At 39.6% G+C, this 144,179-nt stretch overlaps 1 protein-coding gene across 1 annotated transcript; it reads right to left on the reverse strand.

Annotated features, from left to right (window-relative positions):
- Positions 1-23,701: 23,701 nt before the first annotated feature.
- Positions 23,702-88,925, reverse strand: VIPR2 (vasoactive intestinal peptide receptor 2). Its single transcript, XM_063324431.1, has 13 exons — positions 88,588-88,925; positions 85,436-85,538; positions 71,842-71,949; positions 67,409-67,506; positions 49,181-49,278; positions 44,715-44,856; positions 41,401-41,551; positions 40,414-40,474; positions 39,019-39,088; positions 33,587-33,678; positions 31,132-31,261; positions 31,004-31,045; positions 23,702-29,365 (listed from the first exon to the last, which is right to left on the reverse strand). The coding sequence occupies exons 1-13, from the start codon at positions 88,636-88,638 to the stop codon at positions 29,192-29,194; spliced, it is 1,320 nt and encodes a 439-aa protein (XP_063180501.1). The 5' UTR covers positions 88,639-88,925; the 3' UTR covers positions 23,702-29,191.
- Positions 88,926-144,179: the final 55,254 nt, after the last annotated feature.

Consider the following 144,179-nt stretch of genomic DNA (forward strand, 5'->3'; position numbering starts at 1 on the left):
AACTAAGATACGTTTGCTCCATTGTAAACTTACTGACACTACTCTATCTTCTCAGATAGATAACACAACAAGTTTCCAGCCTGACAGAATTTAAACTAGTCTCTTAAGCATGCACCAGATCAGTATTGCGAATAGGTACCCTTAATGTCTTCCCGTACTTTGGAGACTCCAAAGGCAAAAGTTTCTAAGAAAGGAAGAAAATGTGTCAGGCCAGTACCTGCTCTAAACCTTGTGACTTGTTCTATTCAACTGCAGATGTCATCGCTCAAGGACGTGGTGGTCCTGAGTGTAAAAGAAGCCAGTAAATTGAAGGATGGCAATGATTCCAATGCATATTGATAAACACAGCATTTCATTGAAGATCTATAATGCCCCATGAAGAAACAGATGGGTCCAGGTATTCCTGTTTTCACGAGGACAACAGAAAGGAGACAGTCCTAGAGTCATATTCTTCCTGACGTTTCTGTCCCTGGCCAAATACAAAAGGAGGTGTAAGTGCGCAACATTGGGAACCTCTTTAGTACAGCACTGACTTGATTTTAATTAAACAATTATTTAGAAAATTCAGTCACATATATAAGTGTTGTTCTCTTGCTTAAAGACGAACACCAGATTATAAAAGGTAGCAGTGAAGCTCCTAGTGAAGCTAAGCCATTCGACTGAAATGGAAAAGGAGTGTCACCAAATAGGAACCAAAGTGCTGCTTGTTGATGAGTAGTCTTTCTGGGAGAAGGGGCTTGGGGTAAGGTGACACCCAATCTATGTAATTAAGTCAGTGGTCTTTGGTACAAAAATCATGAGCAGCAGAGGGACTCAGACTGGAGCCCTGCTAACTTCTAAAACATCTGTCTCCATCTTATTTTCTCTATTGGTCGTTGTGCCTTGCAAAAGGAAACAAGAAAAATCCCTTGCAGAGAATGAGAAAAGACACCTCTCTCTCTCTTTAGATGGCTTTTTGAAAGCAGTTTTTCAGAGGTGATTCACATCTCAGCCTCCAGTTTAGGTTAAAGAACAAGGGAGCATTTGCCTATCATGATTCCAACCCAGAGGACTGAAATAACAACTTTGGTTCTTGCACTAAAAATTACTGTCTTGGCATATCTTCTGCTTCTTCTCTAAGTGCCGGTGGTTTTTGTGTGTTTGGTCTGCTGTTGCAGAAATAATCATAAAACACTCCAGCTAATTGTAAGAAACAATGAAAAGACAACCCCAAAAGACACATTAGCAGCATGGTATTGAATTATGCTTCTGGGACTGAACAGCTGCGTAAAGTGTCAAGCTGAATAAGATCATTTGAACACTGTTGCTTTGCAGGGTAAATTCACTCTTCCGAAGGGGGAATAAATATCACAAAAACTCTTTGAGGGTTTGGTTTCAGAGGTGGTAGAAGATGTTCTTTGTACCCCAAGACACTTACACAGAAGCTAGAAAAATGAAAAACATTCACAGATTTGAAAACTGTTAGGAATTCGGTCTTGATTTTTATCTGAAATGCCATAATCCCCAACATTGTTTAACATGGATTTGCTACTTGCGTAGGTGCCCTTTGTGTTGCTCTCACTGATAGCATCATTGTTCCCACAAAATATATTCCACTTTGTTCCTTAATGATTAATCACACCACTTTCCTATTAACAAAAGCAGTGAGTGGGATAGTAGCTTCTTTCCTCCCTGCTGAGCAGGACGTTTTATGCCGTTTCCTAACAATAGGCAGTAAGTAGAAATAGAGACTGGTTACTGTGAATTGCTGCTATGGATACAAGTTTCTTATCTCTGTCACTGTTCTAAGACGTCATGGAGTGCTTGTTAGCATATTAGCTGAAAGGCATTTAATACTGAGTATAGCTATATTGCATCAAACCATACTGCCCACCTTGTTAGGGTATAGTCCATTCTGCAGAAGCAAATGTCAAAGGTCCATTTTCCCTGTAAATTATAAAACTTCAGACTAAGACGTCCAAAACCTTTAGTACGGATGTTACTAAGAGCTGACAGCCAGCCTCACACGGTGCATAAAAAAGACCAGCACTGACTACAGAAACGTTTCACATACTCATAACCTTTACCAACAATATATCAAACGTTTTTAATAACTCATTAAACAAAATCTGGAAGAAATGAACTTCTGATGCTCTTTGTATAGTGTCCCTTATGCTATTGCTGGCACATATGTAGGTCAGTGCTATTTCATTATAGAACACTAAACGGCGCATCTTGCCTAAAGACATCCATTTCTGTGCATGTCAAAAATCTCAAACACAAAAGCCGTGAGACGAACAGACAAGTGAAATCAATTGAGTTCAGCAGCATAAGGATGTGGGCTGTACTTCTTACCAAGAATAAATAAATGGACACTTAAATGACTGGTGCATGTGAAATGACTTGATTTGTTTCGCATACACTCAGTATTGTGTTAGCAACGTATCTCACATGAAGGATAACAAAGGAAATAGCTCTTGCATTTGTTATTGGACTGTGGTAGAAATACAACACCACAGTTGCTATTAGTGAAAAGCTCTTGGTGTCATTATGCAGCTCCCTCTAATTCTTCTTTCATTTTAGGCTCTACGAAGGTGACATTTTCAAAGGCCTTGAACCCTCAGTCGCATAAACTATGCAAGCAACTATTTCCATATGTAAACTGTGCACTAGCACACACAAAAGCCTGTATTATATCTGTGAGCTGACTTCTCTAGACTACTTGAAAAAATCTGAGGCTGAGTGACATGTACACTAAACGTTTGTGCCCAAAGAACACTTCAGTCTGTTCTTGAGTGTTGCTTTTAGTGCCAAAACAGGAGCACAAAGAATTGGAAAATAGAAGCAATGGAAGATAATATTTTTAGCAATATGTAATAATATTTTGCAGGACCAGGAAGTAGCATACTAATACTTCAGTTTATGGAGTGCTGTATGCCCTCTCTTCACTTTGTTGAGTTGCGTAGCTCTCATAAAATAAAATTTCAGGACCTTTACAGGTTCTTATCTGTTAAGAGAGTGTTTTAAGGAACAAGACCACTGCAATCTGGGAATTGATCCAAAATCTATTTAAATCTCTTGAAAAACAGGTGATGACTGGACATACTGTATCTCAGGCACATGCTTCATGTGTATGGGATTCTTAATTGAATATAGATGTTTTGCCAGGGAAGCAGGCACATGAGTGATTTGCTTAGTCAAGGTCTATTAAAAAAAAGAGATTATCCTGTCAGCACATAATGGTAATTATCTAATGCTGCTTGGCTTCTGAGGCACTTCCTTCTAGCTTGAACTAATTCAATACTAATTCACTGAATACACTGAACCAGGGATATTGTGCCATTAAATGAACAGAAATAGCTTTGTAGCAACCTGGCAGCAACTCAGCTGGCGTTGCATAGATCTTCACCATCGGTTATCCCTCGTGTCCACACAAACTGATGTGTTCTACCGGGACTTTTATTGCTGAGGCTGCATTGGCTTAAGTATGAGCTACTGAATGTGAGATTACTAATCCACATAGTCCACTTGTTTTCCTTGGACAGCTGATGAAATAATTATTAAAAAAAATCACGGTTTTTCTTCCCTGCGTGTTTGATCCCACAATAATCTTATTAATGCTGAGATATGAAACAATCATAAAACAAAGCTTTGTTTTAAACTCATTGAGCAAATTTTGAGACAATCCACGAGGCAATTTAATTACCTGCTCTACAAATGGCACGCGACAAGCACAACTGCAGACTGCAAGACGCTGCACGTATACCGGCTTTGTTTAAAAACTGTCAAAGCAGGCAGATTTGGATTTATCTGAATGGATTTATTTACTCTGACAGTTTATGCCTTGACTCAGTTCACCGAAGTACTTAGCAAATGAGGCATTTCATAGATTTCTTTTGGAGTAACCACGTGCTAATATTCTTAGATAAACATCTGCTGAGAACACGTTCACAAACATGTTGTATTTTGATGGAAACCTTCATCAAGCAAACCCACGCCTGGGAACTCTTGCTATGTGCATGATACGTGATTAATGGGCAAGTGGGAACGGGCCTTGAACGCTGTGAGTGGTTCTTTAATAAAGAATGCTACAAATAATTTATATTAAGAGGGAAATTTATTACCTGACATTGTTCAAGAATAATCCTTACTAAATCCAGAAAAAAGAGGCTGTCATGGCTCTGAGAGCGGCCCCGTGTCAGGGGTTTTGCTGCCACTGCCCCGGGGCTGCGGGTGTCCCTGTCCTTGGGCTGGGGGAGAGGCTCCTGGCTGTCCCCATCCCCAGGGAGGTGCCCGATGCCCGAGGCTGGGGCAAGTGGGAAGAAACAGTGTTTTTCAGTGATATTTTTCAAGATTTAAAGGCTTTATTCAAGAGTCAAACATGAAAGAGACTAAGAGCACCGGCGGAATTCCAGATAACCACATTTTATTTAAGGCATCGGTATAGCATTCAGATTTGTTTCACAAATAACTCAGCCACCACTAAACCCCACAGGAGCAAAAGAAGTACCTCAGAGAGTCAAGTGACTAAAAGATAAATTAACACTGCCAGTATATAGTTGCTTTGAGGATTTTCATCACAATGGTGAAGGCAGTATAAAATCATCTAGTGTGGGGAAAATTACAACCCCACTTCATCGACAGCAGCAAATCATTTATCTCCGAGATGACAAAACGTTTCCACGGCGGCAGCGTGGTGGGAAGTTAAGGTCCTTCAGGGACACACTTCCTCTGAGAAAGGCTGATCTGCGTGCCATGCTTCTTATCCCTGGACTGGGCAATATTCTAGAGGAAAATAACACATTATCTCCTTAAAATCTGCGGTTTGAAAGAAATGTTTATTGCAAAAGCACAGAAGAAGAAATAGAATGTTTTATGTCAGTGAATTTAAAGCCACTTGAGTGTATGGTACTAAAAATCTCATCTTGTTAAAACTTGAATTGTTGTAGGTTCAATGACAAAATACCCAACAAACAGTTAAATATAAGCAACAAATAACTGGAGTGTCCTGGAATAAAACTATATGAACTGTTAAGCCAACTATGTAAAAAGGTGAAATTAAAGGCTGTATTCCTCCCCTTTAATACTCCTGCAGAAAAATGACATTTCCCTCATTGCAGGTGTGCTTTTCAGAAATTCTGAAATTATGAAGTATCATAATTGTATGTGCACTGCAATTATGGAAAAGCCAAAGTCAGGGTAGCTACAGGAAGCGTGCGTTGGAATGACCATCAAATCAATGTTAGATATGGGACAAAACAAAGAGCAAGGAAAGAATCTGTAGTATGGAAGAAAGGGTGAAGAGAGAAACAGAAAGGGCAAAACCACTATTTTCATTATTAAATCAGACTTTGAGAGGACTTGGCAAGATGGATATTGGCTAGTCAACATAACAGTGATTAAAGAGGTATCTCCTCACCCACATCAGTGCTGGCTCTTGTAGTCCAGCGGCTCTAAAGGCAGCTGTTGCTCAAGATGCATCAGAACTTGGCAGAGAGGAGAAGCAACCACAGACACTCCTGCACCATAATATTTTTCAAGCTGATCCTGTCATTCAGTTAAACCGAGCTTGGGAAGGCTCGCTTTGGGCTCTCAGATGTGCCTGAACATAAGACATAGCCTTACCTTATTACCTGTTATCAGTAACTAAGTATTTGTAAAGGGAAAAATAGAGGGATTTCTGATAGGTTTAAAACACCTAACAACCATTTAATCTGTGTCTCTCTAGAAAAGTTCATTATATTATTTTAATTCACACAATTCAATTACCATCAGTTCCGTGAGATTGTTCATCTGTTCATATTTCCCATTCTATAAACTGTTCTGATAATCTATTATAAACTAATAAGAATGAGCTGCTTTTACCCAAATTCCTCTCAACCATTTCTGATGATGACTGTTAATAAAAAGGAGTTATAGTTAGTATTTGAGAATTAGAGTTTCTTCTTTATGTTCATATAGATAAAATCATTTCCGTTGAAGGAAGAGGCATCCTGTTACAAGCTCTCCAAATACAGCGATGCCAAGTATCTGTAGCTGAAGTAACTGTTTTTAGTTACTGGGTTTTTCTTCTTTTCCCATTTCCTTAGGAATCAAATTATTCTAATTGAAGGCTGTATTGATTTTACTTGATTCTAATAGCAGTATTTCCTAAGACAGGGCAAAATCATGCGAGAAAAGAAGTGAGACTCTCCTCAGGAGATGGATGTGAAAAGAAATGGATATTAAATTCAGCTTTTTATCTTCTGTTTTCCACTGATTATAAATTACTTTACAATCAATTCAAAATACTTCTGCTATGCTATACAATGAAAAAAGAGATCAAAAGTTACGGAAAAGAATATTCTACTAATAGAAGGATTCAGATTCATGTTCAGCAATCCTTTTTTGCTCAAATATTTCATGTAAATCCATTGGACTTCTGTGCTGTAAGGCTTTCAAGGTAGGGAATTCTGAAAAGAAAAAAATGAATATATTATGGATGGTGTCATATGGTACGGGATATCCCTTTGGTCAGCTGGGGTCAGCTGTCCTGGCTGTGTCCCCTCCCAGCCTCTTGTGCCCCCCCAGCCTCCTCGCTGGTGGGGCAGTGTGAGAAGCAGAGAAGGCCTTGGCGCTGTGTAAGCACTGCGCAGCAATAGCTAAAACAGCCCGGTGTTACCGACACTCTTTTGGCCACAAATTCAAAACAGAACCCTATGGGCTGCTATGAAGAAAATCAACTCTATCCCAGCCAAAACTGGGACAATATCCTGGCACTTTCTGGTTTCGGAGAGTGATGACTGCAGAGCGGTATCCTAGAACAACTCACGAATGGGGCAACAAGGGAAGCGTTATTCACAACTTCTCAAAATATAAAACTTAAGCGATAAAAAATTAAATAATTAGGTTACAGTGCTAAAATAAAAATATTACTTTTTCAGACAATGCATAGTGAAATTGTAGCACTCAGACTTTGAGGATGCTGTGTCTGTCAAAAAGATATAATTATGTTCAGTCCAATTCATGGAGGACAAGTCTAATGGGGAGTATTAAGCAGTAAGCAGCTGCTGGATGCAACTTCGACTCAAAATATTCCCAGACTTCTATAAGCTGCAAACTGGGAGAACACACGCAGGAAAGAATAATTTTATCTGTAATTTTCTTCCCATCGCTTTCCCCCCTGCATCCACCACAAATTCCTGCCAGAGAAAGACTAATCACCTGGTCTTATCTCGGAATTGACACAGTACGGCATTTATGTTCTTATCCTCAAAGAAGTCATTCCCAGGTGAACACAAACCAGGACTGAAGAACTGAAACTCCTCCTGCCTAACATGAGCCGGTATGGCTCTAGCGTCGCAGTCCAGGACGTTAGGAAGTTCAGTTCACATTGCACATAAATAACATCTTTATGAAAGGACTAAAAATGCATCTGTAAAAATAAAGCTCTTTGGAGAAGTGAATTAAACAGTGTCACCTTGGCAGGCGCATGCTTAGAAGAATGGAAAAAACCCGCAACTTTATCCACACGTTTATGTAAGCAGTAAATGCAGTTTATGGGCGGGTGTTATCATAACCTATGCTCACAATCACTTTGCTGTTCTCTGCAATTGCCAGGGCAAAACATTTCTGCAAGAACATAAAGATAATGGCACAGTTAAATTTAGTTGACTATTTTAATCTTAAAATTCAGCTTCTAAACACATGTAATTGATAGTATATGAGTGAGTCATGGAAACTTGCTTTTTATGAAGAAAATTACTAATGTTCAGATCTGGCTTTTTTCATTACTTTTTATATCACTAGTTTCCTTCCCATATGCAGCTTAGTGATCATTGATCCACAATATTTATAGTGATTTAAATGTATTTCAGATGCTGGGTAACATGGCTCCATCCATTTCAAAAAGCTCATGAGTTTCCAAGCTATTCTACTTCCATTGTTGTTCTTTATGAGCTCTTTAAGTCTTTAATGATGAACTCCTGCTTTCCTCAGGCTGGAACACATCCCTTTCACAGCCAGCTCGCCAAGTCCTCTGCACTGTGCTTCCAGTCCAGCACGACTGGGACGGTCAGCTGTGACCAGCAAAGTAAAGGCACTGAGACCAGAAAGGCAAAGGAGGTTCTGGGAGATGCACAAAGGGTACCTTGATGAGCTCAGCCACTAGCTGATGGTGTCATGTCCTGCAATTTTCCCCACTCTGCCTTGCAAGGCCGCACGGTCGTGGAGAATTGTGCTAGGCGCATCCTTCCAGGCATGCTTCCAGTTATACGTGCCTTTGACTTTGCTCCTTTTGGAGACAGGTAACCTGAACTTTCAAAAATGACGATGACTGTTCTGAAGCTGCACTCGGCCAGCAAATCATTTAGGTGTTCTTGCATGCCAGGAAAGCCCCACGGGACTGACAGGAGGGCTGGTAGACAAACCAAGTGGCTTTTGGGTGGAAACGAGCCAGCCGCAGCCAGTGGATTACCCATGGTGTTGTCATAGGACCTCGAAAAGCCTCAAACTGGATGGAAATAGGGGAAGCCATGGAAGCTGTTATCTCACCCATTCACATTATTTTTGAGATCCCCTTCTTTTTAGTTATCTAGTGTATGTGGATGTTATTCTTGGCTCTTGACCACATGAAATACCTGATGTGGAGCTCACAGGGTCAAAAGTATTGCCACGCTTCAAGTATGCCAGCAAAATGCTCCCATTGCCATAGCTGCATGGGAACTGGGAAACCCACTCTGTCCTCGTTTGCAATAGTACACAGTTCAGGGACATCTCCACTGGTTTCCATAAGCAAGAATTTGGAGCTAGAGACTTAGAAAATGGCCCCTTGCTGGATAGGAAAAAACCACAAATGCATTTCCAGTCATTTAAATAGTTACCAGCATGTAGCCATACGTGTTTCGGAGAAACAGATTTGAATAACTGCATTAAATTGATTTAATTAATTCATCAGCACAGGAGTCAGCCCGTGGTCAGGGTGTCACTTGGCATTGCAAATGCCAGCTACAAATTCATATCACTACTTGGCACACAAAACTGTAAGTCCTCTAGCAAAAAGTCTATAGTCCAAAGCACCAAACTTGTATTGCATGTCCAGAGAATAACAGGCGTAGTAAGTTTATATTTGGAAGGAAAGGACATCAGACAGTCAGCTACCAGAGTAGTGTGACACCTTTTTGGGTTTTTTCTAAGGAAAAAGTAACTGAAGGAATGGAATAAATAAAAAATGTGAGGAAATAAAATATGAATTTGCCACAGCTAACTGTGCTAGAAAATCCAATATCCTTTTCGGTAACAGCTGATCTCTTAGGTAAAGAGCGTGCTATATGTACTTGAATTCATGCAAAACATCGGGTATGTGACTGTCTAAAAATGTGAGTTAGGCAGAGAAGACAGGGATTAGTATAAGCAGTGTAGAAAAAAAAGCTGAAACGGCAGGCAATCCTATTTAGGGTGGAGGGGAATATCAGAGGAATTGCTCAGGAATCAGTCTTGAGACTAATCTTATTTAACAGTAATCACAAATTAAATTCACAAGGCCTTGGTCCAGTCGTGTAGGAATTTACTGATGAAACCTGCTGGTGACGCAAAGTCAAGAAAAGTCATTCTTATAGAGGGATTTGTTGTGTAAAGAAAATACAGTTACATGGCAGTTGAAGATCAAAATGTTAGAAATGGGATTAAACAAAACGTGAGATGGAAACCCATTGAGTAAAAAGGGCTGCTACTATAAGCTTTGGCTATAAACCAAAGTGCCATCCTTGGAGATTCCAAAGCTTGGCTAGACACAGCTAAAGCTGTCATCACCCAGGGTGCCAACAGTTTCCCTCCGAGATGAGGACTGGACCATGGATCCAGAGATCTTTTCCAGCCACATTTCTATGTTTCTGTGAGAACGAATGAGAGAATAAAAGACTGGTGTATTAGTCACGTCACTGACTGTGAACTGCTGTTGCTACTCTGAGGAAGAACTTGCAGTCCCAGAAGGTCTTTGGCAAGGTATTTCCTGTAGAAATATGAAGTGATTTGAGAAAATGCGGGTTTCCACGTGGGACACTTTATACAGCTGTAGTAACCTATGCTCAGGAAAGATTAATTTTCACTTTAAAAGGTGCTAAAAGAGCAGGATGGGACTAGGAGTCAGCCAGGATTTGGGATGCATCTGCATAGAACTTTTAATTCTAAGTAGTTTGTTATAAAAGACAAAACATTTGTGAGGTTTTAAAACAAAAAATCAAGCTTTAGTGGAAAATAATCTAGACCAATTAACATTTGAAAAAATAAGTAAGATAAAATAGAAGATGAAGAAACCTAATATAGGGGGGATTCTGGGATGGCTGCATCCTGGACTGCAGGATACATTGCAATGTTATGGTCTTAGTTTTTTTTCCAAAGCTCTGAATAACGTAGGATTTGAGAGACTCCATCATGCTGATACTCTGACAGCACGTAAGGAGGGAATGGAGAGTAAGAATTTTCAGGTCTCGAGAAAATCACATTGCACAGACTGTCTCCTCCAGAATTGTTTGAGAAGAATAGCCCAGGGCAGTCTACAAAGGTTTTAATAAACTTGCACATATTTCTTGAAAAGGAGAAAACTGGCAGACAAATGGCTGATTTGACCTTGTTGTCACCCGGAAAGGGAATAGGCAGTGTTAATGACAGCGTGCTTCGTCTTAGTACAGTTTACATGCAACCCTGCAACATGCCAATTTAAAACTTTCAAAATGTCTGTTCTTGAAGTTTCTGTGTTCTCTCTTCCTTATCGGTGTCAAGCCAGCCGTTCAGCTGGTAAATTTGAGGCTTGTCTCCATGCATATTTTCACCAAAAGTTCCTAAATCCACCCCCGAAATCATGCCCTTAATCTTTTTTTGAATTAAAACTTTTTTGGGGGGAGGAGGGGGGCGCGGAGAGGGAGGCTATTTCAGATGTGACTCAAAACAAGTCAAGTCTAAGGAAAGCTGAATTCATAGCTAAATAGCAGGGCTGGGATTCAGAAGGTCTGGATTATATCTTGGTCTGCCACAGGCTTCCCGTATGACCTAAGCATACCTGAAATATTCAGTTCTCCTCCTAGGAAAAACATGATTAGTGCTATCAAGCTGGTAACCTGGGAGAATTTATTAACTGGTATTTTTCAAGCACTTCGACACACTTGTTTGAGACAATATAGAGCTGCAAAAGATTAATATAAATTATATTTCATCACTGTGCATAGCAGGGTGTCTACACCTGGAACTTATTGTGTTTCTTGGTAGGAGTCTAAATTATTCATGCACTGCAGATTTTTAACATGAAATATTAGTATAATCTTATCTTTCACTGATAAAATTAATTTTCTTTGATTTCTGTCTTCATCATTCATTCTTCAGTTCTTTCTTTTGAAACTACTAAAATTTCCCTACATTCATACTTTACCAATTGCTCCGGTTCTAAGAAAACTCAACTTAAAGCTCCTCTGAAGGGGCACAGGTAGGATTTTATACTATCCCCACACATGGGCACAGAGTGACAAGTCTTTCTTTCTGGTTTAAGGAGCCTCTGACCCCCTTTTCCCATCCCCATTTCTTTACCTCCACCAACTCTCAGTGTGCCAAATTACCTATTTGCCAGACAGCGTGGTGAAACAGAGCTGGGAATTGCTATAAGCCAAAAATAACCGTATTTTTCAGGGTTGTTTTTTTGGGGGATAGATATGCACACAGACAGAATTGTGCCTTTGCCAAGGTATCACAGAATCATAGAATCACAGAATGGTTTCGGTTGGAAGGGACCTTGGAGATCATCTAGTTCCAACCCCCTGCCATGGTCAGGGACACCTCCCACTAGACCAAGCTGCTCAAAGCCCCATCCAGCCTGGCCTTGGACACTTCCAGGGATGGGGCATCCACAGCTTCTCTGGGCAACCTGTTCCAGTGTCTCACCACCCTCACAGTAAAGAATTTCTTCCTAATATCCAATCTAAATCTCCCCTCTTTCAGTTCAAAACCATTACGCCCCAACCCATTGCTCCACTCCCTGATGAAGAGTCCCTCCCCATCTCTCCTGTAGGCCCCCTTCAGGTACTGGAAGGCTGTCGTAAGGTCTCCCTGGAGCCTTCTCTTCTCCAGGCTGAACAACCCCAGCTCTCTCAGGCCCTATATGTCCAACTGAATAAAATAAAATGCTTTCTATTAATTAAATTCTATTCATTATAATTGACTGTATTTTATTATCTTTCTCTAACAACATAGGCTGGGATGTATATTGTGAGATAGCTGACATTCAATTTAGGTTGAGCTGTTGTATCAAACCATTTAATAAGTATATGCTGTATAAATCTAGTTGTAGCTTTTTTCCCATAGGAAAAATAAATATTTTTCTAGTCCTATCCTACAGAATATATTCAGTGCCCTAGGATATTCAATTAAATACGAATATTGGATTTGGAAGACAAAAGAAATCAAAACAAAGAGCTGCACTTTATGTTGAAGCCCTTCCGTATTTCTGAGCTAGTGCCTTTGTAATTGAGACTACTTCCCAACACAGTCCTGTGAAACTGTGAAATTCTCTGTTCAGAAAGGCTTTATTTATCCATAGCCCTCAGCCACTGCTTATCCCTGGTTTCCTGCTTACATTCTTCACCTGCTCTTAATTAGTGCCTTGGGGTTTGGCAGCCTGTCTCTGTAGGATGTGAAAAAATAGTCTGCAAATAATGAGGGAATCAGTAAGCAAGTTTATAACAATATAATTAATAATGGATCCTGACTACTAGGGGACATTTTGTTATACAGAGCTGTATTCATGAGAAGCAACTTGAAAATTAAAATATAATTTGAGTAATACAGAAAATGGTGCTGTAGAGGACGATTGTTTCTTAGCCAGGTGATGAATTGGGCAATTTAATCATTCCTGCAGGTTCTAGCTTCTGTTATTCAGATAAGTACTCAAACCATATGGCCTGTTTTAAAAAACACTTTACTTGACCTTATTACTCAACAATAAAAACATGAAGGAAAATACTGTTTCCCTCAAATACACAACATCTTTAAAGAATCATTTCCATTTTGCCTATAAAGACCATAACATCCTGTTTCTTGGATTAGGACAGTAATTTATCAATTTAGACACTTGAAAGTACCATTTTGACTTGTAACATATGGAATTAATATCTTTAATAAGTTTTTTTTAAAATCCTTTAAAAGTCCAGCATGTACCAGACTCGGGGTGTAGCTCTGGTTACGTCCTGGTGCCCCAAATACGAGCTGACTCCAGCTTGGAAGACACAGGCAATACTGGGGTTTTGTCATTTAGCCCCAGTTCATTTCTAACTTTAAACATCTCAGTTAAGTGTTCTATTTATAAACCCGCTTTTTGGCTGAATGCAAAGCCAAAAATCCATCCCGAGCGCTGATCCTGCCTCTGGGATATGTCCTGTCCTGCCCCAGGGGAGAGCTGCACTGAGGGGCTGCAGCGGTGAGACCCACGTCCCCACCGTGGGCTCAGCAAGTGCTGCTGCCCCTCAGGCACACATTTCCCTCTCACCACCAGTCTGATGGGGTTCTACTATCGATATGTTGAGGTTTTCCCATTTTTTCAAATGTTTATGAAATCTGAATCTTAATTTAAACTGGGTGATCACTCGTTTTATTGTCCCACTCCCATGACATTCAGTAGGAAGATATTTACAACCTTCTCTACCTTCACTGCAGTGAAATATTGAATTTATAGCAATGCTTTGAAACAACCTAATGAGGAGGGGGAGGGTTTTATTTGAAAGGATTAATGCTGAGTAACAACTGTTCTTGGATGCACAAATGTCAGCAGAAGGAGGGGTTTATGGCCCTGCTACCTACGCAAATATCCATACAAAAGTCAAATATTGACCGGCATCACATAAACTGAGGCTGGAAGCTAGAAAGTTGTTTGTAATCACCAGAGGACCGAGATTTTGAAAAACCCTCATGGCACCTAAGGAAAATTCCACTTTTAGATTCCTGCTTATATGGCTTAGAGGGTGCAATATGGTATGAGTTTAAACCATCAGGGGTGTAGACCCATGCACTTATACCTCCTACATTCCCATAAGACTATGGGGTCTTAAGTGCATTAATACACCCAAAGCTTTGGAAAGAAATAGGAAAAGTAATAAAAAAGTTATAAACTTTTCCAAATCTGAGAGTTTAAACATCTAAATGAATGACAAAAATCATTAGGTTTTGATTTGTTGTCAATTGCTATCATAAAACTCTCTATTAATGCTATTTCAGTCACTTGTTTCAGCTGTAGATTCAGGCTGACATGGCTCCATTGAGCCTGGATGAACAGAAACTGCTGGTGACGTGGATACTTTGGAAGAAAATGTGAGTACTGTAAAGAGACTTTTAGTCTAAATTCATCTTCTCCCTCTCTTGTACCCTGCTTTCAGCCCTAGCCTAGAAAAGTTCTTCCAATTACCTATTCATATACTGATCCACAAATAGTGCAACTGTACTTCTATATATGCTCTCCAAATGTCTGGGCTGAGTAGTTTATTTCCTCTAAGTTGTAATTATTCATCTTAGCGTTTGGCAATGTTTTTGAGTGGTTTTAACTTTCCTCATGCAATGTGTCATCAGGTTATAAAAATAGTGATTTCTTTGGACAATCTGGATACTGAAGTATTTGGTTGGCTCATAGGGCGGAAAGTGGCTTCTGACCTTCACAACTAACTTGCAGTCAACTGTTTTAATACACTTTTAAAAATCAGATTAACTCAAAATGATAAATTAAAAGAAAAATGTACAGGTAAAGAATGTGAAGTTGGGGAATAAATGGGGTTAAAGCTAGGATCTTACTTGGAGGAAACGAGATTATACCTTAGGAAGAAGGGCAAAGAGACGCTCAGTTTGGGGGTCCACATGTAGTACAAGGTGGGTGGAAAAAGGGTTGTGATAGGAAGTCAAGGGCTTTGCTGAAGATCCCATTTGAGTCAATCGCTACTTGGGGACCATTTTCATGGGGAGCTCTGAATCGTCTTCCAAAAAACTTTCCATTGTATATGTATGAAGCTAAACTAGAAGCTAAATTTTCATAAATGTGCACTGCATATAAAACCTGAGCAGTTTTTCTCCATTTCACGGTAAGTTATGCATTTTGAAAAGTTCAGGTATTCAGGTAAAAATCTACCTGTCACCTGATGGTCTACATTCCTGTCCTCCTAAATAGAAATTTTACGTATTTTAGGTGACATGAAGCCCATTTTTTGACTCTCTACATATGACAGAATAAAAACTTTTCAGAGTAAAGAACAGAATTAAGAAACACTGATTCATCTGCTAAGATAAAAAAGGCAAAAGCCTCTCATACCACCAGACCGAGAAAGCATTTTTACACCAATAAGCAAAAAAGGTAATACATTTGGGAGGCATTTAATATAAATCATGATTCTTGGTCTCATTACCAAACTTAAACACTGTGGTATTAACTATGCCAGCTGATGGATTATGTTTGCTGTGATTGCCAAAGCCAAAATCAGTAATGGAAAAATAAAATTCTCCAGAGCTTCTTATGGCTTGAAGTATTTCCACTATATCAGAGATTTTTTTCTGGACCCTACACAGCTTTATTCTTCTGTTCTCTCAAACCAAAACACAATAATTTTGGCTTTCACTCTTTCACTAGTGTCCACTTTGTACCTGTTTAGTTGCAAACGATTCACTAGTGGTACAATCCCAGTAGCCAGCAGGCTGCTAACCATCAAAGTATAGCTCAAAACCACCTAAGCAGAATGCCAATTTTTGATAATGACTCATTAATTTGCCCTTCAGTTTTCTACTTGTGATCTAGTTAACATTTTGTGTCTTTATTAATACAGCCTACGTTTTGCCATCTGCCTTTGTAAAGCCATACATTTCAGACATAGTCAAATTCCCGCAAGGTAACCTATTGCCTATCCCAACCTCAACTATGTCTCTGCTATTCCTGACATATTCATTCAGTCTGTTCTTTATGTCCCTCAGCAACAGGGACTAAAACACCCTCCCAGAGCAGAAATCCCATCAGGGAAGACGAAAGGCTGGTGAAAGACCTGTGCTTCGTGTACAGACCTTCCTCAACTGGGATCCACCGATGTCCTGGTATCGGAGTAGTTCTTTGCAGGAAAACAATTGCTGCTCTAAAATAAGTCTTGCAATATGTTTTAGTTTAGCTTCTGCAATGAAGAAAAAACAAAAAGCATCTGGATATCTGTTTACCATAAAGTTTTGTTGCTTTAAATATTCAAATTTTCAGCTACTGCTCTACTGTATCTGCTGGGGGTGTACAAGTGACAGTATGGTACCAGCCAGGAATATGCGCCCGTCTCCTACAAAGGAACATTCTCTCAGACCCATTCCAATATCTAGCTGACTACATTTCGAGCTTTAAACCTATATTTAAGTCCTTAAGCGTCAGCGGATCTTAAGGAGCTGTTCTGGGCTTTTGCTGATCATAAACACAGTGTAGAGCAACAGTGCTTGTTCTTCCCCTGCTTGTGCTTCATGGTTTCAATTATGTAAATTATATATGATCTTGAGAGTCCCTTACTAATACTTACCCATCTTATAGCATCTGTTTGTAGCTCATCTTTTACATTTCCCCAGGATGTAGTTTCTTCTTTTGCAGTACTGTGTGTACATATTTCCCTTTAATTTATATAGAACTTACTCGTTTGCTGGCAATGGTCTGCACCCTATTATCATCTCTGGATACATTTTCAGAATTGTTATGGCAGGAGGAAAGCAAGATCAGAGCTACAGCTGAGACAAGACAGCCATGAGACCCCTCAGGGTGGGAAGCTGAGCCTGGAACGTGATGCTCAGAGGGCGAGTGCCAAGGCAGAGAGCTGGAAAACCAGAGCACGTCAACGTGCCGCAGGAAGGAACCTCGAGCGTCCATACTGCCATGGGCAGAGCCAAGGAGATTCAACCAGAGCCTCCCACAGAGGGGTCTGGAACCCTTTCCTAGTGATCTTGGTGTTGACATAAATTGACACCCCACTAGAAGAGCATAAGGGGAGGGCTTGGATCAGCTGCACCAGGGCCAAGGGAGCTCTTTTGAAGGCTTTAGTTGACTTATTTCAGCAGATGATTTCAAGGGACAGCAATCTCAGCTGGGGCCATTGGACAGAAGTTCAGACAGCTCCAAACGTGCAGGATGACCTCCCAGTTGTGGGTTCCAGCGGGATCTCTGGCTCATACATCAGAAAGTCTCGCTATCGTTGCTCAAGATTTCTGTTTATTATTTCAGATATCTTCTTGCAAATGTTTGTTTTAACTCATGACATGGTGTTTCAAGTACTGAGGTGACAGTTAATTATGGATCTGATGTATGGCTTGAGAATATCATGGGAGTTACCTAAATCAAGATGGCTTTTATCATAGTTAATTACAAAGAACTTGAGAGATTTGGTGTAGCAGTACTTGGAATAGATTCTACCAGGCTTATAACTATGTTACAGAGGAAGGAGAGAGCTTGAGTAAATGAAAAACAGTTTCAGATTTTGGAGATACAGGACACACTGTGCTGTTCATGAGGCATAAGAATGACCAGCCAAGATGCAGAGGGCCATTAGGCCAGATTTTGTTTCTTCTTTTCTTGGTGAATAACTCAGAGCCAGCTTCTAACTGAATTTCAGCTGACATTAAACAAGTAAACACGCAAGTCTATCTAGGTCCCAGTATCACTTACCATTCTTTAAAAGTCAGCCGTTGTAATGTAGATGGGGAATTTAACAAGTGGAGAGATGAGCCCACAAGATTTTCCTTCTAGCCTTCAGTGCAATCCTGTTTTTAAAATTGTTGTATGTTCTGGATGGATAATAAGAGTAGTAGTCCTGTACAGCTGAGTAATTCCGAATGACATTTACAGTAATTCCTGCTTCTTCCTACAGCCTTGTTTCTCATACATAGTTTCTTTCATCTTTTCTTCCCCACACAGCAATATTATTTGTGATTTATCACATGCTGGTTTAGTACCAAATTAACAAACCCCAGAGGTGATGACTGGACACTGAAAAAATTAGGATGTAAATCACTGACGCAGGACACTGGATTAGTGCAGAAGTTTCTGTGCAATTAATGATTGTACTTGAGAATCACAGAATCACAGAATCTTCAGAGTTGTAAGGGACCTCTAGAGATCATCTAGTCCAACTCCCCTGCTAAAGCAGGATTGCCCAGAGCACATCACTCAGGACCGCATCCAGGCGGGTCTTGAAAGTCTCCAGAGAAGGGGACTCCACACCCTCCCTGGGCAGCCTGTTCCAGTGCTCTGTCACCCTCACCGTAAAGAAGTTTTTCTGTGTATTTGAACGGAATTGCCCCTCGTCCTGTCACTGGGAACCACTGAAAAGAGTCTGGCACCATCCTCCTTCAACCCACCCTTTAGATACTTGTATGCTATAATAAGGTCTCCCCTCAGCCTCCTCTTCTCCAGGCTAAAGATGGTACAGCGTATTTAAAGTACTTAAGGAACCGCAGTAAGCCCCACACCATCCAAATGAGATAATTGTTGTTTAAGTCATGTCTTTGATGGGGAAAAGTTAGAAATCTAGAACTTGTGACTTTTTCCAAGTCAGCAGCAATATCAGTGACTGAAAAACAGAGGTTTGCCTACAAATAAAATCAGTGTTCCAGGAATGGACAACTATATGCACTTGTAACTGAGGGCTGACTTTCTATGTGTCGGAGTGTCATAAATTTTCTTCAAATACCATTTTACTCCAAGAATCATTCAACTGGATTCTATGAGATGCCCCTGCAAAGGGAAATAATCAGTGTAAAACAATGATAAAGACTGCAACTGTCTGCTATAAACTGAGTATCATGTATGTGTCTGCCAGTTTTCAAGAGGGTTTTTTGATTGTTTACCGACGTAGAAACATTTCTGAATGCATTGCTGTATCGTAGATAGTACAGCATGGCAGACAAGGTCGAATCAGTGATCTTACAGTCATCTACACTAAATGCTTCAGGAAAAACACATCTAAGCCTTGTTACTGAACAACCTCTGCTTGGTTTCTTTCTAACGCAAAGAGTTCATGATTTACACCCGGACACAAGCAACGCTCAGCTCTCTGTGTTGTATTTTAACTATTCCATAACACTCCCCCAGGACTGATGTTTTTCCCCACCCCGACCCCACTGTAGACTGTCTGTTCTAAAGAGTAACTTTATTTTCAGCTACTGTTGTTGAGCATTTTCTAGGTGCAATGTTTCTATGCTATATAATACGATATTTGCATTAGTCTGAATTTTCCGAACGAAGACATTTTTCCTTATTGGTTTCTAGCCTCTGGGCTCAAGCATTTCTCTGTGTTTCCCCACGCTGCTTTGCTGCACACCAAGAGATTTCCTTGCTGTTGCTGATCACTGGAAGATGTTTCTTCCCCTTCCCCAGCCCTTAAGATAGCGGTTTCCAGGCTGCTTACGCAGATGAAAACACTGTGAAGTAGCAATGCTTTTTTCAGGATTTCCACTCCCAGAGGAATGGAAAGCTTCATCACACGTCAAGTTTCTCAGACTCTACTGTTTCATAAACCTTACAGATTTGCAAGAACAGATAAAATTGCAAAATATCAGTAGCCTGTATTTAATAATAAAAGCCTTCCTTGGTTGCTTTCATCCCGATTTCAACTAAGGCAGAATTAGCCTATGATGTTAAGATGAAGTTTTAAGATTGCCCAAAGCAGCAACTTCTTCTCGCTTTCTCCAGCTTTTCTCCCTCTTTATGGAGAGGACCCAAAAGCCAGAATTTTCATGTGGTCACGCAAGCTGGAAAGCCTTGTTGTGCCCATTTGTCTCTTATAAAAATTTGCCTCTTTTTTTCTTGCTGTTGCAAGGGAACACCTTATGATACCTCTTTTTCAAATATGGAAAATTTTCTTCTTGAAATTTTGCAATGTTGCCCATTTTATACTTTTATTTACATATTTCTGTCATGTGCTTTTGAAAATGCTCTAATAAAACCTTTTGCATCATTATACGAATACTTTTCAAAGCACATAGGTTTTTTGCCAGATTCAAAGCTGTTTTCTCGCTGGGAGGCTGCAAAAAGATCTAAAGATGATAACACAGGTGGTGAAACTGGAACAAAGCTACCTAATTTGACTAATATCCCTTTCCCTAATACATAGTGTTAGGACCCCATTCCATTCATATCCAACTCCATTCATGAATAAATCATGGACATATTGGCAGTATTTGTGGGTTTCAGCTCGCAGTATTTATTTCTGAGGGTGACATCCAGAATTTAAATAATGCAGCACACCCCATGTATTGCCAGCTCTGAGTGATTTCGTAAAAGGAGCAGCTCACTTCTGTAGGGAGCTGGAAAGGGCAATTGAACTGGTTTTGTTGGAAAGAAGCAAGGCTGTGATCAGGCAGTCAATTAAGCAATCAAGCTGTTTTGTTTATGATACTGCAGGGGCTGTCAATTCACATTATTTGTTAGGTTAGTTTCACCGGAGTGGAGCTGGGAGCTAAGGGTTGGTTTCTGTCTCCCTCCTGGAAACCAGCAGCAGATAGCTGGTGCAGAGCAATCTTCATTGGAGCTCCTGGTCCAGCAGGCAAGGGAAGGGAACCACAGTATTTTAGCACAGACACAAGGTGTGCTGCTACTCAATCTGACTTTCTCTCTCTGACCTGGAGTACTGTGCCCAGCTTTGGAGTCCTCAGCACTGGAAGGACATGGACCTGTTGGAATGGGTCCAGCAGAGGGCCATGAAGATGATCAGAGGGATGGAGCACCTCTCCTATGAGGACAGGCTGAGAGAGTTGGGGTTGTTCAGCCTGGAGAAGAGAAGGCTCCAGGGAGACCTTATAGCAGCTTTCCAGTACCTAAAGGGGGCCTACAGGAGAGATGGGGAGGGACTCTTCATCAGGGAGTGGAGCGATAGGATGAGGGGGGGTGGTTTTAAACTGAAAGAGGGGAAATTTAGATTGGATATTGGGAAGAAATTCTTTACTGTGAGGGTGGTGAGACACTGGCACAGGTTGCCCAGAGAAGCTGTGGATGCCCCATCACTGAAAGTGTCCAAGGCCAGGCTGGATGGGGCTTTGAGCAGCCTGGTCTAGTGGGAGGTGTCCCTGCCCATGGCAGGGGGTTGGAACTAGATGATCTTTAAGGTCCTTTCTGACCCAAACCATTCAATGATTCTATGATTCTATTATTTGGAACTTTGTGTTAACTCCATAGCATTGTGCAGCCCAAGGAATTGCCTTTGCCAGCTGGAACGACCTCTGTGCTGCCGCAGGGTCCCCACTGCACCATCCTCCCCAGGCCCCGCTGGCAGCGCAGTGCCGCAGGGAACCCACGCACGGGCCCAGGCTTTGCTGCTTTTCCTCAACACGGGCTCGCAGGCCTCTCACCCGGTTCCTCCTCGTGGTCTGTGTCAGTCTCCTTTTAGACTGTCACTCTGTCACCTAAGGGCCGGCCTCTGCCCAGCTACAAGCAAACAGAACCGGAGCTGGGAGCTAGATTGGGATTTGGTTTGTGCGTTGCCAGGGGAAAACAAGACGTCCTATGAAAGCAACCTCGTCCTACAGCCCACACCCAAATTTACACGCACACATACAGAAACACACACAGAGAGTTTGCAATACCTGTTCTTCTGCTGTCTGCTGTAGTTCTCTGGTTCAGCTCTCCCACAGTGAGGAGGGGAGGGGATGGCAGCCAGTCTTTCTGACTGTTCCATTCACGGAATCACGGAATCAGGGAATCTTCAGAGTTGGAAGGGACCTCTAGAGATCATCTAGTCCAACTCCCCTGCTAGAGCAGGATTACCTAAAGCACATCCCTCAGGACTGCATCCAGGCGGGTCTTGAAAATCTCCAGAGAAGGGGACTCCACACCCTCCCTGGGCAGCCTGTTCCAGTGCTCTGTCACCCTCACTGTAAAGAAGTTTTTCCGTGTATTTGAACGGAACTTCCTATGTTCTAGCTTGTGCCCATTGCCCCTCGTCCTGTCACTGGGAACCATTGAAAAGAGCCTGGCTCCGTCCTCCTTAAACCCACCCTTTAGATACTTGTAAACATTAATCAGGTCCCCCCTCAACCTTCTCTTCTCCAGGCTAAAGAGTCCCAGCTCTCTCAGCCTTTCCTCATAAGGGAGGTGCTCCAGTCCCATAATCATCTTGGTTGCCCTTCGCTGGACTCGCTCCAGTAGTTCCCTGTCCCTCTTGAACTGGGGAGCCCAAAACTGGACACAGTACTCCAGTTGTGGCCTCACCAGTGCAGAGTAGAGGGGGAGAATGACCTCCCTCGACCTACTGGCCACAGTCTTCCCTATGCAGCCCAGGATGCCATTGGCCTTCTTGGCGACAAGGGCACACTGCTGGCTCATGGATAATTTGCTGTCTACCAGGACCCCCAGGTCCTTCTCCTCAGAGCTGCTTCCCAGCATGTCCGCCCCTAACATATACTGGTGTTTGGCATTCTTCCTTCCCAGGTGCAGGACCCTACACTTGCTTTTGTTGAACCTCATTAGGTTCTTCTCTGCCCAGCTCTCCAGCCTGTCCAGGTCACGCTGGATGGCAGCACGGCCCTCTGGAGTGTCGGCCACCCCTCCCAGCTTGGTATCATCAGCAAACTTGCTGAGGATACACTCTGTCCCCTCATCTAGGTCATTCCCCCAGGCGCTCATCTCCTGTACCTTTTCGGACGTCCCAGTTAGAAGGTCCTTGGTGCAATCAGAGGAAAACGGGAGCTTTGTGCTCTATTCAAGCATCCCTGCAGGCCAGTGGTTACTGGGACAGAGCTAAGGAAAGACTCCTGTAGGTGATGCTGCCAGGCATAGCCATGCAGAAGTTACAAGAGAAGTGTTCGCTTCTTTAAGCCGCTCCCTTGCTCTCTCCCCTCCCCAGTACGCTGACTTTTGCTTGGACATCCATTTCTCCAGCTGCAGCAGTCTGTCAGCACTGATAGCACTAAAATTATCCAGAATTTTTTGAAGGGATTGACTTTTTGCATTTGGCAGGACTCAGACTTGCCTCGGAAACCTGCAGGTGCTGCTGCCAGCACTGATGGGACTGGGCCCAGTTGCCAGCCCCCCTGCTCACCTGCACCATGGCTCTCCTGCACCTTCAGGCCCCTCAGCTCTATAGCAGCTCACCTGCAGACGTCGAGGTGATCTGGCTGTGGAGCCACCCAATTAGCAATGGGATAGAGAGGACGTGACTGTGGGCGAGGACACTGAAGTGCTCTGCAGTCATGTGAATGTGAAAGGGTTGAGGCTCATACGCAGCTCATAGAGGCACATACATAGGGAGGGAGAGGATGAGAGCTCAGGGCTCCCAAAGGGGCAGAAGACCCCTCCTGGTGCCATAGCTTCTGTGGAAACAAGAGACAAAGACAGAAAGGGACACATTCCCTGGTCGGTGAGGGACAGCAAAACGCTTTGTCCCTGCTGGGTGCCGCTGCCAGGGGACGTACGCTGCCCCACGAGGTGCCACCTCCTGCTCCACGCGCTCAGCTCCCTCGCTGGCCCCAGCAGCAGCGCACCACTGCCCGTCTCGCCCGGCTGGGTCTCTTCCTTGTGCCCGTTCCCATGGCAGGGGCAGCCTCGGCCTTTCGTCTTCCATGCAATGCAATTCCATTTTAATTACACTGCTGAGGAACCCTGCGCTGCCAAGGCAGGACCATTTTCAGTTTTGAAAATATGGTTTTTGAGAGCATCTCATCAGTCACATAAATAAAAGAAATTCTGTGCAAAACCTTTAAAATTTTTATTCTCTGATTCCTCTTCAGTCCATTATGGTGTTATTAACTACTATTATCACTAATAGCATAAAGATGTAAACACTTATTTGTTCACAGCTTTATATATAACATATCTCAGAGAAGGCTGTTAGGTAGGTGACATTAAAAACTGAAAACAGGAAAGAACAAAAGAGCAAAACCAGAAGAACCATAAAGTGAATTACAGTATGAAAAGGAAATCTATTTACGCACATTAATCTATACAACATCATAATCTGTACATTTTGTAAAAAATAATCACATTCATTTACATCATCTTTAATTTTTACCATACTTGACAGATAAAAAGGTACTGATAAAGATGACAAAAGAAAATTTCAAGCCAATACTCATCCTTACGTGCCAGGAAAAAAGAAAAGCTGCAGGTTATCATAAACTTACTACAGTGCTTTGGGAAATAAAGGGGGTTGGGGCACTTCAGCCACTGCTTTAGCTGACAATGGAAATGTTACTGACTTTGATATAACTACATACTGTTATCATGGGCAGAACCAGTTTTAACACAGAGTGGTTAAACCATATCCAGGAATGTTCCTTTTAAGTGTTATCCTGATGTACTCCCGTAACATACGTGTTAGAACACATCACTATTATTTTAATATTGTTTTTTTCATCAGCAGAATAGCACTGCATACTAACTTCTGCTATTTGGTTATGTCAGGGTAGTACTGACAGCCCACAGCTTACATAGGCACTCATGGTCATGTGAAGGTACTTTTGTTAGTGGAAGTATTTCCTGTGCACAGACTGTAATTGCTCAGACAATAACCCCTATATAAATAGCAGCTTTCTCTGCAGGTTACTTGCCGGTTCTTCCTTCTTATAAGACATACTTAATGCTTGATTTCTCTTTAGAGGTGTCTGAAAAAATTCTGTATAAAGTGAATTTGGACTTTATTCACAATCACTCTGAATGAAATGGACAAATTCACAGTCAACGGGAGACAAATAATGCAAATGACTCATCATAGTCCTTACAGATGGAGTGTGAGACGTGTGCACCTGGTAATGTGCTTGTTCGTAAAGCTGGCGACTTATTTCATAAAGCCGTCCCAGATGGATTCTCTGGTTTGCTGAGGGTCTGTACTGTTGCTTTCCTCTTCATCACGTTAAAGGCAGAGGGGAATGCATCAGGACATGAAGTAGATGCTACAGAGTGCGGCAGGCTGCCTCCAGCTTGACTGTAGGTGGCTTTTTGTAATGCTTTTTGCCACCAATTAGTTATTGTCACTACAGTACAGCTCCAAGGTATGCATAAACCGGGTAGTTCCTCAGCTGGGTACCTGCAGCATCCATCACCATGCCGGTCACCTGCAATCTGCTGGGCTCTTGTGCACTCCTGCATGGAGCATGCACTTAAATCCATGCCAAATTCTTAAAACTTCATGAAAGCTAGCACTACTTTCGATGGCTAAAGGGACACTCTCCATATTCCCAAGGTTATTTTGCAAAGCTCATTAATGCACCTGACCCATGTTTTAAAAAGGCCAACATATTAAGTAAAGGTACTAGCTTATGTGGCAAAAATCATGCCAGCAATAATCTCATTGCACGTCACTTGCCGGTTCCTGGTCAGTTAAAATGACTACGTAAAGTCAAAAGATTTCAAAGGCATGACCAGGTGAGCTGCAAGTGGGAGTGAGAAATGGTCAATGGTGCCGTCACTCCTGAAGGGGATACCGAAATACTTCCTTTGCTTCTCTTGGCCAAAGCTATTATGATTGGAACAGGGCACAGAAGAGAATGCGGAAATATGTGAGAAAATGCCTCGCTGTCAGAATTTGAAATATTTGACATGTTTAGTTTCTCAGAGAGGAAATCAAGACATGACTTAGAGTGATTTTCAAGAGACTTCACATAAAGAAAACTTCTGGTAGTCTAAAGCGTATGATCCCTCTACAAAAGAGAAAAAGCCAAACACTTAACCCAAAACAAGAAACAACTGTTGAAAGCTGAAGCCAGGCAAATCAAAGCAGGACATAAGGCTATTGGCTTTACCAAGGAAGGCAGTCAACCGCAGGGACACCCTACCAAATGAACTGATGGATCCTCCATTGCCTGAACTTTTGAATCATCCTGCACATTTTTTTGGAGGATCACTTTGACCAAACCAAGTTACTTGGCTTAAAAAGGAGCATCTGGGTAATATTAGCCAGATAACTGAATGGCCTCTTCTGGAGATGTTCATCTTACCTAATTTTAGATGTAGCATGAGAAATCTAAGTACCCTGGGCTCATTTTATAGTAAGCATAGAGAAAACGGTGATTCAGGTAACCCACCTTAGATGCCCAGCTGAACCTGGGATGCATCGTCTTCAACTAGTGCCTATTTCTCTATGATGACTTTGGAAGGCACTTAAAAAGAGTCTTTAGCTCAGAGACAGACATCCAGCTTTTAGATATGGAGACAAGGGCAGATGAATTTCACCCGAGTCTATCGAGCACCTAGCTGAAATCGACTCTGCAGAGGAAAACTGCAGTCAACGCTCGCTATATATTTAGATTTTGATCATGGTTAGCAATTGGAGAGTAATCTGTCGCTCTGTCCCTCAGGCATCATCAGCAGGTAATGCTGGTAAAAATCACTCAGAATGAACGGTGCCGCCCTGGCAGCTCCAAAGAAAATAAAATACAACAATTAACCACATTATGAGAATGAATTGTATTACCGTTCTTGTTCAGTAACTTTACATGATGTGCTACTGGCTTTTCGGAGGGGCCTTTACTGATGTTAAAATGCTTGCACAAAGCCTTATGAAGTTAAACTGCCTCACAGAAAACATATTTTCTGTACTTAGATTCTATGATTTTTAACAGAGGGGTGAGGTTCTACAAAGTACTGCACTTTTCACTGGTTCGTAAGGAAAATATATGCAGCACCTCCCTCCCTTGCGTGCCATTCTTTGCATGCCTGCACAGTCCTTTACAAACTTAGCGACACCATCCGTGTTCTCCCCCTGGTGCAACTTCATGGTCTCAGCCGGCATTACTCCCTACAGGAGAAGGAGAATCAAGTTCAAATGCATCTGTGCCCTGCTACAGGAAACTATGTTGTTTCATTGCAACTTAAAATGTATTTTCTTATTTAGGCTTTTCTGTCTTATAATCGAGAAATCATTAAAATGCAAATTTTCTCCATGCTCACTTAATTAGAACAAAGACAGTTTTCTCTAGGATACAGTGAATTATAAACACGTATAATTGGTGATGCACCATGCAGAACAGACCGATGGAACTGATTGCTTGGAATCTCTATTTCTATACGATCACTCTGTCTGTGTGCCAACTCACTCAACAAACCTCCTTTGAACAGAAAGATGAGTACGGTTCAATGCTTCTCAAGGGTGTCTTTCTACCCTAGAAACGTTGGGAAAAAAGTACATCCTGCATGTCACATCTCAGGGAGCCGAGCAGTCCCAATGCCACTTCAGACAAAGAAGCCTGAAGTGCACAGACCCATTTAATTTAGGTATAGGAGCAGCCCCCAAAGCTCCAATCTATCTTCATATATTTTCAGTTAAGAGTTTGTTGATAAGGTTGTTCAGACACCCAGGAAAAAATACTAAAGTTTAGCAGTGGTTTCTGAGTCTAAAGCCTTTTGGGAATATGTTTAGTTTAAGTAGGGGCATATCTTTAGACCCCGTGGGACTGTCACTGGGCAGCCTGCTTTGCTCCAGATTCTCACAGCTACTTCACCAAGCGACAGCAGAGAACACTCTGAGCGACTGGAGGTGATAATAGCGTCTTTAACCAAATCTGGCAAAGTAAAAAATCATCACGTGATTATTGCTTAACTCAAATGATACCTAATATGTAAAGGCTGGTGTCATGTAACATTCAGAGTTACCTGTTCTGCCTGACTCCTGTGAACCACGGAGCCTTTTCTGTCTTTGGTCTGACATAACTTTGTCTCACTCCAGGGTAATTCCATTAAAATAAATTGTGTTCGACTGATAAACAGCTAAATTAAATCAGACTGAGAGGCGTATGGACACCTTGACAGCTGCCAATACTGCCAGTAGTGGCGATGTTTGCCAGAGCGCACGTGTACGCCTGCCAGCACGTGCCCTTGCTGCTGTTCTTCCCTTCGCCTGGCAATATTATGGACCTTGGATCCTGCTAGCTCCATACATCCGTGATCTGAAATATCAGGGCAATTGCTGTTACGGTTCAGAGGTACTCATGCAAATGTATATTATTCCCACTTGCTATTTAGAGTGGACATGGTTAAACATGACATGAGAAGTAAACATCACTGGGTTTATTTCTTTTAAAGAGTGCAAATGTTCTGTGTATGTTTATAAGAATCTGTCAGTTCTCTGCCTTTTTTTTTACAAAGTGGCTACATAGGAGGCTTGGTGTTGTTTAGAATTCCTTCTATTTATGCCTTTTATGGTAATTTTTAAGGATTCTGTCTAATTTTTTTTGCTGGAGTCATGGTCAGGACTAAATTTTGAATCAGCTCAGATTGATACAGAATAGAATTAAGCTAAAAGACTTCACATCATCCCTTAAATGGGAGTTGTAACTTTATTGCAATATTCCTTGTTTTAGCTGCCAAGTATGTAGTTCTAGAGACATATTTCAGTGAAAATATTACATAAAAATTATATTTTCAATGGGTAACAGGCTATCCAAGGCTGTTAATCCTATGCCAGACTGCTCTAGCAATAAAGCACCTCTTCAGAAAGTTGTTTAATAAAAAATCAACAAATATCTCTGATTTTAAACAGAAGAAACTGGTGATTGCAATAGCACTATTGGAAAATGATGATGTTTTCATCAAAACTATTACAGTAACCTTTTCTGTACGGACTGCAAAGGTAGCCCTACTTTCTCAACCTAAACATAAACCCAGGCACTTTTGAAAGGAAAAACAGAATTGGAATTAAACTCCGTAGAAAGAAATCTCTGAAATGTATACAATTAGCCAAGAAGTATTACCTTTTTCCCCCTCTGTATAATGTTAATGATTTCCTGGATTAGCACACTAAACTCCCAGCGTGGTTCATTATAGTCTTACATTTCTTTATTTTGTTTTCCATAATTAGGAAAGAATTTCCTAATCCTCAAGGAAATAAATGTTTCCTTAAGTATAAATAAAGTGTAAGAAACTTTTTTGCTTTCCGTCTTAACTTTTCAACATGTACCAAAACAGGATACCATACATCTATCTTGTAGACATGTTGGAGGGTGAAGGGACCATTATAGCAAATGAGTTTTTGAATAGTTACGGCTGGTAAACTGCAAGAGAACATCAGAATTAATAGGAATACCATTTACAAAAAAACCAGAAATCATCCACGAGGCAGGTGTCTGTTATTAACTGGTTGGCTGCACAAACCAATTTCCCAAATACCAACATGTAGAAAAGCAAAGCACTAAACTGTACATTTTATAAAATATCACGTCAAGCTGTATAATGAATGATATATATCCCACAGTTTTTCATGTTTTGGGGAATGTATCTGATTTATGTCATGGTGGTCTCTGTCTGCACAAATGACTGAGCCCTTGAATTCCGGTGGAGGTGAGAAACGCTTTCTGATCCATTTTGAGAAATCGAAGAGCTGTGGAGTCTGTAATCTCTGCCTGCTGTCTGCTTCCAGCACAAACTCCGCCATTTTCTTTTCAGTTCCCCTTGTACCTGTGTTAAAAAGAAAATGCACAAGATGAGCTGAAAATGTTATTTTACTTGAGGAAGTTTTCCATGCTTATTGGCTGTCAAATGGGGACCTCTAGGAATGGTTTGGGTTCGTAGGGACATTTAAAGATCATGTAGTCCAACCCCTGGCCATGGGCAGGGACACCTTTCACATTGCTCAAAGCCCCGTCCAACCTGATTTTGAACACTTCCAGTGATGGAGCATCTGCAGCTTCACTGGGCAACCTGTTCCAGTGTCTCACCACCCTCATAGAAAAAACACCTTCCTTACACACAATCTAATTCTACCCTATTTCAGTTTAAAACTGTTACCCCTTGTGCTGTCACTACAGGCCCTGCTGAAAAGTCTTTCTCCATCTTCCTTATAATCCCCCCTTTTTATACTGAAAGGCCACAATAAGGTCTCCCAAAAACCTTCTCTTCTTTAGGCTGAACAAACCCAACTTTCTCAGCCTCTCTGCACAGGAGAGTATTCCAACCTTCTGATAATTTCTGTGGCCCTCCTTTGGACTCACTCTAACAGGTCCATGTCATTCTTGTACTGAGGACAATCACCTCTCTTGACCTGCTGGCCGTACTTTTTCTCATGAAGGATATGACTGACTTTCTCAGCTGCAAGCACACATTGATGGTTTACGGCCGATTTTTCATCCCCTAGTATCCCCAAGTGCACCTCTGCCGGACTGTTCACAATCCATTCATCCCCCAGTTTGTACTGATATTGGGGGATGCCCTGACCCACATGCAGGACCTTGCACTTGGCCTTTTTGAACTTCATGAGGTTCGCATGGGCCCACACCACAAGCTGGCATGGCATCCCTTCTCTCTGGAGTATCAAATCAGTTTTTACAAAGATTAAAAAAACTGAGGCGAAGACTGTGTCTACACTGTCTGTGAGCAGATGCCCCAAGGCCACTTTCAAAATCAGTTTGTATCACTTGTGCTGCAACATTAGCTTTTGGTATCCAGCTATTAATCACACGTACTTAAAACATAGAATCAAATGATTAGCCCAAAATCAGGCATCTCATGAATACCGAAGACCAGAATAGCACTCAGGAGACCTGAATATCAATTCCCTCTGCAAGCAGGTGTCTTCTTCAGACAGATTCCTCCTGTCAGACTCTGCATGTTGTTTAATATATATTCTACCTTAAAAAGCGGTTGACATCAAAAGGAATTCCTTGCATCTTCCTCAGTTGAGGTTAGGAAAACTGCTACACGCTGAGCACTTCTGAAAATCTGCTGCTGTTCTGGGGGGTTAGACTCTGTCAGAAGATTACCCCTAAATACTTACTAAATGGTATTTCAAGTTTTGGATAAATTTTTAGACTTGTTGCACCTGACTTGCACGATCTACATTGCTTGTAACAGAGCTAGAATTAGATCACGTTGAATAATGGAAGACACACTTAACTAACACCTCAGTTTGCAAGGAATTAGATTTCAGACAACTCTTAACTCTTTACCCAAATACATTAATTTCTCCTGCTGCACAGAAACTGCCACATATATATTCTATAAATAGGAATGCAAACATCTTCTAAAACAGCTTCATGTATCAGAGTAGAATTATAGGGGCACTTATACATTTACGTTTACCATTAAGGTGCGACTTACTTCACTGTTCAAAAAACAATACAGGACTGCAACAATCAACCCCTGGAAAGAGACAATATTCCTTAATTAGTAGGCAGCGCCAACCTAGGTCAATAAAACTCTTTTTGAATAAAAAATTTAAAATTTACCTGAAAAGATCCCAAACACAACTCAAAGATTATTTTATAATTATTGGAACTCCGGTCAGGAAATAGAGCAAACACTGTGTAGTGAACTCCAAACAACGGAATGAGCAACAACGTGGATTTTGCAAGTCTCCTGGGTAAATAAAAGAGAAAAAGCTCGAGTTTAAGGATAATCTCTTGTTTTACTAAGATAAGAACCTGATGCAATGTCATTTACAAAAACCTCGTACAACTTCAGATTTATAAACAGTCTTAGTAAGAGTCATTTATTGCAAATTGTTTTCCTTTCAGGCTTTCTATGAGATTAGCCACATAGTAACCTCATAAATCAATGTATGCAATTCCATGTTATGCTTCATCTTGCTGATCTTGCACTCTTCCAAAAGCTGGCAAAACGCTTCAGGGCCTCGCTAAACCAAAAGACCCTTTTTCAGTTGCCCTCTGGACACCAGCAGGGTGTAGGACCTGCCCTCCGCTGTGTATCTTTGACACAAATCCAGTTCCCAGCCTGGTTTCATGGCACATTTTTTTGGGGTGGGGTTTTACTGCATTATTCCACAGGACCACATTCAACAAAGGGTCACGAGCTGCCATCAGATCTCTCAAGGTAGTTTTTACCTGGCACAAAGGGTTCAGAATGGAAAGGAATAATGCCTTCCTGCAAAGGCATACTGACAGATCGTTTTGTATGGAAGGTAAAATCTCTCTCTTGAACTTAATTGATGTTATTTTCCTTTAAATGTAGAACTGTATGGTTAGGCTGTTCATTGCACATAAGAGAATAATCCTAACTGTGTGGTTTTCATGAGCAATTTCAGACTTACCCCCAAATACTAAAATCTCATAACTATACCAATGGTATTAGGCATATACCATCAACTAAATTTTAATGTCATCAATTACATAATACAGATTAGCACAAGACACTACTGAAGTTAAGGAAGGAGAACTTTAAATTACTAAGCACAGCAGCTCTGACAAACTGCCTGTGAAACCATTGAAATGATGAATTGCTAATTACCCTTTATCTTTCACTTATTTCACTCTAATAACATCAGTTTTTTATTTACATTATACAGGACCAGTCATGCATGATTATGAAGGTCTGATATCAGATAAAATTCAAGAAGTTGTAACCTTGAGTCCCATAATTCATCACTGTCTTGATGAATATAACTTGATTCAACAATGAAAGGATGCTGTTGTGAATTCACCTATTTTAACGGAAAAGTCAAGGTATTTCAAGCAGTTTTATTTTTTCTGTGTCAGTCTTCGCGGCCTTCCTTTGTTCATAATGTCCCAGAGGCTGCATCTGTTTACGTGGAAATAATCAGTTCTGACAGCAAAGTTTCTCAAGAATAGTAAAACATTCACATCTAAAGGTGATACCAGTAAGCAGGACAAATAGGATTTCCTTGGCAGAAGAAATTCATTTAGAACTGGAGGAGATGATGATGGCAGCAAATTTCCTGGTTTCCCAAGGGAGACGGAAAACTGATTTTATTTCAACTCAACCTTACCCACTACAAAAGAAAAATGAGCAACAAAAAAGATGGCACCGGGTACAAGCACGTGGGACAGAGGAAGGGAAGAAAAATGGTGACTTGCATGAGTAGTATTCATTTTACATTCATATTTCACTTTCATTTCATTCATGTTTTAACAATTTTTGTCTAGCTGATGTTACTTCTGATCTAAGTGACTGATTGTCACTTAGATTTTAGTGAAAGAAAGGGATAGACAAAATAGCCTTATTCTTCTCTGTATTTTAGAAATGCATGCATTTAGCGATGTATTTAAATTTCCCCCCAACATTCCTTGATTCTAAAGCTGTGGAAACAATGGACGTCAGGATTTGATGTTCGAACCAAAACACAAAAAAAGAAAGTCTAAACAGAAATTAAGTTGATCTAAATCAGAAATATTTGTTTTCCTCTAGAAAAATAAACATGCTATTTTAAATCAACATAAAACATTGTATTTCATTTTTTACTTGTTGAGAACAACATAACTTCTTTACATCTCTTAAAATATATGTAAATATTATATCAAAAAGTATTTTAGAAATGAAAAATAAAAAATTTAAGGAGGTTGAAGCAAAGTGTTTTGATCTTGAAACTTTTGTTATGCTGAAATTAAATATTGATACATTAAAAGAAAGACACTACATATTTTTTTTATCAACATATTCATTCATGGATTAAACTCAAATTCAAGAATAGCTTGTTGGTATTTATGAAAGTGCATATTTTCTATTTAATTTAGTGTTTGACAAAAAAAACAAACATTCGTCTCTATTTCGGCATAGTGATAAGATTTTCATTAAACCACACCTAAAAGTACTTCTGAATGAAATGTAATTACAGCATCACAGCAATTGTTGGTAGCAGGTTTCAGCAGAGGAAATCTTACAGAGATTATTTTAGTTCTGTATGTAATATCTAAAAATATGACTCACTTGTACTGTGACTGGTCATTTCCTCCAACATCTGGAGATCGTAACTTCTGCAGTAAGATTCTTATAATACTAATGAAAAGTATAAAATTCACCTGCAAAGAAACCATATATAATGGTGATTTCTGACTTCTCCCCTCAATACGCAGCACACGGAAATGCTTATCAAGTCAGACAAAACAACTCAGCAGTGGGTGTTGTGTACCTCCTGCCAGAACACATCAGGCCCTACACTGTCAAACTTATTGTCTGTTTTCTGCCTCTCTGGGTTTGTTATGTCCAGTGCACATCTGCATGGCCACCAGTTCTAGCTGGCTGGCAAAAGCCTTTGAAATCTCCAGTTGTTAGCAGTACCCTCCTTCCAAAATTTCAGCTGAAGACAGGTTTCCTAGCAGTATGGAACACTCGATGTGATTTGGCTCAATCAAGCATTGTCCCAAATTGTTGTAATGATTCATGACTGGAAGCCCAAAGGAAAATGTGAGTCCTATGCACAGTTTTGACCCTCTCTTACCTCTCACCTTGACTTTTAATATTTTCTGTCTGAATTGGGGGAAGAGAAGACTGTGGCACAGGTGATCTGTCCACTCCCATCAAGCACGGAAAGGGCCTCTCACAAGTATCTCTCTGACTGTGTATTGATGCAGACATAATCACTAAAGCAACTGAATCCTTGCAGTCTAACATTTTATTCTTGTAACAGCCCTCTGAGACAGAACAGTAGTATTACCTTATTCCACAGAAAGGAAATGGAGGCACTTGCATAAAAAAAGTTATGTCAGACCCTGATCAATCTAGAAAACTGAAGTATAAAACTCAGTAGATCCTAAAGCTCACACCCGTTATTTCTTCATCCTTGGCTTTTGGCACCTTGTGTTCACCAGCTGTTACGGTGCTGGATTGTTTGGTGCGGTCAAGAAAACTGCACTTTAAATATGGCATGCCTGTACTGAAGTGAGGGAACACTTTGAATCCACACCTTCACAGCAACAATGTCAGCTGAAAGCTACATCTAAAGCTACATAAACAGCTGCATCAAAAGCACACATTTTAGAAAAAATCAACCTAGAGAAAAAATTTCTATTACTGTGAAAATAAGAATTTGATTGTTTTTAACTAATGCCATCCGAAAGCCCAAAATCAGGAGGCTGGGTACCCAACCAGACAGCGCCCGCCTCACTGCTATAAACCTTCAGTCTCTGCCTTGGTCTGTAGCCATAACTCTTCTTTTTCCAGTCTTAACAATTTGGCTGCAGGCTTTTCAAGTTCAATGAATTTTCATGTCTTCTCTGAAATACCCAATCAGTACAATCAGTGATGTTTATAAACAAACAATGATCATAACAACTACCTGTCCCTCTGTATTTAATATTTTGTTTGAAATGACAAGTGACGGGAAGTGACAGGAACTGACAGTGATTAAATAAAAAATATGGAAAACTAAATCTAATATTTTTGAATAAAGAAGAATAAAAAATAAATGTTAGAAAATATAGGCCTTTACTGAAGTAAATATACATTTTACAAGCAGATGATGAATTTGAAGTTTTCCTTGATGCAAGTCTCTTATAAAAGTAACAGGCAGAAGCCAGTATTCTTGCTGGTTGTACCTACAGACTTACCACATCAGAGCGTACAGACCAAGGGATATACATTTAGTTTGCCATATGCACTGGAGGTAGTATTACTGAATAAGGAGAGAGCTTCCATTTTGTTGTGCATTTTTTAGTCACAAAATAGGAGAAGAAATCTTTATTCTATATTTGCAAAGGGATGGGCAGAATAACTCCTGTTTCTTCACAGACATCTGAGTTTCTACTGCAACAGAACAAACTGTCGTCCATTTGGTTTCTGAGGCACCAAATCATCTGCAAAACTGCACTCAGGTGACTCCTATTCTTGACTGATATTCACATATTACTTTTAAGTCTGTTTTCAAACATATCTCTTTCTGTCTGTAAACACAATCTTGGATTAATGAAAAACTTATATTCTTTGGAGTTTGTAAGAGTTCTTGGTATTAACGAGCTTGTAAATTCAACCAGCAGAAACTGCATATTAAGATCTAAACGTGGCAACTGCCGTTGACAAACTACAGTGGAGCAAATGAATTTCTGTTAGATTATTATTGAATTGATTATTTTTAAAAATCTTTTAAAGTATATATCAGATTTACAATAGTATGTTTCAATAAAATATGAAACAAGCAATGCCCTGGAATTTTACTTTTAGTATTGTTCCTTTTCAGTCCCATAAAATCTTTTCAGAATAATGACTTTAAATAGAATAGAATATGTATACTGTCGAATGAATATCTAATAACAGAGAAACTGCAAGAGAGTGATGACAAATGATGCCTCTTCAGGGGAGGAATGGCAAGATGCTGCTGATACCCTTTTCTGCTGGTTGACTTCTTCCAAAAGTAAGTTTTTGAGTCTAAACACATTGCCTGAGCGTGTATCATTTACGCTGTCTTCATGTTGCTTCTTTCTCGCTATTTAGTCCCTTACACTAGCTGCTATGTGAGGTAACTAAATAAACTTTGATTACTTTGATGTGACAGAAGTACTGTTTCCACCTGAACTCCACTCCTTCCCAAGTAAGAGCAGTTTATGCAAGTGGATGTATGGAGAAGGCAGCTATGGAGGCATTTGCCAAATGGAGAATATGGGTGGTACACCAAATTAACTGCTTGGAATAGTCATCCCCAATTAAACAACTCTGAAATGTGTACAGCATGAAGTGTGGAAGCCTGCCAAATAACTTTTCTCAAGCCAAAATTGGCAGAAGTAGATGCCAGAGAAGGTTTCTGACACACTGAATTAACTGAAGCCATTCCCACTTTGAGAAGTGACATCAGAACTTGCTCTCACAATACTATTTACTGTTGAATAGTAAACTTACAGAAAACACAATCTTCTAAGCAGCAAAAATGTTTGGAGATAACACAGAAATCAATGGAAGAGGATGAATATGGTATGAAGACTGAGTGGACTTCCTCACCAATCTAATGCAGTTAAACCATTGTTCCTTAAAACCTTTGCTTAATTTCCTCCTTTCAAAAGTATAGTCATATCACCCTCACAATCAGGCTCGATTCTATTCTTCTTTTCTTTACTCTTCTTCCTCCTTCTAAAGGTTTTAAATATCAGCCATACCCTGGGCTTTCCTTCATGCCATTACATAGGACAGCTGATGAGAGTTCTCAGCTCAGGTGTTCTGCTCTCCTTTATTTTTCTGAAATTCAGGTTCTTTCAGAGATTTCCTGTATTCACCCCATTGACTACTAACACAAATGTCCTTCCTACTACTGAAGCCATTTGTTACTGATGATCATTGTTGTATCCATTCTCTATAAGTTTTCCAGTTGTCCTACATTCTCGAGAACCGACTGAAGGCTCTGCGTGAGTATGATGGAAATACTTCTATTCTTCTATTGAGACTTCTACTGAGAAACATCATGACTCTCACAACACCTATCCAAGGAACGTGCAGTGATCTATTTTCATTGTCGAATGGCAGGCAGCACTGAACTCATTATTCGAAGATCTAAATCTTTGAATTTTATTTTTTCTAGAAGGTAACAGGAAATGTTGAGCTTATCACAGTGTATGCATATTGAAAATTATTTCCTCATTAAGGTAGTATTATTCAGACATGACACTTCATTAGCTACTCTTGCTCTACGAATGTACGCTCTACTTTCCACAGCAGTAAGTTTGCATAGCAGCCTAGTTGCCACAATGAATGCGCTGGTTGTAGGTCGATGCTCCAACAAGATATGTTACTGATCTAGCAGAAAAGGGTGAGTATCACTGCTTTTATAACTACCTGTACTTCTGAATTCTCCTTTCACAGCTTAACTTCCCAAATGCAAAATGTAGTTGAACAAACAGCTGAAGAATCATCTAATTGGAGAAGTAAGTGGCTTCAGACAGTGCACACTGCAGAATCGCGTGGCCATACTTAGTTGCTCTCATCCCTAAAACATGCTGTTTAAGAGAAGAAACATATCTGGAAGCAGACAGCAGATCCTAAACATATGCACCCACAAAGCCAAAAAAGGTCATTTGCAAAATGTTTCCCTATGTCTTACAATCCCTTTGTATCAAATCAGTAATAGAATGATTAAAAAAAAAAAGGAGAATGACTTTTCCTTTGCCTCAAACAGTGATTTCAATCCGCGCTTTATGATGTACTGGACTTTTGCTGACTGACTGGTACTCCATTTTCTTAACCTACAACTCATTTCCCAGTCTTTGCTAAGATCCAGCTGCGAATCAAGTCTGCCAATGAGCACTCGGGCAACTTCCGTTTCCAGGTCTAAGACTTCTTTGGAGAAGTACTGCTTTCTGGCACATAAAGTCTCAGCTGTCTACCAGATAGCTGTTTAAATTGAATATCCAGAGAACAGAACTTCATCTCTCCGTAAACACCAGGTGGTTTGTTTTGCTTTTATCTTGCAGCATATTTTCTTCACTCTGGACCATCCCTCATTCTCCAGTTCCTTTGAGGTTCACATATTCTCTTCATGCTGCAGTTCTGTTGCATGCCCATTTCTTCATATCATAAAATATCTTTTGTGTGAGTCCTTACCTTATGTCATTTCACACATATGCCTACTCTGCTTTCTCTTGAAACACTGCAGAATTCACTCTGATGATGATAGGAAGTTCTCTCAAAATGATTTTCAGCAGGCACAGATTGAAAGGCAAGCCCAAGTGTAAGTGCTGGGTTAATCTGGACTCTTGAAATATTGTGTAACCTAATAATGGCCTAATTTTTCTGACTAAAATGTTAAAAGTAAAGCAAGTGTATCTGAAACGTATAAATTTGCACTGTGACTGTTTTCGGAAATGGACATATAAGCATAGTAGACTATGCCCAAATTAATTACACAACCATCACAATGAACAGGAATTTTATTATGCTTCTCCAGTAATTCCAATGAGCTTGATACAGGGAAAGCCCCATGAAACACCCTCAAATGGTATTCTTTTGCAGGTACTTCATGTTCAATATCTGTTTCAGTAGGCTACCAATTAAAGAAAGATATACGCAGCCATATTTTTTTATGGCTGCAATAATATCAGATTCTCAATTGCAGGGCTAGCTATTTACAAGCAAAATCGAATCTGCAATTCATTGAAAAGTATAATTAGATTTTTGCTTCCCCCAGGCTCATAAACAGGAGAGACGTTAAAGAAAGAACAACATACAAATAAAAGCAACTGCTCATTTAATAGGAGGCAGATAAATTTTGGAGGCAACGAATTTTAATGGCCTTGGCATCTGTTTAACGTTTCTCCTACAGTGTAATTTCTTTTCATTAAAACAGAATTCTTGCCTATCTGTAACTAGCAGTAAAGAATAATGGTTATACGCACTGCACAATGCTGAACTGATCTATAATTCATGCTTCAAAGTTTACTTACTATAATAGAGATTAGAATTGGTATTCGTATAACCCACCAGGGACCACCATGCTCATTTGTATCCCAGCAACTATAAAAAAAAAAAAAGGAAAATGATGTTGACATGAATATCATCTGGCAAGCAAGACCTATGAGGAGAAGTATAATTCTTATATACAAGTCAAAGCACACTAAAATAATGCCTGTTCTAGCCTAGAATTTGGCATTCGATATTTTCTGCTTTTAATTTTATTTCCCTGGTTTTAATACACATCTTCAAATCAGCTAAAACATCAGGCACACTAGACTGTACCATTTGAAATCATGAAGGACATTGACCTTTAGGGAAACCAAGCTTATTTTCACTTTGTGTAAGGACACTTTTCCAATAAGCACTTAACATCAGCCTCTGGGTAGCAGGAAGATCTAAAGCCACTGACAGACACAACTGAAATGACATAATTTCCTTGTGGGATATTTAGGTTACAGAAGGCTGGAACTGGTTTAGGAAAATGTGACACTCAACCTGAAACTTTGTCTGAAAAACTGAAAGTTTAATTTTCACTGTAGGCACTTTTAGTACAAATACTCTGAGAATAAGCACTCTGAAAGATTAATCTTAAGCAAGGGCAGTACCCTTCAGAGTTCCTCTGTGACGATAAAGACAAAAAAGGAGTTAGTTTTCAGTTTACATGTTAGAAGTCTTGCAAAGAAAACTTAGAAATTATGTATGCAGGACGTGCTTCTCCAGTTTAATTAGAGAATCGTTTGAAAAATATTAGTCAGGTTGAAAAAAAAGTGTGCGAAAACTGTTTGTCCCACTAGCTAGGAATGCTCTCCCATTCCTTGGGACCAGCAACAGCAGCAAGTCTGATCTTCCTACAAAATAGTCCTCTCTGTTCCCCTTCCCTTGCCAGGAGCTGTGTCTAGCTCTAGTTAGTCATAGTTTTACGTGACTACATCCATCTTACATACATTTACATCACATTGCTCCACTTCTGGGAATGTAATTTAGATATATCCAAAGTTATCCAGATTTCAATCTTTTCAGTTGCTAGTTAGCAAATTAGAATGCCCAGCATCTTACTGCACTGACCCAAGGACCCCCACTGCTACTTTAAATATTATTTTGACTTCCAAAGCAGATAGCTCTCTATGTGGGTCTCAAGGGGTAACGTTAGTCATAACCTATCTCTGATCTCTCCTGCCCTTAGAGTTTTTCACATAAACAGCAAACATAAAGAACCTGTTGAAGAACTTTCAAACACCTGTCCCTTTATTGCCACCTCTGAAATTTCAGTTCTGTGCTCTTCCCCTTCAGAACAGCAAACTACCTTTGTGTGAACACCACCATACCCAAGGCAAGGATTGTACAGGCACAGCCGGAGGCTTTAAGCTTTCTCTCCACACACTTACCCCGTGTCCTCTAAAATGATCCGTGTCACTGTCCATGTAATAACGAATATGGTAGGGATTCCTGAAAAATCCCAAAGAGATTTAGAGGATGATCACAACAATATAAGTCCACAAAAAAAAAAAAAAAAAAAAAAAGAAATTTCAGCCTGCTAGTAACTAATTATTCCCCAAATATACAGCATATAGCAAACACCTTAGCGAATGGAGGGAGAGGCCCATCTGATGAGCTATGTGATGTTAAGCAATGTATTACAAACAAAGACTGCAGGGAAGTGGGTTCATTTCTTACAAAAACGCAGCCAAAATGACTAATACACAAAGAACATGCCTTTCATAGGTTTCTTTCAAGTTGTCAGAGTGACCTACAGGGAGACAGATACAAGTTATGCACTCCCAATTCACTTCCAAGGACTACACTATAAAACCAAAGTGTAAATCATTTTATAAGGAACTATTCCCACACGCTGGTTTATTCCCATTTCCCAGCAATACCTAAATGTTTTATGACCACCTATTACTGGAAGCTTTAAAGTGCTCTGTAGAAATATCATTGCGCTTTCTGGAAATTAAAGGAATACATGTATTTAAAAGCAGAGGGACAATATTATTGAGCTTTTCAAAAAGGCAAATAGCATAGCATAGCCTGTGGCTGTGCAGCTAAACTTTCTTTTTCCTCCCAAATTAGGACAGACTGAATCATCTGTTTTGTGGTGGCAGCGCTATATCCTGAACAAGCCCTGGGCATTGTGCACATTGGCACAGGTCAGAGCCACGCCGCAGAGCAAGCTAGCAGTTATGCTTCAGCAGTGTTGTGCCCGCTCTCTCCCACGGCACAGCAGCTGTAAACTGTGCTGGAGCTGAGCTGAGGAGCTAGTGAGTCTGAGGAGTCATCCAATAGAAACGGCATGACTACCTCGCTATGCAATATTGAATCTCATACATACAGACACAAGAAAGAACGTTACTGGACGATGCTTAAATTCTTACCCCATCCAATCAGCAGGTAGACTGTGAAGTGTCTGTTTGGGGAGAATATTAGCACAAGGAGGATGTGCAGGTAAAGTCCTTCAACTAAGAGCCAGTAAAAGTTTGCCATAACACCATACTGAAAAAACACCAAAATAGCCTTGCAGCCCACCTGAAATATGAGAATAGGGGTCAAAGTTGTTGCAGGAAAGATGCTGTATTATTCTGTTATTAATATATCCTATAGAATCACAGAATCACAGAATCTTAGTGGTTGGAAGGGACCTCTGAGATCATCGAGTCCAACCACATAAAAAAAAAAAAAACAAAACCACACACACACACAAAAAAAACCCACACACCACACAAAAAAAAAAAAAAGCGCCCACCTACTAAACTCCAGGTTTAAACTCCACCTAAACTCCACCTAAACTATAGGTCCTAGCTCTCCATGTAATACTAGTAACCCAGGTCCAGTGGAAATTTTTTTTCTTAATTCAAGCAAATTGAGACATTGTAAATGTTAGAGTTTATATAAAAAGAAAATTAATTATTAAAAAAATATTTATATGTCTCTCGGCAAATTTGTTCAGAAATTTTGAAAACTTCATAGCATAAATATTGTAAAAGGTGGTGATTATCAATAAATGCAATAGTTAATGAAATGCAATTAAATTGCACTTTGCAATAGTTAGTTAATGAATGGCTATTAGAATAAATAATCAGCTACTAGGTGGCTAATAAATATATTAAAATCCCAGCTGGCTTCCTAACGTAGTGAAAATTAATAACGAAACTACTTTATTAATTTGTCAAGGCTAAATGGGAAACTGAGTGAAAAATATAACTTTACATGATGAATATTCTAAATAGAGTCAGAAGAAAAAGTTGATGGGACTTTTAAAAATTATGTTTTCCCTTTAGAAAATGGTTCGGTGCTTTTTAATTAACAAACCACATGAGCATGTATTATAAAATGAAGTCCCAACACACTTATAGTCTGCGTGATGGTCTTCAGAATTAATTTTCAGATGTCTGTACTGCTGATGTTCCACAGTGCTGGCTGCTGCTACTTTGGTACTTCCCAGCAGGAATCTGGGATGTGAGAATTGAACAGAAAAATGTTTCTGCTGAGACTGAGCTGAGAAATGTGATGATATGGTGAATGTGACAGACTAAACAAAATGGACTAAATAAAACTTCTAGTTTCTGCTGCTTTACTCCCTTCCCCATTTTAAATACCTTTCATACCACCACTATTTCTGTTAAAATTCCAAGTACACCAAATACTGAGGAATGAGTAAAGTAGGTAACTTACTCATTTAGCGATTTATTCCTCTGTCTAAACATAGGTGTCTGTTATGAAGTGAGATGTCCTCAGGGACCCCAGTCACCAGCTGCTAAGCCAGAATGGCACAGGCCTCATAGAGACACTGCTTTGTATCCATCAGCCCCTTGTGGTGTCTGATAGCTCAGTGCATCCCAAGTAACATACATGCCTGTATTTATGCCTGTGTACACGCCTATATAGACAACTAAGTAAGAGCCCAAAGGTTTGAATTCATTTCACCTAATTTTAGCTGCCTACAAGCAAGGTTTCCAGTGAACGCTAGCCACCTACTAGCCAACTAGCTCCTTATACAGCTCATGAAGAGAGGCAGGCATGTCCAGAGAGAGTCTTAAAGCAGATGAGATAAACTGTCCAGTGAGAAAGACTGAAACCCAGAGAAACAGCTTAGTTCAGTCGTCTTGTTTGGTGAGGCTAATCTTACCTCTGGACTTTGTTTCCACTGAAGGGATAATCCAATGCAGACCAGTAATGGGCCAGAAAAGTTAACATGGAGAAAACTAAACATTCCAAAATGCAAGCTGAAATTTGCTATTATGCTTATGAATACTTGCAACTAGATTAGCAGGCAAAGTCTAAAATTTTTGTAATCTCTTTTAAATTCCAATACTCCTTTGTATTATATTCTCAATTTACATACTAGAATCCCGCATCAAAATATTTCCTCTTCCTCCTGCAGCTAATCCTGTATCAGGTGTATTTCCAGATGCTGACCAACGGACGTATCTGTCAGTAAAGAGTTAGCCAAAATTATGGCTCTGTGTCATTCAGATCCAGGACCTAATTACATTGCATTTTGAATTGTGTGCTTTTAGACGTCTGTGCATGCAGCAGAACTGTGGAACATCACACACATGTGACAAAAGAGGCAAACCCTACATTCTGTTATGGAAGAAAGGTATTATCCAGCCAACGCAAGAGAAAGCAGCCTTGCCAAGCTGGTGTCAGATCATCCCACACATAATGCAACAGAAATTACTCAACAGCCCAGAAAACTGGACATATTCAAAGTACAAGGCTTTGCAGCCAAAAATAACTGAAAAGAAATCACAGAAATCAAGTAGTATTCTGAGAGTCCATTGACTCATCTTTCAAGGACCTCAGAACTTTTGATTACCCCTCGCAGCCTGCCTACTAACTTATCTGCTTTGGGTCTACTAACTCAGAGCCCATTTGTCTTCATTAGAAATATCCCAGATTATGAATTCATACATACAGCTCGACAGTCACTGCTAAGAACTTTATGCTTTGGGATGATATGGCTTCATCGATATAAAAATATCTTCCTTCCATTTTTTCTCACAAGCTTAAACTGTAGTAAATTAAATGCAGAAGGTATTTAGCAATATTTGAAGGGTTCCTTTGCAGCACTTTTGCTGAAACAACGGAGGCAGAGAATGGGGAATATCATATAGTGGTCAGTCTTCTAACAGCAAGGCTTGAGATTTTTTTAACCCCTGTGCATGAAAATGCAGTAAACTTATTAGCTTGCCAAGAATGCAGATAGTCATAGCCAGAAAGTACAGAGGAGTTAATAAAGACAACTCCTGCAAATATTTAACTCCCTGACTCATTGCACTCCCTCCATTGACACCTGTCCAATTCCTGGACCCCTGATAAAGCTGCTGGAACATTTCCAGATGAGCTGCCTTCAACCATTCCTAGCTAATGGCACTCCTGTTTGTCTTAAACTCTCCCAGCTGATTAATGCAGTGGCCATATTTATTCTGAGCTATAGCTGGTCATGATTTGTTTTGGCAGATGACATGTTGTCCCTTCATGGCCATGCAAAACAACATTAACTTCTCTTACTTCTGCTTCAACCTTCTTTCTCTGGCTCATTCTAATAGACCATTTTGCTAGTCATTATATTCTCTGCAGAATTGTATTCACTGACAGCTTGGTATTCCTAAATATTTAAGAGGATCAGAGAGGAAAATTTAGTGACACAACAGTATTATACCACATAGCAAATGAGGTTTATTACCCATGAGGTTTGATCCTCTGGACAGTGAGCTGTGTTGGAGCTGGAATAGAGAATATCATCCTTGACTAAAACAGAGATTGCTCTTAGAATGAAAGAGAGGAACAGGTTCAGATGGATGTAGTTCCGAGTACAATGAAGTTTTCTAAGAAGAGATTTAAAAACAGACGTTTTAGATTCAAGACAGAAAGCTCTTGAACAGACTTTTATTACTCTCCAGTCATCTCTTAGTAATATGAACCTTGGGTAAAAGCCTACCCTCCTCCTCTACCATATTGTCAGTGCTGCCTTGTTTTCTTTTGTCATCATCATCATCCTCATCACCATTATAGGCTGTCCAAAATACACAAATAAAGTATTTCTTACTCCTTTTCAGTAAGTATAACAGACCAAAAGATCCCAGAGGTGTTTCTCCGACAACATAAATTGACAATAAGCATAGATTATTACATCCTTCTGCATGTGCACTCATCCCAGTGTTTTTCTTGCAAATAAAACTTTGAATATCCTGGATGTATTTCTGACATGCTCTCACCTATTATTTTCATTTTTTTTTTTATTTATTTAACTGCTGCATTTTGCTATATAATGGCTTTTCATGCTATGATGTGAGTGTATGGAGGAACAACTAAAAAATGCATTCAAAGCATTAGATCGCCCATTCTTTCTATCCAGTGAGATGTAAAACTTCTCTTCCTTAGTCCAGCAGCCATGTGAAAGCCTGACAAACAAATGACAAATGAATATTCCAAGTAAGTGAGTGAGTGCCCAGGGGAAACAAGTTATAAGTTGAGGGCTTTTCACTTAAAAGACATTCCTTTCAAGATCTTCCCATCTTACAGAACTTTTTTATAGCAAATCCCCAGAAACCAAACTGCACCTTGAGCTGCACCTGGAAATAAGCCAGCAGCCAGGACATTTAAGCAAATATGAGCAATGAAAGAATGAAGGTGCAGTGGAAGCTCAAAGTAGTCTTCACGTTTTGATTTTTACCGAAGAACACTAAATAATCGATTCTGAAACTGCTAAAGCAAGCATAGTTACAGTGAGTGCAGGGAAATATATAACAGATCCGTCTTGCTAGCCCCCACTTTGGCAAAGGACAGAATACCAGGCTGAACTAAAAGCAGTTGTCAAAAATCCAGTGATTTCTGTGGCTAGGCAGAACTCTATGCTAAGCTAGAAAGCTCTCCTTTGCTGAAACAGCTTCTGAGAAAATCTGAAATACCACTATTACTTTGGACTGCCTCATATGTTCCTATAGAATTCAGAGATACTTGCAAGCTGTAAATGGGAGGAAAATATTCTTCTTGAGTAACTAGTTTAGATTATTACTTCTTCATCCCATTCAGTAGCTGAAATAATAAATGTTGGATATATACAATGCTGTCAAACCAACATTTTGGAGGTAGTGGGCTAGAAAGTATTTTTATTTGGGATATGTATGATGATTAAGAACAACACAGTAATACTGTTATTTAACAATGAAACAAAATCTATGATGCCTATTTCTTTGATATGACTACCTCATGACACAAAAATACCATGTGAGGAACAGTTGCAGCCAGCTGATGCACATGACAGCACATCTTATAGAAATGACAGAGATTCATATTTTTCTCCATGGTAAGAAACACATATCAGAGAAACTGACTTTTTTTTTGAAGGTTTTGCTACACAGGACTAATCCCAAATGAAGCACAGTAAGATCCAGAATATCAGTTATGTAGAAATATACTGTTCTACAATTTATTTTCACTCCGAGTTGTAATAAATCAACCTTTTTTAAAATATCTGAAAAATAGTATTTATTTTCAAACATTTTTATTTCAACTTTTCTAAAATTTTACAATATATTAAAACTTAGACATTCAAAATGAAGAAATAGCAACTTGCATTCTCAGAAGGGTAAAGCAACTTCTTTTGACTAAATTAAAATTATTAGCTTTGCTCTTTATAAATCAAGTTTGCAGAAGTAAGAATGTGCCTGATAAATTGGCAACCTACAACAGCAAAACACCATGCCAGAAAGTAACCAATTAGCTTAATTATAATAAGTACATAGAGTATTACGTGGGGAGTGGCACCATAGTAACTTGAAAAATGCCGTCAGTTTAGTCTGGCAAGGTATTTACAGATATTCATGTTTTATGTCTTTGTTTTGAGATTAAAAGATTAGCCAGATATAAAATCCTTCCCTTTTACAATGCTTCTAAATGTGTCCTCCACAGATATTAATAATGGAAACCCATATAATGCTTCTGTAAAGATGAAAATCAAGTCCAGTTCTTTAGAAGAAATGTAAAAAAGAATATTGCAACTGTATGGAAACTTTCAGAAATAACTCTCCCCACCCAACAGTTCCGCCTTTCATGTGCTTATAGCTGATACTGTGAACAACTGCAAAGCCCTGAGGCTGAATCTGTTCTGCCAGACAGTACGTAACAATATATAATGGACTGCAGAAGTCAAGTCATAATACTTAAAAAAAGAATTTCCACTTCCTTGTCATGAACACATTACCTACAATTAAATTAAACTCCACATTATTCCATGCTTTCTTTCATTAAAAGTAATGCACATGTTCAGGATCAAACGCAGGATAATTTGAAGCATAAATATACAAATTTAGCAATGCACAATTTTAATAATCTCTTGTGTTACTAATATCCAGAGTTGAAATTCTAATCCTGCTGGATGAAGTCAGGATTTTGACAACCCTGCAGCATTAGTAGCTTCTGATTTTTAACTCACTATTTAACTACCAAATCTCCTTTAGATAGCTTCACTTATAAGAGTTTTTCTTTGTCCTTGTTTTTTAAATACAGCAAGGTGAAAGTTTGATGGTTACATGCAAAGGTGAATGTGTTTCAGTGGTGAATGACTGATCTTTATAAACAGTATATATATAAGTATGTTTCTTAGATCGGTGGTAGATGACTATTGAAAAGTTAAAACTTACAGAAACATTCCTATTTTCCTTAAAAATTACCATAACGTATGGGATGCCCTGAGAGACAAACAGACACACACACATAGCTATTTGCATTCACTTCTATTATTGATAGTTTACAATTGCTTCAGCTGCATCCTTTCATAATAACTGGCTGCTTGCTACATGCTTGGGAAACTATATATATTGAATTATATACTGAATTTTTACAACTTATTTGGGTTCCTAATTCAACTTACTATGTTAGGAGGCCCCTACACTCCCTGTAGATAACAGAGAAACAGGCTTCTTTAGGGGGAGACTTAGAAGACCCAATGTTTCCCCCCTGAAAAAAAGCCTGTGTCTTTCCACTGACTCAACAGAGAGACTGGGGAGTTCTCAACTTGGATATTTAAACTGAAGTTGAAGGTTTTGAGTACACTTCTGAAATTTTTGATCTGTTTGTTATAACTGGCTTCTGGTGACGGACAACATCCAGATGTCTATAACACACTGTCTTAAATGCGTTATTAGGTTTTAGCAGTTTTGAAAATGCACGATCTGCCTGTAGCGTTTGCTGGTAGACAGAAAATAACCATGAGTGACTCAATTCTTTTTAAAGATATTACAAAATATAATTATGGGTTATATATCTGCTCTGAATAGCCTCTGAATATTTAAATACTGAGAAAATTAGACGGCAGACTGAAAGGCTTACAGAACTCACCATAGGAATATTTCATCAGAGGAATGAGGCTCTGACAAACAACATGCTGTCCTCTACGTACTATATGTACTTTTCTACCAAATCTGAGAGATGCACTTTCATGTTTTTCTTGGTGCAGAGTGGAAAAGAAAAGTTGCGTGAAGTTTATAATGGAGAATATAAAGGCTATTCTATTAGACAGGCAGAAGTGATACATAAAGGCATGAAGGTGGAGAGACTGAGAAAAGCTATGACACTGATACCATTTGCAATTTCTTTTACCAGTTGGATATTGCTTTTAGTCTCAGAAAACTCCCAGAAACTAGGCAAAACCAACAGACAGTACTGCCGTTCCTAACTGCCTAACAAAAACATTGCACACCCAGTACTATCCTTCAGCCCAGTTATCCATACCTTTACAACCCCACTTGGAGAAATGAATGATTACCTTTGATTATAGTACCCCTGGAGACCGCTCAGAAGCTTCTGCAAGATATGGCTGCCCACTTGTCCAGTGCTGAGACCAGCATCGTACTAATTTTCAAGAGCAATTCAAAGTGCCGATTTTAATAATCAAATAGAAAATGCTTTATATAACCCATTCCTAAATGACTGGTTTTTCTTACATGGGCTATAATGTCTGTAAATTTGTAAAGTGCTTTGAAATATTTTAGTATGACTGGTGCTAGCAAAAAATAAGTTAGCATTACATTATTGTCAGCTGTTTAATGGAGAAAAGTGTAAAACCAACTCATTTTCTAAATATCTGAGCAATCAGATAAGTTAAAACAATCTTATCATTGTTCATGTTTACTCATGAAAAATACATACCTGAAAAGGCAAAGAATTATACTTCCTGTTGTAAGAGCAATCAGAGATACGCTGTGTCCAAGAGTATAAATTGCCTTCACCCTTACATAGAAGTTGACCTGCACAGAAAAATATATATGCAGAAATCACTTACTGAGATGTAAAATTGACCGTGAAATAATATAATTTTCCATTAAATAGCTCTGAAGGCTAAATAAATAGCATTATTTTCACTCTTTGCTCTACAGTACATGATGAGAATATTGTGTCTTTATTCCAACATATTTTTGCAATGTGACATCTCAAGCCAATTGACCTCAGTAGAAAATTCAGCCTCAGGAACTCAAAACTTAGATAAGACTTAGCTGGTACGATTTCAGCTGATTATTCCATGTCAATGAGGTCAAAGAAAATATCAGATTCATCAACTTCCATAAACACAATTAAACTGGGAAGAACGAGCCACGGTTTGAAAGATAGGATTATCTCTGAAAAAGAGAATCTCTCTCACTCCTTCTGCTCCAGTGTACTTCATTATGCATTTATGTTTAATTTTAAAGACATGTTTAAGTCTCATTAATTTCCTAATCTAAATGTTCAAATCTTTATTAAATTGTGACCCAAACAATCCTTTCTCTCTTTAGTAAAGTTATTTGCTAAAACTTGGAAAGGAAATTTTTCAACAGAGAAAAACAGACTGAAGTGCACAGTTCGCTGATTAACCGCTGTTATCTGTAAATTTACCAGTTACATATTACATTAAACCCTATTTTGAACGACAACATCAAGAAAAATAATGCTAAATACTCTCAGAATTAAGCTGCTTCTTCATTTATGCCTACAATAGTCGTTAGACTGACATGATTTTCCACTGAAGCTAGATAAAATATTAACATTGCAAATTTTTTTGCTATGTTATGAAATTAATGATTTTAATAGCAATGTCGAATGTGCTATGTATAACAAGCAGAATTTCAATATTTAGTGCACATGGCTATAGCACTCCCCTTCTCAAAAGTAGTTTGTAAAAAGTAACAAGGAAGCAATACTTTAAAATAAACTAAGACAGCAAAGGAAAATGCAAGTCATTTAATATATTTATTTTTATAGCATTTAAAAGGACAAGTGAAGAAGTGACTTCTGCAATCCCAATTCATGATGAAATTAGTTGGACTTTCACTTAACAAATATTATACAGGTATGGAAAAGACTAAATGAAATGTTAAATGAAATGAAGAATCTTGAAACTGCGCTATCATAGATACAGTTAAAGGGGGAAAATAAAGGAAACATAACTGCCATAGACCTTAAGTGTATTCATAGCAACGGTCATGCTTGCTAGGAGCTAGAAGTGGTATACGAGGAGTCAAAGGAAACAGAAATCTCTTTTTTTAATTAGAGAAGTAAATTGTGATGACCTTTTTGACAACAGTCCTGACATTTTAATGTTCTGTTTGCTTTACATAATATTCATTTGCTGCAGAGATAAAGAAGGAAAAGATGGACTTAATGAAGATTCCAGTGTCATTAGAATGACCATAAGAAAGTTCCTTGGTCAAAATCCTGAATAAATATTGTTTGCCTTTTTTTTTAAAGTTGGTGTCCCTGGGCGGTTAAAAGGATAAACCCTAAAGTATTACTTTATTGCTCTCTATAGAGTCTGCTGGCTATTTGCAGAGCCCCACTGCATTCCTGAGGATTCTCTGTGGGCATAAAGGGCATAAAGCATTCTCTGTAGGCTCTATTTCACCTAGTGTTACGTGCCTACACTGCAAATATAAACATCTAAGGCAATATAGGGTCTCTTCACAGGGCCTTCTAGGAAGCACTTCTTGTATCTATGCAAGCAGTCAACATGGACTTCACTGGATGTATTTCTACAGACAATGAAGAGGCCCCACGGCGACTAATTCAAGTGTGGCTACCCAGAGTGTACAAATGCTTGCCCCAAAAAGATCCTGGTTTTCCACATGAATCCTATGTTTGCTAAATAAGACTATAAGTAGTTCAATGTTCCTCGAACAATGTTTCTAGAAGTGTTTTCAAATAGAATTCTAAGAACATTTTTTTCAAAACTAACATAAATTCACATAAAATCAGTTCTGAAGAACTGTCCTTTAATTCCCTGCTAGAATGACAGAATTATAGTCCAGTCCCCAGTTTGGCTCATTTCTGGACGGCTCTAAAAACTGTGCCTACAGACAAGCACTGCAGAGCACCCCTACACTTCTTTAATTTGGCTTCTCTCATAGCAAAAGGAGCATCAGCCAGTCTCCAGACAATTTTCTGGAAATAGAGTGATAAACAGTTTCTCAGCCACAATTACAACAGCCCATGGCACCAAAAACACTGCAAATACTTTGGGCACCCTCCTTCATTCATTCAACCTGACCTGCTCTGCAAAATGACGGAAAAAGGATGCTCCAATAATGACTCAACAATTTGGCAGCCTCATGCCCCCTCATCAGTAATCTGGACTAGAAAATGAATTTTAGTCGCTGACCTTGTGCACATCAGGAGTTGCCAATATAGTGTAAAGCTTAGAAATGATGCACAGCAGTTCCACAACATGTTCTATTTGTTACCAACTTGTTGGCATTTGCAGACACCACTAAAACAGATTTCTGCTGAGTGCACAAATAGAAGCCTGAATAGTCTCTAAATCAAAAACTCAACATCCACCATGTAAATTTGAGGGAGATAAATGTCACTTGCAAAAGAAGTTGCAATGACAATGAATCTACATTGTTTAAATACTGAGTGGAAATTTTCCTGTTCACTATCATGGAAAAAAAATATTAGCAGAGATATTCTTTTAATAGTAAGAGAGATGTTCAACATTTCATTACTGCAGAGCAGAGACAGGGGTGTCCCCAGGTATGCACAAAGCATCTGATAAGGGTGCACACAGACACAACTTTACACCACTGATCTTCTTATTCTGGGAACTACCAACCATCAAGCAGCTTAACAAAGCCTAACATCTGTATTTGTTGATAGCCTTGAAAGGAAAAAATTTAAACCAGGACTTGTGATGTGAATTGTGTCCTGGCCCTTCCCAGTGCCCAGTAGAAATGGGTTCTTCCCTCCTATTCAGGTTTCCTGTTGTGCTAGAAAATCTTAAAGCAGCTGTAAGGTCCCTTTCTGCTGCTGAGCAGCCAAAGTGTGCTATGAGTTGGTTATAAGATCTGCTTCAAAGACAGTCTTAGGTTTGCCTAAGGAGCAGAAATAACTCTGAGACAAGAAGCGTGTAAGTTTGACACATGACAACTCATGCATTTGCTGTTAAACAGATGACTAAACTGACCCAACTGTATACTTTTCTCTAAGTACCATGTTCTCTATACTTATTTGAGATTAGTTCCTTCTGGCTAGACATCAAACTTCCTCCCATCATCTCCTTGCTTCATTCAAAAACTCTCTTGTGCCGACTTTCTCGCTGTTGACTTTTAGGTTAGGCCTTTGTACTGGTTTTGGCTGGGATAGAGTTGATTTTCTTTGTAGCACCTTGTAGGATTTGTACTGGAAATAGTGCTGATAACACAGGGATGTTTTAGCTATTGCTGCGCAGTGCTTACACTGAGTCAAGGCCTTCTTTGCTTCTCACGCTGCCCCACCAGTGAGGAGGCTGGGGGGGCACAAGGGATTGGGAAGGACACAGCTGGGACAGCTGACCCCAACTGACCAAAGGGATATCTATCCCGTACTATATGACACCGTGCTGAGCAATAAAACCTGGGGGAAGGAGGAGGAAGGAAGGACATTTGGAGTTAGGGCATTCATCTTCCCAAGCCAACGTTACTGGTGATGGAGCCCTGCTTTCCTGGAGATGGCTGAACACCTGCCTGCCGATGGGAAGCAGGGAATGAATTCCTTCTTCTGCTTTGCTTGTATGTGTAGCTTTGCTTTACCTATTAAACTGTCTTTATCTGAACCCGGGAGTTTTTTCACTTTTACTCTTCTAATTCTCTCCCCCCAGCCCCCATGTGGGCGAGTGAGTGAGCAGCTGTGGCGGGCTGAGCTGCCTGTTGGGGTTAACCCACAAGAGCCTTGAAACCCTTTTTCTGCAAATCACATAAAGAACTCTGCACACATATGATTCACAGGAATTATTAGAAGCTGACAGGTTTAGAAACATTGTTATTTTGATGCAGGGATCCTTAAAAATATGCGAAGTAATAAAATACTTTTAGCTTACATTAGCAATTTTGATCCATATTTTTGACTATTCTGTTGCTAGTGACTACTTATTCCATATTTACATGACAGATCAAAGAGTCTGGCAACCATAAGAAGTAATTTCAACTTGCATGTTTCCTTTAAACAATACAAAGTATTTTTTCTTGAACATGTTTGACATTTTTGAGAACTCATTACTCAAGTCCTTGGCTTCTACCTGGAACTAAATATAACATTAGTTTCTCAAAAATGAGTCATAACATCCTTTACTATTAATTCATCCAAAGGGTTTCTGCATATACTGAAGGGAGTGGATTTCAAAGACTGTACTATGGCAGTACGTCTTTATTGTGTGACTAATCCAGGCTGTAAAACATACACAAATGCAAACATGCTACACATCTTAGTGTCACATATAACGATTCAGTTAAACTGTAGCAGCACCTTTACATGTAATGTCCTAAATATCTGAAATCACGATCAGTCAAAAGTGTGCATTCTGCTCATCAACGTAGAATACATCAACTCATTGATATTCATTCTCTCCTTTCAAATACATAAAGGAAAATCAAATAGAAAATAACATAATTCTAGCTATAAAATATCTAAACAATTAAACTCCATTATCAAATTGCCTTTTTTGCTGGCCAGACTAAATAAAGTGAAGATACAAACTCACTACACTGAAATGAACATGCCAGATTTAGCACCAGCTGATTTCGGATCAGTACATGAGGTAAGAACAGCTTTGCTGGCTATCATGGATGATAACTTATTACCAAGTAAGAGAGGACAGAGATCTGTTCTCATCTGCCAAGATCCCACTTACAACATTTTACATTACCAAAAGGTTTGCCCAACTTTTCTGACTTTCATAGCAACAGACATACTAGCTTCCCTCCTTCCGCAGCCAGAGATAATGATTACAGAATCAAGACCTGAAAAAATGCAGTCAAGAAAGACATTCAGTGCACCCTTAAGTAGACATGACTATTTGGTCAACACAAATTCCACTGACATAATGAACAAACTGTACCTATTTGCCTAAATGTAGTCATCCAGTACTACTTAGGGTATCACGGAATGGTAGGTTTTGGAAGGGACCTCTGGAGATCATCTAGTCCAATCCCTCTGCCAAAGCAGGTTTACCTAGAGCAGGCTGGACAGGAACGCCTCCAGGTGGGTTTTGAATGTCTCTAGAGAAGGAGACTCCACAACCCCTCTGGGCAGGCTGTTCCAGTGCTCTGGCACCCTCGAAGAAGTTTTTCCTTATGTTCAGATGGAATTTCCTGTGTTCTAGTTTGTGCCTGTTGCCTCCTGTCCTGTCGCTGGGCACCACTGAAAAGAGTCTGGTCCCAACCTCTTGACACCTGCCCTTCATATATTTACAAGCATTTATGAGATCCCTCTCAGTCTTCTCTTCTTCAGGCTAAACAGACCCAGGTCTCTCAGCCTTTCCTCATAAGAGAGATGCTCCAGTCTCTTCATAATCTTCGTAGACCTCTGCTGGACTCTCTCCAGTAGTTCCTTGTCTTTTCTTGAACATGTGGCCTCACCAGGGCAGAGTAGAGGGGGAGGATGAACCCTCTCAACCACGCTCTTTTTAATGCACCCCAGGAGACCATTGACCTTCTTGGCCACAAGGGCACATTGCTGGTTCATGGTCACCTCGTTGTCCACGTGTTCTTGTTTGAAGTAAAACAGAACCAAGCTTCTGTTTTGTAGTTTTACTTTTCAGTTAAGCCTCTTCTAACTAACTCTACTCTCTGAAATTAACGGCATATTTTTCAGACAGTATCCACTTACAGAGTGATAAGACATGATTGTTTATAATTTATGCCAAAGAATAGTATTGCTATAACAACCAAGGTCAGCTAACTTTGTTATACGCCCCACTGGAGGGCTGTAAGCAGAAAAGTGTAGAGTGGTTGGAATAGTGGGGAGGATTGGACAGGACAGGTGACCCAGAACTGACCAACAGGGTATTCCATCCTATCTGCATCATGCTCAGTATAAAAGCTGAGGGATCACAGGGTCAGCCTCTTTCTTCAACGAATGGTGTCCAAGGAGGACTCTCTCTGTTCGTCTCCCTTTGATCCTGATTTGTGCATTCCTGAATCCAGATCCAGAATCCAGTTTCCGTCTATTGCTGAGTCCAGTCTGCGACTTTCCCAGTGCCTGCTAGTGATGTGATCATCATCCTGGGAGCTCGGTACGGTTTTGTATATATTGTATATATTTCATTATTTTCTTTTTATTATTTCATTAATATTTTCATTAAAGTAGTTTAGTTTCTTTTTAAACTCAAATCTCTTTTCTCTCTCATCCTTCTCCGAAGGGGAGAGAAGTAAAGAGAGCATCTGTTGTTCATTTCAGTGGCCAGCCCAGCTCAAACCACGACACCATCGGGACTCCCAGGTCCCTCTCTGCAAAGCTGCTTTCCAGCAGGCCAACCCCTAACCTACGCTGGTGCATGTGGTTATTCCTCCCTAGGTGCAGGACCCTACACTTGCCCTTGTTGAACTTCATTAGGTTCCTCTCCGCCCAGGTCTCTAGCCTGTCCAGTCTTGCTGAATGGTGTCACAGCCTTCTGGGGTGTCAGCCACCCCTCCCACTTTTGCACCATCAACACACTTGCTGAGGGTACACTCTGTCCCCTCATCCAGGTCATTGATGAATACGTTGAACAAGACCGGACCCAGAACTGACCCCTGGGGAACATCACTAGCTACAGACCTCCAACTGGACTCTGTGCTGCCAATCACAACCCTCTGAGCTCTGCCAATCACAACCCTCTGAGCTCTGCCATTCAGCCAGTTCTCAATCCACCTCACTGTCCACTCACCTAACCTCCACTTCCTAAGCTAACCTTAGTATCCAAGACAGATGTGACAAAGGACCTCTTTGCTGGAATGGCAGTGAGAAGTCGAATGGCATTAGATACCTATGCTTGGGCTACCACATGAAGCCCTGTTTCCACACACTAATAATTAGACACATACAACTCAAGTAAATACCTAACTTCAGGAATTTTGATTTGCAAGTTAGATTTCATCCTTCCAGGTTTTAAAATATGTGGTAAGTATATGAATTTGATGTGGTTGACTGTGTCAACACAGACATGATTGAGAGACCCAATAAATTTGTTCCAGCACCTGTTCTGATGTTCTGAACGCACACAGCTGAGTCAGTGCCCACCAGATAAGAAAACCTGATGCATAAGGTGAAAGGTTTCACATTCGGCTTCTACTGAATGGGTAAGAACAAATCTCTTGTGTTCTGATCACTTCTTCTGATGCAATTATTTGCGATTCAACAAGTTCACTGCTTATAAAACAATCACCACTTGTGTTATCATATAATTCCCTCATCTGTGTATTGTATTTTTATGATGTTATTAATGCTTTAAAAGACCCAAGCATACCAGATCTAGACAGTGCTTGTATATTCTCCTTCATTTTTGTCTTGCCTTGGAAGCTTTTGTTTAGGAAGTATGTAAATTGTTTGGTGCCAAGTATATCAAATTTACATCTATGTTTAGTCTGCATTGCCTTTGCTCACTTTTTCCATATTTTTGCCCATCTTAATTTCGGAATGAATTGCACCGCTCCTACATTCTTTTCCTTTCCTCATTCCTGTCCTAGACACAGCAGCTATTATACTTTCATAAATTAAGAACACAGAATCACCTGATTTACAGACTCTAATGATCCACGGTCACTATAGTCTTTAGATGGCATGCATTAAGTTTTTTATAGGAATGATTCTGGAACAGAAATAATTACTGGGAAATGGCAGTCAGACCTATGATCCCATGGGAAAGCCTTGATTCTGCTTATATGCTCTCCTTGATGTCAAGAACAATTTGAACTCAATATATCTTTTACTTCCACTTTTCTTGGAATCCATTACACTGAGTAACAACACTAAAATTTGTCTGGTTTATGTAATTCAACTCTTTTTTTTAATTTTTGTGGGTTTTTTTTGTTGTTGTTGAGATCTCTATAAAGTTGATTTTAGGATAAGCAATTTTGCCTTCCTGTAAATGTTTTCCATGCCCAGGAATGCAAAGTCCCTGTTTACTTCTTCAGAACAAGTTAGAATAAAGTGCAGGACAGTACAATAAAGAAACAGATGCACTAATAATAGCCCCTGATTTCTGCAGGGATGAAGCCATCTGAGCTAGGTATCAAGATTCTCTTTATAACCAATGAATAGAAGCGGCAGACTGCTATTCATGTCATCTTAAGACAGGCATCTAAAAAAATTTAGAAGGATAGTGAAGTAAAAACCCCTACGTTTTCTTCACCAAATAGGAATGGAACCTAGAGAGACTAGCGCAGACACATATGACAAATGTCTAAAGTTAGACAACATGACTCTGTCCCAAGAGTTTCTCCACTGATTTGGTCAGCTTTCCATCAGGCAGCAAAAGCATTACAAAACTTCGTTTTTTATTTTCATTAAGATTTTTTCCTTTATTCTTTTTTCCCATCTTTTTTTGAAGGCCAACATTTGAAGTCCGGCATTTGTTTTTACTTTTATTCGGAATTTTTCCAACTGAGGTCCAACTCCCGTGGGATTTCTGACACCACAGGTCTGTTTTCTCAGTAACAATATCATGATGACAAAATAGAACATATTCTTTTAAAACCTTTCAAATAACTATTGGTGACTAGGTGAAATGAATAAGGTAAGACTCACTTAGCTTAATACATTTAACAGTGGGATATAATCTTTCTAAAAGGTAGGCAACTCAACAGAATTACTCATTGTCTCCCAAGATGGGGGGAGTCAATGGAGAAGAACAGACTCTTCTACATTATGATTCATGTGCTTTGTTGTAGCAATTCAAAGAAATCAGGATGATATGATTTCCATCCAGGCTTCAAAGGCTAGATCTCCTTTGACTGTAGAGAAGGCATAGGCTGTCTGGATTAAATGCAGATGAGTACACTGTGCAATCTAGTCAGATGGAATTCATCTGACTTGTAATTCTAGTCATGCAAAAGTACGTATTTTTTGCTTACTGTTCAAAAATCTCGGTTTTGTGATGTATCCTTACATTATCAGCCATCATACTATTACTGGTAACTGCACACCGTCCTAGTGATGCCAGTGTGTAACATAATGAGCATGTATCTCAAAGTTGCTGAAGACTAATGAAAAAGAAACCAGTAGAGCTTCGTACAGAGAAATGGCATGGAAGTGAGCGAGGAGGCGTTTTTGAAGGCTAATTTACTAAAAGGTCAGGTGTCAGAAGCTACTGATTAAGCTATGCTTTAAATACTGTTTCCCCATGGAAATATATAAAAATTGTGGAGTTTAATCTTGTGTTGCACCATTTTCACAATAGATAGGGGCTTCCATATGGATGTACAGCATGCAGATGATGTATACTTTATAAGTCAGTTAGAAATTAAGGTAATTCAAGTAAATCTAATTTAAACAAAATTAAATAGAATGTTCACCAAATAAGCTTACTTCAAAACCACGTAGTTAAACTGATTAAGGTTTTTGGGTAGCCAGAGTTTGAGCCTTAGTCTTTTTAATTCATTTCTTCTGTTTTTTTCTGTAATGTACATTTATTCAAAGCAAGACACTGGTCAAAAAGAGTTGTCATTCTCATCAGACCTAAAGTGAGCACAGAACACGTAGTGAGCATACTTCCAATTCTGGCTGCTGTAAACTGCAGATATTATTTTGTTCAAATATCCTGTGCTTTTCTCTTAAAGGATATCTTGCAGAAGACATTAGAGCAGAATGATTTTGTAGTATGTAAAAGAAAACCAATATGTTAATTTTAAATTTGTTGGTTTTTAATAGCATTCCTCTGTTGAATTTGTTTAAGGAAAAGTTTTGATAAAAGCAATTTCTCTAACACATTTTTTAATCTTATAATCAATGTCCTGGAGCTATGTCTCCTCTTAATACCTCACCGTATAACTTGCATTTTTGACTTGTACCCTCTAATTCCTGAGATGTGAATCTAAACTCAAATGGGTAGAAGGAGAGAGAATATTATCATCAAAAGGTATTTTTTGCCTGATGGACTCCTTCCCTATGAATAAAATACTATCTGCAGTTTTTACCAATAAAGTATACTGCATGAAGTTCTTGACTGACCTGTGTGTAACAATGCCTTTACAATGTCCCAGAGAGTTTAGATCTAATTCATAACCCCTCGGTGCTCATGGTTAAGTGGACAAATTGTTACTTTTTGGGTCTGCTGTTGACTGGGTTGGCTAGACAATGATCTGCCATCATGCTGCCAAGTTAACCAACTTTGGAGCCTGTCAGTTTGCAAAGGCATCAAATAAACAGACAAAAGGAATGACATATGAAGAAAAAAAAAAGGATGTTATTTTAAAAAATTGTTCATAAACATTCAGACAGAAGGAAAGCAGCTTAAATGGATTTGCAGGCAGTCTCAGAATTCAACACAAATTTACCTAACAGCATTTCTGAGATTATTTTTATGTGTAAGGAGTAAATTTCGAAAGTCCGTAGTAAAAGCACCTGCTAAGGTGAACAGTGAATAGTCCAGAAATCCCCTGAAGGCAACAAAGGATTCCCACTAGAGACATCCTTTACTCCAGTTCTCTCATGCTTCAGCTATTATCAACTTGCAGTCCTTGAGAGGGTATCTAATGGTCAATTCTACAGCACTGGCAAGAAATACAGGAGCCATTATATTTACATTCTCCCGAGAGTTATGACCTCTATATATAAGCCATGTGTCACCTCCTGAAGTAGACGGCACTATACCAGATATATTCACTAAGTTCATAGAAGTGAAAGTCGAAAGGTCCTTCACCTTGTCAATTTTTGAAGGCATCATAAACCCCATTATTCAAGTTGGGAGCTGGACTATTGTCTAATAACTCCAACTGTGGATGTAGATGCATAAATTGCATTCTACTGCATGAACTTACCAAAATTGTTGCTGTCTATAAGCAAACTTGCATGAGAGGTGTTGATATTACAGAATTGAAAATAGTACTTTAAATATTTTTCAGCCACTAGACTATATAATAAGAGAGTGTTCTGCACCAGCATAAAGAAAATAGCTGTGGTTCAAACAGCACTGAGTTGATTGAAAGACGTCCAACAAAAAAGCCGGACTTACTTCATTTTTTTATCATTCTATACCACCTTGAAAAATCTGTCTAGATTTGATTTCAGAAAAACTCCATTGACTGAATATTTTGAAATTGGACTCATATCTGATTTCAGAATTCTTAAATGAAGGAAAAAAAGGTGAAACCCCGCGTGAGCTTTCTAACAAAACATCAGTTGTCCAGCCACCCTGATGTAACTCTGCCTTTAATTTAGCCTCTAGCTACATACTCTGAGCTTCACAGTAACTGTCAGGCAGCCTGGATGGAAAATTACTCCCGTCACTTCTACCCACTAGGGAAAATAGAAGAGGTTGTCTTCCTCCAGAAAAAAACCACATTATTTAAAATAATGTTTCTGGCATTCTGTACACACACATGACCCCTACAACACTAAAAACAAAACGAGAGTCCTGTGTACTTTTAGTCCAGCACAATAGCTGCCAGTGTCAGCAGGACTGAATCTATCTGCTGGCCATTCATCTGCCAAACGGACGAACATGAAATACCTACACGGAGGTATAAGTCAGGATTGCAGCTGATCAGCCAAGAGTACTTTGACATTACCTTAATATTGACCATGGTTATTTTGTTCAAACTAAGTACAAGCAAATAAGAAATAATTACACAACTGAAATTATTCTATCATACAACACAGATTTTTAATTATTCTCTATTATACACCTGAGATTGTGGCTATATGAGTACATTTCCTTCTTTCAGATCATTTTACCGGTCTAGTATTATAATGAGTAGAAATCTTAAATGTTTTAAAATTTTCTCCTGATCAAAAATTAACCCTGCTTCTCAAACTATTGCAAAGCTAAGTAAACACTACTACATTTTGAATCCATTACGTCAAAAATTATAATCGTTTAAATCCAGGTGTTACGATTTCAAAAACAAGCAAAAATTTTAGATGATTAGCATGAAGCACTTTATCAGACTGAGCATCAAAGAGGATGCAATCATACTGCTTCTTAAATTTCCTGTATGAGTGTAAATAGAAGTGTCTTAATTTGCCTGTAAGACCTCTATAACTCCTAGTGACTCAACAAAAAAATTGGCAAATGGTGTTCTGAAATTATATGTTTATTAAATATACATATGACCCCCATAAAGACAAAGCATTGTGTTGTGGTAGTTGAAAACCAGGAAATTACTTTAGATTAATATTGACTTAGTTATAGCTATTAAGCATTTGTCACTACTCTGTATTTTACATAGTACCATTTAGAAACAAACTCTTTATATTGTATTGCAGCAAAAGAGACAGGTAAAGCAATACCAAATGTGATAGCACATAAAAATCAATTTCTTTCATGTAAGATGGGCGTATCTCTTATTTATATATGGGCGTGTATTTCTTATTTACTGTTCTGTGTGAACCATAATTAGCCAGTTCTCAAATAAACTTTAGCTTTAACCTCTGAACTTAATAAAAATTTTTGAAGATTGGCAGGAGTAAAATGAGTGCAAAGGAGGCACGGATTGACCAAAACAGAATTTAAAACTAAATTAAAATTTTAAAGGATTTTAACACAGACTAAATATCAAAACCCATTTAGATTTTGTAACTGTATTCAAAGAATAAACAGATTCAAGTCATGCATATGAAACTGAAATGCCATTATGAAACAGAAATTGAAATGGCATGAAATTTTCTGCATCTCTAACAAAAATAGTACTTTTGCAGCAGTACTTAGAACAGCTGGCCTCTGCAAAATATTCACATGATTATCTGAGCAATACTGATTCAAAATCTGAAATCCAACAATTTACTTTTAAAGTTTTGAGGAAAATAGTCAAATTACAGTCACTAAACTAAACTCATTAGGTAGGTAGGCACAGCAAAAATCAGTGGCTTATGATTTTCAGAACAATTTTCTGGAAAAATTTACAGAATCTGTAACTGCTTTCTAGACTATAAAGACCTAATCCTAAAATATTTCCTCTTTTTTTGTGTGTCTACCTAATGTTAGCAGGTTTTAAAAGAGTACAAAAACGCACAAATATAAAAATAAATTGGATTAGTACGAGTTTGTGTAATTAGTGTTATCTTCAATACACTATTTGTAAAATCTGTTCTTATGCACACTTGTGTTTTGTTTTCTTGGAACAGACACCTTTTTCTACTAATGTTTCTGTTGAAGTTAGTTTTATGTTATTGTGATTAAGTTCAGGAGACAGAAGTCTTCTGTTTATTTACAGAATAGACATAGCACGAAGCTTCCCAGGCAATGTTGACAGTTACCCAGTGGATCTTTCAACCTCAGCCTTGGTTTGGAAGGACCTCTAGGGGTGAGAGGGTAATTCAGTGCTGAAGGACAAGATGCTCTGAAGAAAGTTTGGGGCTTGATTCTTTGTCCAAAGGAGTTTTACTATTGACCAGATGTCATCCTTAACATATAAATATAAACTGAGATAAAGAGATGGATTACATGTTGTGGATAATTTACTTTTTTCTTATCAGGCACTTCTACACTTTTTTAAATGGTGTAGAGCGAAATAGAACTCACTAAAGATATATGTAATAAAATTGGTATTCCTTTGGGTATTTAATAATCTTTATGCAAGTAATTAATGATATCCCTTTTCCGACAGGTTTCTCCTTCAGTTCACCTTAAACCTAAACATCACCCAAAAAAGTTGAGACCAGTATTGCCTTAAGTATCTCTTAATAATAGTAACATCATTAAGAAATGAAAAATGCAGAATGTAATGTAAATAAATATAGCATGGGTATAAATAAATATAGAAAGCATGGGTAGATGGCTGCCCTGCATTACATTTTTTTGAGAGGGAAGGATTCAATTTAGACTCAATACAAACAATTCATTAGTCCACTGCAATGATCCACTTCACAGACTGTAGTAATGCATTTGTTTTCTAAAGGTAGCTACAGGCATTTAGGACAGCGTTTGGTTGTGTCAGTCCTGACCTCACTGCCTTCACTCCCCTTGCCTTGGGTCATGTATCTGTATCGGGCAGTGGGGAGCACACCCAGGATGTTATATCTGACAGCAGCCGAAGAGTCAATGCTTCAGGGAACTGGACAAATAGGGGAATACTTCTTCCATAGATAATGCTTCTACTTATGCACAAGCTGCAACGGTATCACCACAGCCCTGAGGATCTTTCCGCAAATTTGTCTTTGTCTGAGCCTATGCATTCAAATCCCATAGCCTATAACTTGTATGTCATTTTTTGTGTTATCTAATAAACCTCTGGCCAATTCACACTAAGATTAGACAATACTGTCTTAACTGACCCAGTCATTATTTTAAGTAAAGTGGACACATTTCAGTCCTTTATATTCACCAGCCATCTTGCTGTATATTAATAATGCTGACAGAGAGTTTAATACCCTCTGAGGACAGCTAGGACACATCTCTAGCTTGTTCCGTCTAGACAGAAGATGTCAAAATATGTCCCCATGAAAGGAAAGATTGTGTTGAGGCTTGGACTGGGTTAACACACCTTGACGCATGTTTCCAGCATGGTCAAATCAAGCCATTCATTTTCCTATTGTGCTGCCACAACCTCAACAGAAATATTAAACGGAAAAAAAAGACACTTATTTGATGAATCTAAATCTTGAAGGTTAGCAGTAACTAGTTTACTTACAGGAAAGAGATTGGAAGTATATAATAAAGGTTTAGATCTACAATTTGATGTGATAAAAACATACAGACAGTTTGTTCAGGCACTGTTATACTTGTCAAATTGGTTGCCTACAAATACAGACAGGAGCACTAAAGAATACTAACAGAAGATCTAAAACAAAATAAAACATTCTATTTAAGGGTGCTGTATCAGGAACTTATAGTTAATTTCAAAATGTTAAGCAAATAGTTTATTTTTATAGAACCTGCTAATACACCATTTGACATGGTATAAAAATTGAACATTTTAACTCTAAGTAAAATCAATGCAAACTGTAGAAGCAGACAAGCTCTTTCATACCCTGAACAATATCAGCCAACTTGGCAGAGAAATAGCAGATGACATGCTTATAGTATTTTTAAATAAGCTTTCTCATTTCAGTGCGTTTTCAGCATAAAAATTTGGTACCTATTAATAAATTGCCTGTTGAATATTGCTCACTAATTTCTATCATTTGAACCTTCTCTAGAATACTCAAAACTGCCCAAAATAGACACGTATCTGGAGATATATATATATGTCTGTTTGTATGCATATATATAAAGAAAAAAAAAGTATAGAAATAAGTCCCTTTTGAAGTAAAGATACAAGTCCGTATCTGAAAAGACAATAAAAAAAAGGAATAAATATTTAATTAGATCTCTAATGGAAATTCATTCAGCAGTGAAGAAACAGGCACCAAACTGACACCAGAGACAGTTTCTACCTAATCCTCTAACATCGTCTTCGGAGACAGCATACCGAAGAAAATTTAAAACTTATCATAAAAATATTTTGCCACCTTCCCTAAGATATGATGTCCTTAGTTACTGTAACTTTGAGGGCAAACTCACACATCACCCGCAAAGCATATTGTTGCATGATATTTTTGTGTCCAAAATATTTGGTATCCAAACACTTAGGATTTAATTTTTAGTTCTTTTTGTTGAAATTCCAGGTCAAATAAAAATGAACTATACTGATTTATGTTGAGCAAAGATCTTTTGTTTTGAGGTGGTACCACTGAGCGCTAAGACCCAAATTCAAGAAAACATCTTTCTGTGTAACAGTTAGCTGATGTCTTAAATGCCTCCTGAATTCTCACAACCGAATGATACTTGCATTTTTTATATCATCTCCCATGAAGAGAGGGATTTAAACATATGTTTTGTTGTTTCCCTTTTCAGATTTCATTTGATAATTTTTATCCTTTCTTTAACTACAAAATATATAATATTTGCAAGGGAACAGCTTATCTTCTGACAAGCCAGCACTACTGCATCCACTTTTTGACTTTAAGGTTAGAAAAGAATTACTGTCTTGGCCCACTGAAATAACCAGTTTATGATCTTCAGGCAAAGAATACTGCCTGAGCAATGACTGGTACTTCAGAAAAAAAGACAGGGCCCTCGAGCCACATTGCTTGAAATGCAATCAGTGCTTGCATTTCCCCTTTCCCTCCCTGCAACATCCATTTATTCTGTATATTATGTATATTAGATATGTATGATATTCTATCTTGTGGGAATAGAGAGCAGCATAGGTCTGTTCAACCTTGATGAGATAAAGCTGCGTCCTTGAGAGAGGGCTTGAGAGAACAGAAAAACAAGTAAGAATCAGCAAGAAACAGGACGTGAGAATGAAGCTGTTGCTCCTCGTGAACAGACAGCAGAAACCAATAGGAAGAAGTAGAGAAGCACGTGGCAGTCAACCTTCAACCTATCAGCAGGACACAACTTGCGCATGGAGAGTGTGTATAGCTATAAAACCTGTCAGATTGTTGCAATAAAGGTCTTTGGTCTGTACCCCACCAGAGTCCATGAATCCATGCTCCACACTATCTATCTATTGTACTTTTGTTAATCATTGTACTTTTGTTAATCATTTTTTCAGTACGTACTTCCCACATCTCCCTTCTGATTTTTATCCACACTGGTTTATTATTTGCTCTTTTCCAGGCTTTTGTAAATGTTGCTACGATTTCCTATGTCCAGCTTCAGTAGGTTCATTCCTGCAAGTATAGTCAACTTGCATTTCATTCTTCTCCTTCAAATTACTAATGAATATGTCAAACAAGAACAGCTTTTCTATTATACTGGTTCATCTGCTAATTAAGTACTTCTCACTACTTGAAATGTTATCTTTTACTAATTTGAATCTTTAAGTCTTGACCCATTTTCACTCCACATGACAATGTCTAGTTTGAATGACAGTGTTTCAAAATGGCTGTTCTAGCCATTGTAATGCATGTGTGTCCCCAAGCTGTCAGAAGATACCAATGTTTTAGAATGTGTCTTCAGAAAAGTTGGAAAAACAACATACTCTACCCATTTTCTTTGGAGGTATTTAAAAGATGTGTAGATGTAGTGCTGAGGGACATGGTTCAGTAGCAACTCGTCAGTGCTAGGTTAACAGTTGGTCTCTTCCAACCATAATGTTTCTATGATTCTATTTTCAAATACAGTAATGGCTGGGCTTTTAAATACAGAGCGATGGCAAGAACTGCATGTCTTAGCTAGAATGCCAGCACATCTCTGCAAACCAGACGGAACAGGTCTCCTAGAGCCATTCCACACATACTAAAATCCAGAAAAACCCAACCAGCCAAGTATCTTTATTCATGAGAGGACTTCACCTGTTCATGATAACAAGAGTTTTACTGACACTATGAGCTCATCCTTGTAAACAAAATCTTGCTCTGTTAGCCTCATCAGAAAAACAGATAGAAAACAGATGCAACATGATGGAAATAGTACTTCCCTTAACAAGAAGAACAAGAAATATGATCTGCAAAGTGAGCATATTCTTTTTTCCAGTTATCTTGATAGCTTTTTGAACCACTTCTAACTGCTAATGCAATTTAAAGTCCAATATAAACTTGCGATAATTCCAATGACCTAAATACAGTCTATTTTACTTAAACACATACCGGCAGTCAAGTGGTACATGTATTATTAACAGATTATTACAGTATTAGGATTTGTTATAATAGAAACTACTAGAAATAACACAATGAAAAACATACTGTGCATAAGCCCATTAACACTCCAATATTAGAAATACAGATGTATTACTGCAATTACCAACTGTTGGTAGCCTTGAGTTCCAAAGTTACTGAATTCTACATTTCTGATTTTATCTTACATGACATCTGCAATCCAACCATATGGCAACAATGCTACCAAAAATTACTACAGATTTCCATTAATTCTGATAGAGTAAAATGGGAATTTTTTAGAAACAGAATATGTCTGATAGCTGTATGGAACACCAGCATCTAAATGAAGAGAAAAAGTATTTTTCCTACCTTATGATCATCCTCATAGTCATTATATCCACAAGTACTTAAGATGTCAGGAAAAATATCTGACCATCCATTACTCGTACAATTTTTGCTAATATTTCCTGTAAAGCAAAATTTGAGAATTTAAATAAGAAAGACTGAAAAGTCTCTTCATCAATGAATCTTTAAACAACTTAACTTTATATTCCCCATTAACATGCTGTATTTTCTAGTACTCCTGTTAAAGCAACCTAGACTTTTCCTTTCATGTGCTCTTCATTCATATTACTTTGGCTTTTACTCTTGCTCTGAATTGCCTTTGCACTAAAGAAAAACAAAAGTAATTCCAAGCTGTGATGGCAGGCTTCTGCTTTTCTGTTACATCTGCAAAAGCCCGAAATATTTTGCTGTTTTATCTGAATTACTCTGGAGGGATTCTTTCAGGTCATTCTATAAAGGGTATAATTTGTAGGTAAAGTAATTTGATAGAAAAGTAATTTAAGTGAAAGTTGATCTAACTTTCTATTTAAGATTTTCTGAGAATATAATACCAAATGATCTACTGAAGAGCTATAAAAGCTCTTAGATATTATGGTGATGAATTACTGCTACAGCAAATATTGGTAGAGTTGGTAATGCACTTTAAAGGCCAAATTATGTGATTGGTTGAAGAACAAGGAAATAAATATGCATGCTGAATATCACTCTTTGAACCAATCGCTGAAACAATGTAGTACAAGGAATGTACAGGAGATGTGCGAGTATGGTTGGAAAGGAATTTTGAACACCCATTAATTTCAGAAAGGATTTTTTGGTTGGAACTGAGCAAAGAAGTTGACTCTTCTCCCAGATGAAGTTATGCAGATGACATGGGGGTAACCCATGATTCTACTCCTTAATCTAATTAATATGAACTAATGTTCATGCAATATGGAACTGCTTCAATAGGAGAAAACTGAAGAGTCTGATGTCAGAATAGTCATTAAAATTATTATAACTTACTCTTACAATGTTAAATCATAAGCAACTTCTATAAGCAAGCTTTCTTACAGCAATGTTTATATCCATGGTACTTCAAATCTGTGACAACATATTGCTTTGGTTTGGAGTTGACCACTGGTCTTTAACCAACTTAAAGATGCCTGGTTTTCACCACGCAAGAAGAAATTTATCTGTCACAGATCAACTTTGGCCAAGAATAACCAAACATGTTTATATACACTCCAAACTAAAGCTTTTATGATTTTTATCTTGCTGATTGGTTACTGGAATTTCTTCTTTGTATAAAGTGTTCAGCGGAAAGTTGTAAATACCCTACAAATGGTTGACCAACCAACAACCAAATCTTTCTAGTTTATAACAAGGCTTTGACCTCAAACCACAGTGTCTCCCCAAACAACAGAGCCGCTTCTGCCATTTGGCACAGACATGGCATTTTTTAAAGAAAACGTAACCTATTTATAAACTCTGAAGAGTCATCACTTCAGAGTAGGCTGAGCAGAGGAATGTGTTAACAGAACCACAAAGTACGTCAAAGCCAGCTTTGCAAGAAAAGGACTGGTGTGGTTTAAACTCTGTGTACTCAAGACTCTGAAGTATTTTCTACTGTAAGTACTGTAAGACCTTCTAACTTAAAGACAGTTAGGAAAGACATTGTTTATTTCTAAACCATCATTCCATGCAATTAAATATTTCAGACAGCAACCTCATTTAAAACCTATAACTTGACACATACATTGCAATAAAAAATTCACAGAATAACTTTATGATAGTCATATACTTACATTGTCATGTACAATACAGAGGAAACATTACAGGATAATATGATTGTTTTTACAGTAAAAAGTCTTTTAAGATAAAGTTACTCATGCTCAATAGGGAATTATGATGTATGCTTAAACTAGAACTTTGACCATCACAGAAGAAATTAAGAGCCAGTTCTCCAAAAGTTTTAAAGATGAGAAGACAACTAATTTTTTTAATTCACAATTTAAATTAAGAAATCTTTTAAAGAAATGATGGTATTTAAAAGCCTACTTATGATTTGGAATACTTCCATAAAAAATAAGGTAGTCTAGATCACCTTGTAGTAGAATTTTAATTCCTCTTAAGCCCTGAAAATAATGAAACATACACCTCAGCAATCTGTCTAAATTAAAAGCATTAGATTTCTTGTTTAAAATATTTTTATAATTTCCTGCAATAAGAATCAAGTGAATTTGAAATGTGCTGTCTGTGAATTAAATCACAGAATCATAGAATTGTTGAGGTTGGAAGGGACCTTTAAGATCATCAAGTCCAACCTTTAGCCTACCCTGACAAGAGCCACTTCTAAACCATGTCCCTAAGTGCCCCATCTACCTTTTTTTTAAACACCTCCAGGGATGGTGAATCCACCACCTCCCTGGGCCATCTATTCCAATGTTTAATAACCCTTTCAGTGAAAAAATGTCTCCTAATATCTAATCTAAACCTCCCCTGATGTAACTTGAACCCGTTTCCCCTCGTCCTATCACTTGTCACCAGGGAGAAGAGGTCAGCCCCCATCTCTCTACAACCTCCTTTCAGGTAGTTGTAGAGGGTGATAAGGTCTCCCCTCAGCCTCCTCTTCTCCAGGCTAAACAACCCCAGCTCCCTCAGTCGTTCTTCATAAGGTTTGTCCTGCAGACCCCTCCCCAGCTTTGTAGCCCTTCTCTGGACACGCTCCAACACCTCAATGTCCCTCTTGTAGCGAGGGGCCCAAAACTGAACGCAGTACTCGAGGTGGGGCCTCACCAGTGCCGAGTACAGGGGGATGATCACTTCCCTAGTCCAGCTCACCACACTATTCCTGATACAGGCCAGGATGCTGTTGGCCTTCTTGGCCACCTGGGCACACTGCTGGCTCATAATGTATTCCTGACCATAATCAAATTTCAAAGGTGCTGAGACACTTAGATCTTAACAGAATCAACCATGCAAGATGTTTGCTGTCTTACACCTGAAGGAAGAAATTATAGGAAGACAAGATTTAAAAAATGCTCTTAATTGAACAGGTACCTGTTAGTTCCACAAGCAAGACGTAAACAGGTAGCTATGAAAAAAGCTGTATATGGGAAAATTATAGCAAGCTATAAAAAGGAAGTGATCTTTCAGTCTTGATGATACTATGCCCAAGTGAGATGGAGTTGTAATGCATTGTGAAGGTTTCAGACTTAAATATTTATTGCAGTTGTTTTATAGGAAAATTAAAATGTTATTGTAATATAAGATATAACAGTTGTTAAATATCAAACATTCAAACTCCGGAGAGAGAGTGCATGCTCTAGCTTTTGGCAAACAGACAGAAGCAGTGTGATATAATTAAGATTTTGAATTTTTGATATTTATTAGTTTGTCTTGTCTCATGACAACACCTTAATATCTTTGTTTGAGTCATATGAATACTTTCATAGATTTCACAAGATTTAGTGAAGATTACACATACTTTCCCCTTTATAAACTGTTTAGACTGTCCATGATAAACTAATCAAGATTCACCAGCTCTAGGAATGAAAACCTTTGCTCATCTGTAGATTGTTTAAGTTATCTGTTTTTTACTGGAACAAGACTGGAACAAGAGTTTTTAGAATAAAGGTATTTTAGTCATACCCCAAGTTAGCCTCTGTGTTAAAAGTAATATTGTTAAAAAACCCTCCACAGAGACATCAAAAGCAGAATTAAATCACTGTGATGTTTTGCATCTTTCACCAGCTCTTCATGACAAAGATTTCTCACCCGAGCAACAGCGGTGAGATTTTTCCTGCTGCATTTTGAGATACATATGTGAAATGCTATCTGTGCATCCTCTGTTTTTAAAACCCCGCTAACAAGCCAAAGCACAAAATTAAACCACAGTATGATATATTGACAAGATGGTGCAAAAGACAGTAGACTTAAAACAGTTAAATGTTTCAGCAGTCTGAGACACTGATGAGCTCTTTTCAAGTTCCGTTAAAAAGCAGAATAAAAGGTTTCATAATAACTACCTTAAATTGCAATAGTGATAATACTGAGGTATTATGTATTAATGTTGGCTCATTATTCTCAGGAAGGCAAGAGCTCCCCTCCTAAGCACAGAAGGAATAACCTGCATGTGACCTGCTGGCAACTGTTAAAAATGTTGGTCAGGTTCAGCTGCCTTAATAATTAACATAAATAGGTCAAAAAGAGCAAGCAACGTCTTCAGCCTTGATGAGTGTCACTATATCAGAATATATATTTAGTATCTGACTCAAAGAACACCATATGGATCACAAAGACAATTATTTGGTGTTTTCATGATGTACCAGGAACAGCTCTGTTAAGAATCTATTATTTTAACTCTTTAAAAAGAAAATAAAAACCTTAAACTGCAACACCCCCCCTCCCATTTTTATCATATTATGTTACAAAATACCAAAGAGAAGCCAGCAAAAAGACATCTTAAAATGAAATACCTGGTTTGCCAGAAAGAAGGCTAAATACTTTCGGACAAGGGACAGTGACAGTCTCTCCAATCTTTGCAGGACGCCAACAGGTGATGTTATCCCAAACTCCAACACATCCTGAAACAAAACCAGCAGTAACAGACTTCAAAGCTCAGTCTGGTCCAAATCACCCTTCTGTACTTATCTTATAAAGACTTGGCGGAAGTTTTTGATAAGTAGTTCAAGAAAGATTGGACTCCTCCAAGACAGTTGCAAAGATAGTATTTTATATGAAAATGTTAAGGGAATCATAAAAGTCTGTTAATCAACCAGCTTATTTTTAGGTCAATTAATACATTGTTTGCAAAATGTCTCATTAAAACTATGTAATTTTGACAGGATCATGCTAAGAAAAGCTAAGAAAATATTAAAAAAAGTAAAAGTAGTTCATTCAACTCAGCATCACAAATACAATGGGAGCGCACCATGACTGGACAATTTCTGGAAAAAAGGGCATAGCCTAACAAAATCATCTTTCCTAAATTAAATAACAGAGATTTGAACAAAGAATGCTTCTGTATATTTATTTCAGGAAAGGTGGTCATAAAATGTTCTAGGCATGATTTATAGTAGTACTAGTAACAACTTGTAGACAGTAACTACTAGTTACAGTTTTGCCCATGCTGATGTCTCTATAGATGTGGCTCAAAAGCAGTATCTTGGGAATAGGAATAAATCTTCCTATAGCCTGCCACAGGCACCTGGATCAAGAGTGCTCTATTTGTTTAAAGGTGACTACCTATAATGATGAGTGAAGAGTTATGAAGGTTTCTAAATGTAAAAGCCTTATGAAGAATTACAAGTACAAAGAAGTAAGGAAATGTTACTTATCTCGATTCAAGTTCTCTCCGAGGAAAAAAAGATCATTCGCAAAATTCTGGGCATTTATGTCTTCAAATAAGGCAATGGACAATCGACAATTTAAATTTGTAATTAATACTAAAGAGAGAAACAAAACTTTTATTCTACCAGTATAAGGGACAGTTTGTTCCCTTCAGTAGAGAATATGAAACTTCAAGCAGAAACTACTTGCATCCATGTATAATACTGTTCTACAGAATATTTATAGTATTAGCAATTTACTACGGATTTACTCTGTGCTAGTGACGTCATGCCCAAAATGAAGCCACCTGAGTTAAATGAAGCTGGAAAAGGAACATTAAAAAGTTCTATCTTTGTGTTAAACCATCTTAGTGCAATTAAACTTGAACAGCTTGTGCTGACTTAAAGTCTCTATCATCCTACTTTCAAAGTTTAAATTACTTTCAAAGTACATGTAAACTAGGGATCCCAAGAGCGTGTTACAGAAATGGCTGTTGGATTTGCCCCTGAGGGTATTTCCTAGCTGCAGCTTGAAGGATAGTCAATGGCAGAGCATTCCTATGGGTCTTGCTTTCCTTTGGAAGACAACTAAGTGTGACAGTCAGGAGGGAGCCTCTGCGCTGTACCAAGAATAGGGTTTCAATATGAAAAAAGAAGATGAGAGGAGGATTAAGGGCTAAATTCTGCATTTTGTCACCAATTACATAGAGACATCTTTATACAGTTTCCCAAGGAAATGGTATTCTCCAGAGAAGTCACTTGTGCATGGGGACTGGGTCTTTCTTCACTCCTTTTAGGATTATACAGCTCTAAATGCAGCATCTGTTCTATATTCAGAAACATGATGCCAAAAATAAGGGATTATGAGTGGGAACACTTCACAAAGTTTATCTCTGTGCGTAGATAAAATGTAACGCCTTTCTCTCCACTGCTGTGTGTGCTGTATCAACCTCCAAAGAGGTATGCAACAAATATTTGTTGCATTGTATTATTGTTCATTACCTCACAGACTCACACATACTCACTTCAATGTTTTTTCCATCCAAGTGCCAAAAATCTCCAAAGAGATTTGGAGATTCCAAATATCCAATCTATCACAACCTCTTTGGGCAACCTGCACACACACAACTTCCTCCATGACGAATTTTGTCAGGCGTCTAATCAGGATTTCCCTTGCTGGACGCTGCTTCCATTGCTTCTTGTGTTTTTTGTTTGCATTTTTTTCTGTTCACATCTGAGAAGAGTCTGGCTTCATCTTTATAAGCCCATTAGATAGATGAAGACAGCAACCATATCACTCTTCCCCAAACTGAACAAACCCAGCTTTCAGTCAATTGTTATATGTTGCATATTCTAGTGCCATCTCCTTACTCTCTGATGAGACAATTAATGGCTTTTCTGTACAAAGGAGCCCAAAACTGTACACAGAACTCTGCTGAGATGGAGCCTCAAAAGAGCCAAATAGAGACAGACAATTGCTTCTCTTGATCTACCACTTTGCTAGTGTAGCACAGTATATGGTTAAACCTCATCTCCGTAAGGGTGCGCTGCTGGGTCATGTTTAAATTAATATCTTTCTAAAGCAAACACCCAAAATGAGTCAGAATAATTTCATCCTAAAAAATGTTTATTTCTTTTCAAGACAGTCTGAAGTTGTTAATTCAGTTGCAGAATCTAGAATGTAGGTACCCGTCTTTAATCAATCCCACCCTTATTTGCTTAATACTGTGTGACTAACCTCAGCTTGTCACGTTCTCCAAATACCTAAAGAGGACTGATTGTTTTGGTTCCTTTAGTAACTTTGACTCCTAGACCAACATGCAGCATTCCTTCTTTTAGCCTTACCTTAGGGTAAGGGAGATTTAGTTAGGACTTGGAACTGTGAGAGTGGCATTCTTTTTATTTGTATTCCACAGTTGGCTGAGAAGTTCCTGTTCCCATTGACAATTCACTCTTTTCAGGTTTCTGGTCCTACCCACTTGAATGTTTCTGGCAACTGACTCAGAATGTAATACTCTTTGAACTCCAGCATCATTCCTTTTTTCCTGATGATCATGCAGAGTTTGTCCTCTCTAGTGTATCTGCCCCTATAGCTGGTTCATACATTTCTTTAAGAATTAACTCATGAGTTTTATCTATGCTCTGTTTTACCTGACTACCTCCTACTCCCTCCAGCATTTGTGGTTTTTCTTTTAGCATTAGTAATGATATCTCCGAGGTGATGTTGACTGGGCCATGTAGATATAATTTAAAAGAGATTTACATTTGAGCAAGTCATCTTTGTACCCTTTGAAGCCAATGGAACTTAAACATGCTTAGGCGCTTCCTGAGTTGCAGTACTGGATTAAAATCAAGTCCTACATCTCTACGATGCAACACCAGGGCTTATGCAAAATAAAAGAATATTTACTTCAGCCAATTCAGGTCATGCTTCCTTCCCAATTGATTTTAAGCCAGAAACAACACCAACAACATGACATACAAGAAAGACAAAGAAACTATTTTCTTTATCTGCCAGCACTCAGGACTATAGCGACAAAATGCAACTCTTGGCTTTGATGGATGTAGTGCCTGAGCCAGCATAAACAAGCCCTGGAGTACACAGAATAATTAGCATCTTGTGCGACTTCAGACCTTGTTAGTTCATCCCCATTTCCACTAAAAAGTGAGAGCTGAGATGAGTCATGAAAGTGTTCATGCGCACCCATAAAAGCTGATGACTTTCACAAATTTTCCCTTTTGTTCAGTACACTCTCTGTAAAATGGTGGATTCGCTACAGTTATCCGCAAACAGTTCAGAGGCCTTTAAAAATTTTTGCTACACTGATATTTGGACTGGGCTAAGGTTTTCCTAAAAAGGCAACTGAACAATGTGGGCTTCAGAGCTTCATTAGTACCTTTTCCACAAAAAAACCCACAAAACTCTTATTCAAGCTTCACTTACATGAAATATTATACAGAAAAAAAGAGGTCTAAGTCCTATTCCCACCAAAATCGATCAACACAATTTGCATCAGATCTCAAAGCTAGCTTGCAGGAAGGAAATCAGCATAAAAGTTTTTGACATTCAAAACATTACAAGTCACTAATATTTTCTGGGGAATGTATTTTTTACATCAGTTTTTCCCCAATATGTTAGGACTTTATGGCACAGTATAGAATGATACTTTTTCAGACTCCTTAAATTGAATAGGTGAAATAACACAAAAGATGCATTTCCTACATCTAGACTACATTAAGTTGCATCACCAATCATGAGAACGAAACTTGAGTGGCTGTCATCAGAATTCCAAGAAGAATATTAAGCCTCAGTTTATGTATACATACAAGCTTATTTATTATGGTACAGGAAATCTGAGAAAACTGATGAAATCTCCTAGAGGCATTTATAGTCACTGAATGACTACAGTGTGCTTGTGAAAACTGGTCTAGGGCTCAATGCTGAAATGATGATGTTACTGGTGCACTGCTAGCGTCTATTAGAAGTACAACTGTTAAACAATACGCACTTTTCTGGGCCTTCAACTCACACCTTTGCTTATTTCCCCCTCCTATTGCTACGGATGGCATATCTCTCTTTCTTCTCTTACCAAAACACACCCTTATGCAGTAGTGGCATAAAATTAACAAGTCCATTCTTACTACACTTGCATCAATTTCTCTCTTCCATCCCAATAACATGTTTCTATTGTACAGCATGAGTTTAATCGTGCCCAGTTGAAACTAGCAATTAATTTCCCACTGATCTTGGAAATTCAAGATGTGGCACAACTGGAGACCTTGGTGAGTTTCACAGGTCTTCAAGTAGATATTGCTCTTTACCCACCAGTGTTTCCTTTTACAACAACAATAACATATGCAATATTGTTAGAGGGTGACAGAGCATGATTCACTTCATCCTAAAACACATGAACATAGGCCAGATTAATTGCTTCCAATGTTGCCTGTTTCTCCCCAGTGACTATAGAGCGGCCTACCCTATACATACTTACACTGTTGGAAAATGAAGATATGATAAATACTTTGTTAAATGTGCCTCTTTCTGCAAATAGAATACCTAGCTTGATCAAGCTGCGTGTTCTGCTCCCTACTATCTACTACTCTCTGTCAAGCCATTAACTCATTCAGAGTGTTAGGATTTATGGACTGTCATCCATCATTGCCACATTTCATAAAATCATTATGTATGCTCTTTTTCTCTGGAAGATTTACCTATCTCCTGCATATACAAGCCTGTTTCCTACTATGTCCAAAGGATACTAATCAGTTAGGGTACAAAATATATTTATTTGCAGCTTTAAATAAGGTTTTAAATTTTAGTTATAGTAACAATTCTACCAGTAATTCTATAGAAAGTATCTCACATTTTAAATAAAACTTAAATTGCTCAGATATTTATTTTCATGTCTGCAATTTTATTTATTTATCATATTAAAAAAAAAATTCTAAGTACCCAAAGTGTGTTAATGTACAGTTATATCCTTTTATGTTCATTCACTGATTTAGTCTCTGTTTGCATCCAGCTTCAATAAATTCTCAAACCTTGAATGTTTTTGTCTTTTCACCCTGATATGTACACATATAAAACCAGTCCAGCTCTTGATCTGCCTTAGCTCCCCAACTTTTCCTATGCATCTCTACTACTATACTGTTTACCGCCTTCTTCACCTATTAATAAAGCTAGCAAAGTGAAAAAAAAAAAGGCTCTTCATCCCTCTTTCTGTGGTGTCTAGAACTCCCTTGCACCCTACATATAACAATATCTTTACAGCCTCTTCATTTGCATGATTTATTTCTCTGGTGTATCATTCACAGGACATCCAAAGAAACAATCAATCTTACCAGAAAGCCTTTGCTCAATGACTCGCTCAAAAGTGTGGCCACAGTGTTACTCCTCCACTGCTCTTCCCTCCTGTTCCTCCAGATGCTGTTCCAGATGCTACTCTTAGTTAGTTAGTTTCAATGAGATCACTTACTTTATTTGAATGCTTGGTGCTTAATGCTTGTGATGCATTTGCAAATACTTCATAATGAAAGGAAACGCAACACACTATAAACTATGCTTTGTTTCTCATTTCTTTCAGCTTACACAAGTATTGCCACCACATTCCTCATCCTGCTATCTGAGATCCACATTTTGGGCAACAACTTTGCTTACCTACAGGTGCTTCTTCCTCTATAAAAATGTGTAACACTGAGTTTGCACTGGCAAGTTTTGTTTATATATACATTTTATCCATATATTTACCACTAGGTGGCACTTTGCATTTGGATTTTAAAAATTGCCGATTCAAAGAGAGGTTTAGCATTTTTTAAACTGTCTAGACGTGCATGATAAATGAAACAAAGAAGGAGTACTTTGAAAATCAGCCAGAAAGTTGTCAGCTAGTCCAGGGTTTATTTTTCAAACAGGGAAACATTTTGATTTTTGTACTTAACTTGACAAAGGAGAAGCAATCTCACCTCTTATGGGCAATGTTTTCTAGACTGTAGGTCTGAATGCTGCAGCATGTAATTTAGGCCGCATGTGAATTTATGAACATATACGGACTGAAATTCTTTCTGCATTTTCACACCAGTAATAAGAAAGAAAGGAAAAGGAGGTGCTAGAGAAATAGCAGAGTAGCAAACTGGAGGCAAAGCAAACACACAGCAGAACTGCTTGAAGAGGTAATAGGAGTAAGACAGTAGCAAAAATACTGCTGCTCCAAGCTACTTTGCTAGTGTTATTTGCTGTCTACTTTTGTCAGGGCCGCGAGTGCACTAATAGGCCTTAATGGTCCCTGCCCAGGTCCCCTCTAAGCTCAGGTCTGGGCCTTCACTGATGTTGTGGGTGCAGCTGACTTGGGCTTCACCGCAGCGGTGCCTGCGCCTGCCTCTGCCCGGGCCCCGACCCGCCGCTGCCGCCCTGCCCGGCCATCCCAGGCCTGCAACTGGCCCTGCTTCCCCGTGCTAGGCTGGATCCTGACCCCCGACCTGCAGGCTAATGTCCTCGGCTGTCCCCGTCCCCAGGGAGGTGCCCGATGCCCAGGGCTGTCCCCACTGTCCCCCACCTTTCCTGGCTGGGGTGGGACAGGCCCTGACAGGCCCTGCCTGCCCCGGGGCGCACTGACTGCCGAAGGGTCAAGAAGCAGCTCCAATATCCTTACGTAGCACTAAAGCACTGTTGTGACATGGTACAGAAATACTGAGGAAATGTGAATGTAAACTTTTTTAACTACTGGTCAACAAAAACTACTCATACACAGCAAGTAGAGTTTGGGAAGGCTACAGTATACGTCAGATTCAACTAGTTAAACAGAATGACGAAAACAGTACAGTTTACTCATGTTCACCTTAAATGTCTGCAGTTTATAGATTTGCAAAAGCCAGTCCTATTACCAAGCATGGCAAAAATACTGTTACTGAGATTTCTAGGAGATTACTGGCTTTTTGCTAAATGAAACACTTCAGAAGAAATGTCTCATTTCCTTTCAGAAGAACAGTTTCCCCATTACAGAATCAAAACTCTACAGCTAATTTTATTTTTTAATGTAATTTACAAATTTTAGAGTACTGTAAGGAAATATGGAAGTTGCAGCTAAAACTTTGGAAGAAAAGCCTTCTGAAAAAGAAAACACATTCCCATCCAAATTTTCTACGAAATAAATACTGCTTTCCAATTACTCAAAATGTTCTTTGGATACAACAGCATTTATTTTTGTATGACTGGACAGCACGCTAATCTTACCATAAGAACACCATTTACTATTATGTTGGAAAGATATTCATGGATGTGCAGTCAAAGCTGTAAGAGGTACCTTTATCTTCGTGTTGCCCCAATTTAGACATGCTGTACGTAATTCATAAAATACCATTAAATATCAATCTCTTCTTCATATAAACCCCACCAAAAAATATTAAAAGTCTCTGTAAAGTATTGGGATCACATATTTCTGTTAGTTTGGAGTATGTCCCATGTGCTATTTGTTGTATTAGCTGGAGCTTTTTTAGTGCTTTGGTATTCAAGATTTCTTCCTTGTGGTATTTGAACTTTGGATGTCATGGAGCGTAGAATGCCATGGCCACAGCTGTCTTTATCAGGACCAGGACTCAAGCACAAAACTATGTGGGGCAGTATTTCTTTCAAAATCTTCTGAAAACCACCATAAATTCACTTATGGCTGTGCAGTTTTCTTTTTCAGGGCTCCAAATGCCATCTATTAATGTCTTGTGCTGAATTCCTATTTATGTTTTTTTGGGGGTAGAAATTTCAGACCTTCAAAATTGTAGAATGTATCTGTGGCTACATGTTGCCTCTCTTCTTTCTGAAAAAGTTTGTTATTGTCACTCTTTGTAACCTTTATTATGCGAGATTTTTCAATGAGGCTGATCAGGACATTTTCTTGGTCTTCATCATTTATTTCATGTTTGTTATTTTTCAGTAGGCAGCTCCTTCCATTCAAGGTTCTTTCTCACCTATCGCACAGCCTCCTCAAAAAATGAGCCAGCTCTGCTTCTCTTCTGCCCTCAAATAATTAAGTACAGCTTCCACAAAGCCCAGACATTGTCAACACCATAAGGATGATCAGTTTTATGTGGTGTCATTAATGATGACATTTCAATTAATGTAAGCCAACATAGACAAACATTCAAAGCAGCCCCTTCAGCTCCCCTCATAAAAAAATGTATGAAACAAAAAGTAGCAGCATGCCTGTACTACAGCTAGAAAAGCAGCAGCACAGAGATTAAAGAAAACTAAAGTTGTCCTGCCAAGAGCTACCGGTGCTGCATGAAAGGAAGTTCCATGATCCCACTATTTCATTTAATTCTACCATTAATGCTACCTCAAATAAGCAACACTGCAGTCTGAACTATGGGCCTGTTTTACAGAGAAAATAGCTGCAAAAACAAACAAACAATGATGGAAGACCTTGATGTGATTGGGAGGATTAAGGAAAATGGGAACCTTGAGGAGATTCATTTTCATATAGTAAAAGAAAGGCCTCATCTGGCTTTGTATAAGTCCCCTATTTACTGATGTAGAGGGAGAGTGATCATCAGGTTAGCTTAGTTACACTTACAGTCAGTCCTTCTTTTGCACAATACAGAGATATATATGTGTGCATGTGTGGGTTTAGAATACAAAATAGGCGCCTTTCTTGCTGGAAAACTAGCCTCAACAGCAGAGGTTAGCTGGGTAAACTAACTCTTGGACAACTTGCCACAGGTCCAACATTTGAATCTTCATCCCACTGTTCTGAAGAGCTTTTAGAGAGATCTGTTCTGTTTCATCCACAATATTATAAGCTCAGTGCTGAAATCACTGAGTGAAATTCTACTAGCAGTGTAATTCCAGAGATTAGACTACATTGTGACATTGGTCCCTCTTGCTTTAAATTTATGAATGAAAGTATCATTTTGTTAGTCCTTTCTGTTTTAATTTCCCATTACTAGCTGTATTATAAAGCCTCTCTTTGAGAGGTTTAGGAAATTCTTTCCAAAGCCATTTCTCTTTCCATCTACATCCCTTTCTCAAAGTTAAGATGCCATATCTAAAATTAAAAATGTTGTCTGGCATATGGGTCTCACAAAAACACATTTTGGAAAGCAAGAGCTCAAAAGACCCATTTAACTATACAGCCACTCAGTCCAAAATTAAAAAAAAACAAAACCAGACTTAATTTTTTCATGATAAAATCTTTTTAGAACTTTTTATTGTAGAACCGTGTTATAAAGTCTACTGACTGAGTTTTAATGTTTTCGACCATAAGATTACACATTTCATTTAAAGGTGAATGGAAATGAATCAATTACTTTATAAGGTAAAATTCTAAATACCGAACAAAGACATAAATTTGCAGTTGGCCATTTTTTACATATGTTCAATCACTTTTATTGGGAGCTTTCTGTTTTTTTAAAAAGACAAGCCATGGGTAGTGTGTAAAAGATAAATTAGTGTTTTCCCATATGGACCTCAAAACCTGGAGCTATTATGAATTATTCAGAATAGCATTAATCTGCCCTCCAAAAATGACAGTGCAAAAAAAATTCTCTCTCAGGCTTCCAGCTAAGGTGCATCCATACCTCAGGTGTCAAATTTTAGGATGAAAGACGAAAACAAATGTGGATGGAAGCTAACACAGTCTTCATAAAATAAACATATTTGATTGAGAGCACTACAGAGAGGAAGACACTGCCACGGATCTTTGGAGCGTGACTTTCTTCCCTAAATGGAGTGTAGTGCTCTCCACTAATAGAAGAGTATGGGCTAATGCCTGAAAATCCCCCAAAGAGTGCAAAGCAGGAGGTCCGGATAGCCATCTAACAATTTGATGTTGGCAAATGAGCAGAATTTAGACAAACTGGGTCCTGTGGTTTTAATATATCCTTATCCTTCAAAGGGTATTTACATAGTATTTATACAGTGTTTCCTTGCAAAACACACTATTGTTTTATTAAGCCATGAAGTAAGCAAGTCCTTAGATTTCCAAGTCAATGATTTTAGGTACACTACAAAAATTACTCAGTGAAATTCTTTAGCCCATGTTATGAGGCAGTTCAGGTAAGATGTATATAGCATCATTTTATTATGTAAAAAAAACCCCAAACCACAGTTGCCTTTAAATCTTTCCTTTACATCTCCCTAAATGGGAGATGAGAAGTATTTAGGGACATGGTTTAGTGGGTGGGTTTGGCAGTGTTGGGTTAATGGTTGTATTCGATGATTTTAAAGGCCCCTTCTAACCTAGATGATTCTATGATTAGATAAGGTATTCCATACATAATTGCCATCTAGGTCAAAGGAGAAACTGCCTGTCCCATACAATTTGGATCCTCCAAAATTCAGTAGCTGTGCATACGAGTCAAATTACGGAGCGTGTTACATAGCGGTGTGAAGGCTTCTCAGGTCCCCAAGAATTTAATGAAAACATTCCCACTGCTTTTGAAAATTGAGGCCCAAGCCTCCAGTAGAAAATCTCAGAGAACCTTTATTTCCAAATTCTAGACAGGACCTTCACTAGATTTTATTATAGCTTTTGGGAGGCAGGTAGCACATATTAAAGTTAGAAAAGCGTGAATAAGCGCTGTATAACCGTCCTTTCCGTTCAAGAAGTGAAATAGGTTTTGTGAATTTATTGTAATGAATTATGTTTCAAGTGTACTACAAGTTTTAGGTGTGGAGCTAGGACTTGGTCTAGTTCCAGCTTGCCAATTTTCATTAGTAATTCTTCTTTATTAGCAGTCAGAGTACCACTGTGACAATCCGCAAGTCTCCGTTCAAAATACTCCTTACATCTTTGTATGAATACAGAGAGTTTGTTAGGAAAATAAGGATGCATAGAGAACAGATATTTTTTGAAATGCAAATACATATATTTAACGGAGGCTCTTCTGAACAGGTTCTTGGTAAAAGTATCTATAACATGAAACATAGGATAAATTCTGCTATAACATTAAACACACAGTTTTTAAGGGTTCATTACCATAGGGTCTTTATTCCAGTCTCCTACAAAACGGAATATTCCCTTAGTTTCAGCCAGGCATTCAGCTGAATTTATAAATCCTTCCACTGCTGTTTTATCACTACCTGCAGGGTTGAATCAACATACTGTCTCCTTCCAAGACGTGAAGTTCTTCCACAGCATTCAGGAGACATCCCTCTTCCAGTGAAAAGGGGCTGTGAGGAAATACTGACAAAAAACTTCTTTCTTCCCCTAGGGAACTGAAAATAAAACTGGTGTGCATCACAAGGATACCCTTGGAGCATCCCAGCATCTGGATCACAGAAGTGGATCTTGAAGAAAGCTTGACTTTCAAAGCTGTATAATAGCTAATAGTGAATTTATTAATTCAAGATTTAATTCATTAAGCTGGGCTAGTAATTATTTCTCCATCTGGCTTATCACTAGTATTATTTATGTAACAGCCATCTCTCTTCACCACTCATATAAATAAAAAAATCTAAATGTAGATTAATCATTCCAGTAAGACTTTGCTTGGAGAGATATCCATGTAAATTATTCACTGTTATTATAGTTTTTCTAATTACTGATCTGGATTAATCAAAAGGAGAAATTATAGTAAAATACAAACTGTTGATGAACCTTTTAATTATTTTGTTGTATACAAATTTATATTAGAGTAGCACTGAGGGAGTTACACATTTAAATCAAGAAGAGAGGTGGAGAAAGCATCATGAGCTGGGACTCAACGTTTGTGCTCAAAGGGCACTGCAGATGGCAGGTCCCTGAGGTACCATAATCATCTACAGAGCGCATTCAAAGCAGACTGAGTATGAAAAAACAAATACACTGTGTATCACCTAGTTCAGACAAAGGAAAACAACTGCACTGCAAGAGCTGTAATATTCCAAGGGGTATATTTGATGAGATGAGATGATGCATACCTAGATGAGATGATACATACCTAGACTACCATATCAAAAGGCAGGACACCACTGACGCTTAGGGCTTTGTAGAACTAATTTGAAATTAAATACTTCCAGCCACTTAAAGATCATTTGACAACAGAAGTTTAATGATTAGTTTTAGATGTGATATGACTTTGTAAAAATCAAAATTGTGTTTTGAACTGAAAAACGTTCCATTGCCTTTAGATCTAAAATTTCTTTCCCTTTTTTCTAAGTCTCAATGAAAGCCCATCCTTCCCTTCAACACTTACATGTTACCAGAGGAGTGCTGGGCAGGTAACATATGCAAAAAAAGCACTACAAGAAGCACTTTTACCTTCTCACCAGTAGGTGAGTTGAGACCACTTTCTGCTCACAAGTGTTGGCATATGGTTTACAAAAGGTACTAATCAGAAAACATTCATACCTTTGTCATTAAAAAAATAAAATTAATAAATACACACTTCCAACTTTCCTAAAAAGCCAAAACCTTTTAACCAAGTTCTGCCCTAGCTACTTTAATGTTACAGATTTGCTTTTCTTTTGGCTGTGTGGATTTATCTGTTGCCTTCATATTTTGCTTGCTGAACAAATGGCTTTATCAACAGCTCCAACTTACAAGAAAAATGTCATTTTGTCATTTTGTCTTAATCGTATTCATAATTTTCACTCAGGTGAAAATGTAGCAAGGAAATATAGTAAAAAATAAAATAAAGAAATAATAAACTACATCTGCTCTTCCTTCTTTCTTCTATTAAATTACAATTGTCCATATCTCTATATTTATCTTTCTATGTAGAGAGAAAATAAAAACAATAAAGTACCAGAGAGAATCTGTTTTTTGAATCTAACACTACTGTCCAGTTTTTCCTTTGCATGACTCTGGTACTCTGGGGGTGAATCTGGTCTTCCAAAACAGAAGATCTGGAACATCTTCTGCCTGGGAAACCCAGAGATCATTCCTGCCACTAGTTCTTTACTTTCAGCCATAGCTAGAGAGAGGTGCATGAATCCAAGGCTTTGAACTTCTCCTCAGACTTGTTCTTTCTGCTGGTCCTGTCATCGCCAGCCTGCAGCTTCTTTGACAGTCAGAAAATACTCGAGGCAACAGCTTGAAACACGAGAATGCATTTGCTCCCATCTAATGTCCCACCCAATGCCTGGCACACCTCTCACAATTCGCTTGCTGCAGCTGTACCTTTAATACAAAATCGGCATAAATTCTAAAATACCTGAAGATGTTAAGCACAGTAGAAATAGGGCAACTGCAACCACAACAGCAAAGAAGGTAAAGGGAGAAAAATCTTGAGTACTCCAGTTGTCTCTAGGTTACAGCTTATCTTTTCTTACCTTTGTAGTCCACTGGCTTCACATTCTTTAGAAGTTCCATGCACCTTGTTTCCTCCTTGTGAATCTCCAGCTGAAATCTGCATTCTGGAAGCACACCATTCACCTGTGTTGAATTAAAAAACAGGACAGGGTCTTGAAACACAAATTAAAAGGCTTTATGAAGGATGCAACTACCAATAATGAAATCCACAACTTTAACTGGCACGGGTTTTGCCCAAGTATGCAGTAGGCGCTTTACAGACACAGACATTGCCCATTTTAGCTTCCCACACGTTGACTTTACAAAACAAAATGTTAAAATAATCCACTAGAGCATTCATTGGCTCCTTCTTGTAGCATTTCAAGGCCAATTGTCATCTACAAGAAAATATTTAACTTTCTAGTGCATTCACCAATATTGTTTCATGAGACTTTTTCCTCCAGAAAAACTGTGTTAAACTGAAGCAGGAAAGCAAACACATTTGCTTTTTTTGCCTTCGTAGTAGGTCAGGAAGCTGAAAGTTTAATACGAATCACAGAACATGAAAACCAATCAAAGTGCATTCTCTTTGACATGGTAAATTTTGCTTTTCTTCCCTTTTCCACCATGTATATTTTACCTCCTGGAGGCCCCAGAGCATGATTATTTGATGCAAGCGTTACATAGGAAGAAAAACCCACTTCTTTAAAAAGTAAAGCACTGTTGCCTTTACCCATTTATAGCCCTGCCCCCAATTCCTTGGTTTTCAGGAACGGTTATTTATGTCCATGGGAAGAGACAAGGAGTTAGCAGAACTGGGGAGAGAGACAAGACACCAGGAAGTTGTACTGAAGTCAGCTGGATTCACAGAGGCAGACAGAACCTAATAGAAAAACATGCAGATTCCATACGAGACTCCATGGGAGAAACGACTGTAGTAGGTGAGCAACAGAAACTAGGAAACACCACTAGAGCTGAAGGGACAGTGAGATTAGCTCAAATAAAATAACATCATAATGAAATAAAATGTGACTATGCTGTACTGCAGTCATCCTAACTCTCGTAGTATCAAGAAAAGGGTGGTCTCTCCAAGCTTCTCTCCCCTTTTCTCTCTCTTACTTTTTCTAGGAGATGTTTAATAGCAGAAATCTGGTAATAGTATCTGATTCATGAGATGCTATTTCTTTAAACGGCAATACTTAATTAATTAAGCTGTGATCATGGACCCAGAACCTAGGACCCGGAGTTAGGACTGAGAACCTGGTTGTTCTGCAGTCTCCTTGTGGAAAAGCCACTTGTGCGGCTTTTACAGACACAGCATAATATCCATAAGCATGACAGCAGGAGCCGTTATGAAAACTCACGAAAATCTGTCTCTTCTCCAAATGTCTCATTTCACCATCTACAACATCAGAACCTTAATTCCTTTTCCCCATCTTTTCTCTATATTGACTATTGAAATTATAGGTTTCCAGGGAAGATTTTTTTTTTCTTTTTAAAGTGAATTTGTACAGATCCTTAACATAAATTAGGATTTCTAGAACTTATAATAGAAAGTTCAGCCTTACATTGAAGATATGTGCTTTGTTATGTATTATCTACTTTCCAGATAACTCCCATGTAAAATAAAGTCCCATGTATACATAATGTTTTTAATTGCATTTTCGTTTCATGTAACAGATTTTGAATATTATTTTTTTTTTCCAATTGCAAACATTCGGTAACTGAGAGTAGATCTCCTACTCATCAAAAAGTATTATAATTACTGGGTCTTGGAAAGGTAGGTTCCAATAAATGGGCATGTTAACTAAAAGAGGGGTAAATGAATGCAGCTACTACAATTAAGAATTAAGAAACCTGCCGAGTAAGTGACTTCTCTCTCTCATACTTAGGAAAGAAGTGCAGATTTCTCAGTATCGGTGATCTAATTGCCAAGGTTACTTTGAGACCATAACTTTGTTAGTACCCAAAGGTAACACATTACTTTTCAAACCCAGGACACATGTCAAATTGTAATATACTTTGTTCTAATACCCTGGTTTCATTCAGATGTACTTTGCCAAGCTACAGAGGGTTCAAGACTGTGTGGCACTGACCACGTCCCAAAACACATCAAGAACCCCAAAACGGATTTTGAGGGCACTCACCACCTTTCAGGGCTGGTGCTCATCCATCTTTCCCTCCGCTTTACCAAGGGTGGGTTATCCTTTGTAACCACTGACCACAGAACCCTGTGCGCTGTGCTGGGCATTAGCTGGAAATTAGTTAGTTAGCTGGAAATCCAGCTGAGGAGTCTCTCTGCTGTTTTAGTGGCTTTACAACTTTAAGGCATCCAGAACAGCAGTTTGGAAAAACATTTCTTCTGAGAAGCACAAGTCGGTTTGCCGACCTTTGGTGGAAATGATCTGTTATTTTAAATTTACAGTAACAAAAAAAGGAAAGATTTAGAGGGCAGCTTTTTTATTTTTCATAAATCACGTTTCCAGCAACGTTATAGACTTTTACAAACAACTGAAGAAACACTTAAACATATAAAGATGTTAAAAGCAGACGCCTTAAATTTGAAGACTTTAATATTCTGAATGCTTTGTGCTTTGTTATCCGGTTGCACGTATTAAAGGGGAATTAATCATGCGGGTTTCTCCCCATGCGATGACTGATAACCACCCTCCAGCCCGTACCACGGCAGTGCCCTCGGAAAACTCTTGGCGAACCAGCGGTGGCCACCGGCTGCCGGGGAAAGCCGAGATAGCGGGGAACGACTCACTCGCCCGACGCCGGCTCCGCCGGGGTCTGGGACCGGGCCGGGCCCGCGCTGCCCCGCCGGGGCGGAGCCGTCCCGGCCCCCGAGGAGCGCCCGGGGGTGCGGGGAGGCGCCCCCCGGGGAGCCCGGCCCAGCAGCGGCGGCGCGGAGAGGGGCTGGGGGTCCCGGCGGGGGCAGGAGCCCCCTCCTCTGCCCGATCCCCGCCCGGGGATGCCCGGTGAGGGCGAGCGGCGGCAGTCGCTTGTCTCCCGAAGTGAGTGCCGCGGGACCGGAGTCTCCGCACCTGCTACGGCTGCCGCCGAGCCCGCTCCGGCGGAGCCGTGAGGGAACCGCCAGCCCGTGGAGGGGCCCGCGCTGTCACCTCAGCAACGGGAAAAGCCAGAGGGGTCCCCCCCGCCCGGGGCCGGGGGTGAGCGCGGGGTGACTTACCCGCCCCAGGCTCCAGCAGAGGGAGAGGAGGAGGACCGGCAGGTTCCTCATGCCCGCCGAGAGCGGGGGCCGGCGGGCTCCGCTGCCCGGCGCCGCTCCGCGGGCCCCTTCCGAAGGCGGCGAGGAGGAGCCGGGTCCCGCCGCGGCACCATAGGGCCCGGGGGCCGCTGCTGGGGCGCCCAGCCGAGCCCCCCGCCCCGCGGGCGGCCGCCGCCCTGCGGCTCTCGGCGCCTCCCGCACCTTCCCCCGGCCGCCTCCCGCTCCGGCGGCCGTCAGCTCCCGGCCCGACTGAGAGCCTGCCCGCTGCCGCCTCTCTGCGCTCAGCTCCTCCTCTAGACCCCGGCTCTCTTCTCTCCCGTTTCTCCTCAGCCCCTCTCCTCGGCTGCCTTTTCTCCTCCTCCCTCTCCCTGCCGCCGTCGCTCCCCCCCGTAAGAGGTGCGAGTCGTTCCCCTCAGCCGGGACGCCCCCTCGCCCATCCCGGCCACCCGCAGGTGCTCCCCCGCCATGCCGGGCTCCTGCCGGGCTGTGGACGGCGTTTACCCTGCCCTGCCTGCCCCGGGGTGGCGGGGGAGTCCCCTGTTCTCGCACACAACACGTGCAGAGGGCCCGGGTGCCCGTCCCGACAGCGTCCCGGTGTCAGTACTGGGATGCCTTTTGCCCGTGAAACCATTAGGATGACAACCGAGCACGGTCCCCCCCACCCACGAAAACTCGCACACAGATGTGGGGGAAGAGAAGGGATCCCTGTCAAGGTCAGTCTTATCGCTGAGCAGATCAGCAACAGTATTACAAAATCTTTCTTCCCCCCAAGCTGGTGTTTTTTTGAGGTCTCAGTGGAGGACCAACAGTCTAAGGCAACTCCATATTATTGCCTGGCAGTTTACACCAGGCGTGGATCTTGGTTTTGCTTCACAAGGCATATAAAATATGTAATTAAGTGACATTTATGTTAGCTTGTACCTTTGTTATAGAAAAAGCAGAGTTTATATGCTGGCTTTTAGCTGAGAATGAGAATAAACTAGCGTCGTCTTTACACTGTCTTTACACTGTGCGGTAATTTAAGTACTATACATTAAAAGGGACTGAGCAGGCAACATAAGACTCCCCTAAATAGCCTTATGCCACCCAAAATAACAAGCTATAAGCAAAAACAATGACACTTTTAGGAAAAAGCTGAAGAGAATTTTCAAATTTTTTAATGCATTTGCAAAAATTCTTCTAATATATTGAGAAGAAAGACCCGATTATAACCTCTGTGAGATCATTAAAAAGAAATACAACAAACTGTAATGAGCAGTATTATAACCTGCATGCTGAGAGCAGAGGGAAACATTAATGTAGAAAGAAAAACATATTTTCATTGTAACAGAAAATAGTACCCCTTTGGATTGACTTTGATTTTTATCTGACAGGTGGACCGAAATGCCAAATTGCACCTACTCCTAAAAGAGCTGGGTTGTGGAAGAACGTGGTTACGCCACAAGCTCTGAGATTCCCAGGCAGACTCTCGTGTCAAACCTTTTGGAAATGGAGAATTGCACAGTGCAGCCCCCCCAGATTGCTGAGACCAGTGTCCAGGGTTCCTCTTCGGACTCCTGGATATTCACACATGCAGGCTGGGGGTGCTCTTAGCAATCTCCTGAGAGCTCTAGGTCTTTGCAAAATAACAATCTCAAAACCATGTCTCTAATCTTATATTCTACAGGAATCTGACGTCTTATCATTATTGCAAGGCTTTGGAAAAATTCTTTCTCTCTTCTCTCTCTTTAGAAGTGATTTCTTGCACTTTATGATGACTTGCGTCCCCCTAAGAAAGAAATCTTTAAATCCAGTCGCTCACATGAGTGAAATTGAGACCTGTCAAGGCTCTTTAGGTGCTTCAGCAGTAAACCCAACAGCGGTCCCTTCGCAGAGGAGCTGCCAGGCAGACTGTCCACAGCCAGACTGCCCCAGCAGCCGAGGACACAAGAATTGCCAGACACCAAAACCCAGTGTTTGATTCTTTGAGCAAATGATTCATTAGGCTGTTGAAGCTGAGTAGCCTGGGAAACTAATTAAGAAATTAGTGTTAACATTTTGTGTAGAAACAGTCTTGGGAACTGCCATCATTCTTCCTTCTGTGGAATGACAGAAACTAGTATCTTGGGTAGTAGGCAGTCCACATATCCCACGACTGGCAGAGAAGTTTTGTATTTGTTCTATCAGAAGATTGTCCAGAGTCAGATTTTTGTGATGTTTTGTCCTTAATGAATCAGTATTTTAAGGAGAAATAAATAATCAACAGTTATTTCTCAACCATTTCTTCTGTCACTGTTCCCAGTGACTCTTTGACATGAAAGAGATACAAGATGAAATCAATGCATCAAATACTAATATTTTTGTTTAGATATAGCTAAGTGCTTTTGTTTTGCCTGAAGGGAATACAAATTATTGATGGTTGAAGCCCAGAAAACATGGTTCAAATTCTTTTCACTAAAACACAGTACAGTTCAGTGCCCTGTTACAGCAGACGTAGAGGGAAAAAAAAGAATGAGAATGGAACTAAAAGAGTTGATATAGAGAGATAGATATGAATGAGACTGATAGTCTTATGCAGCAAAGAATGCGTAGGGATGTGAAGGAACAAAGGAGTGATATAGATTTAGACAGTCAGTGTAGATTTGGTGCCATTTCCATGAATGTCAAATTCAAAGAAAAGAACAAAGAGAGAGATTTTGGGGAGATATCCATGAGTACAGAAGGAAGGACTGCACAGACATGGGGGAAAAGGATGGAGTCCAAACATGAGGGGAAATTTCATCCCTTCTTCACAATACAGGTGGTAGAAAAGTAAATGCAGTTTGATTGAAATAGATATTGTGAATCAGCAGAGCCTGGGTGTTACAGAGAGGGCAGTAAAAGTGGAAATGGAAAGTTCAGGGCCAGGTAATGGACCTAGCGGCAAGCAGTGCCAAGGTAGTGCTAGTCCTCTCCTCCTGTGGCACGTGCAGGAGCCAAAACGTTTGCTGCAACTCCAGCTGTTGGAAAAATCTGCCTACCAAGGAAAGGTACATGCCAGTAGAGGTATAAGTAACAAGTGCCTTCTGTCTGGCCGTCTGTCTCTTCGGAGTCCTCTGATACACGGTGTTAGCGATAAGTAGCTGATGTGATTTTGGTCAGGCCCATGAGGAAGAAGCTTTCCATACTGAAGCAATAACATCAGTCCCCGTTGAGCTGAATCCTTATTTAATTTGTTTGTGGAATTCAAGATGTTTTGACAATTCGTATTCTATCCACAAGTCATGTTTTTGTCATGTATAAAGACTAAAAAAACATTGCTTTCATTGTTTAAAAGGAGTTTTTCTTTTGTTCAGTCATAAAACAATTATTGTTTACACAATGCATGGTGTATAGTTGCCAGAAATGCCCGAACCGCATGAAAAACTTATACGGATTTCTCTCAAATGACGTGTACAGGCCATCTTGGACAACGTGTCTCTTTCAAGCGTGACTGTCTCTTGAGCTACTCAAGCTATTTCACGTTTTGAGTCCTGCTTCCAAGACTGCAGAGAGGTTTTTTGCTTTCACTTTATGTAGAACACTGTACTAAGTCTCATTACAAAAGGGATGCTCTTCCTAAGTCTTCACACTTAGCAAAGACAGTAGGTGTTCGTCAGATATTCCTAAATCTCCCAAGGCACTCTCTACTTTCATCCTGCATTTTGTTAGGCTTTTTTTTTCTGCAATCCAAATACTTACAGGAAGGTTTTATCAGCCATGGAAATAGATGTTAGAGAGGGTTGCCAAGAAAAAGGAACTGTGACTTTAATGAACGTGCTATTTGGACCTTTTATATCAGACAAGATTAAAGGTCCCCAAAATTTTAGCATCAGTAACTGCTGACATACATGATCTTATTTATTGAGCCTCTTTCAGTGATCAGATGGAAGCACAACAACGAAGGTGCCAGGCCTGAGTGGGGCAAACGACATGTGTCTTGCTCATGACAATGGGAATTCAGACCTTGGCCAGGCTCCAGGGGACATCTGGCTACACCACCATCCTGTGAGAAGCAGCACAGTGTTGCTACTCTGCAGCAGTTGACCCTCCGGCACCAAATGTTGTAGTAGCTGCAGTAAGAGGAGAAAGTGAAATGCAGATTCTCTGAATACACAAAAGAAACTCATCAATGTATTTTATCTGCAGCTCCAGCAGGTGTTCAAAAAGTCCTAGTTATTTCGAACTTTTGCTGTCGTCTTTGTTTACATAATGTCTTGAACCCTGTGCTTCTTTCTTAAACAAAGAAGCAATACCATGCAAAGGGAGTTTTGTAAGGAAAGGCTGTCCTTAAGTGTCACCTCAGCTTTTGCACTCTTCCATTTCAGCATCCCCAACAGTGCCCTGCTATCTCTAGGTATGAAGAGGAGCTTCATGCCGTAGCGGAGAGCATATCTGCCAGTGATGATGCTCAAACTGCTCCACAAATGGCTTTGTTGCAGTGGCCTGCAACATCGCGGCTCACCAACATCATCATCCCAAATGCATCTGAACAACACGTATTCCTAACCAACAACATAGTGATGTGAAGGACTCTTCAGAGTGGTCTTTCTGCAATGTGCAAGTAGCTTGGCTACTCAAACATATGTTTCTGCAGATTAGAAACACAAAGGAATTCTATAAAAACAAAGAGACTTAGAGACTTTTTTTTTTGTATGTTAAGGTCGGAATTCACAGACTTTTAAAGGGCTTGATTAAGGACATGTCTGTAACTGTGATGTCTTCCCTCAGGATGTGGCACAGGGACATCGTTCACCAAAGACACAGAGTGTAGTCTGTAATACTTAGTGTAAAGTATTCAATTTTTTCCTCTCTCCCTCAAATTTATAAGACTCACAGGTCTTTTGTAATTTCAAAAGAGTGAGAGAAGTGCCTTCAGTGTAATGAACCTTTCCAATTTCTTGGCCAATTTTTCATATTTCCATTTTAGATACGTCCTTTCATTAATACTTGTTGAAGACATTAAATTAATAGGTATTCTGTTACATTCACATGTATAGATTAAGTAGAATCTGATCTTTTAAATTTACAGCATCAATATAAAATAAATAATTTGGGTATCTGGCATAATGGAAAATACTTGGCTAATGTCATTTTAGCTATCATTTACTACAAAGCTCCAGGTTTGATCAGTGATTTTTGAGTCTTTCACTGGACATGAAGAAATCAAATCTTTTTATTCTGAAAATTTGTAGTCTTTTTTAGTCTGATACAATGAGAGGAAAATTGTCCCCATTAGTTTTAGGGATTTTGTAATGGTTAGTTATTATGATGATAATTTCTTCTTGGTACAATTTAAAGTAAAGGATAGACTTTGCCACAAAACTCTAGAGGCAAAACTCAAAAACTGCAGAAAAAATGAACTGAACAAGAAAAATTAACAGGCAAGGCTGTGGAAAGGTAGAGAAGAGTAAATGCAGAAGAGTAGACAAATGAAAAATAGAATAAAATAGAAGTAGTATTTATGAAGAGGTGTCAGTACCAGCTTAATCCAATACTTTTCTTTACTAAGACATATTTCCTACACAACAAAGACATCAGATTTGTTCTAGACAGCTGTCAGTAAAGTATTTGATACAGTGCTGTAGAAATTGCTAGTTAAAATTGAAATGGTGGAGCTTAGTGAATATTTTATTTGGCCAAAAGGTGGTTAAATGAACCTGACAAATAATGCTGATATGTAAATAAGAGCATAAAGGGAAATAACAGTAAAGTTCCTCAGAGATCAGGCTGGGGCCCTATTTTATTATATTTAGTAATTGTTTTCATTTTTGACAAAACAAAATTTTCTAAGAAGTCAAGGTGTTGTCAACAGTAAGCAGTATCTGGATAACTTAGAGAACTGGATCAACTGAAAATCAAGCACAAGAAAAAAGTTGAAAATTTAATAAAGCGAAGTGGAAGGTCATGTACTAACGAACAACAAACGTTTCCACCATAAGCTAAAAGGCAATAGCAGGAAGTCCTGTGTGTACAAGTCAGTGTGTGGTAAATATGAGTATTAATGTGACATGGCTGTGAAAAATAAATGTGATCTTAGGACATATGGGAGAGATACTTGCTGTAGAGTTAGAAAAGTAATGAGGCTAGGTAACACGCAAAGGGCTGGTCAGGTCTTATTGGGAGCGTTGAATATAAATTTAGCAATCCGCAGTCAAGAGAGATGAATCCAGAAGATGCACGGCAAATAAATGAAGACCTAAGGATTTTAGAGAATGCTTGGTTTGGTAGCCTGATAAAATATAAGCTGAGATTAAATATGTCACCAGGAAAGGAACTGTGTAAACTAAAGAAAATCTGGCAGAATAACAGGTGAATTAACCTAGGTGAGAGTAATTGCATAGTCTGATTCCAGGTGGCTGTTCTGGACAAATATTTTAACAGTGAGGGCAACGAAAGGAATTGCTTTTCAAGATAGAACTTGTTCAGCCAGTGAAGAGGATTTTATAGTCCTGCACCTGGGTCAAGGCAATCCCAAACATGGATACAGGGTAGCCAATGAGTTGACTGAGAGTAGCCCTGAGGAGAAAGACTTGGGGGTATTGGTAGATAAAGAACTGAATATGAGCCAGCAATGTGCGCTTGCAGCCCACAAAGCCAATCTCATCCTGGGCTGCATCAAAAGAATCATGGCTGGTAGGTCAAGGGAAGTGATTCTCTCCTTCTGCTCCACTCTCAAGAGACTGGAGTTCTGTGTCCAGCTCTGGAGCCTCCAACATAAGAAAGACATGGCTCAAGTGAGTTCAGAGCAGGGCCATGTAGAGCCCCCCTCTCCAGGGGCCTGGAGCACCTCGTGTGTGAGGACAGGCTGAGTGAGCTGGGGATGTTCAGCCTGGAGAAAAGAAGGCGCCGGGGAGACCTTACAGCAGCCTTCCAGTACCTAAAGGGGTCTTACAGGAAAGCTGGGGAGGGACTCTTCATCAGCGAGTGTAGCGATAGAACGAGAGGTAAGAGTTTTAAATTGAAAGAAGGGAGATTTAGGTTGGATATTATGAAGAAATTCTTAAATGTCAGGGTGGTGAGACACTGGAACAGGCTGCCCAGAGAAGTTGTGAGTGCCCCATCCTTGGAAGCGTCCAAGGCCAGGCTGGATGGGGCTTTGAGCAACCTGGTCTAGTGGGAGGTGTCCTTGCCCATGGCAGGGGGTTGGAACTACATGATCTTTAAGGTCCCTTCCAACCTGAACCATTCTGTGATTCTATAATGTAGCTCTGTGCACCAATATTAGACCAGGCTTTTCTAGAGGTCTTTTCCAAGCCCACATCCTACTTTGTAGTAAATAGTCCCTCTCCAAACTTTTCCATGAAAATCACTGTTCTACAGAAAATTGATTGCTGGGGTTTTTTTTGTTTTTACACAGAAAAAGTAGTTTTCTATACAAAGTAGTTTTCTATACAAATTTTCCTTTGTGGAAAATTTCTACTTTCCATCAAAAATATGACTATTTTTGGCATAAATACAAATATTTAGCATTTGGATACATTTTTCCATTTGGGGCTTTTCAAAATAACCATAAATTTTGCTAGAAGGGAAAAAAAAGTCTCTACCAGGATCTACTTTGTGAAGATTTTTTTGCTCAGTGGGACCTTTTCTTGGTACAAAGCAGATTTTAGGCCAATTTGCAAAAGCTGGATCTGAACCTTCATTTTTTGGTAACCTGGGAGTATTTGTATCAGCAACCCTGTACTGGGCTCGTCTCCAGAAACAGGGCAAAATGAAACATTATAGACGTGTACTAACGGATGATTAAAAAAGAGACGGCAAATCCAGGCCACCCTTAGTCTCGGTAAAGGGAAAGGGGGAGAAATTGCATTAATATAGTCAAAAGATTGAGTGCTAATTTTGCATAATTTTAAATTTTGAAATAGAGCCAAGTAAATATATCGTCAGTTTTTAGTCAGAGTAAGTTACTGCTTGAGGTTGTTTTGATTGTTAAGTTCTTGTATCTTTAGGATAGAATATTATTTACACCATGGAGGGTTGTTTTTTTTGACACTTCAGAAAGAAGACTGAAGCTTGGCATACTTTAGAAATTCAGAACACCATTTTGTCAAAAACTCTGAATAACCATCAGCCTGATGGGATATACATCAAGCAAAAATTTTAGAAAGAAGAGAGATGAGATTTCAGTGTAGTTAGCAATATGGGTCTTGATTTCTATTGCTTAGCTCAAGTTTACCCAGGAGATATGAAAGGAGAAACTTCATCTTTATTGTAATCACACTCTTAAACACTCTAAAATGGCTGTCTCCATTAAGAGAAAAATTCAACAGCATAAGGTAGTAAGTGAAACCTAATCATCCAGTGTAATATGATCTGAATGACACTCTAATCAAGAATGGATTAGTGAACGTTGTATGAAGAATTTTCCCACGTAACAGGAGGGTAAAAGAAATACATGTTGACAAAACAAGCCCCTGTCATCCACAGGAATGTTCCATAAACAAAATCAATACCACCTACTTCAGGTGCCCAAGTTAAACAGAAAAAATCTGAAAAGCAGGGCAATCATGACACAGGCTGCCGATGTTAGTGGGTGAAGAAAGACGGGCATTTGGGTGAGCAGGCATCTGTCTGCAAAATGAAATATTAGGAGCAGATGTGTGTTCTGTCCTTCTCTAGAGATTAGATGCCTTTGTCCGTTCAGGATCCAGAAAGCTTTGTGAAAAACAAAGGCCCAGTTGGTCAGAATTAATCCCTAAAAAAACCCCACCCCAAAACCAAAAAGCAGCATTAAAGTAGGAGAAAGTAGCTATGAGTACTTGTGGCACCGTAACTTCAGGGTTGCTGAGGACATCATTTCCACATCTTCCCTAGTTCAACCTGAATCAAGGCCATCATCGTGAATGAGCAGGAGTGTGCTCCGATTACCAACCCAGAGGCACTCTGGGACCAGAGGAGGGCTGAGATTGTGCTGTTCTTTGTCACTTGGTGGTGGTGACAGACAAGCATCTCTTCTGTTTGTTCATCCATTTTCATGAAGTAGGGAGGGAAATATCATCTTTGATACTTTCTCTTTGGTTGAGATGAGCTAACTGTTTTGAAAGTTGTTAGAAATAGATAGAAAATGACAGCCAGATTCATGGCTGCATAGTGGCCTGTCTTCAAGAGGACACGTGAAGGACATCTTTAGGCATAGAGCCTGGTAGACTGGACAGCTAGGAGTTGTATGTTCAAGCCCTCTCAGGCTTGCGTAGCCCTCAAAACCCACATTTTTCGCTTCCTGGAAAAGTGCATTTATTGCTGTGGTGTTACACAAAAGATGGGGATTGCCAACTATGGCTTTGAATAGATGTAATGAAGTGCTTGTAGGCCCTAGCTGCTTACATTTTGCTGGAAAAATGTATGTCTGTGGGTTGGATCTTGCCCCATATTTCCTGAATCATTCTTTAACAAGTGCTAAGTAAGGCCTGAGTATCTAACTCCAAAATCTCTTGCTCCGATTCTAGAGAGGTGTTGAGTGTCCTTGGGATTGTGTAGCTGCAGTGGATATTGAGGAAGATCAGACCAGAATCATTGAATCCTCAAGAGAAACTGAGTATTGCCTTGTTAGCCTTAGTCGTGCTTTTCTGTCCCAACCCTGTTCACCTTGAGATTGATGAAAGCAGTCCCATTGGCTTCAGCTGGGAACACAATCAAGCACTTGGCTGTGACACCATGTAAATACTGCTCAAAATTTCTGTAAATCACACCGCTCTTTTTGAGGTGAGCAGATAGCTGGCTGGGCTTATGACCATCAGAGAAATGATGGCACAGTCTCCTTTTTTAAGTATCTTACAGCAGCCAAAGTTTGGGGCACCTCATATGTTGAGGAATGCTACGCACTAACTAAATACACCAGTGATTAGCTAACCAAGAGTCCTGAAATGAGATGCCAAGATCAACTTTTCCCTAGTCACGGTGCTGTTTTGGGTTAGAAACTTAGAAATTAATCCTAAGAGATGTAATTTCCCTGCTTTAATATATACTGTTTTAAATGGAATTGTGCAGAATGATTAGTGAGAGGCAAATGTCAAAATACCAGACAGAAACTGACTCACCAGTCATAGGATTTAATATTAAGGTCAGGCTATGGAAGTGCACTGGTGCTCCGTCTTTATTGCCTTGCACCTTATTTACATTGGAGCAAAATGACTGGAGTGGATGTAATGTCCTATTTTTCCAAATTTGATGGTATTTTACATATTCCTTCCACAGTTGTTAGCGATGACACAGGGCACAAAGCAGTTAAAATGAGAACCCAAAACAAAGGAACAAGCTCAGAATGTCCTAGAAGGTGATTATGAGCAACTGTCTGCAGAGATTTTAAGGTTTACTTTTTTCTTTTTTTTTTTTACTGTGGATCGAAATGTTAAACTTCTGTCCAAATCAAGCATAGCAAGAGCGCACACAGTGCACACTTTCTCTTCCTGGTCATTCCACTTTTTCCCCCTTTTTTTTAGTGCCTTTGCATATGCCAATTGGTAACAAACCTTTAACGTTGATGTTTTTTACTTGAAAAACAGCTTTCATCACAGAGCTTTGATTGCATGGACTGCTCTAAAGCAAATGAGCTCCAAATTACATTATGCTTGAACTAACTGCATCTACTCACTGGAAGTATCTCAGTCCATAGTGGCAGAGGAAGACATGAAAGATTGTAAGATCAAATGCTAACACCAGCTTTCATGCAATACTAAGCTTGCATGTTGATGTTACTCATTTACTTGAAACAGCCCTCAACTCACACATCCTGTAAGTCTTTGCTGCAGTTCTGTCTCTTAACTGCTAGTCATCACCCTGTGCTGCTAAATTTGCATTTTGGTTGTAGTATGATGATGAATTACAGGGCTCAGATTCAAAGTGGCATTTACTTGTGTTCTCACTGTTTATTGTTTTTTCATCAGTCCTTTCTGTGCTGCTGTCTACCTACCTTGTACTGGCTGGACACTGGGTAGCACATGGTAGTAATTTCTTTTTTTTTTTTACCTCAACAGCTTCTTAAGGTCATTTTCCAGCTCCCACTTGTCAAGCCATGATGCTAGCTTACCTGGGGAGTGTGATATTTGACCAATATCTGGGTTTCAAAACACTCAGCAGCTGTGATCTTGACTGCAGTAGCCACCGCAACTTCATTACTGCTTCATTTTGAATATATTGCTCATAGAGGTCGCTTACATACCTAACTGAATTTGAAACTAAGAGCCTTTCTGTTATTTCTGAAAAGAATTATGTGTTTCTGAAAATGAATGGTATGTTTTTCTGTTTTCTTGTAGCTACTCTGAAGTACAAAGGTCTTGCCATTCTGCCAAGGGCTGAGTGCATTGATTATGTTAATGCTGATGGGAAGAGAGATGCAGACATGACGCTGCAGAAAGGATGCATAAGGGAAGAATCAAACTGAAGGAGGAAGCACAAAGTTAGTTCCAAAGATATTCCTGTGGTATATCACGTTCTCCTAAGCCAAACGAAAGCGAGGAATGTCCATTTAACACAACCCCTCACATAGCCTGAACATTATGAAGTGATGGAACAAAAAGTAGGCAGAATGTAAAGAAAAAAGACAATATACCTCTCTAAAGGAAAATCACTATACTGTTTTGCAAAGGGACATGAGGAAGAAAAGGATGATACTTTGAGGCGTAATGCTACAGGTGGAAACATACTTAGGAGAAACAGGTTTCCTCCCAGCTCAAGTGTAGAGCACACGAAAGAGGAACGTCTTTTGCAGATACTGTTAGGATTGAAAAGCCTCTGGCTCAAGAGCAAGGGTGCGTGCATATACACATGCACAAAGATTGACTCCTGAAGGGGAGCTATCCTCACATGAATGTCATCAATGATTTGGGATAGTCTGTGAATGTCATCCTTGGAAAGCTGCTTGTTGTTGCTGTTCCCAATAAATGGGAAGTAACAGATTTTGCAACACCAATTGGTTATTTGGGAACATGTAGTTTTATACAGTGATCAGTAAGTAACTTGATCGAAAGAACCAATTCCTTCCATATTGGTATGGAAATGTGGCATTTTTCTTCACAGACTTTAACATTGCTCATAAGTTTGAGCTGGTATGGCTACTGAAGCAAAGTAGGTATGGGGCGTTTTGGAAAAAACTGCGCACACAGAAAGGACTATTTACTTCCTTGAATCTCATTAGGCATGTACAGATATGGTGCTAATTCCTGTAGAAACACTGTATGTCAGGGCCACGTTAAGATACGTGATAGGATGTTGTTTAATAGTAATTTTTTTAATCCTTATTATGACAGTATGTCTGGCTTTGATTGTATTATTTCTAAAGACCGTCCAGATCTTTCTCACAGTTAATTATTTTTTTTTTAATCAAGAAAAGTCTGGCAGAGGCTAAGTTTAAAAAATATTAGACAAAGGATGGCTAAAAGGAAAATTTCAAAAGGAAACTTTCTTATAATCCCCAACACCAATTGCTAGTGGACAAAGGAAAAATGCATTTCAGAAAACTCTGGGCTCAATCCTGCTGCTTGTGGACTGTCCTGATGAGAAGAGTTGCCAGCTTCTGTTCATGGTCCTGGAAGACTGTTATTTCCAAAAGCATGTGTCAATGTTTTTCTAGACTTTGGCTATGATTTTAGGATCCCATCCTAAAAACGTGCAGCTAGGTGAAGACTAAGCAGCCTTAACACCACAAGGCTGGATTGGGTCCCAATACAAATGCTCAAACTGTTTAGTTAACTGCAAATATTTATGGTTATAAAATGTATTTCAGTAACAAGCTGTGTATTATTTAGTAAAGTTTTCTCTGGAATTACCCAGAAACAGAAATATAAATTAATTTCCTGCAAGGTCAGTATTGCTAAGATGAATACATATCCTTGTTTATTATTTCTGTTCCAAACTGCTTCATTCCTCATAATAACTTTCTCTGAAAGATAAATCTAATTTCCAAATCCTTCCTACTGAATTACAAACAAATCAGATAAACAGCTATAAACCAATTCCATCCACAAACAGAAGATGGAGAATTTATCCCCCAGATTTCAAAACATATAATTAGGTATCAGGTCAAAGAAAATGAAATACATTCCTGAATACTAGCATAGGCCTTTGTTCCCAATTCCTCATTCCAAATGAAGTGAAATAGCCCAGATACTCTGTTTGAAGGCTTCGGTACCGATGCTTAATTATGGGACCAAATATTAGCCACTGGATGTTTTTCATGCCTTTCTACCTGATCTGCACTCTCCTGCTTCCAATAAAGTTATGATAGAATGAATATTGCAAAAGTTTCATTTTAGCAATTTGCTCTATAGTTCTTCCACTCTTTAATTAATATAAAACGGCACAACTTTAAAGTATTTTATTTGTCTAAAAATAAGTTTGACTATAAAATGACAAAGTTGAGGTTCCCTTTTGGGCTTCTATGCGCAGTATGTCTCATAAGAAAGTTTAAGACGTGCCTCCAAATTGGTACTGAACACACTGAGCACTGTAGGGAGTGCCTACCGGAGTAGAAGATAGCAGTACTTGGACAATTGTCTTTTACTTTGATCTGTGATCCTCCTCTTAGTTGTTTGGTTTTCTTCTTCACCTCTCCGCAGTCTATATACCTATGCATTGACTACTGCAATGCCAAAGTTTTGATAAAGTCATTCTTATTTCTAAATACCTCCAATGCAACTTCTTCTAGTACATCAAAGGCAAGCTTTCATACCACTTACTGAGCTCTGTAAAGCTCTTTGTTCTTCTAGTTGTTCCTGCTCATTCTGACTCAAACCGTGCTGCGTCAGTTCTCTTTGTCCCACGTCTCTCTGGTCGATTCTCAAACACTCGTGCATTGCTTTTTCCTGTCCATATCCTTTAATCTGTAGTATTATGAAGTAATAACAGTCTCTAATTGGGCTTCAGCCTGTCTCTCAGAAAAAAATTTGTTCTGCGCGGGAGCACTTGTCATTTCTCATGTTGAAGCTGTACCTCTGTGCGTGGCATTCCCAAGACCCCAACCAGCCCAAACAAGCAGCAAAGCTGAGGTTTCTCAGAGAGATGATATGGCTTTCCTGAGGTTAGTCCATGGCCCAGGGGCTGAATTCCTCCCTCCTGAGCCTGAAGGCATCATTTGGTCTCCTAGGCTGCAAAAAAATGAAGAGATGCTCTTTTTAAATTTTCCTTAAGGTTAAATTGTGGCATCTGCTCAAAATACTGAGGAAAGCCTGGACAAATATAGTTACTGCATTCCCAAACAAGCCAGTAGGGCAGGAAATATGCAATTCTTCTCTTTTGTGTATATTCCAATTGCTAATTAAACAAAAAGTAAACTTTCTTTTAGCAGTTTCAAAAATGAGGTTGTAGTATATCTCATTTACTGCCTTTTATTTCTTTACTTCATTGTAAATGTATAGGCGCACATGTGAATGAACTCCCTATATAAGATATCCTCCAATTCCCACCCCAGCTAATAACGTATCTTCCACCACTTCCTGCCTCAAAATGCATAAAGGTATGAAAACAAGCTGGATTAAAATTGCTAGATGAAAAAGATGGTATAAACTTGTTGAAATACTTTGTCAACATAATTTTGATTAAGGTTATTTCAATTTCACATCAGCTGACCTCACAATAGTAATAAAAATCGTTTTCATAGTTCCAGTTTCTGGAGTATTACCCCGAAATTTTCCTTGTAGACTCATAGTCATACACACATTTCTTTATAATACTTTTCATTTGCCGAACATGGAGAGAAACATCTGTTCAGTTATAGCCTGTACCCATGTGTCAACTGAGGTCTCAGCCTTTTAAGTAAGGATGCTTCTCATCCCTCATGAACTCCCGTACTAAGATTTAAGATGAAGGGGTTTACTGGAGATACGTGACTGCAAATTTGAAGCCCTTTCTTAAAGGTAGTCTATAAAAACATGTATCTGGTTTCTTATGGCTGTGAGCCCTTTGTGATCACACAGCTGGTATGTATCTGCTACCTACCACTTGTGAAAAATGGGGATTTGGGTAGAAGATTGTTTGGGGGGGTTTGTTTGTCTTTTTTCTTTTTTTCCCTCCTGTAACTTAAAAAAACCCGACCCATAAATATCAATTCTTATCCGTTAATAACTTTTTTCAAATGTGATGAATGCTGAATATTTTTTAAAAGGGTTAGTTCAGTTCCTGCAGTTAAGTAGCAAATAATAAAGAGCCATGAAAACCCAGAACATTTTCGTTAGCACAAGAGAAAATCCCTTCTATTCTGAATAGCTCTAGTTTCACTGCATTTGGTCTTGGATGTCACTTTTGATCTAGGATATGTCACTATTCTACTAATCTTTCCAGATAGATTTTAGTCTGCCCATATTAAAATAAAAGGGGTATGGCTTTTTTCTTAGTTGCAACCTCATTAAACACCATATACTATAGAGAGAAGAAATTGTTTTTTACGGTGTGTTACGTAGCAGAGCAAATCCCACAGGAAGAGCTGAAGTTTTCCGTAAGCATCTAATGTAATTGATTCAATTGCTTAAAAACTTGCTACTGAAACTGGCAACCAGATTTTCCAAACTACAAAATTTTTATTCTAGAGAAAAGTATAGGCTCCTAGAATTTTAAAATCTAAATAGGATCAACCAGAAGGAAAGTAATTGCAGGACCAATGGAAGAGAACAGTTTTTAAGGATTTGTGTTTAGCTTTTAGTGAGAACATTAGTGCAAGGAACTCACATGGCAGAAGAATCTCGAGGGAGGAGCTCATTCATCAATGCCTAATAAGGTAAAGTTCCCACTGACATTTTTCCCATGGTCAGAACATTTATAACATTTCTGTCTTCCATGAATTCTCTTCTTTGTAGCAAGGCCTGCATTCTTCTCCGATGCGGGGATTAATAGACTGATGGAATTCTCCCCCTTTTGATTCAGATATTTACATAAAATTTCTAGCAATTTAGCATCTATCTTTCCAATGTAACTAAGGTGGTATGGCTTTGGGGGGTTTGTACTTGCATGCAAAAAGCTCTGTCCTCAGTGTACTATACTACATATAAAAGTCCACTGCAAATAAAGAAAAAATGGAATTAACTAAAAATATTTTTCTGGGTATCACCTTTTTTGAGTGAGAGAATTGATTTATACTGCTCTAAGAAAGAGCGTCTTTAGCTTTAGCTTTATTTTAAGCTTCTACCTTATCTGTATGATCCTAATGATAATGACTCAAAATCTGAATAACCTTTGCTTTCAGAGCTCAGCTGACAGTTCAGATAGGCCCATCCCCCTGCTTTCATAGAGGAGAGACTGAGACACAACCAGGTTAAAAGACAAAAGAATAAACAATAGAAGGAAAAAGCTGTTGAGTGGAAAATAGAGGGCAAGTAAAAAACTGTGATCCCCAAAACTCTGATTTGGCCATTACTTACTGTTGCAAAACCTCACAGATTCTGCCTTCTTGATTATGAGCTTTCCTGCTGCACAATGCTTTGCTTCCACAAAGGTCCCCTAGCAGCTCACATCTTAACTGTCCCAAAGGCCATTCCAGATTCATGAATTAGACATACCTTCATCTGTTGTCTCTGTGTTTGGGAACCTGAAAAAAACCCAACAATAAATGAATCCATTTCAGCTGCTCTTTCTTTTAAAGCACAGGCGGAAGCTGCCTCTTTTATTCAGCAGCTTAGCATTTTCAAAAGACAGTCCTGAGTCCCAAAATGCTGCTTAATGCATTTTGCCTGAACGCTGCTTATGTGTTTTACCTAAACAGCTCTCAGCTGGGATGCATAAGGAGTGCTCGGGGCAGTGGCTGAAATGTGGGGCTCCTTCCCCCCAGCTGTTAGCCTGCCATGGCAGACTCACATTTAGGGACTTTGTCTCTTACCCCATGGCTCCCTGCTTTATGCAAAGCAGTAGAGCTTCGCTAAGGGGACAAAGAATTCCCAGGCCATACAATAGCTGATAGTTGCTAATTAGGGCACTTCCAGAGATGCGAGAGATATAGCAGAGGAAGGAACTAAATCTGGATCTTGGAGATAACAATAGCAGTGAGCACAACAGCTGTAAAAATCATTTGTATTGCCAAAACAGTTTTTAAAGAGTTTTGGCACACCAGGTGATAGAACTAGCTGGACTATTTTTATCTTAAGAGAAACACTTCTCTGCAGCCCTGAGCAAGGACCTAGCATGAGGTAGAATTCAAAATATGCTCACTATAGTCTGTTAACTATTCCAGGCATCCCCCTGCTTCATGTGTTGCCAGTTATGATCCTGCTTGTGCTCTCTTTGTGCACTGGAGAGATCTAGAACTTATCTTTGTGTTATTGACTTCTACTTTGGAGAGGGGGAACTGAGGAGTTAGGCGCTGCAAGGCTCAGCATCAGACTATCAGGGTCTTTCCTGCAACCGAGACCCAAACGTGTTCAGTTACATAGGAAGTCTGTGCTGAAGGAGGAGATCGAACATCCGTCTCCCAAATTCTGCATCAACATCAAGCTTTTCTCCTTCTTCTTGATATCTTATTCAGAGGCAGAAGAACTCCCTGGAACACAATACATTGCTCCAATGTTCAAGCAGAACTGGCTGTTGGTCTTCTGTGGCCTCAAACAGAGGATATTTGTTTGGTGTTTTTAACTGAGGAAAAAGTAGTATTAGCAAAATATAATCTATTATATCCAGTTTTATATTTTTACCATGCTTCTGTTTTTCACATAATTCTGAATATAAATATTCACATGGAAAATATTTTGGCTTTGGTATAATCGTTATATTGCTACCCAGAAACAGGTATTACATTGCAATTGATATTTCTGGTTTTTTCTCCAGTGATATTCCATGCTTCTTTTGAGAAGAATAAAGACCACAGTGCATCTTGGAAGTTGTAATTCAACCAGGTAACCTGGCTTATGCAAAAGACTGAAAGCAAAATGTATGTGAAGTGCGTTTCCCCAGTAATTCTGTGTTGGCTTTTCCAAGTGGAATCTTACCCCCACCCTCAAATTTCTTTGTCAGTGGAAAAAGTATTTTCTGACCAGTGCTAATAACCATCTACTAACCATTTTAGTCACCTGTGTAGGAAGTCAGACTGTCTATATTAATAACCGTCCAGTCTTGTTTTAAAACATATGAACCTGGTTTTTAGTTATCATTGTGCTACCATTAATATTCTTAAAGTGCTCACAAAAATACATGGGAAGAAGATAGGGCAAGAAGAGCTAGTCTTCCACATAAAAACAATCAGATTTTCAGAACTGCTGAGCTCTCACCAGCTCTTTTGGTGTAAGGTGATTCATTTGCTGTGACATGGAAGCCTTAAATATTTAGTAAGCATTAGCAGTTCTTTACAAATGCTGCAAAACATCTGCAGAAAGATTCAGCAGAGCTCTGCACTTAATAGCAAGTTGTTGTGTTACTATAGCACCTAGAGACCTCCTGTGATAGCCCTAGCCCTAGGATCCATGTTGTTGGGCACCATTCAAGCACGTACTTTCAAAAACTGCGGGCGAAAAGAAGTGAAGTGACTTCTCCAAGATCACAGAACAAGCAGACACTCTCTACATATATCTGTTAATACTGAGGGCAGGGGTTGGGGCTGTAGTTTGGCTGCTCAGAAGCGGTAGTTCCTGAAGTGTAGATGTCCAAGTGTGCTCAGTCTTCTGCCGGCGTGGCCACCTCGCACAGAGCCCAGAGGCAGCTTGTGGCTGTACCCGCTGGCCTGTCCCACCAGTGGGCACGAGGAGCTCCCGCTGTGCCTGCCTGGCTGCCCAGGCCACGCAGACGTGACCGTACAGATCACACTGCACAAATGAATTCATTATAAAGAGCAGAAACAAGCTACAAGCTCATTTTCCATCCCACCCTGTACCTCAGTATTACAGTATTATCTAATTCTTTCACCACTCTGCCCATTAGCACTGTGCAGCTGGTTGCAACTATAGTTTTTAAATATTTTCTAAGCCACTTGGTGTAGCTATATGGATCAGCGGCCCAAAATCTCTCTTGTTGTTTGAGGAATTTTATTCCTTTTCAAAACATAAATGAATAAACTTGAACTGTTACTTTGGTCTATTGTTCTCTGAGTCCTGGATCCAAGTTCTGCTGGATCTCAGTGCATGGTAAAGATGAGTCACATGCTCAGCACATGTTAGAGCAAAAACATCTGAGGCTCCTGATTTTTTTCTGGATGTTACCAAGCTCTAAAAAGCTGGGAAAAATTCAGTCAAATTGAGATGCTTGAAAGTATTTACCTTCTAAAAAGTTCTTAGTTTTATGTGTAGAAGTCACTTTCATGGTAACACAAAAGGTACTACATTCAAAAATACTATATGAGAAAGAGGGAAAGAGAGATGGGAGAAAGGAAGGATGGAGATCAAAAAGAAAGAAAGGAAAAGAAAGAATGAAAGAAAGAAAAAAGAAAGTGTACTGATAGAGTTCATTTTCTTCATAGCAACTCATATGGTGCTGTGTTTTAGAATTGTGACCAAAACAGTGTTGGTAACACAGGGATGTTTTAGCTATTGCTGCGCAGTGCTTACACTGAGTCAAGGCCTTCTCTGCTTCTCACGCTGCCCTACCAGTGAGGAGGCTGGGGGGGCACAAGGGATTGGGAAGGACACAGCCGGGACAGCTGACCCCAACTGACCAAAGGGATATCTATCCCGTACTATATGACGCCGTGCTGAGCAATAAAACCTGGGGGAAGGAGGAGGAAGGAAGGACATTTGGAGTTAGGGCGTTCATCTTCCCAAGCCAACGTTACTGGTGATGGAGCCCTGCTTTCCTGGAGATGGCTGAACACCTGCCTGCCGATGGGAAGCAGGGAATGAATTCCTTCTTCTGCTTTGCTTGTATGTGTAGCTTTGCTTTACCTATTAAACTGTCTTTATCTGAACCCGGGAGTTTTCTCACTTTTACTCTTCTAATTCTCTCCCCCCAGCCCCCATGTGGGCGAGTGAGTGAGCAGCTGTGGGGGGCTGAGCTGCCTGTTGGGGTTAACCCACAACAGAAAGAAAGGAAAAGAGGAGAGGAGAGGAGAGGAGAGGAGAGGAGAGGAGAGGAGAGGAGAGGAGAGGAGAGGAGAGGAGAGGAGAGGAGAGGAGAGGAGAGGAGAGGAGAGGAGAGGAGAGGAGAGGAGAGGAGAGGAGAGGAGAGGAGAGGAGAGGAGAGGAGAGGATACAAAGGTCAAACGAAATGACGCACCAAAGCCAGAAAGCTAAGCATTCAAAAGTTTCGGAACGGAAGACTTAAGGTTGCCTGTAATTTTCTTTCGGCCTTCTGACGTGTGCGTTACAATTCAGACCTTCATTACATGATCATATATTCCCCCCAGTGCATGGATATATAATATTTCCTTTTATTTTTATTCAGTATGTGACCTTAGAGATCTTGGTTAATTCATGCTATCCAAACCCTCCTCAGAACAGAGATTTGTCAGTTTTCTCAACAGCTGTTCTGATGTGCTCAGTTTCAGAGTATTTGGATACTTCACAGATGTAATGGATTAATTCTCACAGCACCCAGATGAGGTGCTACATTATTATTAGCCCTTTGTAGGGACCTAGAGATGAAGGTCAAAAGCTAACTACCTAATTTTGTGTTCCAAGCTGAAACGTCTGGAGCCTAATTGCTTACGACTTCATACAGTGCTTTCTAGCAGCTTACAAACTGCAATTTTAAGAAACTTTGGTGAGAGTGCTTCAGACAGGCCCAATTAAATCCACATTGAATACTGAATACCAGACAGATGCTCCCAGAAAGGCGTCTATCCCACAACCTTTCAGCGCTCCTCAGCAAGGGCTTTCCAGCACTCACCCCTCTCCTCTCTCACTGCACCCCCTGTGACCTGCCGTGTGGGCTGGCGTAGCAGGTGCCACCTCCTGCCTTCAACATGGTCAACCAGGATTTTGTAGCAGAGAGAGAGGGAAGCCAGATGGAACTTCAGCCTCTGTGATACTGTTTATCTCCACTGTGCCTCCAAGGGCCTGCCTGCACCTACAGACTACTAGCAAGAGGGTGACAAGCCCTTTCTTTCATGGCCTCAGCTCTTTCGAAGGACAGCACGGGGAGAATTCCTCTGACATCCCAGGCCTTCAGGCCAAGCCTACCGATATGACCCATGTGCATCATCCTCTAGGGACTGGATGCCACCTCCTGCAGGAAGCCTCCATGCCTTTGTTGGCAAAAGCCAACAAAACATGTCAGCACCTCGCATGGTCCCTTGGTGACAGCAGTCAGGCAACCTTCCATCGGTTTTTATGTATGTGAGGGGTACCTGAGAGATAAACCGTTATTACACTAGCCAGGACAGAACACTTCTAATCTCCTCAATCACAGGTGACTGTAGAAAAGAAGCCCTCATAACCATCTTTAAATGTTAATTGTTGTTTTGCTGCTATCAGGAAGCCACTTTCCTCTGTTATCTAAGGCAATAAAACGGACAACCACGAAGTCCTAGCTCAAGCCTCCCTTTCCTTGTAGTTCAGACTTCCGCTCAAAACAATGGATTCTTTCCTCCCGTAAAACTGGACCAGCTAGAAAAAGACAAGGCAACCCACTCCCAAACAGAAAAATATCAAACGAGCTAGAGCACACCCACACCTCCAGCCTGCATCAGCCTTTCCACTGCTGGCACCCTTGCCCACCAGGTTTTTGCAAACACTCAAACTCTTGATTGTCCTCATCATTCAGCTTACATGGCTCTGGTTTCAGAGGTGGCATAAGGAAAGTCTGGGAAGGTCTTTTAGCCAAAATGTTCCTGTGATAAATATACCAAAGGGTCCCTAAGTGATTCATAGACCTTGTTGTCTCATCAGAATTTAAGCAGTGAAATGGAGAAGAAACTAGCATAAACTTCGTATAAAGAGGGTGTCTTTCCCTCTGTAGCATGGTGAGCTTGAGAAGTCTCATGACAGAGCTACCTGTGATAATAATTTTAAGGGGAGCAAGGTAAGAGAAGTTTGTAGGTGGAGAGTTAAAAAAGGGATGAGACCAGACCCAAAGAAAAGGCAGAGATCCACCCCCTCTTGTCTGTGTCTGTAGCACTCTGCAGTCACCACAGTGTGTGGAGCGTGCTCCCCGACCAGCGTGGGAGGGAGATGGCTCTGGGTGGGCAGTGGAGGCCATGCATTGCTGTGCCCCTTTGCCACGTACTGGTAACGTAAATTCTGGGAAACAGGAGGGCTTAAGAAAACCATCATGAATGACAGGAGCATGTAGGCATTTTGTATCCAAGCAAACATCGCTCCTATTATGATTTTCCTGCACGTCACAGTTACCTGGAGAGACACCCATGGAAACAGGAGGGCAGGAGGCAGGCATAGAGAACAGGAGGAGCTGAAGGAGAGAGGGAAGAGGAAGGGAGGGAGGGGGGGGAGAGGGAGGGGGGAAAATCAAGCAAACAATAAATGGAGTGAAACGTATAAGGAACAAAATGGTGAGGGGATAGCCAGCACGGTGATCATACAGTCACATCCTGAGCGTGGAGGTGCTTGACTACAGGGTGGGTTCCGCCTGCTTGGAGGCTCCAGCCACAGCACCCTGCCCCTAGTGCCAAAAAGGGCTTGTGAAAACCCCAGGGGAGGACAGGGGTACATGTGGCTGCCGTGAGCTGTCACTCTGGGTAGCATGAGTGAGCTCTGTTGGGGCCATTCATTAGTCCAGCAATAATTAGAGTTCATTATGAGGTTCTTCACTGAGATGTAAGTCTCCTGGACCTCACCATAACATCTGTGCACATGTTGCCTATGCCCATCTTGTATTTCTCATCTTTTGAAAGCTTGATTTTTCAACCATGATATTACTTAAGTTAATTTTGTTCGCCATTTCAATTTGTGAAAATGGCAAAATACCATCAATGTAAATCCTATAGGTAGATACCCTCTTAATAGCATTGAAGTGTTTGTCAAGGCTTTCAGCATGCTCTTGTGGCATGTGTTCAGGATTCCAGGTTTTGCTAACTATGCATTATTTTTGTATTATGCCCTGAATACGTTTTCCTCCATTTCCTTTGTTTCCTTATTCTGTGCATCATGCAGACTCTCTCTCCCCCTCTCTCCCATGCCATTACTTTTTCTTCTGTACAATAGGTAGATTGAGGGAACAGCGAAACCTTCTTAATGTTTTCAGCACCATCAAGAGAAAAGAGCAAGTGCAAGGAAAGAGGAGCTCAGCCTGTGCAGGCGTGGACTGCAGCACACTGCCTACAAATAAAATCTCAGGAGAGTTACCTAGCGATTAAATACTAGCAAGTTGTAATATACCCTGATTTTGGAAGATTTACTTAGGAATGAAGCCAGGACACTCCTCCAAACCACAGAGCCCCCTAATTTCTCAGCGGGATGATTTTTTAAACTGCAGCTGCTACTAAGCAGCACCCTCCGCCACCCGCCCTAGCCCCCACCATGCCTGTCAGTGTTTAACACCCTTAATAACATGCTTTAACTTTTGGTCAGCCCTGAAGTGGTCAGGCAGCCGGACTGGATGATCATTGTAGGTCCCTTTGAGCTGAACTATTCTATTCCATTCCGTTCCATTCCGTTCCGTTCCATTCCATTCCATTCCATTCCATTCCATTCCATTCCATTCCATTCCATTCCATTCCATAAACATTATAGGCAACCTCAAACAGAGTCTTAAATGGAAAATGTTGGTCAACATTAATCAACTACAACTACATTAATTTCTGCCAGAATAGCTATATAGAAAAAATGTTTGGTAATCATAGAATCATAGAATCATAGGGTTGGAAGGAACCTCTGGAGATCATCTAGTCCAACCCCCTGCCAGAGCAGGGTCACCCAGAGCAGGTTGCACAGGAACACGTCCAGGTGGGTTTTGAATGTCTCCAGAGTTGGAGACTCCACCACCTCCCTGGGCAGCCTGTTCCAGTGCTCTGCCACCCTCAGGGTAAAGAAGTTCCTCCTCATGTTTAGGTGGAACTTCCTGTGCTCAAGTTTGTGCCCATTACCTCTTGTCCTGTCCCCAGGCACCACTGAAAAGAGCCTGGCCCCATCCTCCTGACACCCACCCTTTAAGTATTTATAAGTGTTGATCAGGTCCCCCCTCAGCCGTCTTTTTTCCAGACTAAAGAGACCCAAATCCCTCAGCCTTTCCTCATAAGAGAGGTGTTCCAGTCCCCTAATGATCCTTGTAGCCCTTTGCTGCACCCTCTCCAGCAGTTCCCTGTCCTTCTTGAGACAGGGAGCCCAGAACTGAACACAATACTCCAGGTGTGGCCTCACCAAGGCAGAGTAGAGGGGGAGGATGACCTCCCTCGACCTGCTGGCCACACTCTTCTTGATGCACCCCAGGATGCCATTGGCCTTCTTGGCCACGAGGGCACATTGCTGGCTCATGGTCATCCTGTTGTCCACCAGGACTCCCAGGTCTCTTTCAGATGAGCTGCTCTCCAGCAGGTCAGCGCCCAACCTGTACCGGTGCATGGGGTTATTGCTCCCCAGGTGCAGCACCCTACACTTGCCCTTATTGAATTTCATAAGGTTCCTCTTTGCCCAGGTCTCCAACCTGTCCAGGTCTCTCTGTATGGCGGCACAGCCTTCCGGTGTGTCAGCCACCCCTCCCAGCTTTGTGTCATTGGTGAACTTGCTGAGGGTGCACTCTATCCCCTCAGCCAGGTCATTGATGAATATATTGAAGAGCGCTGGACCCAGTACTGACCCCTGGGGAACACCACTTGTCACTGACCTCCAACTAGACTCTGTGCCCCTAATCACCACCCTCTGAGCTCTAATGCTACTTTAGCCTTATCATCATGACACTGGTGGGCTTTTAGCAAGCAAGCCAGTTCAGTTGCAGTATATTTGCACCTTTTATTATCAGTTAATAATGAGGATGTGTATGACAGAAAGTTCTGGAACTGTTTCTTAGAGTGTCACAAAACAATATTGAGTGAGTTTTATCTACTTTCTATATACTTCTGTTTAATTTGAAATTGGTGAGTTACAGAGAACTGGAAACAGCACGTAGCTTTTTGAGGAAGAATAAAATGAAACAAAACAAAAATTGCACTCTAGATGTTAAGAACTTTACAGTTATGTATAAATTTATTTCATAAATGATTAAACATGTTCAACACCTTTTGAAGACCACAGAGGTGAACCCAACTCTAAGTGGCAGCAAAATAAGTTTTTCTATATCAAATCTGGAAAACAAACATCACTAAAGTCTTTAAAAAAGCAGGAATTTTACTGTTTCAAAGTTATTGCACAGAGAGCTCTCCTTTGTTTTCGCTCTGTTCTGGTTTAGTCGCTACCTGATATTTCTGAGTTTCAAACGAGTGTCATTAAATGTGTCCAGTGCCAATGAACTCCATGAGGTTGCCAAATAGACAACATTGTTGGTCAGTAAAATAGTCCATACTGAGTATTTCTATCCTTTATGAACAGAGAATAATAATCTTTCTAAACTTATTTTAAACTTTCCAGAGAACTCTTAAATAGAGATATGATTATCTAGTTAATTTTGTAAAAGATTGAAATTATGCCAAACTATTTCAGTCTTTTCAAATTCTATAATTTAAAATTTGCTCTATAAACCTTTTTAATTCATATAACCTCCTTTTCCATTTTTAAAATTGTAATTAAATACCGTGGAATTTTTCCATAAAGGTTGTTGTGCTAATTCCTAAAATTTTCTTTGAGGAAGTAAAAATGCTTTTTAACCTGTAGTTAAACCAACAAACCCACAGCCTTAAATGACTGACTTCAGGCACGTTGTTATAGAGGAACCATACATTTCTAACTCACCACTCACAGTAAGACTAACAGCCTGGCCAGTGTTATTCTATGGTTAGTAATCCACTTCCTTTACTCTTTCCACATCTACATTAACCCCAAGAACATATGTACGCATGATGGATGGGTTCGATTATTTTTTTTTAAGCTGATGGAATATTTGTAAATATATACAGAAGAAAAAAAATGTGTCTGCAGTGTTGTGGCAGAACACAGAAGCAACAAATAAGAAATTGGGCTATTCATAAGCACAATGGAGCAGCACTTTCTCCAGCTCCAGGTGCAAACCACCAGGACTTCAAGCACTTTCTCTCACTTGTCCAAGTTCTGAGTCTCAGAGTGAGAGTGCAATCAGGGATGAAAGAAGAGGAGGATACAGAGGAGCAGGACTATGTGTACACAATGTCAGTGAGAAGTGGATTCTTCCCATGAGAGCCAACATCCTGACTGCTTTTTATGTCCAAATAGCAAGCCAAGACTTTGGTCTTCATCATTGGCCTGGTAATACCAAAAAGCAGAGATCAAGTGGTGGACTCAAGTTTTGAATGAACTAATGACTTTTATGAAAGACTGCAAATCATTTTAAAGCATTTTCTGGAGTTCAAGAACAGGCCAAGCTGTTTGTACGGACACAGCCAGTGTGTTTTGGTTTTTTTCCCTAAGTGAAGGTTTATGTGAAGACATCTGTTAGCTGGCCCTAAAATTTTGCTCACGCAGCCTGTCTGAAATCAAAAGAAGGGGCGTAGGAAGAAGAAAGGCTGGCAAAAGGGCAATTAAATAGATATCCTGAAGTAATATGAGAAGGTTTTGTTGAAGATTCATTTTCACAACTGCAGGCTATGGTAATTCTTCTTTAAAAAAAACCAAAGAACTGATTTGCAGGATTGCTGACTGCTAGAGGTTATTGGTTGCTCTTTCATTAGTTGCATACTGTGACAGCCATTTGGTACAGAGTAAACAACATTTTCAGATGCTCTGAAATTTTAATGTGGACTACATCAAGAAACTTCTGCAAAATTTCGGGGTTGCACTGTGATACTATAAAAGAAATCAGTGCAGCTGAGTTTTACTGTCCTGTGTAACATCACAGCTACAAGATGTTTGTATACCTACTTTTCTATAGCACAGTCATCATCACGTTTCATCTGCAACATGAAATCATGAAGAATCCAACAACAGTCTGAAAACATCTTAGCTAAGGGAGAATTATGCTCGTCTGTAGCTACCGTTATCATTGGATGACTTTTTCCATGAGCCTTTTATTAACTAGAAAATATAATTTTGAACAACCCCAAACCACTTGTAATTGCAGACTGAATTCAGAGAAAAGCTGTTAGTGAAAATTATCATTATTATACACTTATTGCATGTTGTACAAAGTTATTAATAACATATTTTCTATTTATTTTAGACCTAACCTGATCAAAACAGTGAAAGAGAAGTCATCAGTTAGATCCACAAAATGCTGGAAGAGGTTGTATCCTTTGATACAGCAGTTAGGCTTTTACCCAAGGAATGGCAAACGTACATCAAATTCCCCTTTGTCCCTAAGAGATCTGCATCCACCACTCCCACTTTCCAAGCATATCACTCCCTTGTTGATAGTCTGACACTAACTACGAAATACTAATCGCAGAAATGAAGTCACTGAAGCATGACTGCTTCAGGAAGGGGAACAGCCATCCTATAAAGTCAGTCTTTGTCTCAGTGACATTATTGGTATTTTATACTTAATACAGAGCAGGCAAGAACATGCTGGGGAACATAAGAGCAAAGAAGTCAACCTAAGGGCTCTACCCAAGTGCAATGACCTACCCCCAGTTTTACAGTCACTCTCATCTTGAGGGCAATTTGTGATATTCAAATGAAACATTTTGTTAATGGCCAGCTGAAAACATTTAGTTTAAATTTTTCATATTAAAGAAGGAAAAAACTTTCTGCGTTGTTTTTCCACAAATGTTTGTTGAATTTTGGCACACCTGCCAAAAAGGATCGTGTTCACAGTAAACATTTATATCACTGTTGTGTTCCCCAACATACAACAGCAGGGGAAATGATCATAAAGAGAGCTTGTTTCAGGAATGAGCAATTGCCTTTAGTCCACGATCACAAGGAACTGAGAGACAGTCACAAGGACAGATGAGATTTCAGCATCGATCATCTAAGAAGGTAGAAGGAAAAGGTGAGGGTCCACTGTAGCTTCTGGCCTGAATCTCCAGTGCTCTAGTCCAGATACTGCTCACCAAAGTGCTTATTCCTTTGTTAGGAAAATATCTGCAAAAGGATTTTTTTTCAGAGACATTAACAAATTAGCAGCATTTGTATTATATTTGTATAACAACGGCTCTCATCAGAACAAGATCACCTCATCATGCTAACTGTACAAACAAATGTTTCTGATCTGCAGAGCTAACAGTCTAAATTCAGACACAATAAACAAATAAAATAAATGGAGAGTCTGGAGAAGAGGACAGGAGGGAAACAGCGATAAGAACACTTAGTTGCATAGACCATGTACATGCATAATTGCAGCTCTATTTATAAGCTCGAACTAAAGATGAGATATTAATGAGGTTAGTAATCCCTGCTGGCCGGCTGCCTAGCCGTTAAAGGCAGGACAATTTGCCTGTAAGGAGAATATTCCTACACCCCACTGTGTTGCTGAGGGGGATTTTATAAATGCCATGGGGTTTATTCTGTTTCTTAATACTGCTAACCTTACCTTCTTGAGTCAGCTATGCAAGGATAGAAGTCGTACCGCTTATGGCTAGATATTCTCTTTCATCCACAGCAACCGAGCGAGTCCTTTCCCACCCCATTCTCTACAAGGGGACCACTTGACATATCAGGATAGAAAGTACACTTGTAGTGCAAGTGAGTTAAATGTTGCCTTGTTTGTACTGACAGGACTTTTTGTGATTTCTGTTTTAGTTGTAAAATAATCTGTTATAATATGCAGATATATTACACACTAATAAACACGTTTCATTAATAAAAACTTTGGATTAAGATCAACCGCTCTCCTCCCTTCTTCTCTGCCTCTTGAGGCTTAATCCTGATTTAAAAGGCTGTAATCGCTTTTTATGACTTTGGGATTTTGCTGTTAACACAATGCACCATGCAATTTTCCACTTTCCACGTCACCCTCAGCCCTAGGGATGCTCTGCTGCCCTCAGGCTGGTGCTTCTGCTCTCAGGGAGCGGCGAGCGATGGCTGTAGGGCTGGGGCGAGCTGTGCTGGTGGATGCTATGGGGCCAGCGTGTTCGCAGGAAACACACACACACGTGTGCCTGACTGAATACTTTCCTGACAGGTAATTCTGCCTCCCAATTGCCATAGCTTCCTTTCTGTGTTGATGCCTGTCTCCTGGGAGACAGAGCTCTCCTCCTGCTTTTGTTCACACAAGCCAGGACCTGAATAGAGGGAGAAATTAGCTGTTGTTGACACTAGCGGTCAATGGGAGGGAGATTCTTCTCCCATCTTTCCCTCTACCCTTCCCCTCATTTCCCACAGTGGTTTTGAATTGTTTTCTAGGCTGGTATAAATAAAACAAATTTTCTCCCAATGTTCTTTGCTGGTAAGATGCTCACACCCTGTGAACTGTCTGCTGTACAGGGAAAGATCAGCTCAGAGCAACAGGGGAGTTTTGGGCTTTATGAGGAAAGCTGCTGGTAGGTGGGTGGCAAATTTGTAGGTAGAAAGAAGATGTGCAGGAACTACCATCTCCCTGCAGCCCGTGGGAAGGGACTGCGTAGCCCGTCTCCTGAATAATTAGTGCTCGCCACTGGAATGCCGTCGCCAGCTCAGGAACGCCATAAAACACAAACCGCTGGGAGCAGCCCCAGGGAAGAATGAATATACGCTTGTCCTGTTCTCGTACTTTTAACTTGGCATCTGCTGCTGGTCAGATACCAGGCTAGACAAATCTGGTCTGAGTAGAGCTGTTCTTGCATTTTTATGGTCTTGTCAACTGTCATCCTAACTTCTTGTGTTGGGAGAGTCATCTCAGATCAAAAAACTGGCCTTATCAACTACCTTACTCCTCTCTCCTCAACCCTCTTATCATGCGCCTCTCTGTCAACTTCAAGCTTTTAGGCAATCCTAAATATTATTTTCCATCTTTGTTTTCACACTGCCCCAGGTCTCTTGGGACTAGAATGGGAATAGCCGAAATACTATGAGAAAGCCTTTTCTCAGGCTATTTACAGCTTATCCAGAAGCAGAAAGAACTAAAAAAAACTCATAAAAAAAACCAGTTCTCACAAGACTGTCCAAACCAATTTAGCAGATAAAAGGGATTTGAATAGCTTCGAGAACTATTCAGGCTTTTGGGTGGTTCTCAGTCCTGACCTTTTTCAACAGTTTGTAGTTTACTGAACACAATCTGTATTTAATATTGCTGTTAGGAGATCAAGATTTATTTCTAGCTTGGGTATGCGCATTGCACCCTCTTCTAGAGCCATCAGCGATGACACATTGGACTTGGGCTCCTGATTTAGACACCTGCTACATACCTAAGGTTTAGTGTTGAATAATCTCTTCAGCCTCAATGTAACAAAAATCTTACCCCAAAACAGAAGTCACTTTGGAGAGTCTCAGCACTGCGGTTCCACACAAGTAAAACTTGGTTTTCAGGCTGTAAGCAAAGCTACCTGTGAAAAAAGAAAGACATTTTTCAATCTTCTGCACAGTGGCTTTTGAGACAGATGGGTGAGAGGCTCCCCAGAAGGTGAGAAGAGTGCTCATTTTAAATATTTCATGCCTTGCTTGGAAGCTAAAAGGGAATTGATACTGAAGAGGATCCAGTATGGATAAGTGCTTCAGCTCCTATGTTTTCCCTAACAAGAAATTTCTGATCAGACAGAACACGAACAGATCCAGCAGGGTTTTAAGATATCTGCAGTCCTCGAGATGCAACACTGGTCTCAGTAAATTCAGTGGCAGAACCCCCACTGACTTTAGCTGGATCCAGGTTTCTCTTTTTGTGAAGAAAGAACTTTTTCCCTGGTGTGCCCTTAAAGAACAAACAAAACTTATGTTACAGAAATTTGGAGCAGTGACATGAGTATAAGGAGAGTCCAACCCCCCGCCCCCCACCAACTAGGCAATCAACCCAAATCCCTGAATATTATATAAAAATGAGCTTTTGCTCCCAAGTTTTGAGCAAGGGCGTTGCTGCCTATTCAATAGTGGCGTGGTACCCTTGACTGAATTAGCTCTGGTATGGAAGACCTTAACAAAGACTGATTTATCACATTGAGAAGGAGCCTGCATTGTAGTCATACCCATCACCTTCAATCACGTATCTACAAGTGATTAGGAAGAACTGAATGGACTATGAACATTACGGGAGCAGTGTGTAGCTCTGCCACCAAAGGGTAGAATGGGAAACAGCAGTGAAGCTGATGAATATTGGGGATTTCAGGACGAATTACAAGATACTTGGTGGAGTGTTATTTCCTACAGCCAAAATGCAGGCTGAAACAAAATCTTCATTTAGGTTACAACTCAGAACGTATGTATTTGCAGCTAACACTGTAACTACCAACTAGGTCAGCAAGATAAACACAAGGAGGTTGACATTGGTTTTTTTCAGCAGCAGATTTGGGAACCTGCCCTCTTCACACATTGCTTGTGTGGATAATGTTTATTTTTTTGTTTATGGCATAGTAAAATGAATTTCTGAGATAAGTTAATGCAAAGTCCTCAAAATGTCCCTTTGCATAGCATGAATATGTTGAGCAAGAATTAATTAGACTGTATGAGAATTGAGGGAACCTGACAGGGAAAGAAAGAGTAAATAGGCTGGACAAGGTTAAGTCTGCATCATTTGCAAAGATCTTCCATTGCAGACACAGCTCAAAGAGAGCGAGTTGGAGCCTGGAAGGGACAGATGGGCAGATTCAATGGAAATTCATTGAGAATTAATGGAGAAATCCCATTGCTTTTTTTTTTTTTTTCTTTCTCCTTCTCAGTCATTAATAATTGCCCTGAAGTCACCAGCCATTTGGAGGTGGGGAGGGGATATAAGACCAATGTGGGTGATGTCAAGTAGTTGTGAAAAGATGGCAACAAAAACAAGGGGGTCATGGAAAGTTTTGCATGCGTGTAAGAGGAGAGAAAGACATATCCCATACCTCACTCAAGAGGAGACTTAATTCTGTTTGCTCTTATGCTGACCCAAGAGAAATCCTTGTCTGAATGATACACATATCTGTCCTGCTCTGTTTATAGTACTTTCAGTTAAAAATAGCTGGGACAGGAGGGAGTCATGTAAGGAAAGCGATTTGCTTATGAAAATGTTTTTTTCCTGTTTGTGTATAATTTGTTTACACGCCCGCACGCTCACATATGCATGGCCACATCTCACAGACGAGTTTTTTTCCTAAAGAGGCTCCGTAGAGCAACCGCTCGTAATACTTTCTCACAGCTTTGCTTACTAGCAGTCTTCGGAACAAAGAGCCCGGTTCAAAGTCCATTGGAGTCTGTGGAAAGATGCCTGTTGACTTCACTGAGATTTGGATCAGGTCCCAAGTCTTTCCCTGTTTAGAGGCTGGAAAATAGGCTGCAATTTCTCAGCTGTATGTGCTGGGCTAACTGGGCCTGAAACTAAGTGCACAGGAAAGCCCCACATACCCAAGGCTGTGCCTCGCAAATGAGTTTTTTGTTTCTGTCTGCTCATGGATCATTGAGTTCTTCAAAGCCAGTCAAACAAATAATGCTTCTAGTCATTGGATTTTCTGTCCTTACGAGGTTTGGCAGCTCTCAGAGATGTTATCTGCCCATCTGTGACCATCCCTTTGGTTATGCCAAAAGATACAAATTTGGTCTTCAACAGTGAAAAGTAGTCTCTTTTTTAAATTGGAGGAAGAAATACATTTTGAAGAAAACTTTTTCAAATTCTCATAGGCAAAACAGATATTCTTCAGTCCTCCAACACGTTTGAATAAAAAGACGCATCTGTGGTTTCATCTTGACATTAGCACCTAAATTTCTTCCTAAAGCACAGTTTTATCAAAGCAGTTTTGCAAATGGCCAGTGGAAGCTTTTGCATGATGAAGGACCTATTGACCATGCTGCTTCTGATGCCCTTCTTGAGAATTAACTGACTACCTTCATACCTTCTTTTTTCCAGGCTTAATTTAATTTCTTCTGGTAATAGTAATCTAGCACACTAGACTTTTGTTTTGAGACACTAAAATTACTAGTTCAAGCTTAGAATAAGCATGAATAAGAATAATGAAGTAGATCATGTCTTTCATCTGTGAAGAGATCTGCACTATTTTGAGGCTTTTTAACATCACTGGGAGTTTTTCCATCAATTTCAATGTGAATTTCAGGGACCTCGGGCTCAGGAGAAGGGCTGATGGGGGACACAGGTAGCTTTAAGCTGGATGTCAGCACTCTGTTACTTCTGCACCAGAGGAATCCATTCCACGTCTATTGTTTTCTGCAGTGATACGTTACTGAAGTGACATAATTACATGGCTGGCATGAGATTTATGATATCCTTAATTATTCATTTATTTAAGTGTTTGGGGGTTGCTCTTAATGTGACAGATGTACACACTTGTCAAGGCAGCAGCTGAACTGTCTGCTTGTTAAATAAGGTTATTTACTTTTGGAAAAAAACCCAGATGCAGATAGTCGTCTGGTTTTTTGAGTTTAAATTTCATTCAGACTCATAAGAGAGTTTGTTTAATTTTCTTATCTTCATTATATTTTGATGACAACTTAATTATTTTAGAAAAATTAATGGTTCCTCCACTTCCCTGGGTTAAACACAAGAGGAGTATTATGCACTAATTATAAGGAGTGAACTACAACTGACGTCAACAGAATTTGTGTGACTGCACATATTATAAATGAAATCAGAATATTATACAACAGCTGGAAGACAGTCTAAGAAATAACTTTTTGAATGCCACGTGAAGGAACATGCTGACTAACACTTTCATTTAATTCAAGAATCTCCGCACAAATAGTGTTCTTGTCAACTGACTTTTGCGCAGCCTGGAAAATGTAAATGAACTGATTTCCATGCTCATTCTGCCCAAATGTAGTGATTCATATTTAAATACATCAGTTGTATTCCGATTAGAAATTAGTTTAAACTGCATTGAAGCCTGATATAGGCAGAGTCTGAAGAGCTCAGGATAGTAGTCACACCTATGGTCGCTATGGGTGTACAACTAGCGAAAGGCTGGGAAGGAAACTCATCACCAACTCCAGAGTTTTGAAAAACAGGTGAAGTCTCACATCCTCCTACTTGTGCACAAGAGCTCATTTTAACAAATTGTGATCAAAAAAAGAACACCCTCGCTTTTGATCTTCAGCTGCATTTATCCCACTCCTTTCTGGGTGTCATGGATATTCTTTTTTTGCGACACTGCGTGAACAGGGCCCAGCTGTGCGTTAGGGGAGTTCCTGCCGACAGAAGTGGCAGGCTCAGAAGCAATCTGTGGCACAGAAGACCATGGAGTAAACATCTAGGATAAGGAATTACTTAAAGGGGGCAGGACTAAAACAAAATTTCTCCATTCATATATTTGGTCTCATAATCTCTTAATCCACAAACCAGCAGTTCATGGCAGACTCCAGTGCTTGTACACAAATTAATTTGTGCAGACCTTTGAGAGCAGACCTCTCCAAAGCCTCAGTCTGTAAGCTAAGACAAAGATCACCAATAACATCTGTTCAAAGCGTAGACTGTAACTATCTAGAAATATAACTAGTCGTCTTTACTGTAAAGTCTTTATAGTTATTGGCATACTGATATTCATGATTTTGTGGGGATAACATGTTGGTAAAAGAGTGACAGGAACCAAGTGACCGTCAAGGATGAGCTCCTGCTGGACTCGCTCAAGAAAACGGAGCATAAATTGTCCATTAATCAAACCCATTTGCACAAATTATTGTTGTGATTGACCAGATTACGTTGGAAGCTTATTTTAGTAGGTACCTATTAGGATTCTTTATATTCAAGGTATCATCAGGGACCTTTGTTTTCCCAGGTTTTTTAGGGGAACATTTTCTTTTTTTGCTGCTGCTGCCCATTCTTCATTTGTGCCTGAAGAGGATTTACCTCGGTAGGCTTTGAAGTTGCTTATGAATTTGATACGGCAATTCGCTCTGTAAAAAAATCATACTTTACTCCAAAACAACTTGAGTTTTACATTTGGTATATATTTTTTTCTTTTATTAAACTGTCAGTGAAGACTACACTCTTGCTCAGCAAAACTGTTAAATATTGGATACCAGAAATCGATGGTGCATTCATGCTGCTGCTTTGATGATTCTTGGCTGCAGGTATGCAGATTGATTTTGTGTAACTGAAAATTTAGAGCCGTATACTTGGTATTGCGCTTTCATGTCATAGATCACAGTGAGGGGAAAAAGAAATCGTCTCACTGAACATAGTGCTTGCCCTCAGGGCCTGAGATGTCTCACTATAGCTCTCACTATTGCTCAAGAGAATGAGCAATTCTTAGGAATCGGGGAATGTGGATGGGAAAATTGTAATCCTCCTTGGAGAGAAGTAATCGTCTTGAATATATGCCTTGAGAGAGTAGAGTGTCAAAGCAGTGGTTTTTTCCTGAGTTTATCAGTTATTCCTGTTGCCCTCATTTAGCTGCCAGTAACACACCGCAAACGCTGGGACAATAGTCTTCGTTTAGTAGTTCCTCTGATCCCTTGATAAGCTTCATGCTCACAAAGGAAAGGGAGGGAAAGTGCTAGTTATCTTTGCTTTCCTCTGTAAAAATATAGAAGTTTTCTGGTAAGGAAAGAGAGAAGATCACTTGGCATAAGGACTTCTAAGACACACTGGGCAAAGTTAGGACAGTGACAGCAATATCAACAAGTAATCACTGAGGAAATTCCTTGACATCTGATGATATTCTCTCAGTCTTCTACTAACAAAGTATTTATTGACATCTGATGATATTTTCTCGGTCTTCTACTAACAAAGTATTTATTAAAGATTGGTTTAATGGGATTCAAAGTGCACCACACTCCAAAATAGTAACGTAACATACAAGTTTAGGTGTAGATACAGATATCTTTTACCTATATCTTTTGATATAAAATATGTTATCTACATATATCTTATCAGCCTGTATCTTTTCATGCCTACACACGCCTGCAGGCAGGGCCAGACCACACACACCACCCCTGTGGTTATGGAGCTGCAATTTGTAGCTCAAATATGTTTGCCTTCCTTTTCCCTTGATCGTATTGAAGATATCGAAGACAAGATTTGGAAGAAGAAGTAGGTGTCTTCCATGAGACAAGTTATATAGGTGGAAAAAGAGACAAGTTGGGGAAAAAAGTCTCTTGTTACCAAAAAAAGCAAGATGTTCCAAGATTATTAAACTGTATCAAAACAAGTGAAACGTTAAGTGTGCTTAATTTAATCTTACTGCGATTACCCTTTTATTTTTTTTTCTGTCTTGGTAGCCTTGGCGAAGCTGTCTTAAGCCCCAAAGTTTGTTTTTTCCAGGTATATCATTTGAGCAAATAAAAGGATATAGGATTTCCTAATCACCTCCTTTCTGCCCATTGGAACAGATTCAGCTGGAGCGGTTTGTGGCAACTCCTGCTCCCCCCAGCAGTTCGTAGCTTTGTGGGGAGGGCATTTTCCTAAAAGATGGGTGCAGAGCTGTTCAGCTGAATCACAGAATCACAGAATGGTAGGGTTGGAAGGGACCTCTGGAGATCATCTAGTCCAACCCCCTGCCAGAGCAGGGTCACCCAGAGCAGGTTGCACAGGAACGCGTCCAGGCAGGTTTTGAATGTCTCTAGAGATGGAGACTCCACCACCTCTCTGGGCAGCCTGTGCCAGGGCTCTGCCACCCTCAGGGGAAAGAAGTTCCTCCTCATGTTTAGGTGGAACCTCCTATGCTCAAGTTTGTGCCCGTTACCTCTTGTCCTGTCCCCAGGCACCACTGAAAAGGGCCTGGCCCCATCCTCCTGACACCCACCCTTGCAGTATTTATCAGTGTTGATAAGATCCCCCCTCATGCTTGAATTTCTTTCTCTCACTTGGGGCTGTGTGCTCTATGGTACAAAGGTGTAAAAGTAGGGAAAGTACCCATGTTTTGAGAGGAAAAAAAAGTTTTACTCGGGCAAAAAAAAAGGAAGAGAGAACTATACATACCTCTTCAAAGAATGGTTACAGATTATAGAACCTGGGTATATATCAGTGCCTCTGTACAGCCCTGTGAGAAGCACTGCAAGGCATGTGTAACCTCAGAGCTTACTCTTGGTTTGCTCGAGGGGTCCGTACGGTGAGTGTGGCAAGAGCTGGGTATCCATCCTCAGGGGCACTATGAGGATGAGCATGTTGGTCTCTGTTCAGAGACCAGGCTTTAGCAGTTCAACATTAAAGCATCTAACTATAAAGTTCCCAAATCTTTAGATGTATCCCTAAAGCTTCAGTTTCTGAATATTTACTTATCCCAGAAGGTGTGAAAAAATAAGGCTAGCCAGCAGGCTGGCTGGGGGAAGAGGGCCATTTGAGCCTGAGGTAAAAATTAAATTGCTTTTTAAGGTTGCAATAATTTGCTATGTGGTGAAAATGAGCTTTATTACAGAACTTTCAGGAATTCCCAGGGTCTGGTGGGCTCTATTTTTTGTTCACTACTGAAATCTACCCAGTGTGTTAAGCATATCAGTTAATTTCCGTTTCTATTATATTTGATTCTTAAATGTCGTCCTCTACAATGTTTCATGTGTGAATAGCAACTTAGAAGTTTTTGTTGAGAGAAAGCTGCTAGCTGCTGGCATCCAGTCTCTATTTATCCTTCCAGCAACATACAATCTTTAAAAGTTCCCATAGCTACCTGATATTTATAGGCACATTTATTATCCAAAGGGTAATTTTACTTGTGGGAAGGCACACAAATGCCCTGCATTGCAGAACGTCTGGTTTGGGTTTATTTCCCCTCCAATATTTCTCTGAATTTATTAATCTTAAATGGGATTCACTTCACTTAAGAGCAGAGTATTTGAGTGAAACTACTGGTCACCTTCTACCAGCAATTTATAAAAACAGGCACTTGGGAAGAAGCGATTCATCCCAACTGCCTGGGATGTCTGTTTCCCTTCAAGAGGTGCCTTTGTCCCATCACAGAGGTGGAGGGTGCGTAGATATCATGTCTGCCTTTCAAATGGTGATAACTAAGGGAGATGAATTCTAGACTGTTTATTTTCAAAAATACTTCACACATTCTAGGTAGTTTTCCGACTGATATCAAAACCACATATAACTTCTGATTACAAAGATTTAACCTACTTTTTTTCTGAAAAACAGAAAATGATTCAGAAAATCTTGGATCTGAGAACTCAATTTTTGTAGCAAAAATATTTTAATATAAGGAAAAAAAAAACAGTCACTTCCAGAGCTAATGAAAATAATGGGTTCATCCAGTGACTTTAATTTAGTTGCACAAACATATAAGAAGAATACCAGAAGTCTATGCAGTTGTTATGTAGGTTTGGGTTCTGGCATTAATTGTGCTCAATTCCCATTCACAGTGCTCGCAGAGTAGTGTGCTCTATTCCTCTATTTTTAAACATGAAAATGTCTGTGCGGAAATCTCAGTATTTTGGATAACAACACAATTTTTGTCTGCATAGGAGGAGTATTAGCACAAATGTCAGACACAGCAAGGAGGAGCAGACAAGTAAAGGAAGTAGAGTTCCATTCAGGGCAACGCAAAATGAAAATATTGCCCTCTATTTGACCAAAATTAGTTAAAAAAAAAGTCAGAGATTTTCTAACCGCTCCAAAATCTTCTCCAGTGAGAATGCTGATGTAAATCTGAGCAGTTCTGCAATGGCAGGAGGACTGGACTCTATATCCACACACAGACCTCAGCACCGACGTTCTGGGACCTCACTCTTTGTTGCATGACAGAGGATGTTTTCGTTTTCTCATTCTGTTGCATTTAGGGGAGTGAACTTCCCATCTACAAAAGACAGAGAAGCAAAGGGATTCCAACAACAATTTACAACAATGGCAGTAATACAAATTAGTCTTTTGCCCATGCACCAAACCACAGCTGTATTTCTACTTATGCCCTTTTTAAGGAAGGAAGAAGCAGCCTGGATACTCCTGGGAAGAGTTTCTGGACATTCTGATAACATGGGAAATTCAGTGACTGAAGCAAACTCCTGAACACTTTTTTTTGTTTCTAATTTGAATATTTGCCTCTATTTTTTGAGCACAAAGACTATGGGCATATTGTGCTGCTACATTCCTCTTGGGCTACATTTTCCAATATATGGGGCTGTGTGCCCTGGGACTCACAAAATCTCTGACCAGGCAAGCAATGATATAACTCAGGTCTTTGCTATTGGGGAAGGATCACTATAGTGGATTTTCCTTACTTTTCTCTCTACTGGAGAACCAGGGTAGCCAGTTCTTATTTTGCTGTTTTACAAATCCATTAATGCCTCGTAGTAAATCCAGCAAAGTCCAAATCCCTGAACACCGCCAACCTTCAACAGCAAATGGATGAAGCAAGATCTTCTGTTACCAGGACTTAACTAAACAGAATATGATGTACCTTGCCAAAAAGCAGGAAAAATAAGCAAAATAAGTACCCAGAACACTGGCTGAGTTTCGCTCTGAATTACCCTGATGTAAACCAAAGAGAACACATACAGACTTTTCTCGCACTTACCAGTGGGTAAACATCATTTGGGTGCTATGTTTTGAGATGCATAGCCAAAATTTTCTTTGAAGAAGGTTTGTCATATTGATGCAAATGCAGAAAGTCAGAGTCCTGGGACACAACAGAGACAGAAAAAACCTCCTGAAGCTCTTGATTTCTGCCAACTGTCCAGACTGTCAACAGAACTGTGGACAATATAGGATGTATGACTGTATTTCTTCCTCTTAACACTCTTCATAACCCTCTTTGAGGGAAACACAAACACACAGAACATGAATAAAGTTTCTTCTATCTTTCATCTTTCCACTCTTCAGAAACTGGGCAAGCTTTCTGCCTGCAGCTGCCTATGACTAACTTTAGCTTGTTTAGTTGCTTTTTTGTGCCCATTTAACCAATTCATCACAGCAAATGTTCCATGCTGACTCCAGAACTGGCACGTCTGAAAATATTTGCTTCGCCATTTCTTTTGTTATTGTTTAGTCTCATCTGTTATTGTAAAAACCGTATTACACAGGAGATGGGCCAGTCTCCCCAGCAAAATATAAGAATGCTATGAGAATGTGCTTAAAGCGTATCTAGTCAGCCATTTAGGACGCAGATATTTGTAATAGTGATTTTTTTGGTCCCGAATGTTTGTTATTTGCTTGGATGTGAGAACTACCCTGAACTTCATCATATACTTATTACGGTCAAGTTCCTTCAGAGCGCCGCACAAGAAGATCCAATACCATGAGATCCCACCAGCATGGTTTGCTTTGTTGGCTGGGACCTCACCGATTTCCCCAGCAAAGTAGTTCAGAATGTCTTCAAGATTCCTTTGTCCTAGGCACTAAAATCTATACATAAAAATATTTTACAAAAAATCTATTACATACACATACTTTCTGTTGTTTGGATTTGATGTAGACACTTTTTTTGGTTTTGTTTTTTTCTTGTTTGTTTTGTTTTGTTTTACAAAAACAGGTTTTTGCTTTCAGAGACCCTAGAATGTTAATTTGTATAACAAAATCCTTTTGCAGATTTTTTTGATAAAAAGGAATCTCCATATGATGTACATTAGAAATGCCCCAAAGCAACATGATATGATGTTGCAAAGCAACACAAACACAAATTTATTTCTCATCTTCTGTGAGCCTTCAGTTTTGGAGCATGTGACAAAGTTTTGGCTGAGATATTCTAGTATGGGTTAATCTCATTTTAAAAAATAAGAAATAAAAGACCTTATTCTTATTTTAATTCCCTCATACAGATCTAGAATACCTGCTTTAAAGGGAAAAAAAAAAAAGGAATGTTTTTTTCCTGGAATTATAACTTAGACTTTCCCTTAAATGTAATTTATCTGAAGCAAGCTATCATCTTTCTCCTTTTTCTAATCTATAATATCTGAATTAATACATGAACAAACAGAACGAACAGGTTGCAGCAGAGGGAAAAAGATTGACTTGTTTGTCTCTAAGGACCATAACTGAGCCAGGTCATACCCGTTAAAGCCACAATCTTCATAGGACCACATGGGCTGATCAGGAATTTATAAACCGATTACAATAGAAATATGGTAGATACAGTCATGGTAGCGCAACAGCACTGCTGAAAATTCTTTTGCTGGCTGAACTGCCATTTCTTCTTTCCAATTCCCTCTCCCACACTTCACTTTAAAGAAGCCTAACGGAAACGACAATAGAAATGACAGAATTCACTCAACTAAAAAGCAATATTTTCACAAGGAAAAAAATATCAAAAAGCTATCAGGAAGAAAGAAAAATACTTCAAAGATGCCCTTTCTGATGACCTCAATCATAAAATAAACATAGTAATATCAAGAATGGGAAAATAAATTTTCAGTCACTCAAATAAATAAATAAATAAATACATATCATGTCTTTCCAGATTGGAAAAAGAATGAAAAAATAACCCTTTCCTGTTCAAGCCATATAGCACGAAGTGAAAAAAAGGATGCATCCTGACAGTTTTATGGTCTAAAAACACTGGAATTTACATGTTTTTCAAGGACAATCACATTCAGAAGGGACTCATCCCTAGAGAAAGGTATATATATTTATAGATATACCATAGACTCATCCAGTACTAAGTGAAACACTAGACTGATTGCTTTATTAGCAAAGCAAGAACTGATGCGCTTAGGGCCGGCAGCAGTACTATAGAGACAGAAAGCCCCAAAAGAAAGCGGTTACAAGCTCTCTGGCTTTCTAGTCACCGTGCTTAAGTGATTCAGTCCCAGCTCTAGGCACAGGTCTTCTACAGGCATAACGCTTGAGTGGCTTCAGAAGAGGCTGCGGTACCACCTTGGACTTACTCCAACATAATTAGAAGCAGTCCTTGCGCTCATCTACTTTGTGAGAAACGCAATGCAATTATTTCATCACATAGTAGTGTGCTGGTGTAGACGAATTGGCCTTTCTGAAGCTCCTGTATTGCTGCTCTGACCTGGCTGCGCGTAAGCTTCCTCCAGGTTGCAAATCATTTTAGGGGCACACATTCCAGCAGATCTTTAATGTGGCTGGCTCATACTGATCAAAACCAGGTCTGGGATCCTCTGCATTCTGTGTGTGGACATACATTTGGTCCACAGTGCCAGATCAGGGCCTCTCAGCATTGTAGACACCATTTCATTTTCATTTTCCTGCTCCAAGACAGAGAAACCAGGACTCAGACCTGTCCATTCCTGCTGAGAAAAAAAAAAAAAAAGGAAGGAAGCATGATAAAATCCAAGCCAGAGATCAGGGTCGAGCTAAAGAACAGCACAAAGAGTTGCCTGCCGGCAAAAGAAAGTGGGAACATTGGCCCTGCTTCTGGTGGAAGCAGAAGGGCTTACCAGCACCCCCTCCTCCTGCTGTGACCCACCGGTCTCTGGTCAATGCAGCAATGACTGTAGCTTTTCAGGGGTCGAAGGCAAAAGAAATAAACTGTGGGCCCACACGGGCTTTAGAGAACTGCTTGCTTCACCCTCACCTAGGAGTTACCCTGCCTGGTGGGTTACCAGCAAGGCCAATTCTGCAGTGAACACCAGCGGAGTGTCGCTGTGGGGCTCGGACACGCACGTGCGCAGCATCTATCACTTCACCAGTGAAAACAACTCTTCTGGGCTGCACGCTGGGAGAGGGGAGGGAGGATGAGTTCTTCATTTCCAAAAATAGTTCTTCAGAAGGATAATCTAACCCTAATGACTTTCAAGAATTAGTACTGCATATGGCAAATAGAAAAAACTAAGAACTTTCAATAGGCATTCCAAAGCACCACTTAGCACTATAATTCAACTAGCAATTCAATTTTCTAAGGTCTAAATTCAGGATATGATGTTTAAAAAAAACCCAATTCAAAAGATATATGAATGAAATGGAAATGCAAGCGTGTGTGATTCATTCTGTCAGCATCATCAGCTTTATAAACGTACGTTCAAAGTACCCAAGGTCAATATTTCTCAGTTATAAAAGTAAAAGGAAACTGCATTTGTGAAAATCAGCAATAATGGAGCTATAATGAGGGATCTTGCAAGAGGCAACAGCTTCTTTCAAAAGTTAGTTTTCCCCAAGGCATGAAAGGTAACAATAACAGTGCAGAGATCTGAGTGTCAAAATAGTCAATGGTTTGGGTTTTGTCTGAATTTGGATTCTTGAATACAGTCAAACAAGAGTTAGGGGGAAAAAAAAAAAAGCTTTTCTATTCCCATTTCTTCACCCATTTATGTTATCTAAGTTTCCCTGAAGCTCGCTGCACTGCAAGTTACTTTCTTTGACCTTTTTCCACATTTTCCTGTCAAGCAGCGATACACCCCATAGCTTCATTTTTAGCACATATTGGAATTACTGAATTTTAGGATAAACCTATGAAATTGTGACAAATTAATCTCTGCTCAATATTTTCTATTTTCACAAAGCACTTGCTTTTAAAATTATAGAGACATCTAGATGTAAATTTGTAAATGATGTTTGAAACAAAGGTTAGTTTGGTCTTGAGTTCCTAAATTTTCAGTGACCAAATTTAATTTGATTTAACAAATTATACAACGGACTTCCCAATTCAAAATAGAGTTTCCATCTGATTATTTCTCGCATCTACATGAAAGCAAATTGTCTTAATACTCATTGCCCTCTAATACAATGCCAAAATTAGAAAATATTGGGTGCTCCGTATTGTTTTTATGACTGCTTATTAACCCATCTGGTTTTATGGTGCTCAATGTTGTTAGCTGATTGTCTTATGTACTAACTGTATCTTTAGCAAAACCCAAGTAATGTTCTTCTGTCAGATCACTGTGTTCTCACTTTATCTGTTCAACTCCATCTTAAAAACTTATAAATTCTGTGCCAAACGGCATGATGAGAGAACCTCTCTCACATCAGTGCTAAAGTTGTCTGTCATTGTCTGTGTCTCCTTCATCTGTGCAAGCTATACCCTGATATAAAACCATCTTTTATTTCTTTTCTTTTTGCTTATATAGTATTCCAAGAAGGAGGCTATCAAATAGTTTCTTAAAAGCTATAGTGCATATTTTAAGTATTTGTTGTTTGATACATCTTCTGTATACTCTTCTATGTCTGAGAATATGGTTGAAGACCAGTTAAGATCTACCCTGCTCCTGCTAAGTTTTGTGGCATATTTGGCTTATTAATTCCTTTGCTGAACTTTTCTCAGGTTGAGTTTCATAATTTATTTAGCCCTTATAACCAAAGAATATTGTAGATGAATGTAAGTAGACCTTGCGATTTACTACCACCTCTTTCAACATTTGTACCAATTTCCTTACTATTCATGTAAATCCTCTTGTATTTTTCTGTACTGCTTTCATCAATGTGATTTTTATTGATTTTGTTTCATGTGGAAGAGTTGTAGGCTTGTTGGAGTTTTTGAAAAGGTTTTCTGAAAAAGTTTATTTTGGCTGATTTCCTTTTGTTGATAGAGCTCTGTGTTTTCTCATTTACCCATGCTGAAGGATTGCTGCTCTGGAAACTATTTTTTCCAGAATTTATGATACTGTCAAACAGAAAGGGCTTCAAGATGTCAGTGTTGATGTCCTGTGATGAGTCAAGCCTTGCTGCATATGAAATCTTTACTTCAGTTTGCAAATGCTGCAGTAAACAGCACTACTCTTAGTCCGTTGTGGTCAACTTTCTCTTTTCTTTTTCAGAGCTTTGTTTTCTTAAGTTTCATCTGCTTTCTTATCACATACAGTTTGTTATCTTTGGTTCTGAGGATTAGAATCGTGGCATGTCCAGATATTCATGTAAGCTTTTTCCAATACATATAAGGTACCTGATAGCTCTGTTGGGAGAATTCCAAATTACTTCATGGGTTTCTTCATGTTGAAATATAATTCATGAGCTCCCATGCCAGAAACAATTCAGACATCTATGCATCATTCTAGTTTGGAAACTCATGCTATATTTGTACATTTATTCTGAGTTGTTTTCCCAGCCACTGGGTCTGAAGTTCCTCATTAACCTACTTGCTGTAGGCTTATCTAAATAAGGTGGGGTTGAAGTTTATGTGAAAACGGGAAAAGTTCTTGCCTAGATTTTTTGTTTAGTTCAGATTTGTTTTTTCTTTCTTTTTATTTGTTTGTTAATTTTTTTTTCTAACCTAAAAAAAGCTCCCCACAGTTAGATACTGTTACAGGAATGGAATGAGAGACAGTCAGTCAGTAAATATTTCTTTAAATTAATTATTCTCTCACAATGTCTTTGACAGTAGAAGTTTATTTATCCATAGCATTTTTTTAGTATAACTGAAAAAAAATATAATTTTTGTAATCAGGAGGTCCTCATGTCAGAATACTACGTGCTAGTAAGAGGTGGCATGCCTAGTTAGGTGTACCAGCTATCTGGGGTTTGTTTCCAATAGAGCCTCAGTGCACATTCCCACTCTATCGAGTTGTGCTTAAGTCTGCAAAATAAACTTTAATCTCTACCACTTAGGAATAACCAACGCTGCCAATTCTTTAACTAAAATGTAATCTTTGACTTGAATTTAGAGGTAGATCGTACTTTCCTTCAGGCTGGTGACCTCCTCGGGACCTAGCTAGTTGTTACAAACAGAGGCAGACAGCAGAGGTGCCCTTACCATAACCATGTCAATTTCAAATATTTTATAACTTTTTTTTTAGTACTGTACTGTTGATATGAACCAGGGGTTAGTAGCACATGTTTTTGTTTCTCTTATCTCTAGTGACCAATCTGTATTTCATCTACTGCTGTACATGACAAGAATCTACTTGTATTGAATAGAGAGTTAAACCAGAGCAAGTGAAATTGGAATGAGGCCTTTGGAGTTCAGTTATGTTCACCATATGGTAAGAATTATTGCTATGCAATTTGAAAAGGTATTGTTTAAGTTCAAACATTTAGAAAGGCCTTCTTAAAACTCTAGATCCTTTTAAACAATTCATCCAGATTCCTAATCCCTGAAAGGCCTTTTGGACCATTAATCATGCCATGCTGGCTTTTGCCCTTCACATTTTTCTTCAGACTAATCCACAGAAACAAGCAAATAAATTACACATTAAAATTTATGAGTACAAATTTTTCCTTCCCTCTAACGAATGTGTGTGATTTTCCCTGGAGAAATTCCCTCCTGCATAAGAAATTAAAGCTTTTAAGCAAAGAATAGTTCCACTGTCAGGAAGAAAAACAAAACCATTGCCATAACCATGTTATTTTCAAATATTTTATAATTTTGAATACTATATTGTTCATATGAATGAGGGCTTAGTAGCATATATAACCGTAGTTAACTCCTGAATGTCACAGCACTATAATACAGTACGAAAAAAAGAATTCATAGGTTAAATATTATTTTTCTACCAGCAAGGAGAGTTTGTAACAGTTTATTCTTTAAAGAAGCCTCAAAAGGAACAAAAGTCTCAAAGCAGCAAACCTCTCAGTTCTTTTGATATCCTGGCAGCTGAAATAAACAACTGCAGACCTGATGGACATTTTAGTTTCCAGTCTAAATGACGAACTGCATTTGCAGGAGGTGATCTGTTTATAGGGAACGGACAGAGAAACCAGTTGCATGATTTGAGAAGGCTGTCTCAGTTCAGATGAAAATTGTCATCAGTTTCTGAAGACTCAGCTAAACTCAAGGACAGGTTGTTATTTTAGTCAACAGTAACACTTTGAGGTCAAAATGGACCTTTTGAAAATCACAAAAATGAAGACGTAGGCATTTTAAACTCCTACTTGGTAAATTTCAATGCTATTGCCGCTGGAGGTTACTGCAGCATACTTATTAACATCATTTTTACATTGGAATGCATTTCAAAACCAGATTATTTGTGCAGAAAAGTAAGGACTTTATCTTGGCTTCCAAGAATATATCCAGTGCAGTTATCTGCTACGCTATAAATACACATTTTTGCAAGAGAGAAAGCATAATTGTCTACTGCCAGTAGAGCTGATTGTTAGAAGAGAGTTATTTTCTTGGGTCACGTTAAGAGAGAGCCTTGATTGGTTCTATATTAAGACAAATTACTTTATTGCTTCAAACATTTGAGCCAAGCAGGCCTTAGTTTTAGCATAATGGATGTAAGAATATAATATATATGTTGCAAATTTGACTTTTCCAGTTGTAGAGTGGAAGGACCTGCAAAGGAAGAACCAGCCGATGACTGCTGAAATTTCATCTGGTACTTACCCAACATTTCAAACATGTAAATTTGGTTATAGGCTCCCAGCAGTAAAAAGCCTCACAAAACAGAGAGCAGTGAACTGACAGTCTCTTTGCAATCAACCTGTTCAATGTAATTATACCTTACTGTCGCTCAGATGGGTTCGTTCTTCTAAAAGGCAGAACAAGGGCAACCATATTTTGCTTGAATTACCTGGAAAACAGCTTTATTGAGATCAGCTGGGTATTATACATATCGGAAATAAAATAATTTTTAAATCCTAATTACAGAATAGGTTAGAGACAGTCCTGCAATAAAATGGCAAGTGGTTTTTATTATATACAGCACAAAAGCAGAAAAGTTCACTTTTTTCTGAGTTATAAAAAAATAGCATAAAAATACAATATTAGAAATTATTAGAAAGCTTGTACTTTCTCATTTTATCTTCAAGAGAGCTAACCTGGGGGACTTGACTTATCCAAACCAGGGGGGATTTTAACGCTGGATTATCAGATGAATCACATAGATGTTTACTTAGTAGCCAGACACCAAAGTAGAATTTAGAAAGGAAATGCAATCCGTTTGTAGTATACAACTCCAATAAGTCTTAAAACTACAGAATTCTGCATGCAAATCCCTCTTTTGTCCTGGCTGCTCAGCTCCAACTTTTCAATTTCAAAATAAATTTGATTTTTCAGTGCCAAGTGGAGGTTTCCCGTGTTCCACAATGTTCAGCAGAGAGCCTGCTGGGCTCCAGAAATGAGTGCTGCCCCTTTCATTGGGACCATCAAGCTGTACTCGTTCTCTGGATATGTTGAAAAAATACAGAGGATACGAAAATCTATCTTGACTTAGTTCCTGAGCCTTCATCCAGAAAGAGATTTAATGGACCCAAGAGACAGCACAGCTTCATACTTTTTGGGAGAAAATAGTTTTCAGGAAAAAAGAGAGTTTGTTTTTGATGGTGGCACTTTGGAGCAGGTTGAGAATAAAAAGGTCTTTCAAATCAAAACAAAAATGAAAAAGGCATGGATAGCCAAACAGTTAGATGAATCTGCTTGACATCACCACATTTTCTATTTGACTAGAAAGAGACAGAATTCCAGGTTTGAAAAAAAAGAAAAATATGCATACCTTCATATTCTTTCAGTCTTTCCAGATCTTCTTTAAAGACTGAAGAAGTTCAGTAAAGCCACGAAGATTTTGGATGCTTAATCTAAGGCAAAATTAACAACCAAAATGTTGATACCTAACTCACTACAAGTATTGGAAACAAATATTATCGTTGACCTAAACTGGTACTACTTGTTCTCATAAATTAGGGGAGGAATTGGGGGGGTTGCTATTTTGTTTTGTTTGTTTGTTTGAAAACTTAAATATGAAAATTGCCAGTGACTGTGGGAATGGGTACTCATAATAGCAGCTTTTCATGTTCCTCTTGATAAGCTTAATCAAAGTATCTGATTATAACCCTTCCCTTAGCACTTCATGTATTGTCTCCTTGGGAGCACAATAGATGTAATTTCACTCTTTCAGACTAAATGATTTTCGTGGTAATTTCATTGCCATTATCTATCCCACATGTGGTGGTTTTGTATATCAATGTGTCTGACCCATGGCTTCTAACTAGTAGTCTGAAAAAAAGTAGCTTTCAAACATAATAAAAAGGTAGAAGTCATAGCAGAGCTAATAGCAGCAAGTACAGATGAAAAGACACAACTTGGACACAACAAATTTGTTAAATAGAAGCTGAGTCAGAGGAGGATTATGAGAACATACCTGATTACTATTCAGTGGAAATAATTCTGGTAAATATATCATACGAGTTAACTCTTGCTAGATTATCCTGCACATCAAATATTTCATTTACATAAAAGTCTGATGTATCTCAGGTGTCTCTGTGGAAGATAAGAAATGTAATGAGATTCACATTTGCCTCCACTATTCAAGTATCACAGCTTTGGAACAAAGTAATGAGGCAGATGAAATGTCAAGAAAGAAGACCCTCCCATTGACTGGAGACCAGCAGAAACCAGTAGTCCAGCCGAAGAAACCTACTGGTAGTCATATAAGAGTGCTCAGTGTTACTGCTTGGACACATCCAAGAGAATCTCTTTTAGTACAAATATTGCCGCCTTCTAAAACATAAAGATGATGAAGTAGATTTGTATAAACAGCAGTATGGAAGTGTATGATGAGATAATACATGGAGGTAACAAAACTGATTTTAATTGTTTATCCATTATTCAGCCTTGGCAAAGGACAGAGAATTAATCTTGCAAGAATCCTGATTACAGGGGAATTCAAAATTCAGGATCCCATGTACAATGCACAGACAAAGCTCCCCTGTGGAGCCGTTGGCCTGTGCTCTTCCCCAACAGTGTGAAGCATCACAGATACTTTGGGGTTCACAGCCAGCACCTGTCTCCTGCAGTAAACCATCCGTGTCTGTTCAGTCCTTTCTTTTTCTTAAGACAGACACTCACTTGATGATAAGGCTGGCACAGGCGGATGGGTACTCTCTCTAGAAACTGCAGACCCGAGTTAGCTGTCTCCCTTCACTTGGCTGGAATAGAAACTTGAACCAACCTCTCCAAACTTGCAGGTGTGTACTGTAAACACTGATACATTTGGTTCTGTCCCACTGAAACTGTTCTTATGCAAAACACCTAAATGACTGCCTGTCAGAGGGGTCTTGAGAATGTACTGGTCAGAGAACATTTGAAAACCACGGAGGGTGAAGACACATATGTGGGCCAGAAGACACAGGACTTAGTTTCTGCTTCACTGAGGGTAAAAAACAGTGATCTCACTACTTTTGCCCTCCTTGGACTTTTTCCTCCTCCACTTCACAGTGCTGTTGTTACTAAATGTTTAAGAGACTGTACTGGGCCCAAACTTTTTGTTCCTCTTATAGGGCAGGTAAAGGGAAAATTTGAAGTTGTTTCAATGAAGAAAACAAGCAATTGTTACAGGACAGATAGTTTATTATATGTAATCAGTTAACGCAGAAAGTTTTATCATGCTTCAAGATACTTAACACATTCTTTGAATGTCATTCATGTAATGTTTGTTTCCTTTTGAAAAGACTGTCAGAAAGACTGAGTCAGATTTGAAACTCAGAAAATATGCTAGAATACAATTTTAAATTACTTTGTACTAATCTGGTAAACAAATCCTCCCTTACTATAGAGTGACAACTTATTGGATTGTAGCAATCATGATAGGAAACGTTCCACAAATGTATTCATTATTTTTCCCAACTGCATAATGTCTCATAAAGGAACGTTTGCTTTACCTGAATTCCTTGAGAGACAAAGTTAAAATCATCCAACGTCATCATGCATCCTGGGTTTCATGTAACATTTCAGATCATCTTGAAGCAAACACCACCAAGATCACTTTGGACTGCAGTAGAACTACCACCACCTGCCTTGCTATGAGTTGTGTCCCATCCCCAAGGGATCCCTTAGATCCTGACTGCAGCAATGTGCCATGTGGGAATATTGTGCCTCTGATATTCCCAATCCTAATTCTCCAACTGCTTTCCCCATGTTTGGTGAGAATGTCTTTTTGTGCCTGTTTCAGTGGAACCATTCACTGTCCATTTAGGGTTGATAGCTGGAGTGTGGGCCATAGCCAATGGTGTGTTTTGTTGATTCTTGGCCCTTCTCTTTCAGAGGACTTTGGGGAGAGCAGTCCTTGTGCCCACTCTCATGGCCTGGGTAAACATCTACATGAGGCTCAGAAATACCATGAGGTGTCCTGGAGCCCTCGTAGTCCCTGTGTGACAGATGATGGGCTGTCAGTATCTAGTCCATAGATGGGACTGTTGTCATGGAAACGCAACTACATGAAAATACTAAAAATAAAGCTGGCCAGACAAGCTTGATAGTTTTTAGGCAGGAAACCAGAGGGAGAGAGTGCCATGGATATACTTGGATTTTAGACAGGCATTTGATAAAGAGGCATATGATAGTCCAGGGAGAAAATTAAATCAATTTGGCTTAGACGACAATACAATTAGTCCAATCAAAAGCTGGCTTGTGAGCTACTGACAATGGAAAATTATAAATACTTCATGAAGGAGAGAGAAATTGACTGGTGATGTCCCAAAAGAATCAGTATTGGTCTACCTGTTTAAAGATTGGATAAATATATCTACAAAATTCTATCAAGACTAATGAGTTATTCAAGAAATGCTTAGAAGAGAGAACAATTTGGACTGCTTCACTTAAGTGCAAAATAACTAATACGTATCACCATACTAATTGCTGGAGGAGTGGGGGGTTGGGGGTGTGGAGGTGCTTAAGAAAAGACATGCCCAAATTTTCCAGCCTTCACAACCCAAACACTTCAGGCTTTTACCTGTCCGTGGAAGCTTTTTACATGATTTTACATGTCTCCTTCCAGCAGAATTAGGTTAACAGCTCTAAGAACTGGATTTAGTTTTATTGGATGGGTAATCCAAAAGTCCTTCACTCCCAATTTTCTCACGTTCAGGCCTATGTTTCCCAGGATTTCCTTTAATATCAGCCACACTAAGTAGCAGCATAACGGACAGCCCGGCGCTGTAGGTCCCTGGGCTGGTACCCAGCCACGCACTGAAGAATACACCAAATCCTTCTCTATTACCAGGTTATAACTTGATATATAGTGGCGACTTTATTCAGCTGTGTTAACGTGCATGATTAAATTGGACTCCTGCTCGTAATGTCTATGATATAAAAAGGTAATTATTTTCTTTTACCTTCTTTATAACAAGAATAATTTTACTATCTAGTCTCCCATGCTGACACCTCAACCATGGAAAGCACGGTGATAATAAGGTAAATGGGCTACTCAGAAACATTTTGGATGGCTGTAGTTACTGAAATCTGACTCTACTATTAATCATTTAAGTCACCCAACTTCTGCAAACATCAACTTAAAATAAACACCAGCAGCTAAATTCATAAATACATCAGCAGTCAAGACTTGTTTACATACGAAAATGTGGTGAAATAGCCAGAATAACTGTTTCATTGTAAATCCTCAAATGGCCACTATTTTGTGAGACAGCTATTTCACTAAATGTCTGAAGGCAGACAACCTCTGAGTCATCAAAACTATTACCCCTGTCACTGAACAGGGATTTTCAGATAACTAGTTTTATTTTAGTTCTCTTCCTCACAGTCTGCTGATTTATCTATTATTCAAGTAACTACATTTTCCTCTGTCCTTGAATTATTTAAACTGTTGCGCATCCAGACAAACACACTTTCACAGCTCTCCAGTAAGATTCTATTAGAAGCAGCTATTTGTGTCTAATCACATGCATTAGTGAAATGTAAAGACTTAATATATCCCCCCATGGCAGGGCGGTTGCATGATCTTTAAGGTCCCTTCCAACCCAAACCATTCTATGATTCTATGATTCTTTGATGATGATCTTTCTTGGATGCAAAACCCCATCAATACTATTTATAAAATACTTAGCGCTTTCACTCTACATTTTATATGCTAATAACATTTTTTGTTTAGGAGCCAATCTGGCTGTGCTAAGTACATATTCTCCAAAAAATTAACCTATGGAACCCCAGGCTGAAGACAAAATTTATATTCGAGATTTAAAACCACCACCTTAATCCGAGTATTATTGTGTTGTTATCCAAATACTTGATAATGCATTTCTTGTAGATAATTTAAATGTGAATCAATGTCCAAGAATAACTGATCCTCCTGAGATCAAATGAATTAAGGAACTGAAAGGCATAAATAATATCTATTTATTTCAAATTAAAGCAGCAGCACCAAGTTTAAAGACAGTTGTATCTGAGACTATTATGCAGTTGTATTGTAGGGAAAATTAGCGTAGAAAAACTCGTCAAGAAGTTAAAGTAACCCATTTTAAAGTAGTCATAGCATCATAGAATCATAGAATTGCCTAGGTTGGAAGGGACCTTTGAGATCATCTAGTCCAACCATCAACCTAACTCTGACAAAAACCGTAAGTAAACCATATGTCTTAGCACTATGTTTACCCGTCTTTTAAATACCTCCAGGGATGGTGCCTCAACCACTTCCCTGGGCAGCCTGTTCCAATGTTTAATAACCAGTGTAAACATTTTTCCTAATATCCAGTTGGTCCAGAAAGCATTGGCAGCACCACGTCAAAGGCTTAATCGGCTGCAAAGCATACTTGAGAAACTCAGTTTCGCCATGTTGAAGAGACAGCATCCTAACTGCAAAACGTATGAGCGTGGTTTGGGGCTACACAGTGTTGTGGCAAAGTCTCTACGGCGAGAAAGAGAGGAGGACCTGGGCAGAGTCAAGGTGGTTATATTCAAAATTATAATGTAGCATGCCTATTCCGGAAAATACAAAACCCCCAGAAGTGGGGGTTTCATACTCCAAAAGGCAGGTTTCAGCCACTGTCAATATCTTTAGAAGACTGGCGAGCCTCCACCTCTTCGTTTGCCGCTGGGAGAGGAGCTGGACACCAGGAGACTGAGCTACCCAGTGCCCAGCGCCCTGCATTAAGCCCTGGCTCCTGGTGACATGAGCCCATCCATCTGCCTCATGTGTCCTGCGGGCAGGGGCACAAGGAGCATCCCACTCAGCCCACCCTCCTCCCAACCCGCCTCGCACCACCTGTCTGCATCTGACAGGACTTAAGTTTCCTAGTGAGTTCCAAAGCTTTAGATGTCATTGTACTGGATCAATCTCATAGAGTTGGTGGCAAGTTCTTAATAAGGTAACTTATAATTCAGGTTACCCAACACTGCGCACAAATAGATTAGACCCTACAGTAACTAATATTAGGTACCTGAAAATTGATCACTTAAGACACATGCTGTAGTTTCTTCCCTTTACTAAGGTGACAAAATTTTACTCCTTTTTAAAGAAAATTAATTACATAAGGAAAACCAGCGCGTTAACTCACTCAAAGAAATACTCCCAAGTTGCTTGCTTTCTTTAGGAAGCCTTCCTGTAACAAAATCTATACTTATACAATCATGAACACAAAACACACACAAAGCAGTATGATGTAAATTTCTGGGTTTAAGTTGAATGAGAAGTCGTGAATTTTATCATAGGACTTTCCCTACCAGAGCACTGAACTGCTCGGAAAATTTGACAGCATATTGAGAAGAATCAAAAGAAATAAATGATGTGTCCTAAACCACCCAAATTGTGGAGTGCCTGAAAGCTGTACAGTGACACGTGCTTCTACAGACATTAAATATCTGTTTAGGGTTAAGAGGAAAGTGCAAAGTAATTTATGCTAAAAATTATCACAATCTCAGCAGGGTATAAGCCAACAAAAAAGAAGTTGCTTTCAGCGTGCCTCCTCCTGGTTTTACACCATCTGCATGCTCTGAGTTGCAGACCTGGTGTCAGCCTAAGAGAGCCCAGGGACAGCCGCGGCCCCAGGTGGTCCCCTCCTCTGGGCAGCCCATTGCTCTCATGCAGGCGTTTTGCCGGACGGGCTCAGCTGCTTCCACCAGTCTCTGAGCTACTGCCTCAGCTACCCACCTCCTCACCAGCCAGAAAACAGAGAAAACTCTAGAAACCTGTTTTCTCAAGTATTTCCAGTAAACAAGGAAGTGCTTTGGCCAGTATCTCTGCTGACTGGGCCGGGCCAGCATCTTTGGTTCAGGGGAAGGAGTGGAAGAGGGGCTGAACCCATGGAAGTGAGCAGAAAGTTTCAGTCACTTTTGTGGCAGAACTTTCTGCTTTTACAGATCTATTGATAACTGCAGTTTTGATTGCACGATTTTCCGTTACTCCTTTAAAATTACTTGTGTGATTCAAATGCTGTTTGTTGTTTCAGACCATCACAGTGTGTGTGCATGAATATTTTGGAACCTGAGACTAGAACACCCAGGTGCTTATTGCTCAGGATAATAGCATTCAAATAATAACGATTTTTTGCACAGTATTTGCGATACTGTTTTCCACAGAATAGATGTGTTCACTAATAGAGTCTTCATCCTTTCACTTGAAATTGTTGATGGGACGCTAATCAGAGGCCCTTTCAATCCACCAAAAAATCCCTCTTGTGCTACTGATAAGTTGGATTGCTGATGTTTCCATGTAGTTTCAGTGGACCATGGAATCAAGCATATTGTTTACTCAGAGACCCTGATTTCAACTCCTCTGTACATTCCATACATCTTCATGTCAGATATATCATGGCATAAAAGTAAAATTTTAAAAAAATGTCAACAGCAATACATATTTGGATACTGAGAGTAAAAAGAAGTGTTAGAAGAAAGGATTTATGGATTGTACTTAGAAGCTAGTATTCCACAAAAAGAGAAGAGAAATCTTAGGCTTCTAGTAACACAGACCATTTCAGAAGTATTTGTTTGGCAGAGGTTTTCAAATTATAAATGAAGCTATAAATGTTATAAACGGAGTAACTGCCTCAGTAACTGAACAAATTAACACAAAACATTTATGAATCCTGTGATACTATGAATGTGTGTAGCCATAGGATTGTACGAAACTGTCTGAATTCTGACACGTATTCACCATTCTTAAGTAATTCAGACTGTGGTAAGGTTTCATTTTCTCCTAATCATTAGACAGAATAGG

This window comes from Chroicocephalus ridibundus, chromosome 2 (genome assembly GCF_963924245.1).
Source record: "Chroicocephalus ridibundus chromosome 2, bChrRid1.1, whole genome shotgun sequence".
NCBI classification, from domain to species: Eukaryota; Metazoa; Chordata; class Aves; order Charadriiformes; family Laridae; genus Chroicocephalus; species Chroicocephalus ridibundus.

Bases quoted from the DNA above. Each gene is read 5' to 3' on its own strand.
- VIPR2 (XM_063324431.1), bottom strand. From the start codon at position 88,638: ATGAGGAACCTGCCGGTCCTCCTCCTCTCCCTCTGCTGGAGCCTGGGG. The intron at 33,679-39,018 runs GTAAGTAAACTT...GTTTCTTTGCAG, and splicing joins CAATTCTAATCTCTATTATA to GTGAATTTTATACTTTTCAT. The intron at 31,262-33,586 runs GTGAGTCATATT...TTATTTACCCAG, and splicing joins AATGACCAGTCACAGTACAA to GAGACTTGCAAAATCCACGT.